At 46.6% G+C, this 143,750-nt stretch overlaps 3 protein-coding genes and 2 long non-coding RNA genes across 11 annotated transcripts; 2 read left to right on the top strand and 3 right to left on the bottom strand.

The window, feature by feature from the left end:
* Positions 1 to 2,846: 2,846 nt before the first annotated feature.
* RpS7 (ribosomal protein S7) lies at positions 2,847 to 15,802 on the bottom strand. 2 transcript variants are annotated; one of them, XM_089553150.1, is made up of 5 exons: positions 15,752 to 15,802; positions 15,277 to 15,351; positions 15,083 to 15,178; positions 11,840 to 12,166; positions 2,847 to 2,963 (listed from the first exon to the last, which is right to left on the bottom strand). In XM_089553150.1, exons 2-5 carry the CDS (start codon positions 15,349 to 15,351, stop codon positions 2,886 to 2,888), a joined length of 576 nt encoding a protein of 191 aa, XP_089409276.1. In that variant the 5' UTR covers positions 15,752 to 15,802; the 3' UTR covers positions 2,847 to 2,885. The 2 variants fall into 2 exon arrangements, with proteins under 2 accessions (XP_089409276.1, XP_089409275.1); XM_089553149.1 differs by lacking the exon at positions 15,752 to 15,802 and adding an exon at positions 15,575 to 15,750.
* Positions 15,317 to 42,157, bottom strand: LOC149336808 (XK-related protein 5-like). The gene is made up of 5 exons (XM_089553146.1): positions 41,931 to 42,157; positions 39,381 to 40,844; positions 33,575 to 33,913; positions 15,752 to 15,852; positions 15,317 to 15,351 (listed from the first exon to the last, which is right to left on the bottom strand). The coding sequence occupies exons 2-3, from the start codon at positions 40,611 to 40,613 to the stop codon at positions 33,590 to 33,592; spliced, it is 1,557 nt and encodes a 518-aa protein (XP_089409272.1). The 5' UTR covers positions 40,614 to 40,844; positions 41,931 to 42,157; the 3' UTR covers positions 15,317 to 15,351; positions 15,752 to 15,852; positions 33,575 to 33,589.
* Positions 16,855 to 26,164, top strand: LOC149336809 (uncharacterized). Its single transcript, XM_089553148.1, has 3 exons — positions 16,855 to 17,042; positions 19,194 to 19,427; positions 24,976 to 26,164. The coding sequence occupies exons 1-3, from the start codon at positions 17,001 to 17,003 to the stop codon at positions 25,633 to 25,635; spliced, it is 936 nt and encodes a 311-aa protein (XP_089409274.1). The 5' UTR covers positions 16,855 to 17,000; the 3' UTR covers positions 25,636 to 26,164.
* Positions 42,158 to 43,661: 1,504 nt separating the features above from the next.
* On the bottom strand, positions 43,662 to 44,632 carry LOC149336807 (uncharacterized). The gene is made up of 2 exons (XR_016284582.1): positions 44,414 to 44,632; positions 43,662 to 43,808 (listed from the first exon to the last, which is right to left on the bottom strand). It is a non-coding gene; the product is annotated as an uncharacterized LOC149336807 (long non-coding RNA).
* A 13,029-nt stretch (positions 44,633 to 57,661) lies between these two features.
* On the top strand, positions 57,662 to 143,001 carry LOC149336806 (uncharacterized). Of its 6 annotated transcripts, XR_016284328.1 has the most exons (6): positions 124,923 to 125,421; positions 130,027 to 130,145; positions 131,304 to 131,753; positions 131,997 to 132,347; positions 136,443 to 136,644; positions 138,192 to 139,687. It is a non-coding gene; the product is annotated as an uncharacterized LOC149336806 (long non-coding RNA). The 6 variants fall into 6 exon arrangements; XR_016284326.1 differs by lacking the exons at positions 124,923 to 125,421; positions 130,027 to 130,145 and adding exons at positions 57,662 to 57,930; positions 66,242 to 66,360 and having other exon boundaries at positions 131,646 to 132,347; XR_016284329.1 differs by lacking the exons at positions 124,923 to 125,421; positions 130,027 to 130,145; positions 131,304 to 131,753; ... (1 more) ...; positions 136,443 to 136,644; positions 138,192 to 139,687 and adding exons at positions 57,662 to 57,930; positions 66,242 to 66,360; positions 67,289 to 67,328; positions 71,197 to 71,398; positions 72,954 to 75,343.
* Positions 143,002 to 143,750: the final 749 nt, after the last annotated feature.

Genomic DNA, 143,750 nt, shown 5'->3' with positions numbered 1-143,750 from the left:
GCGAACAAACGAGATGGCGCCACCAGTGCGATCGCTGACAGAGCGGCTTAATTTCCTTCGTCGTCGCCGCAGACGATGTGAATATCCGACTTATTCTGTTCGAATCAGGTAAGTACCCCAAGCAAACGTGGTATTAAACAATTCTGCCGACCAAATGCCATTTCTGTGCGAAATTTGAGCTCGAACAATGCGCCCGTTTAGCTGAAAGAATCATTTTACGAGGCGCGTATATTTCCGCAACAGTCGAGTTCACTGTAACCCAGTGAAACTTTGGCTGTTTCGGTTTCAAAATCAGCCCAACAGTGGGTATGACGATGTTATATGGTTGAAAATACTCTACCAGTACAGAAGTTGTCTCGCCATTCTGCTTTTAATTAATTCACTTGCTCCACTTCATTGCAAGATATGTCCACAGTTCAACAGTTGTCACGATCAACCGCTTACACCGAGGCCCAGCTGCCGCAAGTGATGACCCGGTTAAAGTGACGAGAGCTGCACGTATATATCAGGTATTCTTATACAGTCACTACCGCGTAGGTGTCCTGAGGGTCGTCCGTACAGACTTTTGAACAGGCGCTGGCGACGGTACTGAGGAAAATGGCGTACCTTGGTCAACAGTGACCGAAAGGCGTTGAGCTGGGACAGTTAACCTTCCTATGTTCCTCCTGGAAAGTTTCTCCTATCCCTGAAGTGATGTACCAGCTGTACATATTAGTACTGTAAAACCAGTGATTACTTGGTATTATTTATTTATTGTAATACCCACAGCGCCACAAGTTGCATTACAGTGGGGGGAATAACACATCATGCAAACGAAAAAAAGGTAACAAACTGCTACACATACAATGCAACCACGAAAGTAGCATATCGTATTGGCGCAAGAGCAGGAGTGCCATGACGCAAAGGTATTTTTGTCTACCCAAGGTGGTTTCAGACACCCACTTTCCAAGCATTTCCTCACAGAGAAGCCGAGCAGCAGGCAGGGGCAAGCGTTGGGGCGGCACTGCGGATCGTACCCCGCATACGAGGTAGGTTAGAAGTTGAAGCCACGCGAGACAAATGACAGCTACGATGCAACGCCGCTGTAGCCCTTCGTTCACTCGCTGTCATTCAGGTTTTCTGAGGCAGGCAGGCGTAAGAGTTCGAGCTAATTATGACGCCGAAACAGCAATTATTTTTTTGTATACTTCACATCTGAACGCGTTGTGACGTCACAGCTAGCCATCGTGGGGTGCTGAATCCGAAACTATAAAATTTGAGGGGACTCGGGTTAAAGGACTATAGACACCAAATTTTTGCTTGCCTGTTTTCTTTCAAACGCCGCGCTAGACACTGACGTACACGAAGCGGCACGTGCTAAGTAATTTATAACTTAATTTCTTCTTGACGCTGTTTCGGTTTCATCAACCGAACGACGGCTGTGACGTGTAGCGGATGTTTAGTAGGGCCCACAAAAAAAACAGCATAACTGCTGATGCGTCGTTTGTTGTAATTCTTGCTATTCAAGCAGGCTAGTTTAAGAGCTGTAGTGAGTTAAAACTACGTATCAGCGTTTATATGAGTTCGTCCGTCACGTGATCTAAACATCAACGACACGTCACGGCCATCGTTCGGTAAAGTTGATATCATCATCGGTTGATGAAACCGAAGCAGCATGAAAGAAGAAATCCAATTATAAATTGCGTATCCGTTGTAGGCGACAACCACGCAGTGATCCATATATTCGAAAGTATCATCTGAAAAAAGAAAATACGCAATAAAATTTGGTGTCTATAGTCCTTTAAGTGCATGACGCGAAAGCGCAATGGGTTAATTCCCATACATGCAGGTCATTCTCTAGTTTGCATTCAATGATCCCCGAGAGTCCTCATACACCACATGTTTAAGAGATGCGCCACTGCCCTGCGACGGCAGGTGCTCCCAGCGACCAATCATTAACTGCCACGATGATCATTGTGATGACGCCACAAGGTCACGTGACCCAGATGGCCCGCCTGCTAAGCCATGCTCGCGATTATTCGCTCACTACGGAAACAGGTTTTCTGGAGAATGGGGTCTGTAAAGCTACTGCGTGAGAAAGAGATCGCCAGTGGCGGATGCATTCTATGTGTCGCCCGATAAATCGTACAGATGTGTGCCCAAAGTATTATAACACATTCATTTGTTCACCAAGCTACATTTACGCGGCAGAAAATAAGATGCACAGACTACCTAAACATCAAAAAGCGTACATAACTGGTTATCAAGAAAGGCACAGCAATTCTCTCGCCATCAGCATACTGAATCGCCCAGTGGGGGAAGGTGCAAAGGGTTAGAAGACAAAGGTGCAGACGAATTTAGATATTTATGGAATCTTTTAATATGCGGCAACATAGCACAACATGCAGCCATCTATTCTTCAGCCTTCACGGAAACTGCGCCAGGCCTATAGACAAACGTGCTGACGACTGTACCAGGGTTCCACATCTAACCACCACGCCAGGTTTTCTACATACAGCCAGCTCAGGGTAGCGCCCCATATACCCAGAGATTCAAAACACCTCTGGTCATGCAAACAGTGGGGCATGGTTTCCCGCTACTCCCAATGAAATTGCCGGCACCATTCCATCCACATTTTACAAACTACATGCAAAAACATTCACACCAAGTGCACATTCCCATGCGATAGTAATCAATTGCGCATATAGCCTTACCCCACCAAGCTCACCAATAATAACAGTGCAATTGCTGAAGCAAGATTCAAGCTCCACACAGAATGCGTGGAGCTGTTTGCCAGTGTGGTGAAGGCGAACGCAAATGTCATTTATTGACAAAATGAACACAATGCCTCAGAACCAACACAAAGCAGCTGTCGCACCCTTTTTTATTCACATGTCCTAAGCCCTTTAAAAGGGGGGCTCACGGAATTCAAATGTAACTTCCTTGCCAGTCAGCTTCTTGTACACAGCCGCGAAAGTGTCCGTCTGAAAGAGGCAAACAACAATTTTTAAGCAGGTGAAACAGATACTGAACACACGAACAACAAACTTGGACATGTGTGGCCGTCAGAAAAAAATTAGAGTGACTTGGAAAAGAATCACAGAGGTTCATTTTCCAAAGTAGTTTTTCATCACAGTGGACCACCCATGTGCTAACAGTCAGCTGCAGATTTTTATCTGACCACTTGGCACAGTGTACATAGAATACTTTGCTTCTGGGTAAAACCCAATTTTACCAGTTTCTTGCATCCTGAACATTTCAAACAATATTTGCAGTAAAAACAAACCTACTAAACCCAGCACAGTTACCAAGACCCGCAGCATTATGGGCTACAGTGGGAATTCAATACATGCTGGTCCATTATAAAACAGAACAACCCTTAAGGGGCTCTATAACGCTGCAGTATGCCTGTGATGTAAAGCACACCGCTTCGCCAATATTGTCTGGCCAGAATTTTTTAATGCGCTTTGTAGAAGCTGAGTTTTCGGTAGTCAAAATCTGAATTACATCATGTTCGCCATGAAAACGACACTGGAAAGGGCTCGCTAACTTCTGCGCATGACTGTGGGTTCTCTTGCTGCGTGTAGAGATGTATTAATTGGCTTAGGTTTTCATGACAACACAATGCAGTGATTGAGTGAGTTGACGTGCTCTCCGTGGAAGGTGTCTCGAGCCCTTTTAACTTCTGCAGTCATTTACACGCTTCTCTATGCACACTGCATTATGCATCTATGACAATACCCACTGCCTGGACAGCCCAATTAGAGCACTGCACGGGCCTGAATTTGAGGCCCGAGCCCGGCCCGGGCCCGCGACCTGAAGCCCGAGCCCGGCCCAGGCCCGCGCCCGCTAAATTATCACCCTAATGAGCCCGGCCCGGTCCGTGAATCCCGGAGTGGAGCCCAGCCCGGGCCCGGCCCGGCCCGTTTCACATTAACTGAGCAAGTAGACTGCTACTACACCGATAAGGAACTGGCCGACAAAGGTACTGAAACCGCAGTTTGGCTTAAAGAAAGTTGATTCTTTTTAACCCAGAAGGAAGTCATGAAGAGTAGTTCTCGCCAGGCCCGTCTTTTGGAGACTGATCTCGTGTATGTGGGCAAAGATAAACTCGGAAGTTCCGAGAGCCAAATAAAAAGAGCTGCATACAGGCGTATTAGTTTACTCTGCGTTCCCCCACGATTGTAATCAGTTATATTCTGCCGCCTGCAAAGTATAAATATTAAAGCTGCCTAGCAAGCAGTAGGATGACATTTTTTTTTTTACTGAACGCGATCTCACAGGTTGAGCTCATAGCCGAACTGGTCACCTTTCAGCAGAAACGAAAAGCTAAAAGGCTTGAGTATTTCATGGCACGTGCTTGAAGACCATAAGCGTCCTAAACTAATATGTTCTTCCATAATGCATTTCTAATAGTGTATAGGTATGTTTTGGGAACGCGAATGACCAATGGCCAATTAAGGCTGGTTGAATTTTACTCTTACTGCACCGCGGCATGGAAATAAGGAAATAAATAAGTCAATGAATAAAGCTTAGTTTTTTTTTTCTCAGCGTGTACTATAACTCATAGCTCATCCGTGTCGCTGCTTCAATGCCGCAGTTCTGCACTTCACTCTGCAATATTGAATGAAAAGTCGGACACCAGCCGTTTCTGTACGGACCGAAGCCTGGCTCGGGCCCGCAGCTTTAAGCCCGAGCCCGGCCCGAGCCCGTGCAGTGCACTAAGCCCAATACAGCTTTCAAAGATAAAAGAAATTAAACATGATACACAGGAATGTGCATGCACGACAAGGCCAGGTTTCGAGTCCTAGGCCACTTGAAGATGACCCAGTGCGGTGTTCAAGCACATAACTGCCAACAAGCATCACCCAGATAAGGACCCACAGATTACTGATAAGATCAATGAAGGGCACCATAATGGTGTCACTCCTGACCATCTCTCTTGTCGCAAGGCCCATGGTGAGAGTGATAAAAGGAGGCAGAATACTAACGACAATGGAACCACACTATACTCCATCTCGAAAGTTCCTTGCAGAGCTGTGGAAGGTAGACCTCCTCAGCCAATCAGGAGAGCTCATTAAACACGTTCCTCCACGGCCCAACGTTTGCTCATGGCATACAAATATGTCTAAAAAAAGCACCTAAATCAACACTGTCTTCGTACCACAAGTGCATGCACGCTTACGTATGCTAAACACAAGCATTTTTCAGTATGTTACGTCATCTGTCACATTCGTATCTTTAGTTCAGCGTATGCAAAGGGAGACACTACGATAAGCTCAACCCAGTGGTGCCAGCTCGTTGCTACAACAGGAACCAGTTTTGTCAACAAGGCAACTCTCCTCTTAGGACTAGAACCAGCAGAATTGTCACTCCAAATAAGGTGAATTTACCACTCCACAATTATGTTTTGTTCTAGGCGAGATGAGCCGAAGCGAAGGCCCACTTATGGCAGTAAGTAATGACAAATTCAGTCAGAGGCCAGGGGTCCTGTTTCAAAGGGGGCTGCCATTTTGGAAATGATGTTTGAACGCACGCAAGAGCTGTGTACGCCAAACTCAGGAAATGCCGTGTGGAACGTGAGCGTAAGGCTAGATGAGAAAGAGCGCTTTGCGCATGCGCACTCAAAAGCACAACTACGCAGCACAAAATGGAATGGGATTGAAATTGGAGCCGTGAAAAGAAACACAAACCTTACTTTGCAACTTTAGAGAGAAACTCGGAAATCCGAGAAAAAGAATGCAACAAGCTTCTTCTAGATGTGGTTTACACGTGGAAGAGAAGTACATGCCCTAAGCTGCTATCCAAAATATCTTTCCATTACTTTCACACCGGAATTGCTTACAATTCCAGGGTTCAAAAAGCACTGAAACAAACCATACTCCACATTCTCAATTTGGATCCCCGGAGCAGTGAAAGCAACTGTTCCAACGCAGCCAAAGTAGTAGTGTCTGTCGGGCTATGGCTATTCCTCCTGTGCTGGTTTTTGCTCTTGCGACAGCCAAGTCACAGCGCAACAAGACAGGATATCTGACTGACTGGGATTACTAAGCCTGGAAACTATTTTGCACCCCATGCTTCGAAATGAGCATGATACCGAGCACTGTACATGCTGCACCTCTGAACAACCCTTAAGAGGACTTTTTTGTGGGAACAATACTTCCACAGTGAAGGATGTGGAAGTGCCGTTCCATTCTTGGTTTGCAGACAAAATGGCTAAATTAGGCAAAAAACTAAATGCAATGTACTGGGCACATGATCAAAGTCTGCGTGTTGTTTCAAGAAGCCCCTTACCTACTTTCACCAGTTCTACATGTAAAAAGCTCAATATTCAAATGTAACACATCGTTTATGGTAACACCGTATTAACGCTTGTAAAGGCTACATCCCGTTTTCCGTAGGAAACATGAGAAAAAAAATAACTGCACAAGGGCCGCACCCAAACTTTCCATGACCCACGCCGGAATAACCTTAGAAATGCACACGTCATGGCCTCCGTGATCAGCTCCAGCTGCGAGCAACGGTGCACTTGATCACGGAGGCCATGCATGCGCACAGGAGCTCCCGCGAGCCGCCCACAGATAGCCTATCACGGCAAGATAAAGGAACATGCTGAACACTAGCCCTGAAGATTAGGTATGTGTTTTTTTGTGCAAAGAAAAAAAATCTCAATGATAGGTTCATTACGCGAGTAAATACGTGTTGAACGTGGTATCTGAGAAATTATTTGGCTGCTCGGCTATCAGAGCGAACCTGCGAACTGACAATTAACGACAGAAACCTCACAAAGTTGAGTCTCGCGATGGCACTAACAGAAAGGAGTGAACTTCCCCATAGAGGCCAGGCAATTTCATTGTACAGTAAAAGCTTATCAACTCGAACTCCAAGTGACCAGAGGAAAATGATTCATGTATCGAATGACTACCCACCTAAACCTGACAACAACTGGTTGGATCACGGTAAAGTCATGCGGAGAAAGACTAGACAATGATTGGCCACTTTTGAAACTAGAACGCGACAATGACTACCGTATTTTCTGGTGTATAAGACGTGGCTTTTTTCAAAAATCTTGCTGGTGCGTCCTATACAAGGGTGCGTCTTATATGCGAATTTTTCGGCTTTTTTTGTGAGTTCAGAAATTACTCAGGTTCATGTTGAAGTTTTTTTTCACAGGAAAGATATCGCTACCAATAATGCGGTTGTAACACGGCTATAATACGGGAACCACCATGAGCAACTTCTTTAGGTGAACTTTATCACGAAACGGCGGGGATGACGACTTCCGGGATCATAAACACGCGGCCATTTCGGAGGCCCCAAGCAAAAGTAATGTGAAATGCCAAAAAGATGGCGACAATCGCGCTTTTCGCCATTGTCAAGACAAGCCGGCATATTGTTTAGTCTCCCTTTGCAACTTTGTTTGCTCTATGTACGTAGTACGTGCATTGTGCCAAGAGAATGTTTCAGCTGCATTGCCTCCAGAAAGGGGCAAACTTTGTGATAGCGCATCCGAAGATGAAGACTTCGAAGGTTTTAAGTGAAAATAAAATGTTGTTATGGACATCAAGAGAGTTCTTTTGTTTTTTTTTTTTTTTGCTAAAACGTTGGCGGGTATGGCATGAGTGTCGCCTTATCGATCACTTAGCATTGCTTAAGAACTCACAGGTACGGTGCATTTCACAATGGTCACACAAGCATATTCAATTAAGCCTCACTAGCCTAACTGCGTAAATTGGGGTGCGTCTTATATGCCAACTTTTTCAATAACAGCCTGCATATATGGCAGGTGCGTCTTATACACCGGAAAATAAGGTACTTTTTACGTTCACATCAATGCTTTGTTCTGTGCCCGTTGTCATGAGCATCTAAGCAGAATCGCCCCAAAATGCTCAGGCCTCCTCAGCATCGTTCAAGGTGCAATGCAGTGGCAATGGGCACCTCAAAGCAGCTGCATTGCTAGCGACGAGGTCTCACTGCACGAACAGATTATGGCACACGACGAGCGCACAGCCGCAGACACGCACAACAGCGCTCGATTGGCTGGCGCGAAGCTGACAAAAGCGAAATAGAAGCTAAGCTGTCCAACTAGCATCCTCAGAATCAGCGCGGGAGACTCTGGAACATGCAATTCAGGTTCGAGTTGTGCTATTTTGACTATCACTTGCCATGCTAGTCGTGCCTGGACAGAGCCAAACTTTGTTTGCAGTGTGTAGTGAGGCGAGAAAAAGTGATTGATTAATTGACAGTGATGGTAGCGAATAACTGTTCAGCCGGGCTTAAGATTAGCACTCTCACAACCCACTGGTCTTTTCCCAGTTATCCTACGTTACAAGATACAGTATAATCTCGTTACTACGAACCTCACATTAACGAATTTTTCATATTTACGAACTTTTTCAAAATCCCCGCCAAAATACCTATATTTTCAATGTAAAAATATTTCACTACTACGAATTTCAAAATACCGAACATTTCAGAATAACGAGCATAATTTATTTGCCCACCTATTATAAATGCACCTCATTATTACGAACTTACCCCGGAGAAGTGAGCCGACTCCCCGAGAGGCACACGCTAACTCTGCTAATCGCCAAGGGCAGGCATCCGATACAATCCAGTCCAATCCGAAGCCGCCTCGCAACCGGAAGTTGGCTCGTCTCTCCTCCTCCGTTTTTTTTTTCTCCCACGGTGTGCCACGGCCGGTCTCGACGCGCGCGCTCTCTCGCTCTCTTAAGGAGAGAGCGCGCTCTCTCGCTCTCTCCTGCGCCCTCTCTCCTTAAGAGAGCGCGCGCGTCGAGACCGGCCGTGGGTGTGCATGTGACTAGACTACCTCCGCGCTTTTCTTTTTTTGTGTGCGGCCGCCGCGAACGCGAGGCCTAGTCGTTTCTCGCCGCTACGTGTTGACTGTGCTGACGATGAATTCTGCGGGCGCCAGCGTCAAGATGAAGCGACGGCAGTTCACGCTTAAGGAAACACATCGTTTCGGAAGCGCCTAGTGCAGCGCTGTTAAACCTTCGGCTCGGACTCCCGACAGCCATAAATGTCCGCCAGGCTGCCGAAATGGTAACTGGGGTGTGGTAGAACGTAAAGGCCTCGACCATCAACAACTGCTGGAGGAAAGCTGGCCTGGTGAAATCGCCGCTTCACACAGAAGACTGCGATGACGCTGATAGCACGGATGACGACAGCGCAAAAGAGGTGCGGACTGAAGTCACTGCGAAACTCTCTGTAGACTCTTCTGTAACTTTTGCCGACTACGCCGAGTCGGAAAATGCTGCCCCTGACTGTAGAAGACATCGTGAGCAGCGTTCGCGAGTATGGAGAGCGCGGCGAAGAAAATGAACTGGACGACGATGCCGACTCGCCGCCTGCAGACCAAGCGGCCGAACCTGTGTCTAGTGCGGAGGTTCTTGCATCCATAGGCAAACTTCGCACATTCATCGGACGTTGTAGCGATGTGCCTGATTCTGTGCTCCAAAAAGTTGACGTTGAAGAGTTCGTCCTGGGGCGCCTGTGTCGCACCCGCCAGAATCGCGGATTTCTTCAAATAAACGAGCGCTGAACCTCTCGTTTGCGTTCCTGTTTGAAAATTGCATAGCTTGTCGTGTGCCCTTCCTGAAGGTACAGTATTTTCATTGTCCAGTAATACTACTACCTTTTTTCGCGAGTCTTTCGTTATTACGATATTTCAAAATAACGAACGATTATTCGCGACCCCGCGAAGTTCGTTGTATCGAGATTTCACTGTATCACTGTTGCCCTTTGTTGGCTTCCGAGATTTTCCAGGATTGGCTTACAATCGAGGCTGCCTTAGGTTTAGGTTTATTGGATTTTAAAGGGATACTGAAGCAAAATCTGAAAATTGAACAAAAACGCTGAAAATAGATTCTTGGAATGTGATTACACCGAAACCTAGTCGTCACTGCGCATATTTTTCAGCGGATGGTTTTATTTTCGATGTTTCATGAGCGCGCGCCAAGCCCTCCCGGCCAGCGCGAGGTGAAGAGCATGACGTCATGGCACCCTCCCGCGGCGACAAATGTGGCGGCGCCCTTCGATGCATGAAACCTCGCTTCGGACTGGTTGCGTCGTTATTACTGGCTTCTTCAGCGTGTTCACTGGTCATAAATGGGCCACTGGTCTTTCGCTTCGTCTCCTGTCGCCCATATGAAAAATTACTAGTAATAAATTTGCTTTATTTTTTTATTTAGAGTGACGATTCTGGCCCCTTTAGGCAGAGAGGGGTGTCGGTTTGTTGACAACAATGCTTCCCCTCATAACCACCAGATGGCGCCACTAGTCTGCACATCGTCGCGCTTCTGTTTTAAAAGTGAGATTGTTTGAAATGACGTAAGGTCCGGAAAAAGTAGCTGCATTTAGCGGACGTAAGCGTGCATGCGGTTATGGTATGTAGACAGCATCGATTAACATTTTGACATATCTGTGTACGCCGTGAGCAGACGACAGACATGGAAAAGCCGCGAGTAGCGATGGCAATCGCGCTTCTGCGGGAACAGTGGGCGCGCGGGTGTAATGACGTCATCGCTTCCACAGGCGGCCGCCAGGTGCAACGATACGGCAATAAATCGCGGAAAAAAAGCGTGTTATCCACCTTTTTCATTAAAATGCTCGTCATATTTATCAATTATAGCAGTCGAGCTCTTGTTTAGATGCAAAAGAGCAGCTCCAAAAGTTTGGTTCACTATCCCTTTAACGTCCCGAAGAGACTCAGGCTATGAGGGATGCCGTAGTGAAGGGCTCCAGAAATTTTGACCACCTGGGAACGTTAACGTGCACTGACATCGCACAGCACACGGGCCTCTAGAATTTCGCCTCCATCAAAATTCGACCGCCGCGGCCGGGATCAAACCCGCGTCTTTCGGGCAAGCAGCCGAGCGCCGTAACCACTGAGCCACCTCGGCGGGACCAAGGCTGCCTTAGATTTGAGTAAATGCGGCAATCACCTTGAATATAAGCGGTACTCAGAATTACACACTAAAGGGAAAGAACGACGGACAACACAAGAACGACTTGGGTGCGTAAAATCCTTATAAGAAGGCTGTAGCAAGCAGTTGTAAGCTGTGCTTTGGGTATGTAATTCAGAGCAGCCTGCATATCCAAGATCAAGAAATCGTGCAGAGGGGAGGGGGGCCTCTGAAATGCCCCGTCAACTACCAGTAGTTTAAGGGGGGACACTGGTCTTGAAAAGAAAATTTTATTAATTTAGTCATAGTTATGAAATTTTCAGGGCACATGTATTTTTGTGCGCTGATCCTAGATATGTCATTTAATTTGATGTAAAACTATTCCTTGCGCACTTATGCACTTTCTATGCAAGTATTTTGTGGGGAGTTTTGAAGAAAATTTGCTGCGGGAAACTCGCTGAAATGTATGCCATTGGGTTCTCTTGACACCAAGGAATACAATAAGGGTGAAATTATCATCCTGGCTCTCATAGAACTTGAGTTATAGGGTACTGAAGCTGCCACTTCAGAAACAGGAATACACATTTTCCTTCTCATTTCTAAAGCGATAACTTCAAAACCCTATAACTTAAGTTCTATGATAGGCAGTAAGACAATTTCACCCTTATTGTATTCCTTGGTGTCAAGAGAACCCAATGGCATACATTTCAGCGAGTTTCCCGCAGCAAATTTTCTTCAAAACTCTCCGCAAAATACTAGCATAAAAAGTGCATAAGTGCACGAGGAATTGTTTTACCTGAAATTAAATGACATATTTAGAGTCAGCACACAAAAATACATACTCCCTGAAGATTTCGTAGTTGTGACTTCATTAATAAAAATGTTTCTTTCAAGACCAGTGTCCCCCCTTAAAGCAATGCCACAACGTGTCGCACCTTGTGTTCAATGTTGGTCTGCTGGCTGCGCTCAAGGTGGACCTTGATGAGGCGGCTGCCATCGAGACGCACCCGGACCCGCTTGCCGACGATCTCGGCGGGGAAGACGAGGTCCTCCAGCAGCGCATCGTGCACGGCCGTGAGAGTGCGCGAGCGTGGCCTCTTCTGACGCTGGCGCGTCTTCCGCGTCGGCTTGGGCAGGATGTTGCGCTTGGCCAGGAAGACCACGTACTGCCCACTGTACTTCTTCTCCAGCTCCCGCACCAGCCGCGCCTGGATGCGCTGGTAGGCCTTCAGCTGGGGCACAGGCACGTAGATCAAGATGGCCTGTGCGTGCGAAGAAAACGGATGAGCACGGGTAACCGTTGCGTATTAACATGCAGAAAACCAAAGTAATGTTCAACAGCCTAGCAAGGGAACAGAAGTTCGCCATTGGTAGCGAGGTGCTGGAAGTAGTAAGAGAATATGTCTACTTAAGGCACGTAGTCACCGCAGATCCGGATCATGAGAGGGAAATAACTAGAAGAATAAGAATGGGGTGGAGCACATATGGCAGGTTCTCGCAGATCATGAATGGTAGCTTACCAATATCCCTCAAGAGAAAAGTATACAACAGCTGTATCCTACCGGTACTCACCTATGGGGCAGAAACGTGGAGGCTAACAAAGAGGGTTCAGCTTAAGTTAAGGACAACGCAGCGAGCTATGGAAAGAAGAATGACAGTTGTAACATTAAGCGATTGGAAGCGGTCGGAGTGGGTGAGGGAACAAACGCGGGTTAATGACATCCTAGTTGAAATGAAGGGGAAGAAGTGGGCTTGGGCTGGGCATGTAATGCGAAGGCAAGATAACCGCTGGTCCTTAAGGGTAACGGAGTGGATTCCAAGAGAAAGCAAACGTAGCAGGGGACGGCAGAAAGTTAGGTGGTCGGATGAGATTAAGAAGTTTGTGGGGATACAGTGGCGGCAATTGACAAAGGACAGGGTTAATTGGAGAGACACGGGAGAGGCCTTTGCCCTGCAGTGGGTGTAGTCAGGCTGATGATGATGATGATGAACAGTTGCGTCCCACACAAAAGACAGCAGCAGCTTCACGGAGGTTTTCACATAGGGGTGTGCGAATATCAAATTTTTAGAATACGAATATCTGGTTCCGAATACCGAATTGAATAATAAAGGACAGACTCATTTAACCACTACAAAACATTACTTGAGCACCCAAGAACATAACAGTTCAACTATCAGTGATGAAATGAACACACAAAAAGTATCAAAGTCTCGAACATTATCCTTAGAAGAGTGGTAATATCAGAGAAGATGGCTAGTACACAGCATTAATTAAGGCTAGCTTGCCATAAGGACAAAAGCGCATTGCTGGGATGAACATAAAAGGTTGTCGTGAAAGAAAACTGGCTGCTCCACATGGTCAGGCAGTAGTCGTTCCCTTCTAGCTGAAACGACTTCTCCAGCCGCAGAAAATGCCCTCTCACTTGGCACTGAACTGGCAGGTATTGCGAGGTACTTCGTGCACAGCTCCGACTATACCAGCTTCGCAGGTATAGCCACTAAGAAGCTCACCAGCGCAGTCAGCTACGGCATGGCCTAACGTTACGCATTCCTCTGGGCGACGCCATGTTATGTCTTTGTCGATAGGACTTGCGGATGGAAATGGTTGGTTGGCTGGTTTATGGGGTTTAACGTCCCAAAGCGACTAAGGCTATGAGAGACGCCGTAGTGGAGGGCTCCGGAAATTTCGACCACCTGGGGTTCTTTAACGTGCACTGACATCGCACAGTACACGGGCCTCTAGAATTTCTCCTCCAAAGAAATACCCGCCGCCGCGGCCGGGATCAAACCCGCGTCTTTTGGGTCAGCAGCCGAGCACCATAACCACTGAGCCACCGCGGCGGCATCCGCGGACGGAAATGAACGCCAGTGCTCGTAATAGAATATTCGGCTAGATACGAATATTCACGTTGGGTCGAATATTCGCGTTGAGTTGAAAATTCGTAACAACACGAATACTTGGATCTCGAATCGAATATGAATACTAAAAATATAATATTCGAATCATATTCGAAAATTTCGAATATTTGCACACCCCTACTTTTCAAGTTCCAAAGAAACTCAGGCTATGAGAGACGCCGCAGTGAAGGGCTCCGGAAATTTTGACCACCTGAAGTTCTTTAACATGCACTGACATTGCACAGTATACGGGCCACTAGAATTTCGCCTCCATAGAAATTAGACCACCGCAGCCGGGATCGAACCCGTGTCTTTCAGGTCAACAGCCGAGCACCATAACCACTGAGCCACCACGACGGACCCCAATGGCTTTTCAAAACTTGCTAAGTAAGCTCGCATGTCTTGGTATCCCACCATTCCTGACTAACATGCATGCAAAACAGAGTCTTCAAACACACCCACACCTCAAAGATGTAAACTGTATTCATAATGGCTGGCGAAGGGTTGAGGCATGTATGGATTTAGCTGGTTCGCAAACACTAGAAGTACTTCACGGAACCCAGTTTGAGAACCCTTGTACAGGAGTTACAACAACAACTCAACTTTATGCGACTTTTTGTGCACAATGCCATGACCAATGTGGCACCGCGTCATTCATGCCAACTCTGCAACCAATAAACAGGGGAATACAGGACATTGAAAATTCACCCAGGAATGGAAGAAACTGGTGCACTGCACAAATCGAAGCATAAAGTTACATGTACAAAGTACAAGTGAATATGAAAGGGTAGACGGGAGCATGCTGTCGTCGCTGTACGTGACAACTCATGTCTCATCATTCAGTTCGCGTCGCATCTCTTAGTAAACAAAGGCTTTGCACAATACAGAGAGATACAGCTATGTCCCAGAGACAGGCAGAATTCCAAGACAATTCCAGCCAATAAGCCATGTCCTCACGTCTTACACACAAAAAGCCGTAAGAAATTTCCCCTTCCGTCAATTATAATGCAACCAACTGCCAGTATCACAGGCATAGCGCTCGACATAAGGCCCATGACAATGTCAAGTGCGTCTGCAACGCACAGCAGCCTTCAGAAAAAAATTAGAGTGCATAACGTGTTTGCGATCAGCACAGCGTCACTCGTCACGTGTTTCATCACTAGGCTGCAAAGGGCAACGACAGACGCTTGTAGCCTGCAAGACATCTGTGAGACGTCCCGGCCCTTCTGTCTCCCCCAAGCACCCCCAAAAAGGATGTTATCGGTAATTGGTATCGTCACCTTCTTGCCGTTGACTTCGACAAGCTTGGCCTCAACGATGTGGAGCTCCCGGAGCTGTGCCTTTAGATCGCTGTTCATCTCCAGCTCGAGGAGGGTCTGCAAGAGACGAGAATCGGCGACGGTCACTTAACGAACATCACACACGCATGAAGTCAGCGATCTTCAGCCGGTAGGAAAAATGAGGGGGGTGTTACCTGGGAGATGCCCGCCTCGAACGGGTCCACCTTCTCGCCCTGGGGCTTTATAATCTTCACGTTTTGCGAATACATCTGAAAACAAAGCAAGACAGATGTCGGTCAAAGAGGAATTGCCGTGATCTGCACGGCGCGAGAGATGTCAGTGTTAGCGGCCTGGAAAAACACACCCGTCGCGCCGACACCCACGCGGTAGAACCGCAGCGAAGGAATCGAGTACTTTTTTAGGACGTATTTTAACAGAAACGATAACTTTTAGCGCGCCGGCCAAGACACGGCGGTAAGCGAATGCACGCACCTTGCAAGTCAATCTGCTTTCATCAACGATAATACCGGTTGCTCCCAACCTTTATACAGCAAATATGAAAGCTGTGCTTCTCGCCTGTCTGTCACAGTGCAAATTTACCGAAGTTTTTGAGTAATCATTTTTAATATGGCAAATTAACAACGTGACAAACATGAGACGATACGATACCTTGGGCGCTTGCGCCGGAAAAGGAAGTCGCCACGCTTTAGCCTCGGCACCAGCGGCTAGCGGAAGCAGCAATCTCCACTAGGGGGCTGGAGGCTTGTGTTCTGTAGGACGAGCGATTTTCAGAAAAAAGTGAAATGTGATCCTAGGTAGCGCCACCAGTTTACTACCTTGTCGTGCTAACCGCACAGTGGCGCTAGATGACACACCGGCGCGGAAACGCTTGTGCTGCACTTACTACAGCATTATTATATGAACAAATCTATGAACAAAACCATGAACAAAACAAAACAAAAGAAGCCGAGCGTGACGACATCAAGGGGTGCGTCGGTCACGCGGCTCACATGACGTCACCGCTGCCGTAAATTTGTGGCGTCGGGAGTAAACACGCCTTGGCAAACACGCAATCGCGGGCGTTTCACGGAAACTTTCCTTTCATTGCGTTGTTGGCGTTGTGCTGCGCAGCCACTGATCTCCACAAATAAATGAGAACACGTCAATTCTGCAATATGGAAAACGCTGACTACGCATACTACAAAGGCAAAATCGAGTTAGCAGTGTAACGCAACATAACTGAGAGCAGTTTAATTTCACATTTCAATGTATTATCCCTCTACATCCACAGTTTGCTCATCGTATGCTTCATGCTTCAAAATGTGTAAGCAATTTGTCGCCACAACGGCTTGGAGTCGACAGGGCGGAGCACGAAGAACGTGGCACGAGTCATCACTTTGTGGATTTTCCGCTTGAGAAAAACAAAACTCTACGCCTGCAGTTGACATATCAGTAAAACCACAGCTCAGGTGCTATTAAAGAGGCCTACTTCCATTCCGTACGAGCAACGGGGGCCACAACAGGGAGGTTTTTCCGCGCCAGGCTGCCCGAAGCGCGCCCCCAGCAACAGCGGAGCATAGACCAAGGGCCGCTGTTTATTCCAAGGAGCCTCCCCTCCGCTCGGTCAGCCGGGGAGCACGCAGTTCAGCAGCCGCCGCGCACGTGCCCAAATACACCCCAGGCACGCCGCGATCACGTGCACGGGGAGCCCCCATTGGTCGATTCTGTCGAGCCCTCGGCCTCCCATTGGCCGAGCCAAGGCGCGGCCCCCCAAGCTCGACCTTAGAAAAGGGCTTCTCAACGCGCCGGCCGCTTTTTCTCTCTGCGATACCCCCTGCGTGCAAGATCGTTCTCCAACGTTGTGCGTGGCCGAGAGAACATTTTTCGTACTCTTGTGCGACCGGGCAAGACGCTTTCCATGACACGTTTCGTGCAAACGCCTCCACCGCACGAAGACTCTGTAAGTACAGACTGCAACCCACGGCGACTGCCGGCCGTCCGTCATTTTTTGGGCGCTGTTATCTGTCCTGCGCACACCCGAACTTGTGCTATTCCTTCGGTGGCCTAAAAACTTTGCGGGCGGGGGACTTTTTCTTTCTGGAAACGCGAAGTAGCGCGCGCGCTGACTGGTGCAAATAAAAAGCCGCCCCCGTACGGTGGGCGCCAATCTCGTACAACACTGGCTCTCGGCGTGTCTTCCATCCCCTGGCGTTTATCCGTTTTTTGTCCCGTGTCCGTTTTGTCCCCAGTCTATTCGGACCGGCACAAAGGTAAGAGAAAAGGGGCCACGGCGCCGAGCATCACCGCAGTCAGCCACCGACCGAGCCAGTCAGCTGATGATCAGACTCTCCCGGAAATGCCACTGCAGGAACCACTTCCGCGTTGCACTAGAGAACTCGATGGTGTGCGCACGTATATTTTGTTGCCCAGTGTGTGCTTTGATCACTGTTTGCCTCGTTGGGGCCCGCCGGAGTAATCTGGCGGGCCGAGAACGCCCTATCCGGGGCCGTTCTAATGATAAGAGCTGGCGCTCTGGTTGTCTTTGCTTTCCAGCGAGAGGAGCCGCCATGATGCGATGGAGCAGACGACGTGCCATGAGATAGCGGCTGCAATGTGCCCTCGAAAAAGATAACGGTTGGACTGGGCGTAGATAAAGAAGCGCGAATAATGGCCCGAGACACAATTTGAGCGGTGCTTAAGGCCGCCTATGGGAGCGCGTATGCACCATCGAAGTGTTGTTTATGTTACAGCGAATATTTTCTTTAAGTGTGGGATCAAAGTTCTTGTTTCGATACGAGTGTTTGGTTCGAGATTGGTAACTCTGTATTTTGGTGTATTAATTGGGAGGATTAATATGACACTTTCAGCCCCGGAAGTTGTAGTAATGTTGCCACTAAGGACGAAAGTTGCGTTATCAAATGTTTACTTTCGAAGTGCGTAATACTTATTTGCCACCTAAGCTGTAGAGTAATTCTCATTAGCGTGAAGTTTTCTTCCAGTGGAGACTTATCCCACGAAAGGTTTAACATATCTCAAGGAAGAGAAAAACGTGTATTACTGCTAACCATTTGAAAAACACTTTGCAGATTTTTGAAATGGTGTGTAAGAGTAAAAAATTGGCTGTAAAAATTATAAACTAATGCAATATTAGTGTACAGGACGTGTGCTGATTGGTGAACTCACAAACTTGGCTTTGCATAGCTTTAAACTTGTGAGGGCGGTACCGTTAAAAAAAAAAAAAAAAGCTTGCAACACCGTGCACAAGGTTGTAGACATGTTTTGAATGCAAAAGCATGCACGGTATACCAACACCTGTTTGCTTCGGTAACAATAGAAGCTATTCAATCAAACAGCTTTGCATTGTGTCCTTCATTGTGGTATTTACAGCTTTTGTGATATGGAGCGTTTTATTCAAACACTGCATCATGAAATGCTGCACAGAGCTCTCAACTGGCCTTTTTAGTGTGCAACTCTTCTTTTGGCTCTTTGAAAAATAAACATTTCTTCTCAAACACTTACTTGCAAGCACCAGAGAACTGTGGTGTGAAAATATTCCGATGAATGTGACACTTTCGCAATGTTTCATAGTGACTTGCTCCTTGGTGAAATGCGCTTGTTCAGAACATGACTTGTGGGCACAAGGCTTCTCTTATTTAGATAAGAAGACTGCCAACGATGCATATAACGTTGCATTTTTTGGTTTGCAGCTGTTGTTGCTTGGCTTATTTCTTTGCCATAGCTATAACGCTGGTGGAAGTGATCCACTAAGACAAGGCTTCCTGCAATGGTGACATTCAGATGACAATGCTTCTCTGAAAAGCCACACGGCTTGCGTTGTTTTTGTGGCAGCCGTCCCTTTCTGTTCCTGTCTTATCACATCCTCAGATAAAGCACAAGTGACCCTGAGCCACAGTTCCCATGGTTGTAAACTTTGAAGTACAAGGCTGCGTCAGCGACGTCTTTGTTCTGGCAGCAATGGGTGGGCATTAAAGATGAATGCGGCCTGACCGAGAGGGTGGGGTGTCCTATTCTGGATTGTGTGTGTGTGTGTGTCGCGCTTTCCAGGTACAACATGGTGCTCAGACAGTGAGCGACCATGGGTGTCTTTCAGATGGACAGCACAAGCGGCAGCAGCAGCGGCGGCCACGTCGTACACCTGGCTCGCGCCGACTATTTCGCAGTGGAAACACTGCTCTCCATGAGCGGCCGTAGCAAGGAGGCTTCTGGGATGCCTCCTCCACCAACTAGTGACCTCACGCCACCAAACTCAGAAGACGAGCAAGAAGACCCCACACCTGTTCAACGCCAGCTACAACCCATGCCTGGCTCGTCGGAGCTGGCCAGGGTACGCCACAACCACCTCCTCACCCTCTTCCCCATGAAGCTCTCCACTCGGCTGCTGCAGCACGACGCACAGCAGCGGTGGTGTCGTGTAGAAAGGCACTCATCCATCTCTCACATCTGCCCTAGTAATATGCCTCACCAGTTCCGTGCATCACTATAGAAGGTGCAATCTCGCGGTAAACATGGGGGTGGTTGGTCAAATGTTTAGGGGAATCCCCCAAGGTGGAGTAGATTTGTAATAAGAGAGTAATGACTCGTTGCCATCCACCCAAGCGCAGCCATATGGCTACAAAGGAAAGATATACAGCTTTCTCAGAAACTTCGTAGTTAAAAGAAAAATTCATCCTGGTCAGAGATTCGAACCCGGCACCACCGCTTCACCGGAGCAGTCTCTCTACTGGTAGAGCGACTGCTCCGGTGAAGCGGTGGTCCCAAGTTCGAACCTCGGTCCAGGACAAATTTTCCTTTTAACTACAAAGTTTCTGAGAAAGCTGTATAGCTTTCCTTTGTAGCCGTATGGCTGCGCTCGGGTGGATGGCAATGAGTAATTACTCCCTTATTATGGGGGTGGTTGGTTCATAGTAGTTGTTTAGTATTGTAAAAGTATGGAAGGAGTTTAAAGAATTTTCCTCGCTCCACCGGCAATGGTAATGGAGTATAATACACGGAAGTATACTGAGATCATTTATACTAAAAGAATTGCTAGCAACTCGATGACTTAGGTGTAAAAATGCTGCTGGAAATTGGACATCGCACACGATGCTTCGCAACAGCTTTTGCAGGTTTCGGAAGTCTGCTAATGCGGATAAGCTTTGTAGTCCCAATCTGGCCTTCAGTGATCTGCCAAAAAGGTTCCTCACTGCTGAAGCCACAGGAGTTTCCTTCCTGGTATTAAAAAGGCTGTGATGAGAGCCTTTGGCACTGCTTAAAAAATAAGTGGAAGTTTGACATTCTAAATCTTGTGTACAATTTTGAACGTTAACACTATGGTAGCCTGATAGCCTTCAATGTTCGGGTTATAACATACTCTTAATTTGCAGCTCTGTTTTGTGCAAGTAGTTCTCGAGTCTTGCAGAGTTCGGAACTGGTGAGACAGCACTGCATGCAAGGCTGCTCAGCATAAATTTACATCATTATCTTGGCCAACCAGCTGATAGGAAGTTGATGACACTGATAGTTAACTTGAATCGGACCCTTTTTTTCCATGTGATGAAATGCTGGTCAGTGACATACAAGACATGGGCCTTAGTACGGTGCCCTTTGGCTAGTTGGCGCATAATTAGTAAAAGGGATGGGGTGACTGTAAATAGCACAGGGGTAGAATGTAGGTAGGACAAAAGCTGGCCACTGAGTAAGAGTTCGTACCGTTGCACATGCATGGAAAATTGCCAAGGTTGCAGCTGCATTTCTGAGATAGGTAGAATGCTGTCACAATCATGAGGTCACGTTCAAACGATAGACGCCCTGTCATGATAAGCGAAAAGCGTTTACATGTACCGTAAGGCTTGACATATCCATGAGGCATCCACGATTCATAACAATGGAGATTTGTACAAGCGTCAAACTGAGTACCCTTCTCACTAAGGAAGTTCAGGGTCTAGGCATAATGCCTGCTGCAAAAAAAAAAAAAGATGGAAGTAGTGCGGTCTATTTAGAGAGCGGATCCAAGTTGATGTTTTGACAGCGGTTGGCAAGAAATGATATGGGCAGGTCATCTAATGTACTGAACTGATATGTCTTAGTGTGGCGGAGAGGCTTCAAACAGAAGGAGATTGCTGCTGAGGGTGCAACAGTTTGTGTGATGAGTCGAAGGCATATGCTGGGAAAATGTGGCTGCATTTGGCGCAAAATAGCTGCAGGTCTTTGGGAGAGGCCTCCGTAGTGCAGTTAACTAAGGTCACTTGATTATACCGATTCAGAACTCAATAACAAATGGTTGATAGTTGACTTATCTTGCACTGTATCTGTAGTCAGTAAAAACTCGAATGCAGCGAGGAATGCCGTCCAGTTCTGGCTCTGCAGAACAGGCTAGGCATGAAACGGACAGGGGCCTTTGTCCTTATCTGTAACGACCTCATATAGTCTTTTCAACTTCTCTCCTTAACCCTTCCACACCCTTAACCCGAACAACCCACTCTTCACAGCATGGGGGCAAAAGGCCCTACTTCCCTTTCTTCCCTAGTCTCTGCCTCATGAAAATCTGTGGGCGCTATTGGCTGGAGGGCATTCGCCGTTGCAATCTTGAGTTTTAACTGGCTATAGTCCCTGTGCTGTTTTCCATCATTCTTTAGGACAAGATCAAGAGGGTTTCAAAACAACCTCATCACTTGGAATATGTACACTACTAACAACCAACTGAAGGCTTTATTATGAGTGATGGAATAACTGAGGAATCTTGAGAAAAAAACTCTATAAAAAGATAGATTGTTGATGGAACGATGAGTGGTTAAAAATTAAGAAGTGAAAATGAAGACTGACAAGTACAAGATTAAGCAAAAGAATGAAGACGAGCTCATATGCAAAACCCTATAAATTTGTGATCGGCAAGAAAGGTGCCTACCGTTTTAGCACGCCCTTTATTACTGTGGAAGCAAGAGGCTGTTTATCTTGAAAGCTGGCAACACCTGTTATCACATTAGGTTTAATTTTTTTTTAAGAGAGTATCCACCAATCCATCATTTGTCTTTCGAGGTGCCTTACTCATTGCATCACTTATAACGAAATCTCCGGGCTGGCAGCAGTCATTCTGTGCCTGCATTAGATTTATCGCACTTATATTCCAACATGGCCGCCTCCATGCTCTAACGACCTCTGTGTCACATCTTGATGGACCAATTATCGCACCCCTAATAATTAGTATAGGGGGCAGTTTACAGCAGCATTGCCGACTAGAGCACTGCTCAGTACAGTCCGTTTTGCACATCCTTTCCCCGTTAGACCCAAGAACACAGGCGTCTGAAAGTGAACTGGTATGGATCAGTAGGACACAGTTCTACATGCCTGACAAAAACAACAAAAAAACATAGCTTGCAGCCTTTCAAATTTCCAATCTTCATTGTGCTTAATGCAGGAGGTATCTGTGCACACTTATCGCACAGCTGGCTGTTGCAGAGGCACCATCTGTCAGCAGTAACAGCTGTAGCAAAAAACAGTTTGAATGTAAATGAAGGACAGTGAACTCTGGTAAAGCGTAGTAAAGGCTTTTCAGGTTTGGAAAGCACATGGGGAACAACTGCTATGAGGAGAGAACCTGTGTGCATGGGGCATTAATATTGCAGCAATTTTACGTGGTCATTTTAATCCTTAGGCTACATTACTGTATGGGGTTCAGTGTCTTGCAGCAACTCTATGCGAGTAAGATGAAAAGCGAGTGAAAAAGTTGCAGTAAGAGGAAAACTCGGCTTTATGAGAGTTTCCACGGTCAGATTGCAGGCCTTCTAGTGCAGTGCGATACAGTCGGATGTCGTTATAGCGAACAGGTAAAAATCTACAGTTCAATATAGCCGAATCTAAAATGTCTAAAACGCACGCTAGAGCAGCGCAGGTCAGTAAAGGGACGGCAGCTCAGGCGATCCTTACTAAAGAAACGGTGGAGACGTCTCCCGATATTTCAACGCAGTTTTCAAAAGCGCACGGCGACCCGGAAGCCGCAAAAAGAAAAAAAAAAAGTCCGCGTTAAGCTGGCTTCCCCGCATTACAGCCGTGTCGCGTGGAGAATGGTACGTCAGAGCGAAAGCTGCAAGCCTACAACCGTCCACGCCGCTGATTCCGGGGCGTTGTCGACGGGTACGAGAGGCCTAGAGGCGTGTACGCGTGTCGACCGCAGGGCTGCCAACCCTCCACGCCGCTGTGTCTGACGTGGCGCTGCTGCAGATAGAGATAGCGATAAAAGCGCGAACGCTTGCCGCATCACCACCAGGCACACGTGTAGTGCGGCGAAGCCTGACGCCTGCCATCCGAGCGGGCACCGTTTGGCGCGGGGTTGTCTAATCAATTTCATGGCCGACCACGTTCGATATATACGCAGTCTCGCTCGCATATTGTTTTTTTTTTTTAAATAAGCGACGGCGCGGGAGGAACAACGGGGTTCCGAAGAATAAGCCTGAATTAGAAATTGCATGTGTTCATTTAGGAAGAGTTCAATACAGCCAATAATAATAGCGTTCGTTATATCGAGGTACGAGTGCATTAAAATTATAATTCAACAACATGTTGCACTACACTGGTCGCCACAAGGCTTGGACTGCTAGCTGTACCAACAGCAGAGTGCAACGTGGAGTTAATGGAGCCATTTGGATCTTATCACATGGAACATATCTTACCGTTCATTGGATGTAGAAAACAAGGCATGATTTTTGGGAAGCTGGAGAAAGCTATAAGGTTAAAGGTTATGCACAAGGCTTCAGAACATATGTGCAGTGGGCTCATTTCATGGCTTGCTGGGCTTTAGCAAAGGGTGTCAAACGTAACAGTGACAGCACTTAAGAGGAGAAAGAATGCAGGAGGTTGGCTTCAGGTGGGCACAAATGCAAGACCTGCATTTGCAATGAGGCAAAGGTATCAGGAAATGAGATTTGCTAGAGAAGTTCGGCATCTAACAGAGGTGAGGGCTGAAAGCAAATTTTATGGTCGGAGGGTATCCAGGATTGGTGGTTCAGCTGTCTGGTATGAAGGTAAAGATCTGTAAAGGTTTCCAGTAATGGGAATTGGTTACAACAGTAGCTACAAAGAACGAAAACTGGGTAACATTTCAGTGTGAAAGAATTGAGGTATGTTCAGTGAGCCAACCCAAGGGCTACATTGTAATGTAAGCACTTGCGAGAGGCATTTTGGGAAATGTGCCTTTACGAATCCAGATTGGTTCAGCATAACTGTTGGCACAAGACACGAATTCGGTGGGCGTGGACGTTGCTTCATTTGCGTCCTGTCCCCACAGATATGTGAATGAGCATGCCAGCTAGCTCGGCATCAATCTCTGTTACTGTGCCTTAAAGGGTCAGCATTGGCTCTCTTGCCAAATTAAACAGAAATGTGGACGTAAATTTAAATGACAGTTGCTGCAAGTTCACAGGAACACTCATCGACTTTCGTTTACAGTGGACACTTTCGGCCCCTGAAAGTAGTTTGTATGCGTATCTACAAGATAGGCTACACTGATGGTCCAGATCAAAAGCGTACAGAGCTGCAAGATAGCGCGAGTTTATTCTGTTTTCCCAAGCTGATGAAACTTGCCCAGTAAGTGGTATAAGTACTGCATGGAAAACGCATATGGACACATAGGTGCCTGCCGGTATGCAAAAAACAAACTGCCGGTTATCAGCAGTAGAGTTCCATCAGAGCATGTTGCCCGGCTATTGGTGAACCAAGAAATGTGCACGGACCATAAGGAACTGGCATTTCGTTTTACTGCTAAAGGGGTCCCAATTTTGTCACGTGGTCTGTGTTTTCTGTTGTCCATCCTGATTGCACATCCGCTGATTGCGACACAAAGACGGTCACCCCCACAACACGAGTTGAAAGAGTTCCTTTTTCTTTTGTTTTGCCAACAGCTCCTTCTGTCGGACAGCCCAGTCAACTCGTCAACAACCAGCCATCGAACCTGCACTCCTGTCTCGGTGATTGTCCGCGCCCCACCCAGAGCCAGCCCGCCGCCGCCTCCTCCGCAGCAACTCGTCGTGCCTCAGGCCACCGTCGTTCGCCCAGAGCCCGCAAGGCCCGTGGTCGCCATCGCCCCCAAGCCGCCCACGGCTCTGCTGCCTGTGATGCACGCCACTGCCGACGAGACTGCGCTCGTGCAGACCGCGCTGCTGCCTGTCGGTGCCGTGCAGCTTCTCGTGGCCAGGCCCGTCCAGGCGGCGCTGCTCGTGAACGCCGCGCCAGCACCTATCATACCTGAGGAGCGCAGGCGCTCGTACGTGTGCAGCTACGCCGGCTGCGGCAAGACGTACTTCAAGAGTTCGCACCTCAAGGCGCACGTGCGTACGCACACGGGCGAACGGCCGTTCGGCTGCCAGTGGGCGGGCTGCGGCCGCCGCTTCTCGCGCTCCGACGAACTGTCGCGGCACCGGCGCACACACACGGGCGAGAAGCGCTTCTGCTGCCAGCTGTGCAACCGCCGCTTCATGCGCAGCGACCACCTAGCCAAGCACGTCAAGCGGCACGGCAGCAGCCGTCGGGTGGCGCTGTGGCCGCCGGCTAGCTCGGTGTGAGGTGGCGACACCTAGATGTGCTTTCCCATTCCCGCTTGCGCGGGACCACCCGTCACAGACTGCGCTGGTTCGTGACAGAACTTGAAGACTTGAGTGTGTGATGCACTTCCCCCCCAAGCTCGTGAAGAGTTTGAGGCACACGTGCTGCTCGCAGCGCCAATGAAGGCGACTGCGCGCGAGAGTACCGGAACCTGAGACAGTCTCTTTTCCGGCTCGAAGACCCCCGAGTTCAGAACACCCACTGTGCCAAAACAGCCTGCGATGACTGCATGCATGCGCACATATGGAAAAAAAACCCCGCAATGCTGGCGAGGTGCAGGCGGGAAAAGGTGGAGACGCATACTTTCCTGCCTCGAGCCAAGAAAAACAGGCTTTGAATGCTAACACGCTTCTGCTGTTCGAGGCCCAGGTGGCTGAGGCAGCACTGTTCATTGTGTATATACATGTACAAAGGCCTTTTTTTTTTTTGCAACAGATATTTATGAATAAATGCCAAAGGGTGCAGGTCCCCCTTTGTGTTCCATTGCAAGCACAACACTCTTTCTTCAAGGCTCGAAAAGGGTAAGCTGCACTGCAGCAAAGAATAATAGAAAGCAGTCACTGTAAGTTGACTGACTGATCGGTTATGAGCATTCGTCGATAAAGGCAACTGAAGCCCAGTTTGTACGTGAAACCAGGGGTGACAAACGCAAATGCTTTGAACGATAAACTAACAGAGTGAGCATTGTATGAGGTGCCAAACAACAGCCCATACATATGTCTCTACAAGATATGAAAATATAAGTAACTTTGCCCTCAACAGCCGTTTCTGTAGCAAAACAATTTATGCTGCACCTCTTGACGGGACAAGGGGCTCCCGTTTTTTTTTTTTCAATGCCAGCTGCAGAAGCTTGCGAGCATTTAGATAGTCTTTGTTGTGCCACAAGATGAACAGCAGTTGACTACGGTGTAATACTTTGCAGGAACAGAAAAAGAAGCCACAAGGTTCTTCACAGAAAATAAATAGCAATAAAAATGGAGGCAATGCATGGAAAGGTCACCACATTAAAAAAGAAAACAGACCAAACACAGTAAATACAGCAAAGAAATGCACTACACTGCACAGGAACTCTTGGTATGTAACACTAGTGCAAGTAGCACACGTTGCCTCTACCACTGCTTGAAAAGGCACTTCTGTAGAACTGCGTGAGAGAGCTTGTTCTGGAGATAACTTTCACATGCAGCTTGTCAAAATTTCTCACTTGATAGTATGACAACATGAGCTGAAAAATGATCACTGCTGCATGGTCAGTGCTTGCTTATGTGCACTTACGGTACAACCTATGTGTATTACGATTTCTTTTAATAATTTCGTTCAGCCCCTTGCACTTTGCCCTAATAATGGGAACGCTGGTCATCAATTAAGTGAGGATAATGTACTAAATATGCATACTGCTGCTTCATGGATGGCCGAGGTGACGTCATGGAAACCACGCTGACATTTCCTGCTTCTTAGAACACGCAAACTTGTGCTGTACAGTAAAAGCTCATTAATTTAAACTTCAAGGGACCGGAAGAACGTTTCAATTATCGAGTGATCCCGAAAACTGTCAAGAACTGCTTGCATCATGGTAAATTTCTTTGGTTAAAGACTAAGAAATGGTTGCCCGACTTTTAGATGAGGACAGCGTGGCAGTACTCAGTTTTAAAGTTTTCATCAATACATACTTCACTGCGTGCATACTGTTGGAAGCATCGAAGCAGAACTGCTTTAAAATCATAAGGGCCTCCCGCATTGTTCACGATGCGATGAGGTAGAGCTCCACCGCTATCGCGTCACACCCATTGTAAGCGACGCCACCTGGCGGAGCTTGGCTGAAACGGTTGCTAGGCAACAGCTGTTCAAGGCCATTCGTGCCTACCGGCCAGCGGTTACGCGGCAAGGTGAAAACCTGCCGTAGTGTTGCTAATGCAACAAAAAAAGGGAGGTGGCAAGAAAACACCAGCGATAAACAGTGAGCGTCCGAAGCATGCTGAAATTTGGCTGGCTATCCGCCTTTTTCACAAGGCCGCTCTACCCATGCGCGCCTCTTCTCCTGCAGCTCCAATGTTTGAAATCGAAACTGCCTGCTCCTACTGCGCATGCGCAGTTCATGTTAGCAACATGCGCATGTGACAGGTGGCGGCAGCTGTCAAGCATACACACACTTGCCACTTTGCAGGCGCAGCGGCTCCTCATGGAACCAGATCGCACCTACGTCTCTCATGTGCGTTTGTTTTCAATCAGTAGCAGACTAATTTTCGCGACCCCCAGAGGGCGCCACTTGTGAAAAAGGCGAATTGCTGGCTGGCTGAGCAACCTTTGCTGCGGGGCTGGCGTGAAGCTCTCAAAGGCGAAACCGAAACTAAGCGGTCGGATTCTTCTCAGAGATGGGGCTGTCCATTTGCCGTCATGCCTGCAGCCGCGCGCATGTTAGAGGTGCGTGAGCGATTCCGCAGCATGGTACTGAGGTATTGAGTGGGGCTCTTTCAGTGACCTCTTGCTGCTCCGGTTATACCTAGACGCACTCCTTTCACGAGCCCATATGAATTAACTGGTGTGATACCCGTAGCGTCCGTATTAGCGGGCGTTCGACGCCATAGACTTAAGGCACATGCACACTGGCGAGTCGCAGATGTCGTGCAAGCGATTTCGGTTGATTAGGCATGGTTCCAGAGCACTAGGAAAGTGGGGAGAGAACGTAACGAATCGGCTTAAACCTGTCGAGCGACCTCCGTGATTCGCCACAGTGAATCTGCCCTTACATGGGCGTTGACCAGGACCGAGCTGGCAGTTCGAAATTATCTGGATTTCCGAACTGCAACTATACTCCATCTCATAAGTTCCTTGCAGCACTATGGAAGGTACAGACCTTCTCCGCAAATCAGTAGAGCGCCTTACATGTGTTCCTCCACACCTCGTCGTCTGCGTGTCGTCTACTTGAGGCGTACACAGATACGGTCAGAAAAGAATATAAATCGACGCTGCCTATGTATCATAAGCCTATGCACCCTAACGTACGCTAAACACAATAATTTTGCGGGATGTTACGCCATTTGCCACATCCTTACTTTTAAATCAGCATACGAAAACGAAGCGCAACGATGAGCTCAGTCTAGTGGCGCCATCTGGTTGTTAGAACTGGAACCATTTCTGCCAACAAACCAAGGCTCTTTTTAGGACTAGAAGCGGCTGAATCGTCACTTTAAACAAAAAATAAAGCAAATTGATTGCTCACATCTTTTATCATAGATGAGACGAAGTGAAAGCTCAGTGCCCCATTTATGGACAGTGAATGTAGAAAGCAGCAGTAACAATGGCCTATTCAGTTCGAGGCAAGATGTCCTGCTTCGAAAAGCGCCACCATTTTCGAAACAATCTTTTAAAGCGCACAAGTGGCGCGCACACTAAACACTACAAATAGTGTATGTAACGCAAAAGTACGTTAAAGATCAATATGAAATAGTGTTTGAAGCATTGGCACTTTAAAGCACGCTATCCCAATGACCATATGCCTATTTTATACTGGCACTACATTCTGCAACGTCACAACGTTTCCTGTGCACTCATCGCAGGTTTTGTATTTGGCACAAGGAACTACTGAGATGGAGTATAGGCAGTGCTTGCAACACTGAGGTGAAGCCAGTATAACATTTGTGAAAGGGGTCCCATATATGTATGTCTTTGCTTAGTTGGGACACCATTAAACACTATGACATAGAATGCAGAATGGAACTGCGAGCTAGATGGTGATCTACTGTCACTATCAAATAAAACAGCAAATCTAGAAGATTTCAGTTCAGGCAGCTTTAACATTGGTGCATTTGATGCAGTGAAGACAGCTGCGTAAAACTGAACGGACCCCGCCTGTATTTCCTCACCAGCAGCTAATACATCTGTGTACTGCTGTGCTGCTCTCGTTACGGTTATTCTGCCTGAATTTCATTTGACATTGACAGCACCTGCGAAACACAGAAGGATGAAACACAAAAATTACTTCAGCGTAGTACTGTCGCTTATGTGTTTTTGTTCTTCAGCACTCACGCATGATGCAGGCATTACAAAGTGCCCTGCACACTCTTAGTTTACTGTTGAGCAACTGATGCTAAATACTAGTAGAGAGGACGAACCTGCCAAAAGTACTGCAAACAGACTTGAAGCTGCAGTGAAACTTTTCTTATGCACAAATGAAAACAATCTTGCCATGATACTGTTGATAGCCAACACTATGCTGTACCTGCACTGGTCCAGGGCCATTGCCCCTTTAAAGGTGCACTGAAGAGGAATCTGAACTCGTCTTTTGCCACGGGAACTCGATCTACACGTTCCTAGCATTCTTAGAAACTGCGACTTATTGCCCGGTGTGGTCGATTTCCCTAATTAAATCGAATTAACGCCCGGCTCCTGCCTTTTTTTTTTTAAATTCTCCCTCGTACGGTGGCCGGAGTCGACCAACGCGGGGAGTGCCTTTCAGCCAGCTCCGTGGAGGCTTTGCTTTCGCTTCATTTTGTTTTTTAGGTTTCTGCGAATAAATAGTTTCATTTGCAGATAATATAACCGCAAAATAAGCCCGCAGAAATAAAAATACGCGCGAACTATTTGCTTCTACGGACTACTACGTATTGCTCCGCCGATGGCAGAGCAGCAAGCCGCCACGGGACTGGGTGAAAGGCACTCCCCGCGTTGGTCGACTCCGCCCACCGTATGGGGGAGAATTAAAAAAAAAAAAGGCGGGAGCCGGGCGTTAATTCGATTTAATTGGGGAAATCGGCCACACAGGGCAATAAATCGAAGTTTCTAAGAATGCTCGGAACATGTAGATTGAGTTCCCGCGGCAAAAAGACGAGTTCAGATTCCTCTTCAGTGCACCGTTAATGAAGTGAAACCCTGACTCTGAACATCATAGAGCACAAGAAATAAATCCACAGCACTACATATAGCACATGCCCCCATCAATGGTGTTGGATACCGGGAGACATCATATAGAGACAATTTTGTGACACTTGGGGCAACTGGTTTCTGGACCATGGGAAGAGTATGCGGGAATTCTGTACCTCAACTCTTTCCAGACCTTTCAGCTGGCAGATGTCTCCCATAGTCCAGTGTTGCACATGGAGGTGGAAAGTCTCTCAGTGAAAAGGTCTACAAGAGGGGCTAGAGTCCAAGTGGCTATACTCAGCACAGTGTGTAGCGTCTAAGTGTTGACAGCTGCATGACGGAGGTGATATCTTTGTGCGTCTGAAGTGCAAACCTGATAAACTGATAGTTCATGTGTTTGGCCAAACAGCTTGCAAGAGACTGTGCAAAAGAGATAGCTACATGAGCATTGTTCAGGCATAAGAGAGGCACGTTATCGAAGGTATGAGCATAAATGAAGTAGCCGCATTACCTTCAGTTCCTATATTTTTTTTAAATGGGTCTGCGAGGGTCTTATGTAGCTAAGGAAAATGAGAAGAATATCAGTAAAAAAGTGTGCCTTCAAAATGAGTGCAACTCGCTAGTGGCAGCAATAAAGAACATTCCTTAAAGGAACACAAAGGACAAGCAGAAGTTGGTTTGCATTGACAGAGTACCGTGTTCTAATCACAGAGAGACCACTCTCACTGAAAAAGGAGCTTATGTGGTCGAAATGAGGTTATAATGAGGTCCTTATGAGGTTCTTATGAGGTCCTTATGAGGTTATAATGAGGCCCTTATGAGGCCAGGCTGGCCTCATAAGGATGCCGATTTTTTCTAAGGATCCCAGAAGCTATGCTACACCCTGATTCACTTCAAAACAGTGGCAAGCAGTCCTTCTCGGTGTGGATGTTACAAGTTAGAATCAACTGGTGGGAAGATTTTGAAATGAAATTTCCGATAAATGCGTCTTTTACTGCCGGACAAGCATCAACGTGCCGTGAGAGCCAGAGAATCATTCTTTACAGACAATAACTGGATGGTGTTTACCTCAGTGTCCCTTTAAGTATGTGTATTTTGCCCGTCACACCAGTGCCAAACATTTCTTCCTTGCGTCATGGCCACTTATGTATATCATGGTACTAGTCTAAATCACAGAAGGCAAGCTCTCCAAGTGCCAGACTATAATGACATACACAAGGAACTGACGGGCCATTTACAATGGCCCGTCACACAACTTAATGTAGCATACACAACTCAATGTAGCAAGGTATAAAATCTATCAGGCACTTTGGCATCATCAATGAGACATGAACTAGCATCCAGTGCTCAAGTGCAGTGGAGTTGGTCCAATAAACTGTAACCACCATGATGAAGTCAGGCCAGCAGGTGTAAACAACAAAATACGAAAGTATAGAGGCAAGCTTTTGTTAATAACAAACTCCATAGTTACACGTTGGTTGGTTGGTTTTTTGGGGTTTAACGTCCCAAAGCGACTAAGGCTATGAGAGACGCCGTAGTGGAGGGCTCCGGAAATTTCGACCACCTGGGGTTCTTTAACGTGCACTGACATCGCACAGTACACGGGCCTCGAATTCCTCCTCCAAAGGAATTCAGCCGCCGCGGCCGAATTTCTTTGGAGGAGAAATTACAATTGGTATCACTTAAGCTGCCTCCAACATCTCTTGGCAAGCAGGTGGGACTTAAATCTTCCAGCCTAGAGCACGAATTTTCCTAAGGATTGCTCAGAGCAATCTGCCCATTTTCTTAGACAAAAATTTCCGGTAAAGCTTTCATTGTGCCTGTCTCTTAAGCGTTTCTGGAAAAGACAAGAAAGATGGCTCAGTGAGAGAACGCGATTCCAAAAAAGGGGGACAGAACAATTAGTCACAAGTTATCCATTATCGACACGACATTGCACGACATTAAACCTTCAAGCATACTGCTGCAATGGGCTTCTCTCTTGCGATGGGAACTACATTGGGCTTTTCCAGAGTCACATTTTAAAAGTCTTTTTGTGGCACAAGTGAGCTGATGTTCTAACATCGATCCCTCAGGGAGTCTGAAGCGCTCACCAATTGTCTGAATAAGTGGAAATGGCGCTTGTTTGCCATGAAAACCACAACCAAACGAACAGCTGTACCATCTTTGCCATCGGTATAGACAGCCTGAATCCTGCTGGATTTGCATATGCAATTTGTAGAACTAAAAGCAGGACATGCACAAAAAAAAAGCTTAAGTGTGTTACTAAACTTATTTCAATAAATATATATGGATATATATTTTTGCTCATTACCAAAAAGAAACCAAATCTTTGTTTGCTGCTTTTGAGTGCAGCTTGCCGCTAAACAACTATGGTGATGTCTAATCTGCTTCTAAGCCAAGAGCAACTCTTCCAGAAGTGGGCTGCCTGCGAGAATCTTGATCAATGCTTTAGTCCCACCTGCAGTTTTGGGGGTCATGCAGCAAGAAAAAAAGTTGCTGAATCAAGAGCACTCCAGTATCGACATGCGCCACACAACCTGAGCGCCACATCTGCTTCTGCTTCTTCAGCCAACTGGTGACTGCTTCGAGAGATTGAAGTTTGAATTTGGACCCCACTGTTAAGCCTGCATTCTATAGCTGCATACGTCATGTTCAGTGCTAAAGAAATCAAACAAAACTAAAGCTGCACTGCCAAACAGGACAGGATGGCTACGGTCAAAATGCAATAAGTAAGGTTCAGGCCAGTGTACACTCAGTTCAATACCTTCGACACGAAGCTGGTGCCTTTGTAGGCAGGCAATAACAGCATGGTTCTGCATAGGCAAGCAGATAAAGTATGCACAACTGTGGCAAGACTTTATGGCTGCCTACATAGTACTTTGACAAAACTGCCTGGCATCGAAATCCCAGCATATAGTAGTTGACAGTCTATTGAGTATTTAAAACATAAATACATGCACACAATGTCTCCACATGTGCACAGATCTCGCCAGTCAAAAGCACACGGGCAGGAGGAGAGAGTCCAACGCAGGCGCTCACCACAAGCCACACCCATCAAAGCTGAGTTTCTGGCCCGTGCGGACGTCCCAAGAACGTCCGGCAAGTGCGAAACCGGGCCGAAGCGTCCTCGTCGGCTGAGTCCACATCACCGTCACTCGAGTTGCTCTCGCGGAATGTAAACGGCCGCTGGGTCCACCGGACTTCCCGCGGCTGAGGTGGCACTCGGAGGCTGCCCACGGCTCGCTCGGGGTCCAGCCGCTGCGGGCAGAGCAGGATCTCGGGGGAACCCCCAAGCAGGGAGCGGTAGCAGAACTGCGGAGGGCTGCGTAGCCACGGTTGCTTCTTTGAGCGCGGAATGGGCTGCCGCGGTGCTGGTCCCTGCACAATAATGGACAAACGGTGACGCCAGTGTCGGTATCCGAACTAGTTGGTAAGCAATAATGTTGGCAGGCAGCACAGTGGAAGGGAACACATGGACACACAGAAGAGCCTGGAACACATCGGCACACCATTGAGCTCCTGAGTGCACGTAAAGAGTGCCTGCAATGGTGTTTGTTTGACATGACCTCTGCGCTTCGCAACAGGCCAGTCTTCAACCAAGCTGGCTAACCTCTGTTGCCTTCATTCAGTTCTTTCCCTCTCTCTCTTATTCTGGAGAAAGGTAAAGGCCATTAGTGAAAAGCCCTTGTTGTGGCAGCGTTTCTTTCAACTCATTCTTTAGAAGGGTAGGAATGTGCTCTACACACTGCACCATACTGCAGCACGGGCGTGCCGCACAAGCCTGTCCATAAAGAGGGAAGTGGGGGGGGGGGGGGGGGGGGGTAGCGATGTTTATAGTGGCGCCTCTTCAAGTCTATGGAGTAGTAGGGAGCAATAAGGGTCGTTTTCCCCCTGCCCTCATGCCAATCAAGGGACTTCCTTCCTTGCCCTCCGTCTGTGCATGCCTATGTACTGCAGCATGAGCTATCCACTTCCTGTTAAGTTCCTTTCCGCATTATTTTTTTTTGCGCTTACATTCCACTGATGATCATGCAAGCTGTGGCTGTAACAATTCGGGAATGGCAACAACGGCACTTTAGTTTTTACAGTTTGCTCAGAAAACACGAGGACAGACACAGGGAAATAACGAAGGAAGAGGCTGGAACCCTAGGAGGGCAAAGGTGTATGTATTAAAGGTGGACGGTATTACAAGAGACTACCCCAACAGCCAAGACCTGCAAAGAAGTGCTGGAATATGAATGCTGCAGGCTTGTCTGAGGGAAGGGCTGCCCACCAAATGAATATGTTAGAACGTTATCCACAAACTGAGCTTCATTCAGAGCACTTGCATTTGAGAGAGAGAGAGAGAGAGAAAAACTTTATAATGGCAAGTGTGTTTAGACCCCCCTTGGGTCCCTGGACCACCGCACGGTCCCACTCTACGTCGGAACGTTCATGTGGTGTTTGTCCATGACGTCGGCACCCCGAAGCACCGCAGCAAGCTGCGATGGCGGGTCCGGAGACGAGAGCACGACCTCCCAGTCCTCCCAACTTGAATGGCCTAAGGAACCTGGTATGTCAATTCTAGGTATTCAACATGACCATCAAAATTGTTTCAATGCACCTCAAACAAAACATCGCTGCAAAACAATGATAGTACCGTGTACTGCCCTGCTTTTGTATTACACTGATAACGTTTCTTTAGTCTGTAACATCATATAAATATCTTGGTGTTTATATCACTGCTAACCTAAGCTGGTATCTTCATATCGAGCACATAACCAACAATGCTAATCGCATGAAGGGTTACTTACGTCGCAACTTTTTCAATACTTCTTCTTCTTTGAAACTGTTACTATATACAACACTAATACACTCCAAACCGGAGTATGCAACTTCAGTCAGGGATCCCCCTTATGACAGTCAGATTACTGCTCTTGAGATAGTTGAAAATAACTCTGCGCGTTTAATCCTCACTAATTACAACCACACTGCAAGCACAACTACTAGGAAATCTAGTCTTCCTCTTCCATTGCTGTCATTTCGTTGAAAAGTGTCCCGTATTGCACTCTTTCACAAGTTGTACCATCATCCTGTACTAGGCAGTCGCCTTATCCCAAAGCCATTTTATGTGTCCCATCGTACTGACCATCCTCATAAAGTCGGTTTCGATTCTTGTAACACCAAATACTTTTCACAGTAATTCTTGCTGTGTACTTCACACCACTGGAATCACCTTCCTGTAGATATTGCGAACATCAATAACTACGAGATATTCCGCGAAGCTATGCTAGTATTGTATACTCAGGTGTTTTTTAAATTTGTCTGTCTGCTGTATTTTTCTAATCTTATTCTTGTGTTTTTGCCACTCCCCCTCTGTAATGCCTCTGGCCCTGAGGGGTACAATAAAAAAATAAATAAATTCAAGATACAATTATGGTCCGCAGACTTCAGTGTATGCTGACCGTTATAGCAAATGTCGGAGTACTCTGGGAGCCCAGTAGCTGTGAATGAGTTACCTATTACGATGCTGAAAAGAAGAGCTGCACAATTAGTGAACAGCTTGATTAGGCCTTCATTAAAATGAAACATACTTTTTCTCCAACCTACATACCACATGCTATGTGTTTATGCTTTACACCACCAAAGCAAACTTCTTCTAGACAATAGCTTGTTTGTGCTCAAATTTTTCCAGACAGCACATTCTGTGGACAGCCTAGTAGAGTAATGCACTAAGCCCCAATGCTTGAACAATATATGCAGCAGAAATGGAAAGCTACTTTCTTCAATTAGCCCTGCTGTTCCAAGAAATGAGCCTTGGTTCAGCTCGGTTTGGTTTGGTTTGGTTTATGGGGTTTAACGTCCCAAAGCGACTAAGGCTATGAGAGACGCCGTAGTGAAGGGCTCCGGAAATTTCGACCAACTGGGGCTCTTTAACGTGCACTGACATCGCACAGTACACGGGCCTCTAGAATTTCTCCTCCAAAGAAATTCTAGCCGCCGCGGCCGGGATCAAACCCGCGTCTTTCGGGTCAGCAGCCAAGCACCATAACCACTGAGCCACCGTGGCGGCCTTGGCTCAGCTCGGAATAAGTGAGAACCACCTTGTGACTTTGTCTGAAATGAGCACACAAGCAAGTTCTATCATATCTGCTTAGCTCTTATTGATTTGCTAGTCCCATCTATACCGGGCAGATGACACTCTCTTTTTCGGGATTTAAAGGTGAACTAAAGCGTTTCTGAAGAATTTTACAAAATTCGAAAAATGAAATGTGCAAAGCTTGCAGGTCAAGCCTGCAAAGTTTTTTTTTGTAGTAACTTTTAGAATGGTGACATAATCGCCGAGTAAAGCCGCAACAATGGTTACACTAACAAGCCAGAGTGGCCACGTTACATAACCTGCAGTGCTTGATGATTCACCAAAAGCTGAAGAAACAGTTACCGTATTTTCCGGTGTATAAGACGCACCCTTGTATAAGACGCACCTGCCATATATGCAGGCGGTTACTGAAAAAGTTGGCATATAAAACGCACCCGTGTATAAGACGCACCCCAATTTACCCAGTTAGGCTAGTGAGGATCAATTAAACATGCTTGCGCGACCATCGTGAAATGCACCGTACCTGTGAGTTCTTAAGCAACGCTAAGTGATCGATAAGGCGACACTCATGCCATACCCGGCCACGTTTTAGCAAAAAAAAAACGAAAGAACACTACTTATGTCCATAATAACATTTTATTTTCACTTAAAACCTTCGAAGTCTTCATCTTCGGATGCGCTATCAAAAAGTTTGCTCCTTTCTGGAGGCAATGCAGCTGAAACATTCTCTTGGCACAATGCATGTACTACGTACACAGAGCAAACAAAGTTGCAAAGGGAGACTAAAAAAAAAATGCCGGCTTGTCTTGACAATGGCGAAATGCGTGATTGTCGCCATCTTTTTGGCATTTCACATTACTTTTGCTTGGGGCCTCCGAAACGGCCGCGTGTTTATGATCCCGGAAGTCATCATCCCCACCGTTTCATGATAAAGTTCACCTAAAAAAGTTGCGCATGGCGGTTCCCGTATTATAGCCGTGTTACAACCACGTTATTGGCAGCGATATTTTTCCGGTGAAAAAAGCTTCAACATGAACCTGAGTAATTTCTGAACTCACAAAAAAAAAAGCCGAAAAATTCGCATATGAGACGCACCCTTGTATAGGACGCACCAGCAAGATTATTGAAAAAAAAGCCGCGTCTTATACACCAGAAAATACGGTACAAAAGATCGTTCTCTGCTGCTTAAAAAAAAGGACTTTGCACAGGTTGGGTTGCTTCAGATACACACGCCACGTTTAATACCCCTGTCACACGGCCAGTTTCAATGGCTATCGAGTCGAGAGCCTTCGAAATTCTCAATCACCTACGAACTCCTATGAAAGTACGGAACAGAGAATGTGAACTTTTCATGCCTATGCAAGCAGGCATAAAGGCTCAAGTTGAGCGGCACAATCTTCTGACTGATTCACACATTACAAGGCCATGTCACACTGCAAGTGAGAAACTACAAACCACAACACAAAGGCTTGCACACTAAAGTTAGAGAAATGATGGAATTAGAATACGTGTGTGCACACAGACTTCATCGGTCTGTTTTGTCGAAACTCACATTTGTTCTGCCAGCAACTGTTTCACAAAATGAAAGAAACAAAATAACAAGAGTGAACATGCTGAAAGAGATAGTGTTGCTTGCTGGGTTTCATTCTTTGCCCTTACACACATACACACAAAAGCTCTGCACAGAAGGCGATGAATCAGCCTACAACGGCAGGTCACTTACTAGTAAACCGTGTAAACTGGCTACACAAAAGCACTCATCATCATCGTCAGCCTGACTATGCCTACTGCAAAACAACGGCTTCTCCCATGTCTCTCCAATTAACCCTGTCCTTTGCCAGTTGCGGCCACCGTATCCCCGCAAACTTCTTAATCTCATCCGCCCACCTAACTTTCTGCCGCACCCTGCTACGCTTGCCTTCTCTTGGAATCTACTCCGTTACCCTTAACGACCACCGGTTATCTTGCCTTCACATTACATGCCGTGCCCAGGCCCATTTCTTCCTCTTGATCTACATAAGACATTAGAATACACGGGCCACCACATGGCATTCACCTATGGTTTGGTTTATGGAGGTTTAACGTCTTAAACCGACTCAGGCTACGAGAGACGCTGTAGTGAAGGGCTCCAGAAATTTCGACCCCCTGGGGTTCTTTAATGTGCACTGACATCACACAGTACACGGGCCTCTAGAATTTCGCCTCCATTGAAATTCGACCGCTGCGGCCGGGATTGAACCCGTGTCTTTCAGGTCAGCAGCCGAGCGCCATAACCACCGAGCCACTGTGGCGGCGATGTTCACCAGTGACTACTAAATAATTTATTTTTGAATTTCTTCTCTCATGCTGTTTTGGTTTCGGTCTCATGCACTGAACGATGGCTGTGATGCATAAGATGTGTTTAGGCCTCGTGAGGCATGAAAAAAAGCTGCAATATAACCGCTGATACATTGTTTTTTGTTATTCCACCCCCTGAAGCAGATTGGCTTAAGCGTTGTAATGAATTAAAGCTATGTTTCAGTGATTATACTGCAGTTTTTTTCATGCCTCATGTGACCTAAACACTCCTTACATGTCACAGCCATTGTTAGGTTGTGAAACCGAAGCTGAAACAGCATGAGAAGGAATGCAATTATAAATCATTTAGCAATCGTAGCAGAAAACCGCGGCCGATCCATGTACAGTAGTGCCTTATGGATCATTACAAAGAAGAAAACACAAGCAAAAGTATCGCGTCTGCAGGAACTGTGATCAGTGAATGAATACCTGTAGTGTTCCTCTTGGGGGCAGCTTTCCTTGCTTCATCTCCTCCTCGATGGCCAGGAGGTCCTGAAGCTGCTGACGCCGCTTCTCCTGGAGCTTCTGCTGGATGTCGACCGCCGGCACCACGTTGCTGCCAACCGGAGCGCGCTTCCAGAAGGGCTGCGCCGGCGGTACAAACGACGACGGCTTCTTCCGCTTCCGTTTCAAAGCCGCCGGGTTCAGCCGGCAGTTGAACACACCCGTGGGAGCCGCAGGAGCCGGTGCTCGTGGTGGTGGCACGAGCCTTCGCACGTGACACCACCGGTAGTAGAGCAGCATGAACCCCAGGCCTAGGAAGAACCCTCCCCACACCACAAACAGCACCAGGTCCTGACCCCAGTGTGGGCCTGGCTTCAGGGCAAGCCAGACGGCCGTCAGAAGACTGTTCTCCAGAAGCATGGCTGTGTAGAAGGCTGCACAACGTGCTCTGCCTGGACGACCGGGGTCAGGCCGCAGGTTGACATAACAGATCGTGTGCACATAGGCGAGTAAAGCCCAGTAAGCAAGACGACGGGCAGGTGCCTCGCCGCGGAAGAGCCGTGGGGGTGGAGACGCCAGCCAGACCAGCATGGCTAGCCAGTGCAGGAACAGCACAGCCAACACCCAACGGCCATAGAGCGAGGCGTAGAGAATCAGGGCACAGGCCCGTGCAGACACGGTCCCCAGTCTCCAGGCCAGCTGGCAAACCACACCCAACCAGGTCAGCACGAGCCGGTGGAGCTGTCGGCGACGGATGTTCTTGCTGAAGGAGGCCAGGGCCCAGCAGACGCTGAAGAGGGACAGCAGCGCCGAGACGCGGTCTAAGGGTGCGACCAAGCCTGGTGCTGGCTGTGCCCAGGCTAGATGGAGCTGCAGTAGGAGCATCGGTGCAGCTTCACCAAAGCCATGGATGAGACGCAGCAGGCACAGGTCGGCCACCTCCTGCTTGACACGGCTCAGGTGAACAGGAAGGAGTAGTTTGAAGTAGCGCCACAAGACACCTGCTTGGAAGGCATGCAGCAGCAACACGCCTCCACGGCGTGCCTTGGTCTTGGCACCGCGCTGGAGGTACCAGTACAGCGACAGGCCCTGACTGAGGAGAAGTGATCCCAGGATGCTCGTGAGGGCAACAGAGAACCAGACGAGCTGCTGGCGCACAACCAGCAGGGTGTATGCCACCATGACGTCGAAGACGATGTCGCAGAAGTAGGACGCCATGGAGATGATGTTGAACAGGACATCGCACAGTGGCAGCAGCTCCTGGCCCGAAGGCTTGTGGGAGGCTTCTTGGTCCGCTGCAGTGGGTGTGCCCTCCGCAGTGCCCTCCTGGGGCGGCTGAGGTGACGGGGGAGCCAGGGCTCCGAGAGAGGCGCCAGATCTCGGCCTGGCATGCTGATCAGCACATGACTACCTGTTGCCTGCAGTAGCTAGCATTCTGTGCGCTGAGGTCTGTGAAGACACAAGAAGAAGAACAGCGGTTGTCAGAGGTCTTGGCTAAGCACAGCCCAAGCAATACCCATAGCCCCTCCTTGAGATTAAAAATATGCCTCATGGGAAAGCATGATATGCCTGTAAGTCTTACACTAAGGCAAAAAAAAGAAAAGCATGGTGTGCAACTCGTCATGGCTACACTGTAGTCGTGTCCCGTAATAAACACACAGTTAGCTTATTGGCTCGCAGAAAGTACTGCAGTATGCGTTCAGATTGGAATGTGAGCATTTTGGCAGAGAGCTGCCAGGTCGGGAGGCATATTAGAGAGAAAAGACTGCAAATGCACGCTTTTAGTTCATCTTGCGGAAGGTCGCGACACAAGCTGCAATAGCGCGCCCCTCAGGTACTGGTCGCATAGCCCATCGGGTGACGATGATGAAGGCATGCAAGCCACGTCACGACGGGCGCCAAACAGAACTTGAGTCTGAACGCTGCCGCACCGGTTTATGTCTTCAAAACTTTTTTCTTTTAAATAAGATCATACGCTGTGGCCAAGACGAGATTTCATTGTTGCGGCAGCTTGCTGCGTATGTGCCCATTCAATGGATCCCTCAAAACGCCAAAATAACTGCCCTCGGTTTGCTTCATTTAGGAAAAGGCACTGATTCAAGTTGCAAAATTTACCTACCGCACATGCACATCGAAATGTTTTTGACGACTCTCACAGTGTTCATGCAGAGATAGAGTAGGTGCTGGTGGTAAAAACTTTATTGTATGCTGGGAGAAAAACTTCCATAATACACGACCCAGAACCGGCGCGCACACTTAACTCCCAGCTTTGAACACTTTTTGTTCCACTTTGAGAAGTACAACTGAAGCGCTACCAGGCTAAATGCGCGCAAATCGGCTATGAAAGAACACGGGCGCACGGCCCGCAGCGCTTCATGCGTGGCGCTGACGATGCCCCCACATTGTTAGGCACTTTAAACGGGGCGCATTGAGCGATTTGTTTACATTCCGATCATACTTGCCAAGCTTCCGACGTTCGTGGAAGTCCCCAGCCCCGTTTTGTGGGAGAAACGCAACTGAGGCGACACGACTCACCGCTCGTGGCTTCATGAGGACTGGGTTTAGCGTCTGAAGCTCGATATTGTCCGTAGAAAATAGATCACGAACCCTTGTCTTCAAGCATCGGCACGCCGAAGGGCACAGCAGAGAAAGCACCCACATCAAGCGCTTCTTGCCCCCTCCCCTCCGCTTCACCAAGCGGAACAGGTTGTCGGAGAGAGTACGCGAGGAGGGGTGAAAAGAGAGAAACGCCCTCACTCCCAACTCCCATGCCGGCTTTTTCTTATTTGAACGTCGAAGCCGTCAGAATAAACATGGTATAACGCGTGGACAAATAAACCTTAACCAGACGTCGAGGAATGCGTGGACGGATGATCAGAGTGTCCTCTTTGAAACATGGCTTTCACCGTTTTTTCTCGCTTCACCCGCTCCCTTGCTACCCTGCCCGACAGCAGCTTTTCGATGGAGACCAAACGAAAGGTTCCGGTGCTGTGTGATGTGAGCGCAGGGTAAAACTCCAGGCAGTCCAAATTGGTCCGAAGTCCGGAGCCCTCCAATGTCGCTTCGGGATTAAACTCCCCACATTTTTTTTACTCTGAAGATGCTCCCTAACCGCAGGAAAAAGGACTAGAGTAAAATAAAGTTTTTCCTTCCTAAACGTGGCTCACGGCTCATCATTCTAAGGAGGGCATCGCAGAGAGTCCCTCGTGAGTTTCCATGTAGTACCACTTCGTCCTTAAAGGCGACAAGTTCGGGGTTGCGCGTGCTGTGCACGTTGTGTTGTGGAACGTACAGTCAAAAGTTTGCGGGACAACGGTTCGAGAAAAAAAAAATTATTTTTGATTGGTCGGACAAGACAGGATAATGAAATTATTTAATCGCGAGAGGACATATTCGCGCTCTATTCGCACGAAAATTACCAGCTGGCTGGCTAATTACGAGGCGCCAATTTTTTATTGGTCTGAGTACCGGCTCACTCGTCACACCCAAGACGAGGCAGCCCGCGCTCGATGATGTATCGGCCGAGATGTGGATGTGAACTCGGACGTTGGAATTTGAAGACGGCCTTAATACCTGTCTTGAGATCACTCAGAATTACAGGCTTGAAAGGCGCCATCTTCCTACCCCAGCATAAAAACCTAAACGAAAAACACAACATTTTCCCTACACAATATGCTGACGAATGTCCATGGAGTCAGGGTAAACCTACACTAGAACATGTCCCATGGACCTGCCCTAAAGCAGATTTAGAGCCAAGATTAAACAACCCGAGCGTGATGCAGTGGGAGCACTTGCTGGCCAGCGAGGACGAGGAAGCACAACGATTTCTCGTACGCCGAGCCACGATGACAGCAGTCAAATGCGGCATCCTGGACCAAGGATCGTCCACGGCGCCCAGTGACCCGTGGGTCAAGAACACTTTCAATTTTATCAACAATAAAGTTTTTTCCATCCAACCTTAAAAAAAAAGCACGAGGAGACAACTCCAAACTAAAACTCTGCCTAACCCCCCTGTCCTGCCCAAGCAACCACCGATATCCTTCGGACAGCCGACAGAGGTCTGTTTCGGATGTTCTGTACGTCCGCTGAACATCCGCAAACAGCCGGTAGACGTCCGTCGGCCGTCCGAAAGGTGGCCAAAGGTATACGATTCGCCCGAAGACGGACGTCCAGTTGAGTACGTCCATTGGCGGATCTTTCTCGAATATTCGCATATATGGTGCATGCGTGCTTTATTCACTCCGCCCGATGCAATAAAACCAAAAACAATTTGATGCATAGCACGCATATTTTATTGTGGTTGATGATACATCAGCAGAGCAATGGGTTATATTCGGAAAATTTCTTAAATGTGACTCTTCAAATGTGGCAAGCTTGGGACACACATCCGTAATCTTCCCACCCACAGGATTTCTGAAATAAAAAAGAACGCGGCAAACATCAGTCATGTGAAACAAATGGCACAATGCAGCAGCCCAAGTTACATTGGAACCAATAGAAGTGCTGCACGTATAACAGACAATGCACTTTAACAAACACCTCAATAAGTATAAGGCAATAACAGCTCTCACTTTTCCACACCACATTTGACAATGTATCTGCTCTTTATTTATTCTCATGGGCCTTAGGGCACTAACCTGCGCAGCAGTGTACGCGACTGCGCACAGAAAGCCGCAATGCTTCCGTTGCGAACCACTGCGAACTACACGTGCTTCCTATGGTCTGCCTTGCGCGCGTTGTCACTCTTTATACAGGCACAGTGAAACTAGCGATGCCTTAAAAATTAACAAGATGCGATAATACTCCGTCCCACAACTTTGAAGAGGAGTGGGAATTAGCCGCGCGAGTTGAGGGCTCCCGCAGCTGTGTGATGTAGGCTCCCGAAAGTGTGAGAACAGCACACACTTGTGGAAGCCATCTCCTCGCGCTTACTGCTCCCACTGTCCTGTGAACGAATGTTATATGAGCATGCTGCATTGTCCTAGAAGCAAGTTCCAAGAAGTGTACTGGATACATACCTTTGTAGGCAATCACACGTGCACTAAGCCTTCTTTAAACCAAGGTCGACGCAGTACGGGATTCCGGTGTTCCAGAAGACCTTCAGGCGCTCCTCGTATCTTTCGAATTGCTTAAGTTACATACTACTTTCGTCCACAGACCGAACAAAGCCACACATTATAATAACAGAGCTATAAAGCTCTGCGCGACAACACTACGCGACAAATAAACAGCGCTACGGAGCCGTACTGATGGATTGGATTGGACTGACCGCGAACTGACATCTATGATGATGGTGATAGCAGAATGCACGGGATTTTGATTCTTACGAATGGTTTCAATGGCAAGTTTAGCTGTCTCACAACTCCACTAATTTGGAGAAGTTTTACAAATATAAAACTAGTCATTTAGTTCTTGCAAAATTCTGCTACACCTCCTTCTCCTCTTAGATAAATTTAGCTCGTTGGCGGCTCTTGCACTGCAGGTAGGAGGGGAATCGCACCAATTTACAAACATCTTCGCGTCAAACTCTCCAACTGATGCAAATAAAACAGTACGAAAGACGCGAATTTTCTGTGAAATAAAAAACGTCCATACTCATGGCCTGGGAAAATACTCGGCCTTATATCCTTCGGACGTACACCTCGTCTCTCATGCGAATATACAAAAGTGGACACTGTCCGTACGTCCGGCGGATGTACGAATACGGATATCCGAAATCGGATTGTGTTCGTGCGTCCGATGGACGTCCGATCTCGGCAAAGGACGTTCGGATCTAGCTCGTACGTCCGACGGATATCTGTGGTTGCTTGGGTGAGTACCCGGATAGATTTTAACCGGAGTGCAGCAAATGCGGCGGCAAAGCCACCGTAGACCGCACCTTCTGAGACTGTCCGACAGACCACCAATATAGCAATATTGCAAGATTGCAATTGGGGATATTACAATATTTGGGATATTGCAACACGGCGATATATTGCATTATATAGCTTCAGTGGCTCGCTCATCCGAGCCCGTGGGAAACCTTAATTTTCTGCTCAGCTCCGACCTGAAAACCCAAGTACAGGTCGCGACAGGAGCAAAAGAGGTCGCCGCCTGTCTCCTCTGACGACCACCTTGCAAGATCATCTAACCCACCTGTAACTTGAGGCGGTAATAAAAGTTTTCCAATCCAATCCGCGAATCTGCATCTCGTAAACTTTTGTCCATGACTGCACTTCCGGTCCAGGTACAAGATATTAGGGCCATTTCTTTAACCTACACCAGCTACACCAGTGTAGCAAACGTCCAATACCTCCAATGAAGCTTTGCTACACTGGTGTAGCTGGTGTAGGTTAAAGAAATGACCCTATTGATGCCTCAAACATAGAGTTTCTTACTATTACCTAGAGGGAAGGCTGGCGGCGCTGCACTTCAGCCACCATGGACGCTCAAAGCATCATGGGGCGATGAGCTACTTGTTGCGGAACAGTCGTAGTTTTTCGTGAACACGGAGTGGTACTACTAAGATGTTTCATTCCGAAAACGCTGTTCGTGTGTGCGCAGACGACTTTCGCGCGAACGCAGTGTTCAAAACCCATTGTAGTGAAAACATGACGACACACGACGCCAATAAAAGGTTTCACTTTTCTGAAATGCCATTAAAAACCTCTTATAGTGTTTAAGCAACAACATTTTTTTTGAAAACATATTTTCTTATTTTCTGAAAACATATTAGTTTTTATAGTGTTCTTTACTTGGCCAATAGGAGAGCGAGGCGTCTCTTATTTTGGGCAAACTTTGCACTTAAATGCTTTTCTGCTCGTTTGTTACAATCATTAGACCAGATATTGAATGTTAGGACGTTTGTAGCTATCAAACAGCTTTATTTTTCTATTATTTTTTGGCCAAAAGTTGCAGTTCCGCAACAAGTAGCTCACCGCCCCATGATGCTTTGAGCGCCCATGGTGGCTGAAGTGGTCTCGAGCGGTCGCCATGCAAACTCCCATAGACGGGCTGCCAGCTTTCCCTCTAGGTAATAGTAAGAAACTCTATGGCCTCAAATCATGTCCACACTTTTTTGATGGCCATTCCAGACCTGATTTAGAGCTCGCAGGAATTCGTTGCACGCAGAGGTGAAGACGCATGGCAGAACCTTGCTGACCATGTGGACGGTCATAACTTCGTGTAGCCCGGCGTGGAGTACTATAGCGCCTCTTGACTGTGCTTCACCATTGCATGGGCGCTGCAGTACAGCTCGGCGAAGCACATGACTCGTGACGTCCTCCTGGATGCTCTGGACGGCTCTCAGCAAGGGCTGACAGATGTCCTCGGCGCTGATCTCGTTGCTGTTCCCGCTCGTAATGCCTATAGCTAGCGCCGTCCGACAGTTTTTTAGTTCCCTCACTGTGAAGCAGCTGTGTGAGCGACTGACTACTTTCATTACGCAGTTCAGGTTCGCTGAATGATATGCATAAACATATCAGTGTAGCGCTTCTGCCTAAATTAAACTGATGAAAACTGGCGTTGAAGCGCTGAGCAAACAAACAACGAAGCAATCACGTGTGCAAAATTCGACGCCAGCGTTCAAACCATTTGTTTTCTGTAAAAGTAAGGCGCTTTTCCTATTTTTTTTTAGCCACGTCTTGCAGTTGCCCGCAGCTCCTCCTATTGACAAAGAAATTCCCAGGGTCTGCGTCTTTATGGGCCTGGGTCTCTTTTTGGCATTTCAATAGGAACAATGCTGAAGTTAATGCAGCTGTCTGCAAAAAACGAAAACAGAGGATAACGATGCTCCGTACCAGATATTTGCCCCATGTTTGAGCCTTGTACAGCGGCCCACAGACTTAACACGAATGACGGAACGCGTGGCCTGGAACTCTAGGCCTGGACCCCTGGACTTCCGCCAGAGCGAGTCATTGGTGCGAGATAATGCTCTCGGTATGTTTACGGTGGCTGACGATAGCTGGTGCGCTGCTCGCTTTGCCTGCTTTTCCGCTTGTGCTTGCATGATCGCCGCGTGGACAGCGCGCTCGTCAGGGGGCGTTTTGCTGCTCGCCGATTCGGCCTCCCCGGTCCCGGCAATGTTCTTTGCAGTTTTCTTATCGCGGTAACCAGGAATTGCGCACTGAGCTACCGCGGTTCGCACCAGCTATCGACAGCCACCGTAAACATTCCGAGAGCATTATCTCGCACCCGATGAATATCGCTTCATGGCGCTGACGGCAGTCCAGGCCACGCTTTCCGTCATTCGTGTTAAGCCTGCGGGCGGCTGTACATTTCATACGTGTATACGGTTACAGTAGTGTGACATGAAGTGAGGTTGCTGATAACCTAGCAAAGACGTCCCTCAGCGGCCCTGTGCTACCTGTCATCCCGCCTACAGCATATAACAACAGCTAGGTTCCGGAGACAGATTGCGGGAGCACTCGAGAAACCTGGGCAGCATTATCGGCCCAGGCGCCCTTGCAGATCACTGCAAAATTTGCGATCCGTGCAAAAAAAAAAAAAAACCACGTCTGGATAAACACGTTTGCTAGCCACGCGTTCTGACAGAATCAGCAGAGAGATAATTGAGGCTTTTCTTATACAAAAATGGGTCTCTTTCAACATCTTCTGAATATAAGCATCTGAGATAATCCTGGAGCAGGAAATTTTGTCGAACATGACAGACTGAAGTCTCCTTGACGAGGCCGCGTTACCGAATCCCGCCTCTAAATTTCTACCCGCAGAGGTCTGGTTTGGCGCTTTCACCCGTCTCGCCATTTTAGTGGGAACCCGAATCGAGGAGTCCTTGCATTAACGTGGCCTTAGGTTCAGCAGACCGCCCTTGTAATCATTTGGCGTCACTGTATTTGGGTACACAGCCAGAGGTCTGTTTGTTACACCGTTCAAAATTGCTTACTCGAATTTGATCCACTGCCTTGCTAAATTTTATAATTTCACCTTTTAGTGCGATAGCATTATGCCTGCTGTAACGCCAACACCCTGTCGATTTCAGAGGCAAAATTATTTGATTGGTCTACGGGTCACGTGCCCTTGTGACGTCGTCACAGTCTGCCCTGATGGGCCACCCTGACTGGCCGAGATGTGTTACGTGGCCTTGTGATGCCATAACATCCTGCCCAGCGGGTTGTGAGCTACTTAGCTACTAGATAGCAACCTATAGATAGAGAATCGAAATCAGAAAAAAATTGTGGTATATGTAAACGGCACCGTTACAGCATAGCGGATACCTGCTACTGCAGCTAGCAGTCAGAATATGGCGCTGTAGCAGAAATGCGTTGAAAATAAAAAGAACAAGACGATAAGCATGCGTAAGATTCTTATCTTGAACATCAGATTGCAGGAGCACTCGAGAAACCTGGGCAGCATTATCGGCCCAGGCGCCCTTGCAGATCACTGCAAGGTTTGCGATCCTTGCAAAAAAAGAAAACCACGTAACCACGTCTGGATAAACACGTTTGCTAGCCACGCGTTCTGACAGAATCAGCAAAGAGATAATTGAGGCTTTCCTTATAGCTAACTGCAGCGAAGGTTGCGTCAGCACGCCTTCAATGCTGCTATCGACCAGGGAGATGGCTTTTCTTCGAAGACAGCTCATGCCGTTTACTAAGACAGGAATCTTACGCATGCTCCTTTTTCCTTTATATGCCTTATTTTGCATATTAAAATTCAGTTCATATTTTCGCTTCGTCCAGTCCTGTCTCGTCTTGTTCTTTTTAAACTCAGCGCATTGCTCCTAGAGATCTAAAAATGATACACCAACTGGCCCCACTTGTCGCATTGTTAGAATATGGCGGTTGATAGACCGACAATTGCAAAGAAGCTGATGCAAATATAGACAGAAGTTGCAACATAAGCTGGAACATGTGAAATTAATGCTATGGCATTCAGCTTTTACGGCGACTTAAGCGTCCCCATGGTTATTTTGTCTTATTAAGCATGAAATGCTTTTAGCTCCCGTTGTCGGCAGTGTGGTGACGTCACGCCGAGACCGAGAGCCAACATCCGGGCACTGAATTCCACTCATCCGGGCACTGAAAGGAGAGCATCCGGGCACCGTACGAGATTTAACGAGACTTCCGCGCCATCCCCAAGGATGGCGCTACGGTCCCACACTCACGCATGTAAAAGACCAGCAGCTGGGCCTTCAGCTCATGAAGATTCCCCCTTTGGCAGGCAGATGAATACACGCTCGCGGAGTATGCATTGCTCTATTCAGCAGATACATTCTTGTCAGGCCTGCGTCTCGTCGTGTCCGCGTACGCTTCTGCACCGTCCTGCATTTCAATGCCGCCACCGTCACAGCTGCTTAAGCCGAGCAATGGAGCCTGATGAAAGGAGAGGTAGGAAGCGTCTTGCGGAAAGCGATCGCTTTGCGAGTGATACGCCACAACAGAAGACTGTTCGCCCCTGCCGACAACGCCATGATTATGCGGCCGCTCCCGAAAGCGACAAGGCCGCCACGGTTCGCGGCTGCCTACCTAAGCCCGCTCTATTGCAGGCGATCGCTTGGACGCAACAAGAAGAATGTGGTGTGGTGCGTTGAACACTAGACCCATTTCAAGATTTTGACTAGTACCATCTACAACCAATATGTGTTATGCCCGTAAGCATTTAATGCTTACTCTACTCTCGGTTACGGGAGAGGCAGAGATTTTTTTTTCAGTGGGCGAGCACTAAGACCTCCAATCTCCGATGTCGCTGATGTTTTGTCTGTCCTAAGGCTCTCTCTGTGACCTTGAGGTTGCTCGGGAAGAGCAACCTGGTTCCCACAGGTTCCACAGGTGGCAGCACCTGCCATTTCAGGGCAGTGGCGCATCGCTTAACCGCTGCACCGCTGCGTCAGGAGGGGTATATGAGGACTCCCAGGGGATCTATGAATGTAAAGTAGAGAACGACCCATTCCGCATATAGGGGCATTAACCCAATACCGCTGTCGCGTCCATTAAGACGGAGCTTTAGGCAGATTTCGCCGACATTCGTCTGAAGGCTGCTTGACTTTGAAAACCGAGCTTCGAACCGAAACTGAAGGGAAAACTGAAGTACTAGTTCACCTAATTCGCCTTGGACCTAACCACGGTAAATCTTCACCATTTTTGCAGTACATGCCCTCCACGAGTTAGAACTCTCCGAGGTTGGTCTTTTTTGTTTTTACCACGTAAATCTACAGCTGAAACGCTCTCTATGCCTCCAGATTTCTGACCGATCCATCAATAAAATTGATTATGGCAGTGACATCCAGGATCCAAAATCAGGGACGAAAATTAAGGGGACACTTCAGCGTTTGGCAGCGTTTGTATTTCGCCTCCGTGGAAATAACCTCTGACCTTGGGCGTGAGATAAGCAGCCGAGCGATCAAGCCAGTGAGGTCCCCGCGGCGCCTGAGGGGTAAGCGAGATGACGAAAACATTCCTTACTGAAGCATTGTAAAACCTAAAGTTAATCACGTGGCCAACACTCTTCTTCGTCGTCTGATCACCTGGATGAACGTTACCAAATACACCAGTACCTAAGCCAGGAGCCCATCCTTGGTACAGCGGATTTCTAACATTTGAAATTCCCATGGAACATATACGTTCGTGCGCATCAAGGCAATGTGAGGTTTCCATGACGCTGTTGCGCTGCAGGATTCCTTGCCTTAATCTATATGTATGCCATTCTGGGTTCACGCCGTCGAATCTATGTGCGTCATGCGGGGACGTTGAAACGATAGATCATTTCATCCTCTACTGCCGGCGGTTTGCACGGCAGAGATTTTCAGTTTTTGAAAAATCCTCTCGCTCAATTAGGGCTGCCGTTTACTCTTCCCGTCCTCCTCTCTCCTTCGGTGCAACCGTCAAAGGGCATGCCCTTAAGCAGGTGCGTCAGCTTCTTCGCAAGTATATTATTGAAACCGGGACATTTCTGCGTTAACTTCTTGATGCCTTTAATTTTCTCTCAAAATTACTTTATTTATGATTATTACTTTAAAATTTAGTTATTTACCCCAAACAGCTTTGTTTCCTCGGTATTTTCATTCCGATTTCCTCAAGATCTCTCAAAATTCGTGATTTTTTTTCTCACAGATTCCCCTATTTATAGTTAAGAGCCGCTTGAGATAAACCTGGATGAGTTTTTTCCTGTTTGGATTGCACCAAACCCTGGCCAATCCCCCTCTGTGGGTATGTGCCATCTTTTTTGAGGCAACAACAACAACAACACAACTCAAACACAATGAAGTGAGTGCAAAGCTTCAACCAAGCGCACTGTCTCGTTCCCAAGGCAATTCGATACATTTAGCATAGCACAGCCTTTGCACTAGTTTCCACCTTGTGGCATGTCTGTTGCGTTTGTGAAAGCGATGGCGGAAAATTTGCAGTGGTCGAGGGACCTGACTGTCATCCCGGGCGGATTTTCTGAACGGCTTTTGGACTCATATTGTCCGGCCGCACCTCTCAGCGAAGCTACAAGCCGGTATTACTGCGATCCGTCGACAGGCGGAAAATTTGCAGTGATCGGGGGACCCGACTATCATCTCGTGCGGATTTTCGGAAAGGCTTTTGGACTCCTATTGTCCGACCGCACCTCTCAGCGAAGCTACATGCCGGTATTACTGCGATCCGTCGACAGTGAGCGTTGCCGTGTCACCCTGCAGGTCGCATCTGCTGTCGATAAAGGAGGGCTAACAACACCTAGACCGGACTCGACTACGAGCAGGCGCACTGCAGGGCGAAATGCGTGTGGATCCGGATACGGGCGCTCGATCAGCAGTGCCGGTGCGCTAGCCGTCGGTGCGAAATCAGTCGCGTTGTAGCTGTTCACCATCTAGGCCTAGCGACGACTAGGGCAGTCGGGGACCAGTGCGCAGTTCGTAGCCCGGCGTTGCCGCAGGCGGTGTCGTTGCCGAAAGCTCCACTCTAGCACAGGCATGCTGTCGTTGCTAGAATCTAGCAAGCATCCTTTCTGGTAGCATGGCTGTTTTGTATTTTCTTGTGCGAACGTGAAGTAAGCCGAGCCTGCCGGCCGGCCAGCCTGGATCCCGTCTGCCGGCGTCATAAAAACGAGCTAATGAGTGTTCTCGACGTAAATAATAAACCCTGGGGTAGGGAAATGAGAAAATATATCATTTTTCTGGGTCATCGGTCAATACCGAGTTGCTGGTAAAAGTGACAACAGTGGTACGAGCGAATTTGTTGCGATAACCGCCTCGCAGCTGCCGCTGGCCCGACGCTGGGGTCCGGCTCGACTGGCGCCCGCCAGCTCCGCTGCTGAAGGCGTCGTATAAATTGACCATACTATTATTTTATTGTGAGATGATGCTGTTGACAGCAAAGCGGAGTGAAGAATAGGCCTTCAATCATAGCGCAGGCGACTTCCGAAGCGCCGGCCCCTGCCGCTTCGATAGCGACGACCACGGCAGACAGGCAGCCGCAGAGCTCGTCGCCCGGAGCGCCCGCGAGCGGTGCCGTTGCCGAAAGCTCGCAACATAAGCAGGCATGCTTTGTCGCCGCTCGAGTATAGCTGGCAGTCTTTCTGACCGAACGAAAACACGCAGCTGCTGCTGCTGCATTCCGCCTATGTTGCCATCGTTTGCTGCATGTTCGCAACGAAGAGAACGACGGCGCTCCTCGCATCGTCGTGCTCTTTTTCACGCCCACGGAACTCTCTATGAATGGACGTGGATGCTTGAAAATCCAAAACAAGCGCGTTTGAGCTACGTTTTGATTTTGTGACGCGCCGAAACAGTCGCCAGCATCGGAATGCATGTCCTCGAGTGCGCCGAGGGTGGCACCTTTATTTTTGTGCTCACTATACAGCGGAGCGGCTACACGGTAGAAGGAACTTTTCGCTGCTCTTTCAATACTTATATCACTTATTTTAATGTGAAAACGAACAGGTCACGGACGAGAAGAAAGAAGCATGCAGTTACTCCATGCGCTCCGTGCTCTGGAAACACAGCTTGTTTCCGTGCCCGTCTCTTCGCCGCGCTGGCTGCAGAAAGGCACAGAGCAGCATGCCGGCATCGCGACTATAGCTTGGAGCAGAGAGCCAATGTCAAGGAACATGGCTAGGACACAGAAACAAGAAAATTGCGCTTGTTGTGGCTTCGCCGGGCGCCGTACTTTTCAATCTGGCCCGAGCGCATACCGGCAGGCGTATGCCCAAGTAATGGCGGCGGCACCGCGGTTTGCGCACCACACACCAGATGGCGCTGAATTTTCTAAAGGGTCTATTATCCGGCGCTGGTCAGCAGCAGCGGAGCTGGTCACGAGAGTCTCCCTGCACAGTAAAAAAATTTGCACCCTTAAAGGTGTAGCGCTCATGGCTGCACCCTTTCCACACCATCATTTTTTCTTATTTATTTTTGGAAAAGGGTGCGCTGAGCACGTTAGCACCTTTAATGCACCCATGGACCCTTAAAAGCTGCACGGGTGCAAGGGTGTTGTAGACCCTTCGGGTGCAAGAGTGCGTAAGTGTGTAGGGTATTCTGACTTGTCGAACAACATTCCAGTAGTTCAATCAAGCGTCCTTTTAAAATGATGCGAGCTATTCGAGTTTTCCATTAAAAGACAGCTGCAACCTTGATGCGAGCAGCTATGACTGGAGTCTGTGTCCCCAGAATGTGATAATTGACTGAATTATTCTAGCTGAAGTGCTAAGCGTCACTGACTCCAAATAGGGGGTCGCTGAAATGGCACATATAAACTTGGAGAGAGAGAGAGAGAAAACTTTATGTACAAAGGAATTCGGGGCACGCCCCAGGGTCCCCGCACGACCCCACTGCACTCAAGTGTTTATGTTCCTGAGGTCCATAACACTGGCAGCACGGCCGGTGGCGATGGTCTGCACGGCCGGGTCCTCCGAGTGCAGCAGGGTCTCCCAGTCCTCCCAGGTCTTGAGGTTCTCTAGGTCCCGCGGGGGAGGGTCCGCCGGGCAGAGGGAAAGGATGTGGAGGGAAGAGGCGAAGGGTTCTGGGCATAGGGCGCAAGCAGGAGTGGGGAAGGAGGGATGATAGTGGGTTAGGGTAAGCGGCGAGGGGAGAGTATGTGTTTGTAATCTGCGCCAGAGTGTTGCGTGTCTGTTATCTAGGGAGGGGTGGGGCGGGGGGTAGAGCTGGCGAGAGGCTCTGTATGCCTGGATCAGCTCACTGAATGAGTGCATGCGATCCTTCGTGAATCCCCGATCCGAGGCCACCTGAGCCCGGTTTAATGAACCTCGGGCTAAAAGGTTGGCGGCCTCGTTTCCGGGATTCCCGGAGTGCGCGGGCACCCATATCAGCTCCACTTGGCGCGGCGGGGGTGCATCGGGCGAGTCCAGTATGCCAAAAGCAGGGGCATGGACTCGGCCTCGAGCAAAATTTAGAATCGCAGTTTTAGAGTCAGTTAAAATATACCGGGCTTCCGTGCGGGTTATAGCAAGTGCAATGGCGGCTTCCTCTGCAGAGTTGTTGCTGCGACGCGCGGAGTGTATCTGTTCTCGCTTCGGCGAGCGCGGCTTCGGCCGCTTATCTGTTTTTTGAGCAGCGTCCGCTCCAGCGGACGCAGTTGTTGCTGCGACGCGCGTCTTTCCTTTCCTCTCTGTACTTCCTCTGATCTTTTAACTCTCCTCTATCTGCACGTGGCAGCGGTGGTGGCTTGGCTCGAGCCAGTAGCAGGCCCGTGCAATTTCCTTTTCATCCTTCTCTCAGTCACAACAACAACAAAGTTTGAGCGGAAGGGTATCTGTTGTTTCAGCCGGCGTCTTCGCTTCGTCGGACGCGGTTGTTGCCACGCGCGTCATTGCACAACAAGGAGGTTGAGAAACACCTTGACACACATCTGTGAAATTGTAATTATAGTTGGAGATGCCGTAACGTAATTGGAAAGTTAGATAGGTCGTCAAGTGTGCACCCCAAAAAAGAAGTTGATCAGCGCCTTTTAAAGCAAACCTATGAAACTTTAAACCAGTCGGAAAAAGAGTACGACAAACATACATTGCACCCTTTTACATAGCCAAAAAAATAAGGATGCAACTGAAACAATCCCACCCTTGCTATGGGTGCGACAAGCATACTTTTGCACCCTTTTGGGAGGGTGCAAGGGTGTGAGTTATAGACACGGAAATGCACCCTTAAGGGTGCAAATTTTTTTACAGTGTAGGACACAAAACGCAGAAGAGAACGCAGCGTAGCACACCGTACAGCTTGTATTATTTACTCCCCAAGATGCGGCCGCATGACGAGAAATAAAAAAAACCATCGGATAGTTTAACGCGGCAGCGTTAAAGGCCCCGTTCTCCATAGAATCCGGTGCCGTTATTATAGGCGTCAGCGTTATGAGCAATAAATCAAGGGCATTGCTCTGGCAGGTGCTCCCCAGAGAGCAACCTAGGAGGCAGATGGGCCACCTAGGTCACGTGACCTTGTGGCGTCATCACAACCTTCCCACCGGATAGTGAGCAAACTGCCCACCATGGCAAGTGCCTGTTAAATTGATGTTTGGTCACTCGGGAAGAGCAACCTGGGCAGCACAATTCCCACCACTGCGAGAACTTGTCATAGCAGGGCATTGGCGCATCGCTTTACCGCTGCACCACGGCGTCAGGAGCGTCAGGACGGGAATGAGGACTTCCAGGGATCTATGAATGTGAAGTAGAGAATGGCCTCCTGCATATACGGGAATTAGCCCATTACGCAACGTCATACCCTTAAAGGGACAGTGAGGAGAGCTCTATTAATATTTTTTTTTACAGCAAAATCAGATAGTTCGGCATTTCATGGCTTTGTTACCACTTGGCCGGCAGCGAAAGATGCATTTATTTCTAAGAAATTTGGATTCGAAGTTGAAAAAGTTTTTCCCGCCGCTCTGATTCAAACTTGGGATTCTCTTATGACGACACAGGACTAAGTGACGTGAAACATAACGTGTACATGATGTAACGCAGACTCCGTGATTTCTGACGACCAGCAGTGCGGCCTAGCAGCAGCCGAAAAGAAAGCTACCGCCGGCCGCACGTTGAAGGCATCTATCGGCTATCGGCTATTGCGGCCGTCGCTACCGTCGATTCGTTTACGTTTGCACCGGCGCTTTTCCAGCGTTACGATGGATCCCGCTCTGGAAGTCGTCAACGAAGTTCTCGCGAATGGACACCTTTAGCATACCGTGTACCTTGTTACCGTTAACGGAACACCGGGAGGCCGCCTACCGCCGATAAGCAGGCGCTGATTGGTCCCGATGCTGCAGGCGCGCGCATAGCTGCCGGGTACGTGGCGCCATCTGGCGACGTCAAGGAGATTTGCACATGCATTGGCTGCGCCTCAGTGATTCATGGCATCTCGTCTCCTAGTGTTGCTAGAACCATTGGTTCTAGCAACACTGTTTTGTCCTATGACGTCATCACGCTTGTACTTGCGAGTTTGGCCTGTGGCGGCGATACCTGTATTTTGATTCTTGCTCTTTTCTATGTTACAAGAGCTTTGTTGTCAGAATGAGTGGCGTTTTTGTAATCAGGAGCTGGTATATTCTGTCGATACAAGCCAACTTCAATTTCTCCTCAGTGTCCCTTTAAGGCGGAACTTAAGTATCCCCTCCAAGTTTTGCTCACCCTCAGCACGTAGTGACAATGCAGCTAAATCAAATTCCACACCCTCCCAGGGGTGCAGATGTTCCCAGGCACAGCACCACTTTGTTGCCATGGGTGGCACATTGTCCACAATGGTTGCTCTACAGACGCAGAGCCTCTGACGGCTTCCACGTGTGTACTTGTTCCGAAGTCTAGCTGCGCCTCATTGCATCAGATGACACAGCATCCAAATGGGCCGCTGTTATCACTATGTCCCTGATGACTCAGGCTGCTCTGGACAAAGTTGTCCTTGGGCACGCGCAGAATGTTGAAATTTTTTTCATGTACTCCGATTGCAATGTCAGTCACAACGCAGGTTCCTTAATTCATCTACAGCAAGTGCAATGTTGATTTAATCAGTGACTCGCATGTAATGGCGCCCATTTCGGAATACAAAGGAATAAATTATGACAAGACGTGGAGGGTGTGCACTGAGATGCACCTGGGCAATGAGGCTTGAGAGAGGTACACTGTTCGTAGGAACACGTTTCTTAGCCGACTTTGGAGCACGCTTTCTGACTTTATCGTTGGTCTCTCGTCGACGCCTGCTGGGAGATAACCACCTCCATTGTTCGCATTCATATTGTGCCATTGTTGGCGATCGAGTACGTTTCCTCTTTGTCTAATCGAGAGTGAAATAACTCACAGATACGCTTTTCTTTTGCGCGAAAGTGGAGAGCATGGGGGCGTACATTGAGGCGTCTGCTATCTGGAGTGCGATGATTAAGCTACTGGGACAAGAAACTCGAGGTAGCGATGTGCAGTATCGCCGAATGTCTTGTACTGCGAGGATTGAGTTCATGCTCTACGCAGGCAAGTTTTGACTCCAGGAAAATAGCATGCCAGTGTATGCATGTGGTTTTAAAGGTGGATTCCGTGGGAGCGATTTCTCGCCGGGATGGGTGAAGAGGCAATCTGAGAACCCGGATACTCTTGACATTCATCGTTCGCTACCCAACCAACCGAGAACGCGGTGAGTTGCAGTTTAACTAAACCTGTTCGCAGGCTCATTCTTAATGCTCTTTGGTGTTTGAAATAAAAAGAGCACAATTTTATGCTTCTGCTTTTGTCTCGAAGGGTAATGGGAGAGAGTAGGTATACCGTTACTTGTAAGATTTCAGCTACCGACTAACGGGCACTATTGCCGCACCACTGCGGTTCGGAGCTAGTGTGGCGCTCGGATACACTCTCCTACCTATACTGTTACCGCATCGGGAACCGACTGCGCAAGCGTAGCAGCGGTATGCTAAAACGTTCCTTTGGAGGAAGTAAGTGCCTGTGACGAAGCAATGATGTGAAGTGTAAATGAACTTGAGAGAATATTTGTGTGCTCCTTATAACGCGGAATTTGTTTAGGACATGCTATTTCTGCCTGTGTGAACTTGTTCTCGGGGATTGCCTCTTTCTTATGAAGCTACAATGACCCGTTTTGTCTTTGATTCAGTTTGGTTTAGTTTATGGGTTTTAACGTCCCAAAGTGACTCAGGGTATGAGAGACGCCGTAGTGAAGGGCTCCGGAAATTTAGACCATCTGGGGCTCTTTACGCTCACTGGCATCGCACAGTACGCGGGACTCTAGAATTTTGCCCTCATAGAAATTCCATCGCCGCGGCCGGGATCGAACCCGCGTCTTCTTTCGGGTCAGCAGCCGAGCACCTTAACCACTGAGACACCGCGGCGGCTTGGTTTTATCTTTGTTACCCACGCTTTCTTGAACAGCAATCGTAATTCGTACTTTCTTCTATTATAACCGCAAGGTATGAGCATGGTAGTAAAGGGTAATAAGCCTCTACTTTTTTCGGAGACATTAATATTATCCCGATGGCCAGAAAAAGGGGAGATATCACAGAGCAGCGCGCCAGGTTGCGGCGGAAAACAGATGGAGATGATAGCTCCTGATATGGACAAGCTGTAGTTAAGCGGGTTGCAGGCGACAGCTGCCGGACATTTTTTGAATGAGTGCTTACTAAGAGACGCTTTAAGCTGAGGCTAGTGCCGCCATCTGCTGTAGCCGCGGGAGCTTGCACCGAGAGAGCAAATTCTCCCTCCGCACGGAGACCAAAGAGGCGACAAGAAGCTTTGCGTTCGAGAATATTCAAAGAAATGTTATGCGCTAAAAAGGTACTAAGACACTGATGTAAGAATAATTTTTGCCAACACGTGAGCACCTTTTAAAGCCTTGTGCAATCTGACGCAATGTTCCCATGACAACCAGACTAAGGTGCATCCGTTAGTCTTTGTACCCAGGCAGCACAACAACATTGGCCGAACGTCGCGCAAGTGTTGGCAAAACTTGGCACGAACATCGGTCCTACACTGGCATTTGGGCCGAGCGCTACCACATCACACATTGGCCTTACTTTCATGCCAGTTTTGGGCCAACGCTCGGCCGATCAAGCGGCCAACGCAGTCCCGATGTTCGTTCTGCAGCATGGACCAGCAAAGGTCTCATACTGGCATCCAACTTTCAAACATTGGTAGCCAACTTTCAAACATTGGTAGCCTGCTTTCGAATAATGGTTTCCAGCTTTCGAATAATGGTTTCCAGCTTTCGAATAATGGTTTCCAGCTTTCGAATAATGGCATCCAGCTTTCGAACGCTGGCACATGCAATTAACCCACTCGCCAATGACCGGCACTGTGGATAGATGTACATACATAACATTCTACCTAGCAAATATTCATAAATGAGGGTGCGAAAGAATTCCAGAAAAAAGACCCGTTTATTGCTTTGAGTTACAAGAATCACGCTTCTAGCGCACACAGGATGGTTTGCGCTACCACCAGCCACCCTGGGGAGTAAAGAAAAGGGGCCCAAGAGCATGGTGGCAGAGGCTGTGGAAAACAATTTATTTTCAAGTTTGGTGAGTGCCGATCAGGTTGGACAAAGCATCTCGGCAAGCTGCTGCGGCACGGCTAAGGCATCCAAAAAGCGCTCAACGGAGCTGTCCTCCAGTGAACTGATCAGTCATATCCGAAGTAATCGTTGCACTCCACTTGCAAGGGGGCTGCTGGACTGCATTCAAACAAATTCCTCGTCCAGTTCTTGCACGATGGCCTCACGAAGTGCCAAGCCTGCAAAGAGATGCATGATGTCATGGTAAGTTCAATTATGGCCATCACAGAACAAAAACAAACATAACAAAGATAACACCGAATTTTGTGAAACACAGTAATCGTGAAGACACTAGAAACATATTTTACAGGATAATTTTTAATTTATTCTTAAGAACCAGCCCCACATTAGTTGCACAAAGTGGAATTTAATTTACTAAACTTCCCTTACACCAAATGGTTTAATTTAGTTTAATGCGTCGTGTCGCACTCCCAGTAAATATATTCAATGCGAGATAAGGAAATTAATGTGATATTGAAAACAGATTAATGTATTATTTTGTTTTAATATCATAACTTGTGTCTCTAAATTGCGAGGTAATTTTTTATTCCAGTAAATATGCACAGGTTGTAGCGTCTCTTCCACATGGACGTCAAAACAACATTTTTGATTAGTTTTATTTAATGGGGTCAAAAATGCGGCTTGCGACTTTTGACGAAATACGCTGAACGCAAGGAACTCAGGGCACCTTTGTTTTACCTTAGTTGCTTCGCATGCATGCTATAGTTGGATTCGAAACTGCAACTTGAAAACCACACAAAAATACTAGAGTAATGCCCTTTTTCATTGCGAGAGAACTTGGGCAAAAGCTTTAACCAGTAATTGCGGATTTTCTATTGAGTCTGCAAGAGTAGAAGGCAAAAAGAAACACTACAGAAGTATTACACATATCCTTACCAACTAGTCTGCAGTGGAAAATTAATTAAGCGGTTCTGATTTCTGTCGTGCATAAGCGGTAAAGGACATATTCCCGAATGAATCCTATCTCAATTCATATGAGTTCAAACCCGCTATTAGCCAAAGTAGTGAATCTTTAGTGAGTTCATCTCACCAAAGACGAAAAATTAAATTCTCACCATTCGGCCACAATTCCACTGCGCACGACGTCAAGCAAGCCATTTCGCAATGAGAGTGGGTACACAGAAGTTGTCCTCGTGCTTTTTGGCTCACTCTCTCCTCCTGCCGAAAAAATAAAGGCGCATGTAGTCAAAGCAACATTTACTACAAAAACCACTTTAACTTCCAGACGTATATCAAGACAAAAGAGTTTTAGTACTTACAAAAGATCTTGCAGGCGGTACGAACAGCGTCGGAGCTCTCCTAATATATGAGTGTGGCTTTTCGCGTGCGCAGACCATGAACGGTGCTAGCTCGAGTGTGCATGCATTTTCGTCGCGTTGGTTTGCACGTGGTTGAGCTCCGCCGTGCAGTCAAGAATGTCTTATTGTGATGAGTCGCGCGGTTCCAAGACGAGCAGTGGAGACGATGGTGTGGGGGGGGGGCGAGGGGGGGGGGGGTTGGCTGGAGGGGAGAGAGGAATTTTCTTTTACACAGGTTTTGCGGTTCCGAGAAAAGTCCTCGAGCTGAAAGGCGGAGACAGGAAGGTGGAGGAACAGCGAAGCGCGTAGCTGCGCGCGAGGGAAAACAGGTTTGAGAAAGTGACAACCAAAAAGAAAAAATAGCGCTTCGCGGGGCGGGGTGTTAGCCCGCTACCTGGAAAAGGGCACGGCCGGGAGAACAGGTGGGGAGATATTGGACTTGAAGACTTGAAAGAGAAAGGGAAAGAGGCCAAAACACGTGAAAAGGGTTTGGAATTTTTGGAGAATGAGTCACATGGCCACAGGCAGTACAGAAAGGAATATCTACAAGAGAGAAGTGGATGAGAAACACGGAAGCGTCAAAGTATTGCTACAAAGCTGCAGCAAAAGCCTGAAAATTTTGAAGTGAAAAACTTGGAGCTTCAAGATGCATTTCGCCAAAACGACTTGAGACACTCGCGTATTTTGTGGGGCCGTATGATGTGGCTTCTGTTAGTTCAAGATAGCTTAAAATGTTACCACATAATAACAAAAATATAAAGCAAAAAAAATATCCAAGCAGAATGCGCGCTCTTTCATAGTTTCATGTACCGTACATGCGCCAAACAAGCTAGGTTAACATGCGTCTAACGCCAGTTGTCAGTCCATTTATTCAGTGGTCGTCGAAGAATCCTCAAATTGTTTGTTGGTGTGGAAGTTTCGCGCAAAAAAGCAAAAACAAACAAAGGCATGTTGAATTGTGGTTCGCAACTACTTTCGACGGTTTTCATCAATAAAGGTCATGTTCGAAAGAAAAAAAAAACTTGCGAGTAAATATGCAAGGACGTGAGCAAGAGCTATATTGCCCCCAATGCAAATTACGCAACAGAAGAATAAAATGGTCAAAACAACAATTTCGAACACAACGATTTGCAGAAAAGGAAGGAAATAGCAAATCAGAAAACACGGGAAAGGCGCAATCACAGGGCACGACGTAGGGAAGCGTAGGAATCGCTTAGCACGTGTCCGCGTGCGTTTATGAAGCACCCGCCTAATATTTCACGAGCGCAACGCATAATTCAAAATTACGAGGCGACTGCTTCGTTTCTGGACGTTGCCAAAACTGAGCACAATTTCGGTTTAGCGAATGCACTTGCGCTAATCTATTACGTTTGTATCGCGATCTCCCTGAAGCAGACACCAGCTGCGCACTGCGGCAGTGAATTCCTAGAGCGAATAAAAAAAGTGATTTTTTATTCCAAAAATTTAATAAAATGAAACTTATTTGATTTTTGTTGAAGGCACCTGTTGACAATTTTTGTTGAAGGCGTCTCGGGTGTAATCAGAACGTTAATTCTGAACAACAGGACTTCGATCGCAATTCTCCTAAACGTATTATTGCTGCTCATTGCGCAACCAGAGTGCAGCTTTTCCAACGGAATCATGGTTAGCTTTGCTCACAAACTGCAAAAGTGTTCGGTTAAAATATAATAATAAATAAAACCAAATCTTTGAACTCGCATGTTTTAGCGCGTTCGAAAATTATGAACTGCCGATATGGTACCCGACAATAAAATTAATTTTGAACCCATTTTAATGGATGACACAATGTTTACCAACGTTTGCCAGTATACTTTGAACACTGGATAAGCGGTGGCAATCCTAGGCCAATATAGCCAGCTCCCGGAAATGGCATAGCCAATTCTGGCAAAGAGTGGAACAACACTGGCTAACATGGCCCATGATAGCCAGGATTCGATGATGGCACAGCCAGCAATGGCAAACAGTGGGGCAATCCTGGCTAACCTGGCCCATGATAGCCAGGATCTAATTATGGCTCAGCCAATACTGGTAAAGCGTTGGACAACCAGGGCCATTGTTGGATGTGCTAAGGAGTGGCACAACCAATATTGGATGCTCACTGGCAACTCTGGGCCTAGTTAGGGCCACGCTTTGCCAGTGGATTTCCAATATTGGCCCGCTGCCGTGTGCTACCTGGGTAAGCATTTGTAAGTCTCTGTGCAGCGCTTGCTTATACAGCATTTAACAATTCATAACGATGTTTCAGTCCAGCAACTAGGAACAAAAGTGATAACATGATGAACCATCCGTTTTTAAATGGAAGAAAATGTGCGAAGCACAACACTGATTTTTGGCGGGAAATACAGGGCGCCGCCATGTTGTTTATTTCTCGCATAGCGTGTTGGGGGACACCACACGACATTCTTGAAAGTTTCGACCGGGGAATTTCAAAATTCTTGCAGTCGTGACCAGTGAAGTAAATAGAAAAGAAGGAAATGTACATGGAGCACACAAAATAATCCCTATAGTCCGTCTAAGCTCATCGCGAGAAATGCATGAGTTCACAGTCACCGGACGAAACTTAATCGGAGATGTCCATAATATCTTCGTAGTCAGGGGGCTTGATGGAGTTGTCGTCGATTTCCATCGGCGACTCGTCTTCGACGGGGCAAGCATTTCCCGCCTGCGGGTTTGCCTGGGGGATGCCACCGCCGGCGATCGCGGGGTCTTGAACCCCGGTGCCGGCATTCAAGGGCGAGGCAATAATCATGGACTTCGCGGCGACTCCGCGCGATAGGAAAATGCACTCCTGTGCGGGAACAAGCACATAAGAAATTGGCGCCAGTATGAGCGCCGGCGTGTTCGGAGATGACTCCTCCGATGCACCGCGGAGTCCATCGGCAGCGAAATGTTGCGGTACTGATGCCATCGTTCTTCGGTGGTTTTCTGCCGCGAAGGAAGAAACAACAGCCACTGTAAGAAAACTCTTTAAAGAGCAGCGACTGTAATAAACGTTCATGGACGCTAACTTACCCAGGTCCAGAAGATCGCAAAAGCGTGCCGGACTCGCGCCGTTCTTGACTGCTGTCAGATCGTTTGCTGCACCTCGTGGTGGCGTCCTTTGGTAGGCGCCCGCCCGTTACAAAGGGAAGACTACATCATCATCATCATCATTGTGATAATCGATTAAAATAAGACCAAAAATTGTAGGATCGCACTTACTTGCTTAAGAGTGGAAATACGAAAGCCTTTCCCTGTCCACTTTTCCTTCGATCAATTTTATTATTCTTTTTTTTGCTAATTATTTATTTTCTTTTTATTTTAGTTCTTTTTATTTTTTGTTTTTGTTTATAGTATTCTTGCTTTTATTTCTATTTTAAATAACAAATTAGTGATGGTTAATCAGTTACCAGTTAATTAGTGACTAATTAGTGATTATTATTGGTGCGGGCAATTTTTGTACACGCAACCTGCGGACGCCGCTTATGAGCCAAGAAATGCATTCGCATTAAAAATCTTTGCGTCTCCGTATGCATAGCGCGAACCAAGCATAGGATGGATGGAGTGTGTTTTGTGAACGTCCTGCTAGAAAGTAGGGAGTGTACTTTTGGCGCCGAAAATTGCCAGTGTTGGCCCATGAAGTGAATTTTCTTCCGAAAGGAAACTTAACGTAAGATATTGCATGTCTCAATTTTTTGTTTCTGACAAATTATAAGTCAGGACAAAGTGCACATGAAAAGTTTTGAGAGAGATCTGGAAATGAAAAGTTTTCCAGACACTTAAACGAAAAAATGAAGCACCACCAATCTTCGTAACAGTACCGAAATCTACACTGACGACCTCAGAGACAGATCGACGACAGGCTGGAGGTTTTGCGTTTTTTTTTACGCTTGTATGAGGTGCTTCTGAGCAGTGTACTTGAGGATCATGTTTGATGTCACGTCAGTTTTGAGGTGTTCGTGTAACGGTCCTTCGGCGCGTCACGTTTTAACCAGAATTTTTACACCACATCTGGGTTTCGCCCCACATGTGTTCCCTTAATGGTTTGGAGCCGCGAACGACTAATAAACTTTGTCACTCTTCGTGGAAGTACGCTGCTCACGAAGGAGGAAAAACTGTTTGTTTTGCTTTTCGCGGCGCACATACCTTGTTTTTCAGTTCGAAAATTTAGAACATAAGTGCTACCTCAACTTCAACTTGAAATTTTCTTTCGTTCCATCTCGCCTTATTGCCATAAATGCGTTTTTGAGAAAACGGAACAAACTGCTGCCTTAATTTTGCTGAAATTTGAAACTAATGGTTGGAAAAGCCGTTATGATTTTTCACAGCCCCGCATTACAGATGCGATTGTTCACACATCCTGTGTGCCGAATTCAGTCAGTACATCTGATCAATGGCGAGTCGGTTGCGCCTGTTCTTTCGGAGACACGGACGGAAGAAGCTACTATGTCCTTCAGCAGATGTTACACCATGTGTTAACGGAAGAAAACTGGATGTCATAACGTTTCGCCTTCTGCATGAAAGCCTCACTCAACATAACATTTGATAATAAGTACGAAGAAATACTTGACGGGAGCAATGTAAGTATTCTGGTGAATATATCTTTTGCTTTGAATACATTCTATTGTGTGATCTCCACTGAAGCAGAAGCGCTGCATAGAGACTGTGGGGCTTGAATGCGCCAGGTGAAGGAGACCAGGACACCAGCTATTGGGACAGTGCCGGCCTTTTTCTACGATGTTGGATAAGCGTGCTCTCGTCGGTCTTTTCCAACACTGCTTTTTTACAATTCCACCAAAATTATCACGTCGCTGCATTACAGTGCACTGTACTTATTCTCAACACCTCGCTAATAGTCGCTATACTTGCTGCTTTACTGAAGCGTACGCGCGAGGCAAGCAACTTACCTGTTTCTTCCGTCGCGGCAAAGGGACCTTCAATGCCACGGCACCAGCAGCATTTGTAACCTCAATATCGAGTGGTTGCCTGTGTATTCCTATTTAATAATCCTCTTAATAACATAATTGGTTATTTGTCTAGTCTATATCCCTCTTGTGGTTGCTTTCCAGATGGCTTGGCGAAGACACCGAAAAAAGGACATCACTGACCTCTGATGCACATGTGCCGACGGTACTGGGCAAAAGGAGCAGTTAGAATTTCTTCATACCACAAAGAGTATTTAAAGACGGTACGTACAACCCATAAAATGAGATACGGTCGCATTTTATTGAAATTGGTACCACGTAGGTGGCAAAAAGCCATTAAATGTGTCCCGCAGATAATTTTATGGAGCAAGTTGAGCCCACTGAATGGTCTCCGATGGGAGCACGTTTACCCCTTGTTTCTTGAAGCATGTAGAAAGAAGGGTACCTCTACTGAGGAGACAGGATATTAGCCACTAAAGACTGTCAGCCTCGCCTGCTATCTTTGGTTTCAGTGCCAAAACATTAAGCACCGTGCAAATTTTGGAGGCTTAAAAAAACTGCACGTCTAATTCAGTCAGTGATGAATGTGAAGAAGCCATGCTTCTGGGAAGAATGTCCTTCTGAAAACATTTGCGTTGATGTCTACTGGACAGGCAGCAGCTCAGCACAGCTGCGCGGATGGAGCCGATTTGTTATGGCCATCATTGCAGGTCGTATCAAGATTTACAGAATGCCAGCACATTCTGTTTGGGTGCACAGTGATGGTCACGTCTTGCTCTGAATTAAAAACTGAGGAGAAAAAGTAGCAAAGCATTATTTATTATGCAGGGGGATTGATCTTGGCAAATATAGCTATCCGCGTCCAGGTATTGCTCCCAAAGTTATAAAAAGCCTTCATTAACTTAACACTAGAAAATGGAGGAAGGCGACGAGGCATTTTTCTGAAGAGGAACGTTAAAAGGGTTGGATGGTATGCAAGTATGTTTTTTGTGTTGAGTTCTTGTCAACACATGCAGGCTTTTGGAAGGTGCAGAGATTCAGCTCTATCTTATCATTTAAGCTTGAGGTCGTCCTAAATTTCGCACATTTACTGCCTCTAGTCGATCAATTTGGCTCGCGCCTTCCTTCAGTGGGCTCGGCAGCGCGCGCGCGGTGGCACGCGATCATTCCCATCCTCTGCTCCTTCTGCAGGCTATCATGCTGATGTTTGCTCCGGAAAGCCATCCTGCAGGTAAATAACCAACTTTCCTTATTTGCCCCGTGTACGCGCTATCGTGGTTTATTCGCGTTGCCGAGCCCACATTACTGTCTTACTGTTGCTTACGACTGTGCTCACATTCTTTGTAGTCTTCTTACCATATCCGGCGATATCGAAGTTAACCCCGGACCCAGCACCCGCTCCACGTCTACGTCTTCTGAAGTGCTAAACGCCTTGGACGAGATTAGATCTGGGCAGAATACGCTCCTCAATGAAGTAAAAACTATTCACAGCAAGCTGGTGCAAACCTACAAAGCTATCGAAGAGATAAGCAAAAGGCTCACTAAAATTGAAGAAGATTGCTCCTCTTTAGTCGATTTAAAGGATGAGGTGGCATGCACGAGGACGCTTGCTGAAGACAACGCTAAACAAATCGCTATCATGACGGCCAGGATGGATGATGCTGAGGACAGGGCCCGTCGCTCTAATCTTCTGTTCTTCAACCTGAAAGATGCAGCACAGGAAACATGGGACGAGTCTGAAAAACACGTAATTAAGCTCTGCGAAGAAAAACTTGATATCACCATCCAAACTACCGACATCAAACGCGCACACAGGCTTAGACGCTACCAAAGTAACCAAAATCGACCCATAATTGTTGCGTTTGCTCATTTAAAAACTAAGGAATCTGTCATGTCACGCGCCAAGAACCTTAAAGGCACTTCATATGCAATATTCGAAGATTACTCATCTAGAACCCGGCTAGTCCGCGAACGTCTCCTTGAATTCGCCAAATCTGAAAAGAAAACTTGCAAATTAAGATATAACAAACTCATTGCAGATAACACCACATACGTTTTTGACCACTCTTCCCAGACTGTCGTCCCCTGTCAGACTGTTGCTCCACATCAGCCATAGCTAAAGACCGCCTCGCGCTCCAAATCCCATGCTAAGTATATACCTTTCATTTACACAAACATCAGAAGCATTTTATCAAAATCTGATTCTTTGCGCAGCCTTATTGACACCACCGAAAGTAAAATAGTGGTACTAACAGAAACTTGGCTGTATCCTTCCGTTTCTAACTCTGAATTGTCTTCCATTTTCCCTAATTATGATATCTTCCGCCACTATCGCGAGAACAGGCGTGGCGGTAGCGTCTTAATTGCCACCCATCAAAGCTTACTCTGCTACCGCATAAACGTCTCCTCGTGTTTGCAAATCGCATTCGTTGGCTCCAAAGCATTTAACCCGCCCGTTATCATCGGCTCCTGCTACAGGCTTCCTGACGCTGATGCCTCTTTTGTCATGCACTTTAACTATGCGCTCCAGTCCATAACCACCTCATATCCGCGCACACCTTTGCTTATATTTGGTGACTTTAATTTCCCTCTCATAGCGTGGAATAACCTTGCAACAACATTAAACAAGCATACTATCGAGAGCGATTTTTTGAAATCGTGCCTCACAATTGATCTGTCTCAGCTCGTCACCAACCCGACTAGGCAGGATAACCATTCTTGTAGCATTCTTGATCTCGTGCTCGCTACGCATCCTGAGAGCATTTCACCGCTTACTCACCTAGTAGGCTTGAGTGATCACACGGTAATCTACGGCACCTATCACAGTCCTTTATTACGCCCTGAAAAATTAACAAAAACATAGACGGTCTACGACAAAGGTGACTATGATGCCATAAATAACGACCTCACGGAATTCTGTAGCTCTCTCCTCTCAAACTTTTCAAATCGCTCGGTCGAAACTAACTGGTCTCTGTTCACTGATAAAATGCGCGAGCTCATCCGCACCTACATCCCTACTAAAACAGTCACCACACGGTCATCATCGCCATGGTTCAACGGAAAGTTAAAAAGGCTACTTAACAAAAAGAAAAAGCTCTTTCATTCTGCAAAGCATTCCAATGACGCCCGCGCATGGGAAAAGTATCATGCTGCCGAAAAGAACTTTCTTTCTCACGCATCACAAGCCAAAAAAGCCTTCTTCTCATCCACATTACCTGATATGCTTCACAAGAACCCCAGGCAATTTTGGAAGGCTATAAACCCAAAAGCAACCCCGCCAATATCGCTTTGCGACGAACATGGTTCACCTATTCCACACACTGACACGGCTGAAGCATTAAATTATACCTTTTCATCTAATTTTACCCCCGATTCTGTAGGCGACATACCAAACTATCCTTATTATGATTACCCTCCTATGCCGGACATACGTTTCGACCCTAACGGAATAATCGCGTTGATCGATTCCATGAAACTAACCTCATCTGCTGGTATAGATGAAATTAACACAAAAGTTCTCAAGAATACTAAAAACATTGTAGCTGTTCTTCTTTGTCGTATCTTCCAGCAATCACTCGAGTTCGGTATTGTACCCCACGACTGGAAAGTGGGGAAAACATCCCAGTGCACAAAAAAGGCCCCCCGTCGTCTAGTAAGAACTACCGTCCCATCTCCCTCATTAGCGTTCCCTCTAAATTAATGCAGCACGTAATTTACTCACACATCATGACCTTCTTGCAGTCTGTCAACTTATTTGACCCTTCACAACACGGATTCCTGAAAAACCTATCCTGCTCTACCCAACTGGCCCTCTTTACTCATGACATCAGTTCTAGTATGAACACCAACACACCCGTGGAAGCCCTTTTCTTAGACTTTGACAAAGCTTTTGACAAAGTTTCCCGTCAACGCCTCTAATTTAAACTTTCGCGCCTAAACCTCCACCCACTAGTATATGATTGGCTCCGGAATTTTTTGACTAACCGCCAACAGTTTGTATGGGCTAATATTCATGCATCTTCCATCTCCCCTGTTACCTCCGGCGTACCTCAAGGCACGGTTCTAGGACCTTTACTATTTTTAATTTACAACAACGACCTCCCAAGTAATCTATCTTCCACCGTTCGTTTGTTCGCCGACGACTGCGTCATCTACCGGAGCATCACTTGTAACAGAGACACTTACCATCTGCAGTGCGACATAAAACTTGAGGAAGAGTGGTGCGCAAACTGGCTAATGTCTTTAAACGTTAATATAACAACGCTAGTATCATTTCATCGTCGTCAATCGTATCCTACTCCCAATTACACCCTTCGCGGTTTCATGATATCACACGCATCTTCATATAAATATCTAGGTATTAGCGTAACACAGGATTTTTCTTAGACCACCCAGATAACGAACATAACCAACGAAGCTAACTGTGTTCTTGGTTATCTAAAGCGTAACTTGCGTCTGGCACCTGCTTCTATAAAACTGTCCGCCTGTTTAACTCTTGTCCGTCCTAAACTTGAATATTCACGCTCAATCTGGGACCCCCAACAAATTAACCTAGCCAAAACCCCTTGAGTACGTCCAGAGCCGCGCGATAAGATTCGTATATCCTGATTACTCATATCATACGAGCGTAACAGCATTGAAAACAAAAGCTAACCTCCGCAGCCTTTAATCCCGTCGAAAAATAGCCGGACTCTGCCTTTTCGACAGGTTTTATCATTCGCATTTCAGTCAATCCGTTATCACCCCTGCATACCGCCTTTCACTTTGCATCAGTCATCCGAAAGCTGTTCATGCACCTCGAGCATCTACTTCTGCGCACCTAAAATCATTCTTCGCCTAGACCGCAAGAGACTGGAACGACCTACCCGCTGAAGCTTTCATCCATCGTGGCCTGAAATACTTCAAATCATTCATCACTGATTTTTTTCAATGATATGTATGCCCACCCCTCATGTAATGCACCTGGTGGGCCTTTGAGGTACTAATAAATAAAAAAAAATGTTGGAGCAAAAAATATTGAAGGTTTTCCTCTTCTATATCGTTCTTTTCTAAGCTTCATATTCTCGAGGAGGTGTCATTTCTGCGTTCTCTCGTTCCAGGAACTCGGTCGAAGAAATAAGATACTGGGCTTTTACAAGAATGATTGAATACGGCGCTATTACTGGGTTCATGACATCTGAATTTTCTTCACTGCTTGCCATGACTGCAAGCTCCTGCGTTCACTTTTTGGTCAGTCGGGACGCCACCTACGTGACCTCAAGGAAAGAAGCTCGCGAAAGAAAGAATACCTGAGGGGTTGGTGTAAGTTTGCCATTCATTCTTATATTGAATCATGAGCACTCTTGTTCATCTATTTATTCGTTCAGTTTGTCAACATAAATGATCCATAAGAGGACAGCACACAAGAGAGGATGGGAGAGAGAGAGAAGCATGTGTACAGAATAGAAGAGTACAAACATGATTCCAAAGTATCAGTTTCACAGCAGTTCAGTGTACGTCATATACATTGCATGAATCGAAAGTACAAAATTGACAGCCCTGTTCTGCACGTCATGTAAACTGAAAGAGCCAGATTAATCGAAAATGTCAGTCATTAATATTACTCGTTATTTGACAACATAGGGAGGCGAGGTCACAAGAAAGGAAAAAAAAACCACAGAAACACACAAATAACCTACGTAGGGCACAGTAACCGAAGCTCCGCTACCAGCAGCGATCCAGAGGCTGGTTAACTTATGTTTTTCTGTTTCTTTTTACTTTTTTAATGAGCCTCTGGCATTTCTTACATCAAGTCATCTTTGCGTGATGATTTTGCAACACCTCTGGGAAATTGCTTTTCTCATCCACATCCAAAGCCACGCACAGTCGAATGTAAGAAGCTTGCTATGTTTCGATGAGTTTTCGCGCTGATTTGAACGACAATTAAGACAGCTGCATTTCAGCCCACCGTGAAAGATAATGCACAAAAAGATTATCTGATTAAGTGCACGGCATGAGCAGGCATTTGCACGGCATGAGCAGGGATTGGCACTTCGCCCCATATCCTTTCAGAAAGACGATGGGGCGGAGTAGGCTGGCAGCTCTCGGGAATGCTCCCGATAAGTTCACATGTTCTACGTGGTCCCTGCACATGTGGGCCTCAGACTGGACTCTAGTTTCTTGTGGAACAGCGCAACGGCACAAGGCCAGAGGACAAGAAAGGACGATACACAGCGCTGACTAACAACAGAATGTTTATTCAGTAAGCCATGCTTATAAAGGTGCCAGCGACATTGAAAAACAGAAAAATACAAATAACCGTAACAGATATCTATCCCTCCGACCAGGCACGTTTTGATAACACAAGGCTAACACGTGTGCAACAATTCATGTTCTTTCTACAAGATAGCGACAGAAGGGGTGCTTACACACCTCTGACCCAGCTTCAAGATCTCGGACGCTTCGATAACTTCTCTAGTCAGCTGATCTTTGTGTCTGTCAACAATCCTGTCTTTGTCATACAGAGGCTGGCACGAACAATCACGACAGTGAACACCGATGTGGCGGGCAGCATTCTCGACATCATTTTTGTGCTCCCTCAGCCTATCGTTCAAACAAGGACCAGTTTGTCCAACATAGGAACCACCACAACTCAAAGGGATCGGATAAACCAGATTCTCTATGCACTTACCCACATGCTTTTTTGTGCAGACGGGTTCACCTTCATTTGACTTTTTGGGGCCATTGGGGACTCTAGTATATAGGCAAGAGTCGCCCAAGTGCTGCGCAATGTGCGCGCACGTTAAAGATACCCAGATGGTCGACTATATCCTGAAGCCTTCCACTACTGCACATCTTTCTCTCTTTCCTCTTTCAGTCCCTCCTTGTCTAGCTATGGCTGCTCGCTATGACCCGAAAGTGAATCCTTTGAGCCCACCCTGTGACGAGCTCTGTACTCTGTTCCACATGGTGTGGGCCTGTCAACACAGTCCCCAATCCTCCACCCCACCTCCACTAAAGAGGCTTGGGAGACCTTCCTCCTCGTGTTCTCGAGTGCGACGGCGCAAGCTGCCCTCGCTCGCCGGGCTCCCAAGGCGGCGGGATCTTGAGGGATCCCGGACTAGGGACGCGGACCAAGATTATGCCGGCATTCACCATCTGTGCCGGTTCAACCTCTATATCTGTATATTAAAGGTTTGTTCTCTCTCTCTCCTCCGAGGCCAGATGAGTAAGAATATGACAGCAAACGGTCATATTGTTACTCATCTGGAACCTCTTCTTTCTTTCTTTCTTTCTTTCTTTCTTTCTTTCTTTCTTTCTTTCTTTCTTTCTTTCTTTCTTTCTTTCTTTCTTTCTTTCTTTCTTTCTTTCTTTCTTTCTTTCTTTCTTTCTTTCTTTCTTTCTTTCTTTCTTTCTTTCGTTCTTTCTTTCTTTCTTTCGTTCTTTCTTTCCTTCTTCCTTTCTTTCTTTCTTTCTTTCTTTCCTTCTTTCTTTCTTTCTTTCTTTCGTTCTTTCGTTCTTTCTTTCTTTCGTTCTTTCGTTCTCTCTTTCTTTCTTTCTTTCTTTCTTTCTTTCTTTCTTTCTTTCTTTCTTTCTTTCTTTCTTTCTTTCCTTCTTTCCTTCTTTGTTCCTTTCTTTCCTTCTTCCTTTCCTTCTTTCTTTCTTTCTTTCTTCCTTTCTATCCTTCTTTCTTTCTTTCTTTCTTTCTTTCTTTCTTTCTTTCTTTCCTTCCTTCCTTCCTTCCTTCCTTCCTTCCTTCCTTCCTTCCTTCTTTCTCTCTTTCTTTCTTCCTTTCCTTCTTTCTCTCTCTCTCTTCCTTTCTTTCTTTAATTCTTTCTCTCTCTCTCTCTCTTTCTTTCTTTCTTTCTTTCTTTCTTTCTTTCTTTCTTTCTCCGCCTGTGTTTTATATCTGCATTTATTCAATGCCCATTGTTATCTGATGTTTTTTTGTGTTCTTTCTATTGCTCTTATGTTTTGCTATTTTATGCCTTTTTTGTTAAATTAATCCCGCTAACTATTGTACAACTTATTCATTGCCGCATATTACACTAATAGGCTTTAACTTGATTATATACTTTTATTCGAGCTCATCTGCCAAACTTATGCACTTTCCTTATGTATTCCTGATGGGAGGTCTCCCAGACAGTTTTCACTTTGGGACCTCCTACTGTACTAACTTTTTTTATGAAACTTACAACTCATTTGTATTTCGTTTTAATAAACCTTCAATCCTTCAAACCAAGAGTTGTGGAGCAGTCTATGCGCGTTCTTCTAAGGTTCACAAGATCGCCGTCATAGAGGAAGAGAAAGCATTTATTAGAACACTGCATTGAATTGGGAAAGGGAGGTGCGGATGGTCGTTGCGCTGGGTGGCAGTCCCTATTCCGGGACGCCATTGGCCGCCGCCGCCGCTGCCAGTGCAGTCAGGACCAGGGCCCGCTGGGCTTTCACGTCCGAGCTGTATAGGGCCGCCTCCCACTCCTCCCTAGTTGGCTAACTTATAACGGCTATACGTATGTTGTACTGGCAGGCCCACACCATGTGCGAATTATTCGGGAGCCTTTTAGGCAGTAGCAGCTGCAGTTCCCTTTGTATGACAGCGCAAAGGCTCGCCCCACAAAGCATGGATATTATAAGAAAACAAAGAACTAGCTACCTATGGGGGATGTCTTTGAGCAAAAGAGGCGATTAATACCACATGGTGCCAAATTATCACCTTCACTTCTCTACAACACAAGAAGGGTGCAACCCGAGTGTTTTTGTTCATAGAGACGAATGTGGCCCCAGCTTCATGAAGGTTTCAAAATTCAACAATAGTATCCGTATCTATGATATGTATGTCAAAAGTTTCGATGTGGGAAATTTTTGGAACACATCTGAGACCTTGAAACGGCTTTTTTCAGGTGAGCATGATTACAAGGCCATTCAGCCTGCAACACTTTCAGTCAATGCGCCATCTCCTCCCCCCACCTACAAGGGGCTAGAAGCGCAAAAGGATAGGGGCTGAAGCTAACTACTTACCAACACCTTCCCTAATCTGCATAAATACAGCATAATATTCCCTGATCAGTGCAAGAATATGCCCGTGGTGCGACGAGAGAACCAAAGCATAACACGACAGGTGGGGCTGCAGGGGCAGAAAACCAGACAACCTACAAACACACGACACGAAGGAACAGTGGGAGGCTGCTCTGTCCAGCTCTGGCCTGACGATCCACCACAACTTGGTGCTCCGGTAAGAGAAACAGCCGTAACCATTGGTTTGGTTTGGTTAATTGGGGTTTAATGTCCTAAAGCGACTCAGGCTATGAGGGACGCCGTAGTGAAGGGCTCCGGAAATTCCGACCACCTGGGGTTCTTTAACGTGCACTGAAATCGCACAGTACACGGGCCTCAAGAACTTCGCCTTCATTGAAATTCAGCCGCCGTGGCCGGGATCGAACCCGCGCCTTTCGGGCCAGCAGCCGAGCGCCGTATCCACTGAGCCACCGCGGCGGGGTCATGACCATTGGTGCCCTGAAATAAGGACACCAGCCGCAGCATTATTTTTAGTTATCAATAAATGTTTCTACTACTACTTCAGCCCATAGTTTGTCATACCACACTTGATGGCAATACAAGAGGAATAATGCTTTTCCACCTTAAGTTTGGTGCAGGTCACAATGAGACGAATCAACGTTGTCGCAGGCCAGACAGGCGATGCCTCACGACAGACCGGTTACCTGGGGCATACACAAGTTCCATCGGCCATCGGGAAAACGACTTCACATCGGAGATGAAATTCCATTTGTGACACAAACTTGTGACCAAAGACAGTGCTGCTGAGCTCGGTCGAAAAACTAGGAGTCATCTCAGGGGCCCCTTCAGTGGGCATGGTGGCACAGCAGAAGGCAGTGTGCCTACCTGACTCTTCTATTTCGCCAGGTGAGCGAGGAGAGTTTGATATCTTGCATTCGCAACAACGCGATTGCCTGGAGAGTGCGCCCCAGTTAGCGATTTATGCTCCAGACATTCTGTGAGTGCCTGCATTCGTTAGACGGTTAAGAGTTACACTTACTGAAGTTAAAATAAGCTCACTGAATCCAGGTCTGATAGCAGCTCACAGAGCCGACTACTAAAGGAAACACTGAAGGAACAAACTAAGGCAAACAGAGGTCAGAAGACTTGGACTAACTTTCAAGCACGTAGAGCTACACCGCAGGCAGCAATGAAAAGATAGCAGAATCAATTGAGGGAGGAATAGGCTAGGTACAGAAAAGTGAGATGGAGTGGGCTAGATATGAATAAGAACGTCGGAGCGCAAGCAAGCTATAGAAAAGACGAGGAGAGTGACACCTGATGATGTTGAATTGAGCCCGATACGAGTTACTGAAACCGAATTGGATAGCAGCTCACGGAGTCGAATACTAAAGGGAGCACTGGAGGAACAAACTAAGGCAAACATAAGCTCAGAAGGCTTGGACTGACTTTCAAGCAGGTGGAGCTTACCGCCGGCAGTGATGAAAAGATAGCAGGAACAACTGAGGGAGGAATAGGCTCAGTACGAAAAAAAATGAGGTGGAGAGGGCTATATATGACTAAGAATGTCGGAGCGCAAGCAAGCTATCGAAGAGAAGAGGAGAGTGAAACCTGATGATGTTGAAATGAGCCCGATACGAGTTACTGAAACCGAATTTGATAGCAGCTCACGGAGTCGAATACTAAAGGGAACACTGAAGGAACAAACTAAGGCAAACATAAGCTCAGAAGGCTTGGACTGACTTTCAAGCAGGTGGAGCTTAACGCCGGCAGTGATGAAAAGATAGCAGGAACAACTGAGGGAGGAATAGGCTCAGTACGAAAAAAAATGAGGTGGAGAGGGCTATATATGACTAAGATTGTTCGAGCGCAAGCAAGCTATCGAAGAGAAGAGGAGAGTGAAACCTGATGATGTTGAAATGAGTCCGATACGAGTTACTGAAACCGAATTGGATAGCAGCTCACGGAGTCGAATACTAAAGGAAACACTGAAGGAACAAACTGAGGCAAACATAAGCTCAGAAGGCTTGGACTGACTTTCAAGCAGGTGGAGCTTACCGCCGGCAGAGATGAAAAGATAGCAGGAACAACTGAGGGAGGAATAGGCTGAGTACGAAAAAAAATGAGGTGGAGAGGGCTATATATGACTAAGAATGTCGGAGCGCAAGCAAGCTATCGAAGAGAAGAGGAGAGTGAAACCTGATGATGTTGAAATGAGCCCGATACGAGTTACTGAAACCGAATTGGATAGCAGCTCACGGAGTCGAATACTAAAGGAAACACTGAAAGAACAAACTGAGGCAAACATAAGCTCAGAAGGCTTGGACTGACTTTCAAGCACGTGGAGCTTACCGCCGGCAGTGATGATAAGATAGCAGGAACAACTGAGGGAGGAATAGGCTGAGTACGAAAAAAAATGAGGTGGAGAGGGCTATATATGACTAAGAATGTCGGAGCGCAAGCAAGCTATCGAAGAGAAGAGGAGAGTGAAACCTGATGATGTTGAAATGAGCCCGATACGAGTTACTGAAACCGAATTGGATAGCAGCTCACGGAGTCGAATACTAAAGGAAACACTGAAGGAACAAACTGAGGCAAACATAAGCTCAGAAGGCTTGGACTGACTTTCAAGCAGGTGGAGCTTACCGCCGGCAGTGATGAAAAGATAGCAGGAACAACTGAGGGAGGAATAGGCTGAGTACGAAAAAAAATGAGGTGGAGAGGGCTATATATGACTAAGAATGTCGGAGCGCAAGCAAGCTATCGAAGAGAAGAGGAGAGTGAAACCTGATGATGTTGCAATGAGCCCGATACGAGTTACTGAAACCGAATTGGATAGCAGCTCACGGAGTCGAATACTAAAGGAAACACTGAAGGAACAAACTAAGGCAAACAAAAGCTCAGAAGGCTTGGACTGACTTTCAAGCAGGTGGAGCTTACCGCCGGCAGTGATGAAAAGATAGCAGGAACAACTGAGGGAGGAATAGGCTCAGTACGAAAAAAATGAGGTGGAGAGGGCTATATATGACTAAGAATCTCGGAGCGCAAGCAAGCTATCGAAGAGAAGATGAGAGTGAAACCTGATGATGTTGAAATGAGCCCGATACGAGTTACTGAAACCGAATTGGATAGCAGCTCACAGAGTCGAATACTAAAGGAAACACTGAAGGAACAAACTGAGGCAAACATAAGCTCGGAAGGCTTGGACTGACTTTCAAGCAGGTGGAGCTTACCGCCGGCAGTGATGAAAACATAGCAGGAACAACTGAGGGAGGAATAGGCTGAGTACGAAAAAAATGAGGTGGAGAGGGCTATATATGACTAAGAATCTCGGAGCGCAAGCAAGCTATCGAAGAGAAGAGGAGAGTGAAACCTGATGATGTTGAAATGAGCCTGATACGAGTTACTGAAACCGAATTGGATAGCAGCTCACGGAGTCGAATACTAAAGGAAACACTGAAGGAACATACTGAGGCAAACATAAGCTCAGAAGGCTTGGACCGACTTTCAAGCAGGTGGAGCTTACCGCCGGCAGTGATGAAAAGATAGCAGGAACAACTGAGGGAGGAATAGGCTCAGTACGAAAAGAAATGAGGTGGAGTGGGCTTTATATGACTAAGAATGTCGGAGCGTAAGCAAGCTATCGAAGAGAAGAGGAGAGTGAAACCTGATGATGTTTGAAATGAGCCTGATACGAGTTACTGAAACCGAATTGGATAGGAGCTCACGGAGTCGAATACTAAAGGAAACACTGAAGGAACAAACTGAGGCAAACATAAGCTCAGAAGGCTTGGACTGACTTTCAAGCAGGTGGAGCTTACCGCCGGCAGTGATGAAAAAATAGCAGGAACAACCGAGGGAGGAATAGGCTGAGTACGAAAAAAAAATGAGGTGGAGAGGGCTATATATGATTAAGAATGTCGGAGCGCAAGCAAGCTATCGAAGAGAAGAGGAGAGTGAAACCTGATGATGTTGAAATGAGCCCGATACGAGTTACTGAAACCGAATTGGATAGCAGCTCACGGAGTCGAATACTAAAGGAAACACTGAAGGAACAAACTAAGGCAAACAGAGGTCAGAAGACTTGGACTAACGTTCAAGCAGGTAGAGCTGACCGCAGGCATAATGAAAAGATAGCAGAAACAACTGAGGGAGGAATAGGCTAGGTACAAAAAAGTGAGATGGAGTGGGCTAGATGTGAATAAGAACGTCGGAGCGCAAGCAAGCTAGAGAAAAGACGAGGAGAGTGGCACCTGATGTTGAAATGAGCCCGATACGCGTTACTGAATCCGAATTGGATGGCAGCTCACAGAGTCGACTACTAAAGGAAACACTGAAGGAACAAACTGAGGCAAACATAAGCTCAGAAGGCTTGGACTGACTTTCAAGCAGGTGGAGCTTACCGCCGGCAGTGATGAAAAGATAGCAGGAACAACCGAGGGAGGAATAGGCTGAGTACGAAAAAAAAATGAGGTGGAGAGGGCTATATATGACTAAGAATGTCGGAGCGCAAGCAAGCTATCGAAGAGAAGAGGAGAGTGAAACCTGATGATGTTGAAATGAGCCCGATACGAGTTACTGAAACCGAATTGGATAGCAGCTCACGGAGTCGAATACTAAAGGAAACACTGAAGGAACAAACTAAGGCAAACAGAGGTCAGAAGACTTGGACTAATGTTCAAGCAGGTAGAGCTGACCGCAGGCATAATGAAAAGATAGCAGAAACAACTGAGGGAGGAATAGGCTAGGTACAGAAAAGTGAGATGGAGTGGGCTAGATTTGAATAAGAACGTCGGAGCGCAAGCAAGCTATAGAAAAGACGAGGAGAGTGACACCTGATGATGTTGAAATGAGCCCGATACGAGTTACTGAATCCGAATTGGATGGCAGCTCAAAGAGTCGACTACTAAAGGAAACACTGAAGGGACAAACTAAGGCAAACAGAGGTCCGAAGACTTGGACTAACGTTCAAGCAGGTAGAGCTGACCGCAGGCAGTAATGAAAAGATAGCAGAAATAACTGAGGGAGGAATAGGCTAGGTACAGAAAAGTGAGATGGAGTGGGCTAGATGTGAATAAGAACGTCGGAGCGCAAGCAAGCTATAGAAAAGACGAGGAGAGTGGCACCTGATGATTTTGAAATGAGCCCGATACGAGTTACTGAATCCGAATTGGATGGCAGCTCACAGAGTCGAATACTAAAGGAAAAACTGAAGGAACAAACTAAGGCAAACAGAGGTCAGAAGACTTGGACTAACGTTCAAGCAGGTAGAGCTGACCGCAGGCATAATGAAAAGATAGCAGAAACAACTGAGGGAGGAATAGGCTAGGTACAGAAAAGTGAGATGGAGTGGGCTAGATATGAATAAGAACGTCGGAGCGCAAGCAAGCTATAGAAAAGACGAGGAGAGTGACACCTGATGATGTTGAAATGAGCCCGATACGAGTTACTGAATCCGAATTGGATGGCAGCTCACAGAGTCGACTACTAAAGGAAACACTGAAGGGACAAACTAAGGCAAACAGAGGTCCGAAGAATTGGACTAACGTTCAAGCAGGTAGAGCTGACCGCAGGCAGTAATGAAAAGATAGCAGAAACAACTGAGGGAGGAATAGGCTAGGTACAGAAAAGTGAGATGGAGTGGGCTAGATGTGAATAAGAACGTCGGAGCGCAAGCAAGCTATAGAAAAGACGAGGAGAGTGGCACCTGATGATTTTGAAATGAGCCCGATACGAGTTACTGAATCCGAATTGGATGGCAGCTCACAGAGTCGACTACTAAAGGAAACACTGAAGGAACAAACTAAGGCAAACAGAGGTCAGAAGACTTGGACTAACGTTCAAGCAGGTAGAGCTGACCGCAGGCAGTAATGAAAAGAAAGCAGAAACAACTGAGGGAGGAATAGGCTAGGTACAGAAAAGTGAGATGTAGTGGGCTAGATATGAATAAGAAGGTCGGAGAGCAAGCAAGCTAAAGAAAAGACGAGGAGAGTGGCACCTGATGATGTTGAAATGAGCCCGTTACGAGTTACTGAAACCGAATTGGATAGCAGCTCACAGAGTCCAGTACTAAAGGAAACACTGAAGGAACAAACTAAGGCAAACAGAGGTCAGAAGGCTTGGACTAACTTTCAAAGCAGGTAGAGCTGACCGCAGGCAGTAATGAAAAGAAAGCAGAAACAACTGAGGGAGGAATAGGCTAGGTACAGAAAAGTGAGATGGAGTGGGCTAGATATGAATAAGAAGGTCGGAGAGCAAGCAAGCTATAGAAAAGACGAGGAGAGTGGCACCTGATGATGTTGAAATGAGCCCGTTACGAGTTACTGAAACCGAATTGGATAGCAGCTCACAGAGTCGACTACTAAAGGAAACACTGAAGGAACAAACTAAGGCAAACAGAGGTCAGAAGGCTTGGACTAACTTTCAAAGCAGGTAGAGATGACCGCAGGCAGTAATGAAAAGAAAGCGGAAACAACTGAGGGAGGAATAGGCTAGGTACAGAAAAAGGAGATGGAGTGGGCTAGATATGAATAAGAAGGTCGGAGAGCAAGCAAGCTATAGAAAAGACGAGGAGAGTGGCACCTGATGATGCTGAAATGAGCCCGTTACGAGTTACTGAAACCGAATTGGATAGCAGCTCACAGAGTCCAGTACTAAAGGAAACACTGAAGGAACAAACTAAGGCAAACAGAGGTCAGAAGGCTTGGACTAACTTTCAAAGCAGGCAGAGCTGACCGCAGGCAGTAATGAAAAGAAAGCAGAAACAACTGAGGGAGGAATAGGCTAGGTACAGAAAAGTGAGATGGAGTGGGCTAGATATGAATAAGAAGGTCGGAGAGCAAGCAAGCTATAGAAAAGACGAGGAGAGTGGCACCTGATGATGTTGAAATGAGCCCGTTACGAGTTGCTGAAACCGAATTGGATAGCAGCTCACAGAGTCCAGTACTAAAGGAAACACTGAAGGAACAAACTAGGGCAAACAGAGGTCAGAAGGCTTGGACTAACTTTCAAAGCAGGTAGAGCTGACCGCAGGCAGTAATGAAAAGAAAGCAGAAACAACTGAGGGAGGAATAGGCTAGGTACAGAAAAGTGAGATGGAGTGGGCTAGATATGAATAAGAAGGTCGGAGAGCAAGCAAGCTATAGAAAAGACGAGGAGGGTGGCACCTGATGATGTTGAAATGAGCCCGTTACTAGTTACTGAAACCGAATTGGATAGCAGCTCACAGAGTCCAGTACTAAAGGAAACACTGAAGGAACAAACTACGGCAAACAGAGGTCAGAAGGCTTGGACTAACTTTCAAAGCAGGTAGAGCTGACCGCAGGCAGTGATGAAAAGATAGCGGAAACAACTGAGGGAGGAATAGGCTAGGTACAGAAAAGTGAGATGGAGTGGGCTAGATATGAATAAGAAGGTCGGAAAGCAAGCAAGCTATAGAAAAGACGAGGAGAGTGGCACCTGATGATGTTGAAATGAGCCCGTTACGAGTTACTGAAACCGAATTGGATAGCAGCTCACAGAGTCCAGTACTAAAGGAAACACTGAAGGAACAAACTAAGGCAAACAGAGGTCAGAAGGCTTGGACTAACTTTCAAAGCAGGTAGAGCTTACCGCAGGCAGTAATGAAAAGATAGCAGAAACAACTGAGGGAGGAATAGGCTAGGTACAGAAAAGTGAGATGGAGTGGGCTAGATATGAATAAGAAGGTCGGAGAGCAAGCAAGCTATAGAAAAGACGAGGAGAGTGGCACCTGATGATGTTGAAATTAGCCCGTTACGAGTTACTGAAACCGAATTGGATAGCAGCTCACAGAGTCCAGTACTAAAGGAAACACTGAAGGAACAAACTAAGGCAAACAGAGGTCAGAAGGCTTGGACTAACTTTCAAAGCAGGTAGAGCTTACCGCAGGCAGTAATGAAAAGATAGCAGAAACAACTGAGGGAGGAATAGGCTAGGTACAGAAAAGTGAGATGGAGTGGGCTAGATATGAATAAGAAGGTCGGAAAGCAAGCAAGCTATAGAAAAGACGAGGAGAGTGGCACCTGATGATGTTGAAATTAGCCCGTTACGAGTTACTGAAACCGAATTGGATAGCAGCTCACAGAGTCCAGTACTAAAGGAAACACTGAAGGAACAAACTAAGGCAAACAGAGGTCAGAAGGCTTGGACTAACTTTCAAAGCAGGTAGAGCTGACCGCAGGCAGTAATGAAAAGATAGCAGAAACAACTGAGGGAGGAATAGGCTAGGTACAGAAAAGTGAGATGGAGTGGGCTAGATATGAATAAGAAGGTCGGAAAGCAAGCAAGCTATAGAAAAGACGAGGAGAGTGGCACCTGATGATGTTGAAATGAGCCCGTTACGAGTTACTGAAACCGAATTGGATAGCAGCTCACAGAGTCCAGTACTAAAGGAAACACTGAAGGAACAAACTAAGGCAAACAGAGGTCAGAAGGCTTGGACTAACTTTCAAAGCAGGTAGAGCTGACCGCAGGCAGTAATGAAAAGATAGCAGAAACAACTGAGGGAGGAATAGGCTAGGTACAGAAAAGTGAGATGGAGTGGGCTAGATATGAATAAGAAGGTCGGAAAGCAAGCAAGCTATAGAAAAGACGAGGAGAGTGGCACCTGGTGATGTTGAAATGAGCCCGTTACGAGTTACTGAAACCGAATTGGATAGCAGCTCACAGAGTCCAGTACTAAAGGAAACACTGAAGGAACAAACTAAGGCAAACAGAGGTCAGAAGGCTTGGACTAACTTTCAAAGCAGGTAGAGCTGACCGCAGGCAGTAATGAAAAGATAGCAGAAACAACTGAGGGAGGAATAGGCTAGGTGCAGAAAAGTGAGATGGAGTGGGCTAGATATGAATAAGAAGGTCGGAGAGCAAGCAAGCTATAGAAAAGACGAGGAGGGTGGCACCTGATGATGTTGAAATGAGCCCGTTACGAGTTACTGAAACCGAATTGGATAGCAGCTCACAGAGTCCAGTACTAAAGGAAACACTGAAGGAACAAACTAAGGCAAACAGAGGTCAGAAGGCTTGGACTAACTTTCAAAGCAGGTAGAGCTGACCGCAGGCAGTAATGAAAAGAAAGCAGAAACAACTGAGGGAGGAATAGGCTAGGTACAGAAAAGTGAGATGGAGTGGGCTAGATATGAATAAGAAGGTCGGAGAGCAAGCAAGCTATAGAAAAGACGAGGAGAGTGGCACCTGATGATGTTGAAATGAGCCCGACACGAGTTACTGAAACCGAATTGGATAGCAGCTCACAGAGTCCAGTACTAAAGGAAACACTGAAGGAACAAACTAAGGCAAACAGAGGTCTGAAGACTTGGACTAACTTTCAAAGCAGGTAGAGCTGACCGCAGACAGTAATGAAAAGATAGCAGAAACAACTAAGGGAGGAATAGGCTAGGTACAGAAAAGTGAGATGGAGTGGGCTAGATATGAATAAGAAGGTCGGAGAGCAAGCAAGCTATAGAAAAGACGAGGAGAGTGGCACCTGATGATGTTGAAATGAGCCCGACACGAGTTACTGAAACCGAATTGGATAGCAGCTCACAGAGTCGACTACTTAAGGAAACACTGAAGGAACAAACTAGGGCAAACAGAGGTCAGAAGGCTTGGACTAACTTTCAAAGCAGGTAGAGCTGACCGCAGGCAGTAATGAAAAGATAGCAGAAACAACTGAGGGAGGAATAGGCTAGGTACAGAAAAGTGAGATGGAGTGGGCAAGATATGAATAAGAAGGTCGGAAAGCAAGCAAGCTATAGAAAAGACGAGGAGGGTGGCACCTGATGATGTTGAAATGAGCCCGTTACGAGTTACTGAAACCGAATTGGATAGCAGCTCACAGAGTCCAGTACTAAAGGAAACACTGAAGGAACAAACTAAGGCAAACAGAGGTCAGAAGGCTTGGACTAACTTTCAAAGCAGGTAGAGCTGACCGCAGGCAGTAATGAAAAGAAAGCAGAAACAACTGAGGGAGGAATAGGCTAGGTACAGAAAAGTGAGATGGAGTGGGCTAGATATGAATAAGAAGGTCGGAGAGCAAGCAAGCTATAGAAAAGACGAGGAGAGTGGCACCTGATGATGTTGAAATGAGCCCGACACGAGTTACTGAAACCGAATTGGATAGCAGCTCACAGAGTCGACTACTTAAGGAAACACTGAAGGAACAAACTAAGGCAAACAGAGGTCTGAAGACTTGGACTAACTTTCAAAGCAGGTAGAGCTGACCGCAGACAGTAATGAAAAGATAGCAGAAACAACTAAGGGAGGAATAGGCTAGGTACAGAAAAGTGAGATGGAGTGGGCTAGATATGAATAAGAAGGTCGGTGCGCAAGGAAGCTATAGAGAAGACGAGGAGAGTGGCACCTGATGTTGAAATGAGCCCGATACGAGTTACTGAAACCGAATTGGATAGCAGCTCACGGAGTCGACTACTAAAGGAAACACTGAAGGAACAAACTAAGGCAAAGAGAGGTCAGAAGACTTGCACTAACTTTCAAGCAGGTAGAGCTGACCGCAGGCAGTAATGAAAAGGTAGCAGAAACAACTGAGGGAGGAATAGGCTAGGTACAGAAAAGTGAGATGGAGTGGGCTAGATATGAATAAGAAGGTCGGAGAGCAAGCAAGCTATAGAAAAGACGAGGAGAGTGGCACCTGATGATGTTGAAATGAGCCCGATACGAGTTGCTGAAACCGAATTGGATAGCAGCTCACGGAGTCGAATACTAAAGGAAACACTGAAGGAACAAACTAAGGCAAAGAGAGGTCAGAAGACTTGCACTAACTTTCAAAGCAGGTAGAGCTGACCGCAGGCAGTAATGAAAAGGTAGCAGAAACAACTGAGGGAGGAATAGGCTAGGTACAGAAAAGTGAGATGGAGTGGGCTAGATATGAATAAGAAGGTCGGAGAGCAAGCAAGCTATAGAAAAGACGAGGAGAGTGGCACCTGATGATGTTGAAATGAGCCCGATACGAGTTGCTGAAACCGAATTGGATAGCAGCTCACGGAGTCGAATACTAAAGGAAACACTGAAGGAACAAACTAAGGCAAAGAGAGGTCAGAAGACTTGCACTAACTTTCAAAGCAGGTAGAGCTGACCGCAGGCAGTAATGAAAAGGTAGCAGAAACAACTGAGGGAGGAATAGGCTAGGTACAGAAAAGTGAGATGGAGTGGGCTAGATATGAACAAGAAGGTCGGAGAGCAAGCAAGCTATAGAAAAGACGAGGAGAGTGGCACCTGATGATGTTGAAATGAGCCCGATACGAGTTGCTGAAACCGAATTGGATAGCAGCTCACGGAGTCGAATACTAAAGGAAACACTGAAGGAACAAACTAAGGCAAAGAGAGGTCAGAAGACTTGCACTAACTTTCAAAGCAGGTAGAGCTGACCGCAGGCAGTAATGAAAAGGTAGCAGAAACAACTGAGGGAGGAATAGGCTAGGTACAGAAAAGTGAGATGGAGTGGGCTAGATATGAACAAGAAGGTCGGAGAGCAAGCAAGCTATAGAAAAGACGAGGAGAGTGGCACCTGATGATGTTGAAATGAGCCCGATACGAGTTGCTGAAACCGAATTGGATAGCAGCTCACGGAGTCGAATACTAAAGGAAACACTGAAGGAACAAACTAAGGCAAAGAGAGGTCAGAAGACTTGCACTAACTTTCAAAGCAGGTAGAGCTGACCGCAGGCAGTAATGAAAAGATAGCAGAAACAACTAAGGGAGGAATAGGCTAGGTACAGAAAAGTGAGATGGAGTGGGCTAGATATGAATAAGAAGGTCGGAGAGCAAGCAAGCTATAGAAAAGACGAGGAGAGTGGCACCTGATGATGTTGAAATGAGCCCGATACGAGTTGCTGAAACCGAATTGGATAGCAGCTCACGGAGTCGAATACTAAAGGAAACACTGAAGGAACAAACTAAGGCAAAGAGAGGTCAGAAGACTTGCACTAACTTTCAAAGCAGGTAGAGCTGACCGCAGGCAGTAATGAAAAGATAGCAGAAACAACTGAGGGAGGAATAGGCTAGGTACAGAAAAGTGAGATGGAGTGGGCTAGATATGAACAAGAAGGTCGGAGCGCAAGCAAGCTATAGAAAATACGAGGAGAGTGGCACCTGATGTTGAAATGAGCCCGATACGAGTTACTGAAACCGAATTGGATAGCAGCTCACGGAGTCGAATACTAAAGGAAACACTGAAGGAACAAACTAAGGCAAAGAGAGGTCAGAAGACTTGCACTAACTTTCAAGCAGGTAGAGCTGACCGCAGGCAGTAATGAAAAGGTAGCAGAAACAATGTAGGGAGGAATAGGCTAGGTACAGGAAAGACAGATGGAGTGGGCTAGATATGAATAAGAACGTCGGAGCGCAAGCAAGCTATAGAAAAGACGAGGAGAGTGAAACCTGATGATGTTGAAATGAGCCTGATACGAGTTACTGAAACCGAATTGGATAGCAGCTCACGGAGTCGAATACTAAAGGAAACACTGAAGGAACATACTGAGGCAAACATAAGCTCAGAAGGCTTGGACCGACTTTCAAGCAGGTGGAGCTTACCGCCGGCAGTGATGAAAAGATAGCAGGAACAACTGAGGGAGGAATAGGCTCAGTACGAAAAGAAATGAGGTGGAGTGGGCTTTATATGACTAAGAATGTCGGAGCGTAAGCAAGCTATCGAAGAGAAGAGGAGAGTGAAACCTGATGATGTTTGAAATGAGCCTGATACGAGTTACTGAAACCGAATTGGATAGGAGCTCACGGAGTCGAATACTAAAGGAAACACTGAAGGAACAAACTGAGGCAAACATAAGCTCAGAAGGCTTGGACTGACTTTCAAGCAGGTGGAGCTTACCGCCGGCAGTGATGAAAAAATAGCAGGAACAACCGAGGGAGGAATAGGCTGAGTACGAAAAAAAAATGAGGTGGAGAGGGCTATATATGATTAAGAATGTCGGAGCGCAAGCAAGCTATCGAAGAGAAGAGGAGAGTGAAACCTGATGATGTTGAAATGAGCCCGATACGAGTTACTGAAACCGAATTGGATAGCAGCTCACGGAGTCGAATACTAAAGGAAACACTGAAGGAACAAACTAAGGCAAACAGAGGTCAGAAGACTTGGACTAACGTTCAAGCAGGTAGAGCTGACCGCAGGCATAATGAAAAGATAGCAGAAACAACTGAGGGAGGAATAGGCTAGGTACAAAAAAGTGAGATGGAGTGGGCTAGATGTGAATAAGAACGTCGGAGCGCAAGCAAGCTAGAGAAAAGACGAGGAGAGTGGCACCTGATGTTGAAATGAGCCCGATACGCGGTACTGAATCCGAATTGGATGGCAGCTCACAGAGTCGACTACTAAAGGAAACACTGAAGGAACAAACTGAGGCAAACATAAGCTCAGAAGGCTTGGACTGACTTTCAAGCAGGTGGAGCTTACCGCCGGCAGTGATGAAAAGATAGCAGGAACAACCGAGGGAGGAATAGGCTGAGTACGAAAAAAAAAATGAGGTGGAGAGGGCTATATATGACTAAGAATGTCGGAGCGCAAGCAAGCTATCGAAGAGAAGAGGAGAGTGAAACCTGATGATGTTGAAATGAGCCCGATACGAGTTACTGAAACCGAATTGGATAGCAGCTCACGGAGTCGAATACTAAAGGAAACACTGAAGGAACAAACTAAGGCAAACAGAGGTCAGAAGACTTGGACTAATGTTCAAGCAGGTAGAGCTGACCGCAGGCATAATGAAAAGATAGCAGAAACAACTGAGGGAGGAATAGGCTAGGTACAGAAAAGTGAGATGGAGTGGGCTAGATTTGAATAAGAACGTCGGAGCGCAAGCAAGCTATAGAAAAGACGAGGAGAGTGACACCTGATGATGTTGAAATGAGCCCGATACGAGTTACTGAATCCGAATTGGATGGCAGCTCACAGAGTCGACTACTAAAGGAAACACTGAAGGAACAAACTAAGGCAAACAGAGGTCAGAAGACTTGGACTAACGTTCAAGCAGGTAGAGCTGACCGCAGGCAGTAATGAAAAGAAAGCAGAAACAACTGAGGGAGGAATAGGCTAGGTACAGAAAAGTGAGATGTAGTGGGCTAGATATGAATAAGAAGGTCGGAGAGCAAGCAAGCTAAAGAAAAGACGAGGAGAGTGGCACCTGATGATGTTGAAATGAGCCCGTTACGAGTTACTGAAACCGAATTGGATAGCAGCTCAGAGTCCAGTACTAAAGGAAACACTGAAGGAACAAACTAAGGCAAACAGAGGTCAGAAGGCTTGGACTAACTTTCAAAGCAGGTAGAGCTGACCGCAGGCAGTAATGAAAAGAAAGCAGAAACAACTGAGGGAGGAATAGGCTAGGTACAGAAAAGTGAGATGGAGTGGGCTAGATATGAATAAGAAGGTCGGAGAGCAAGCAAGCTATAGAAAAGACGAGGAGAGTGGCACCTGATGATGTTGAAATGAGCCCGTTACGAGTTACTGAAACCGAATTGGATAGCAGCTCACAGAGTCGACTACTAAAGGAAACACTGAAGGAACAAACTAAGGCAAACAGAGGTCAGAAGGCTTGGACTAACTTTCAAAGCAGGTAGAGATGACCGCAGGCAGTAATGAAAAGAAAGCGGAAACAACTGAGGGAGGAATAGGCTAGGTACAGAAAAAGGAGATGGAGTGGGCTAGATATGAATAAGAAGGTCGGAGAGCAAGCAAGCTATAGAAAAGACGAGGAGAGTGGCACCTGATGATGTTGAAATGAGCCCGTTACGAGTTACTGAAACCGAATTGGATAGCAGCTCACAGAGTCGACTACTAAAGGAAACACTGAAGGAACAAACTAAGGCAAACAGAGGTCAGAAGGCTTGGACTAACGTTCAAGCAGGTAGAGATGACCGCAGGCAGTAATGAAAAGAAAGCGGAAACAACTGAGGGAGGAATAGGCTAGGTACAGAAAAGTGAGATGGAGTGGGCTAGATATGAATAAGAAGGTCGGAGAGCAAGCAAGCTATAGAAAAGACGAGGAGAGTGGCACCTGATGATGTTGAAATGAGCCCGTTACGAGTTACTGAAACCGAATTGGATAGCAGCTCACAGAGTCGACTACTAAAGGAAACACTGAAGGAACAAACTAAGGCAAACAGAGGTCAGAAGGCTTGGACTAACGTTCAAGCAGGTAGAGATGACCGCAGGCAGTAATGAAAAGAAAGCGGAAACAACTGAGGGAGGAATAGGCTAGGTACAGAAAAAGGAGATGGAGTGGGCTAGATATGAATAAGAAGGTCGGAGAGCAAGCAAGCTATAGAAAAGACGAGGAGAGTGGCACCTGATGATGTTGAAATGAGCCCGTTACGAGTTACTGAAACCGAATTGGATGGCAGCTCACAGAGTCGACTACTAAAGGAAACACTGAAGGAACAAACTAAGGCAAACAGAGGTCAGAAGGCTTGGACTAACTTTCAAAGCAGGTAGAGATGACCGCAGGCAGTAATGAAAAGAAAGCGGAAACAACTGAGGGAGGAATAGGCTAGGTACAGAAAAAGGAGATGGAGTGGGCTAGATATGAATAAGAAGGTCGGAGAGCAAGCAAGCTATAGAAAAGACGAGGAGAGTGACACCTGATGATGTTGAAATGAGCCCGATACGAGTTACTGAATCCGAATTGGATGGCAGCTCACAGAGTCGACTACTAAAGGAAACACTGAAGGAACAAACTAAGGCAAACAGAGGTCAGAAGGCTTGGACTAACGTTCAAGCAGGTAGAGCTGACCGCAGGCAGTAATGAAAAGAAAGCAGAAACAACTGAGGGAGGAATAGGCTAGGTACAGAAAAGTGAGATGTAGTGGGCTAGATATGAATAAGAAGGTCGGAGAGCAAGCAAGCTAAAGAAAAGACGAGGAGAGTGGCACCTGATGATGTTGAAATGAGCCCGTTACGAGTTACTGAAACCGAATTGGATAGCAGCTCAGAGTCCAGTACTAAAGGAAACTCTGAAGGAACAAACTAAGGCAAACAGAGGTCAGAAGGCTTGGACTAACTTTCAAAGCAGGTAGAGCTGACCGCAGGCAGTAATGAAAAGAAAGCAGAAACAACTGAGGGAGGAATAGGCTAGGTACAGAAAAGTGAGATGGAGTGGGCTAGATATGAATAAGAAGGTCGGAGAGCAAGCAAGCTATAGAAAAGACGAGGAGAGTGGCACCTGATGATGTTGAAATGAGCCCGTTACGAGTTACTGAAACCGAATTGGATAGCAGCTCACAGAGTCGACTACTAAAGGAAACACTGAAGGAACAAACTAAGGCAAACAGAGGTCAGAAGGCTTGGACTAACTTTCAAAGCAGGTAGAGATGACCGCAGGCAGTAATGAAAAGAAAGCGGAAACAACTGAGGGAGGAATAGGCTAGGTACAGAAAAAGGAGATGGAGTGGGCTAGATATGAATAAGAAGGTCGGAGAGCAAGCAAGCTATAGAAAAGACGAGGAGAGTGGCACCTGATGATGTTGAAATGAGCCCGTTACGAGTTACTGAAACCGAATTGGATAGCAGCTCACAGAGTCCAGTACTAAAGGAAACACTGAAGGAACAAACTAAGGCAAACAGAGGTCAGAAGGCTTGGACTAACTTTCAAAGCAGGTAGAGCTGACCGCAGGCAGTAATGAAAAGAAAGCAGAAACAACTGAGGGAGGAATAGGCTAGGTACAGAAAAGTGAGATGGAGTGGGCTAGATATGAATAAGAAGGTCGGAGAGCAAGCAAGCTATAGAAAAGACGAGGAGAGTGGCACCTGATGATGTTGAAATGAGCCCGTTACGAGTTACTGAAACCGAATTGGATAGCAGCTCACAGAGTCGACTACTAAAGGAAACACTGAAGGAACAAACTAAGGCAAACAGAGGTCAGAAGGCTTGGACTAACTTTCAAAGCAGGTAGAGATGACCGCAGGCAGTAATGAAAAGAAAGCGGAAACAACTGAGGGAGGAATAGGCTAGGTACAGAAAAAGGAGATGGAGTGGGCTAGATATGAATAAGAAGGTCGGAGAGCAAGCAAGCTATAGAAAAGACGAGGAGAGTGGCACCTGATGATGTTGAAATGAGCCCGTTACGAGTTACTGAAACCGAATTGGATAGCAGCTCACAGAGTCGACTACTAAAGGAAACACTGAAGGAACAAACTAAGGCAAACAGAGGTCAGAAGGCTTGGACTAACTTTCAAAGCAGGTAGAGATGACCGCAGGCAGTAATGAAAAGAAAGCGGAAACAACTGAGGGAGGAATAGGCTAGGTACAGAAAAAGGAGATGGAGTGGGCTAGATATGAATAAGAAGGTCGGAGAGCAAGCAAGCTATAGAAAAGACGAGGAGAGTGGCACCTGATGATGTTGAAATGAGCCCGTTACGAGTTACTGAAACCGAATTGGATAGCAGCTCACAGAGTCCAGTACTAAAGGAAACACTGAAGGAACAAACTAAGGCAAACAGAGGTCAGAAGGCTTGGACTAACTTTCAAAGCAGGTAGAGCTGACCGCAGGCAGTAATGAAAAGAAAGCAGAAACAACTGAGGGAGGAATAGGCTAGGTACAGAAAAGTGAGATGGAGTGGGCTAGATATGAATAAGAAGGTCGGAGAGCAAGCAAGCTATAGAAAAGACGAGGAGGGTGGCACCTGATGATGTTGAAATGAGCCCGTTACTAGTTACTGAAACCGAATTGGATAGCAGCTCACAGAGTCCAGTACTAAAGGAAACACTGAAGGAACAAACTACGGCAAACAGAGGTCAGAAGGCTTGGACTAACTTTCAAAGCAGGTAGAGCTGACCGCAGGCAGTGATGAAAAGATAGCGGAAACAACTGAGGGAGGAATAGGCTAGGTACAGAAAAGTGAGATGGAGTGGGCTAGATATGAATAAGAAGGTCGGAAAGCAAGCAAGCTATAGAAAAGACGAGGAGAGTGGCACCTGATGATGTTGAAATGAGCCCGTTACGAGTTACTGAAACCGAATTGGATAGCAGCTCACAGAGTCCAGTACTAAAGGAAACACTGAAGGAACAAACTAAGGCAAACAGAGGTCAGAAGGCTTGGACTAACTTTCAAAGCAGGTAGAGCTGACCGCAGGCAGTAATGAAAAGATAGCAGAAACAACTGAGGGAGGAATAGGCTAGGTACAGAAAAGTGAGATGGAGTGGGCTAGATATGAATAAGAAGGTCGGAAAGCAAGCAAGCTATAGAAAAGACGAGGAGAGTGGCACCTGATGATGTTGAAATTAGCCCGTTACGAGTTACTGAAACCGAATTGGATAGCAGCTCACAGAGTCCAGTACTAAAGGAAACACTGAAGGAACAAACTAAGGCAAACAGAGGTCAGAAGGCTTGGACTAACTTTCAAAGCAGGTAGAGCTGACCGCAGGCAGTAATGAAAAGATAGCAGAAACAACTGAGGGAGGAATAGGCTAGGTACAGAAAAGTGAGATGGAGTGGGCTAGATATGAATAAGAAGGTCGGAAAGCAAGCAAGCTATAGAAAAGACGAGGAGAGTGGCACCTGATGATGTTGAAATTAGCCCGTTACGAGTTACTGAAACCGAATTGGATAGCAGCTCACAGAGTCCAGTACTAAAGGAAACACTGAAGGAACAAACTAAGGCAAACAGAGGTCAGAAGGCTTGGACTAACTTTCAAAGCAGGTAGAGCTGACCGCAGGCAGTAATGAAAAGATAGCAGAAACAACTGAGGGAGGAATAGGCTAGGTACAGAAAAGTGAGATGGAGTGGGCTAGATATGAATAAGAAGGTCGGAAAGCAAGCAAGCTATAGAAAAGACGAGGAGAGTGGCACCTGATGATGTTGAAATTAGCCCGTTACGAGTTACTGAAACCGAATTGGATAGCAGCTCACAGAGTCCAGTACTAAAGGAAACACTGAAGGAACAAACTAAGGCAAACAGAGGTCAGAAGGCTTGGACTAACTTTCAAAGCAGGTAGAGCTGACCGCAGGCAGTAATGAAAAGAAAGCAGAAACAACTGAGGGAGGAATAGGCTAGGTACAGAAAAGTGAGATGGAGTGGGCTAGATATGAATAAGAAGGTCGGAAAGCAAGCAAGCTATAGAAAAGACGAGGAGAGTGGCACCTGATGATGTTGAAATTAGCCCGTTACGAGTTACTGAAACCGAATTGGATAGCAGCTCACAGAGTCCAGTACTAAAGGAAACACTGAAGGAACAAACTAAGGCAAACAGAGGTCAGAAGGCTTGGACTAACTTTCAAAGCAGGTAGAGCTGACCGCAGGCAGTAATGAAAAGATAGCAGAAACAACTGAGGGAGGAATAGGCTAGGTACAGAAAAGTGAGATGGAGTGGGCTAGATATGAATAAGAAGGTCGGAAAGCAAGCAAGCTATAGAAAAGACGAGGAGAGTGGCACCTGATGATGTTGAAATGAGCCCGTTACGAGTTACTGAAACCGAATTGGATAGCAGCTCACAGAGTCCAGTACTAAAGGAAACACTGAAGGAACAAACTAAGGCAAACAGAGGTCAGAAGGCTTGGACTAACTTTCAAAGCAGGTAGAGCTGACCGCAGGCAGTAATGAAAAGATAGCAGAAACAACTGAGGGAGGAATAGGCTAGGTGCAGAAAAGTGAGATGGAGTGGGCTAGATATGAATAAGAAGGTCGGAGAGCAAGCAAGCTATAGAAAAGACGAGGAGAGTGGCACCTGATGATGTTGAAATGAGCCCGAAACGAGTTACTGAAATCGAATTGGATAGCAGCTCACAGAGTCCAGTACTAAAGGAAACACTGAAGGAACAAACTAGGGCAAACAGAGGTCAGAAGGCTTGGACTAACTTTCAAAGCAGGTAGAGCTGACCGCAGGCAGTAATGAAAAGAAAGCAGAAACAACTGAGGGAGGAATAGGCTAGGTACAGAAAAGTGAGATGGAGTGGGCTAGATATGAATAAGAAGGTCGGAAAGCAAGCAAGCTATAGAAAAGACGAGGAGGGTGGCACCTGATGATGTTGAAATGAGCCCGAAACGAGTTACTGAAATCGAATTGGATAGCAGCTCACAGAGTCCAGTACTAAAGGAAACACTGAAGGAACAAACTAGGGCAAACAGAGGTCAGAAGGCTTGGACTAACTTTCAAAGCAGGTAGAGCTGACCGCAGGCAGTAATGAAAAGAAAGCAGAAACAACTGAGGGAGGAATAGGCTAGGTACAGAAAAGTGAGATGGAGTGGGCTAGATATGAATAAGAAGGTCGGAAAGCAAGCAAGCTATAGAAAAGACGAGGAGAGTGGCACCTGATGATGTTGAAATGAGCCCGAAACGAGTTACTGAAATCGAATTGGATAGCAGCTCACAGAGTCCAGTACTAAAGGAAACACTGAAGGAACAAACTAGGGCAAACAGAGGTCAGAAGGCTTGGACTAACTTTCAAAGCAGGTAGAGCTGACCGCAGGCAGTAATGAAAAGAAAGCAGAAACAACTGAGGGAGGAATAGGCTAGGTACAGAAAAGTGAGATGGAGTGGGCTAGATATGAATAAGAAGGTCGGAAAGCAAGCAAGCTATAGAAAAGACGAGGAGGGTGGCACCTGATGATGTTGAAATTAGCCCGTTACGAGTTACTGAAACCGAATTGGATAGCAGCTCACAGAGTCCAGTACTAAAGGAAACACTGAAGGAACAAACTAGGGCAAACAGAGGTCAGAAGGCTTGGACTAACTTTCAAAGCAGGTAGAGCTGACCGCAGGCAGTAATGAAAAGATAGCAGAAACAACTGAGGGAGGAATAGGCTAGGTACAGAAAAGTGAGATGGAGTGGGCTAGATATGAATAAGAAGGTCGGAAAGCAAGCAAGCTATAGAAAAGACGAGGAGAGTGGCACCTGATGATGTTGAAATTAGCCCGTTACGAGTTACTGAAACCGAATTGGATAGCAGCTCACAGAGTCCAGTACTAAAGGAAACACTGAAGGAACAAACTAAGGCAAACAGAGGTCAGAAGGCTTGGACTAACTTTCAAAGCAGGTAGAGCTGACCGCAGGCAGTAATGAAAAGAAAGCAGAAACAACTGAGGGAGGAATAGGCTAGGTGCAGAAAAGTGAGATGGAGTGGGCTAGATATGAATAAGAAGGTCGGAGAGCAAGCAAGCTATAGAAAAGACGAGGAGAGTGGCACCTGATGATGTTGAAATGAGCCCGACACGAGTTACTGAAACCGAATTGGATAGCAGCTCACAGAGTCCAGTACTAAAGGAAACACTGAAGGAACAAACTAAGGCAAACAGAGGTCAGAAGGCTTGGACTAACTTTCAAAGCAGGTAGAGCTGACCGCAGGCAGTAATGAAAAGAAAGCAGAAACAACTGAGGGAGGAATAGGCTAGGTACAGAAAAGTGAGATGGAGTGGGCTAGATATGAATAAGAAGGTCGGAGAGCAAGCAAGCTATAGAAAAGACGAGGAGAGTGGCACCTGATGATGTTGAAATGAGCCCGACACGAGTTACTGAAACCGAATTGGATAGCAGCTCACAGAGTCCAGTACTAAAGGAAACACTGAAGGAACAAACTAAGGCAAACAGAGGTCAGAAGGCTTGGACTAACTTTCAAAGCAGGTAGAGCTGACCGCAGGCAGTAATGAAAAGAAAGCAGAAACAACTGAGGGAGGAATAGGCTAGGTACAGAAAAGTGAGATGGAGTGGGCTAGATATGAATAAGAAGGTCGGAGAGCAAGCAAGCTATAGAAAAGACGAGGGGAGTGGCACCTGATGATGTTGAAATGAGCCCGACACGAGTTACTGAAACCGAATTGGATAGCAGCTCACAGAGTCGACTACTTAAGGAAACACTGAAGGAACAAACTAAGGCAAACAGAGGTCTGAAGACTTGGACTAACTTTCAAAGCAGGTAGAGCTGACCGCAGACAGTAATGAAAAGATAGCAGAAACAACTAAGGGAGGAATAGGCTAGGTACAGAAAAGTGAGATGGAGTGGGCTAGATATGAATAAGAAGGTCGGAGAGCAAGCAAGCTATAGAAAAGACGAGGAGAGTGGCACCTGATGATGTTGAAATGAGCCCGACACGAGTTACTGAAACCGAATTGGATAGCAGCTCACAGAGTCGACTACTTAAGGAAACACTGAAGGAACAAACTAGGGCAAACAGAGGTCAGAAGGCTTGGACTAACTTTCAAAGCAGGTAGAGCTGACCGCAGGCAGTAATGAAAAGATAGCAGAAACAACTGAGGGAGGAATAGGCTAGGTACAGAAAAGTGAGATGGAGTGGGCTAGATATGAATAAGAAGGTCGGAAAGTAAGCAAGCTATAGAAAAGACGAGGAGGCTGGCACCTGATGATGTTGAAATGAGCCCGTTACGAGTTACTGAAACCGAATTGGATAGCAGCTCACAGAGTCCAGTACTAAAGGAAACACTGAAGGAACAAACTAAGGCAAACAGAGGTCAGAAGGCTTGGACTAACTTTCAAAGCAGGTAGAGCTGACCGCAGGCAGTAATGAAAAGAAAGCAGAAACAACTGAGGGAGGAATAGGCTAGGTACAGAAAAGTGAGATGGAGTGGGCTAGATATGAATAAGAAGGTCGGAAAGCAAGCAAGCTATAGAAAAGACGAGGAGAGTGGCACCTGATGATGTTGAAATGAGCCCGATACGAGTTACTGAAACCGAATTGGATAGCAGCTCACAGAGTCGACTACTTAAGGAAACACTGAAGGAACAAACTAAGGCAAACAGAGGTCTGAAGACTTGGACTAACTTTCAAAGCAGGTAGAGCTGACCGCAGGCAGTAATGAAAAGAAAGCAGAAACAACTGAGGGAGGAATAGGCTAGGTACAGAAAAGTGAGATGGAGTGGGCTAGATATGAATAAGAAGGTCGGAAAGCAAGCAAGCTATAGAAAAGACGAGGAGAGTGGCACCTGATGATGTTGAAATGAGCCCGTTACGAGTTACTGAAACCGAATTGGATAGCAGCTCACAGAGTCGACTACTTAAGGAAACACTGAAGGAACAAACTAAGGCAAACAGAGGTCTGAAGACTTGGACTAACTTTCAAAGCAGGTAGAGCTGACCGCAGACAGTAATGAAAAGATAGCAGAAACAACTAAGGGAGGAATAGGCTAGGTACAGAAAAGTGAGATGGAGTGGGCTAGATATGAATAAGAAGGTCGGAGAGCAAGCAATCTAAAGAAAAGACGAGGAGAGTGGCACCTGATGATGTTGAAATGAGCCCGTTACGAGTTGCTGAAACCGAATTGGATAGCAGCTCACGGAGTCGAATACTAAAGGAAACACTGAAGGAACAAACTAAGGCAAAGAGAGGTCAGAAGACTTGCACTAACTTTCAAAGCAGGTAGAGCTGACCGCAGGCAGTAATGAAAAGATAGCAGAAACAACTGAGGGAGGAATAGGCTAGGTACAGAAAAGTGAGATGGAGTGGGCTAGATATGAACAAGAAGGTCGGAGCGCAAGCAAGCTATAGAAAATACGAGGAGAGTGGCACCTGATGTTGAAATGAGCCCGTTACGAGTTACTGAAACCGAATTGGATAGCAGCTCACAGAGTCGACTACTAAAGGAAACACTGAAGGAACAAACTAAGGCAAACAGAGGTCAGAAGGCTTGGACTAACTTTCAAAGCAGGTAGAGATGACCGCAGGCAGTAATGAAAAGAAAGCGCAAACAACTGAGGGAGGAATAGGCTAGGTACAGAAAAGTGAGATGTAGTGGGCTAGATATGAATAAGAAGGTCGGAGAGCAAGCAATCTAAAGAAAAGACGAGGAGAGTGGCACCTGATGATGTTGAAATGAGCCCGTTACGAGTTACTGAAACCGAATTGGATAGCAGCTCACAGAGTCGACTACTAAAGGAAACACTGAAGGAACAAACTAAGGCAAACAGAGGTCAGAAGGCTTGGACTAACTTTCAAAGCAGGTAGAGCTGACCGCAGGCAGTAATGAAAAGAAAGCAGAAACAACTGAGGGAGGAATAGGCTAGGTACAGAAAAGTGAGATGGAGTGGGCTAGATATGAATAAGAAGGTCGGAGAGCAAGCAAGCTATAGAAAAGACGAGGAGAGTGGCACCTGATGATGTTGAAATGAGCCCGTTACGAGTTACTGAAACCGAATTGGATAGCAGCTCACAGAGTCGACTACTAAAGGAAACACTGAAGGAACAAACTAAGGCAAACAGAGGTCAGAAGGCTTGGACTAACTTTCAAAGCAGGTAGAGATGACCGCAGGCAGTAATGAAAAGAAAGCGCAAACAACTGAGGGAGGAATAGGCTAGGTACAGAAAAGTGAGATGGAGTGGGCTAGATATGAATAAGAAGGTCGGAGAGCAAGCAAGCTATAGAAAAGACGAGGAGAGTGGCACCTGATGATGTTGAAATGAGCCCGATACGAGTTACTGAAACCGAATTGGATAGCAGCTCACAGAGTCGACTACTAAAGGAAACACTGAAGGAACAAACTAAGGCAAACAGAGGTCAGAAGGCTTGGACTAACTTTCAAAGCAGGTAGAGATGACCGCAGGCAGTAATGAAAAGAAAGCGCAAACAACTGAGGGAGGAATAGGCTAGGTACAGAAAAGTGAGATGGAGTGGGCTAGATATGAATAAGAAGGTCGGAGAGCAAGCAAGCTATAGAAAAGACGAGGAGAGTGGCACCTGATGATGTTGAAATGAGCCCGATACGAGTTACTGAAACCGAATTGGATAGCAGCTCACAGAGTCGACTACTAAAGGAAACACTGAAGGAACAAACTAAGGCAAACAGAGGTCAGAAGGCTTGGACTAACTTTCAAAGCAGGTAGAGATGACCGCAGGCAGTAATGAAAAGAAAGCGCAAACAACTGAGGGAGGAATAGGCTAGGTACAGAAAAGTGAGATGGAGTGGGCTAGATATGAATAAGAAGGTCGGAGAGCAAGCAAGCTATAGAAAAGACGAGGAGAGTGGCACCTGATGATGTTGAAATGAGCCCGATACGAGTTACTGAAACCGAATTGGATAGCAGCTCACAGAGTCGACTACTAAAGGAAACACTGAAGGAACAAACTAAGGCAAACAGAGGTCAGAAGGCTTGGACTAACTTTCAAAGCAGGTAGAGATGACCGCAGGCAGTAATGAAAAGAAAGCGCAAACAACTGAGGGAGGAATAGGCTAGGTACAGAAAAGTGAGATGGAGTGGGCTAGATATGAATAAGAAGGTCGGAGAGCAAGCAAGCTATAGAAAAGACGAGGAGAGTGGCACCTGATGATGTTGAAATGAGCCCGTTACGAGTTACTGAAACCGAATTGGATAGCAGCTCACAGAGTCCAGTACTAAAGGAAACACTGAAGGAACAAACTAAGGCAAACAGAGGTCAGAAGGCTTGGACTAACTTTCAAAGCAGGTAGAGCTGACCGCAGGCAGTAATGAAAAGAAAGCAGAAACAACTGAGGGAGGAATAGGCTAGGTACAGAAAAGTGAGATGGAGTGGGCTAGATATGAATAAGAAGGTCGGAGAGCAAGCAATCTAAAGAAAAGACGAGGAGAGTGGCACCTGATGATGTTGAAATGAGCCCGTTACGAGTTACTGAAACCGAATTGGATAGCAGCTCACAGAGTCCAGTACTAAAGGAAACACTGAAGGAACAAACTAAGGCAAACAGAGGTCAGAAGGCTTGGACTAACTTTCAAAGCAGGTAGAGCTGACCGCAGGCAGTAATGAAAAGAAAGCAGAAACAACTGAGGGAGGAATAGGCTAGGTACAGAAAAGTGAGATGGAGTGGGCTAGATATGAATAAGAAGGTCGGAGAGCAAGCAATCTAAAGAAAAGACGAGGAGAGTGGCACCTGATGATGTTGAAATGAGCCCGTTACGAGTTACTGAAACCGAATTGGATAGCAGCTCACAGAGTCGACTACTAAAGGAAACACTGAAGGAACAAACTAAGGCAAACAGAGGTCAGAAGGCTTGGACTAACTTTCAAAGCAGGTATAGATGACCGCAGGCAGTAATGAAAAGAAAGCAGAAACAACTGAGGGAGGAATAGGCTAGGTACAGAAAAGTGAGATGGAGTGGGCTAGATATGAATAAGAAGGTCGGAGAGCAAGCAATCTAAAGAAAAGACGAGGAGAGTGGCACCTGATGATGTTGAAATGAGCCCGTTACGAGTTACTGAAACCGAATTGGATAGCAGCTCACAGAGTCCAGTACTAAAGGAAACACTGAAGGAACAAACTAAGGCAAACAGAGGTCAGAAGGCTTGGACTAACGTTCAAAGCAGGTAGAGCTGACCGCAGGCAGTAATGAAAAGAAAGCAGAAACAACTGAGGGAGGAATAGGCTAGGTACAGAAAAGTGAGATGGAGTGGGCTAGATATGAATAAGAAGGTCGGAGAGCAAGCAAGCTATAGAAAAGACGAGGAGAGTGGCACCTGATGATGTTGAAATGAGCCCGTTACGAGTTACTGAAACCGAATTGGATAGCAGCTCACAGAGTCCAGTACTAAAGGAAACACTGAAGGAACAAACTAAGGCAAACAGAGGTCAGAAGGCTTGGACTAACTTTCAAAGCAGGTAGAGCTGACCGCAGGCAGTAATGAAAAGAAAGCAGAAACAACTGAGGGAGGAATAGGCTAGGTACAGAAAAGTGAGATGGAGAGGGCTAGATATGAATAAGAAGGTCGGAGAGCAAGCAATCTAAAGAAAAGACGAGGAGAGTGGCACCTGATGATGTTGAAATGAGCCCGTTACGAGTTACTGAAACCGAATTGGATAGCAGCTCACAGAGTCGACTACTAAAGGAAACACTGAAGGAACAAACTAAGGCAAACAGAGGTCAGAAGGCTTGGACTAACTTTCAAAGCAGGTAGAGCTGACCGCAGGCAGTAATGAAAAGAAAGCAGAAACAACTGAGGGAGGAATAGGCTAGGTACAGAAAAGTGAGATGGAGTGGGCTAGATATGAATAAGAAGGTCGGAGAGCAAGCAATCTAAAGAAAAGACGAGGAGAGTGGCACCTGATGATGTTGAAATGAGCCCGTTACGAGTTACTGAAACCGAATTGGATAGCAGCTCACAGAGTCCAGTACTAAAGGAAACACTGAAGGAACAAACTAAGGCAAACAGAGGTCAGAAGGCTTGGACTAACTTTCAAAGCAGGTAGAGCTGACCGCAGGCAGTAATGAAAAGAAAGCAGAAACAACTGAGGGAGGAATAGGCTAGGTACAGAAAAGTGAGATGGAGTGGGCTAGATATGAATAAGAAGGTCGGAGAGCAAGCAAGCTATAGAAAAGACGAGGAGAGTGGCACCTGATGATGTTGAAATGAGCCCGTTACGAGTTACTGAAACCGAATTGGATAGCAGCTCACAGAGTCCAGTACTAAAGGAAACACTGAAGGAACAAACTAAGGCAAACAGAGGTCAGAAGGCTTGGACTAACTTTCAAAGCAGGTAGAGCTGACCGCAGGCAGTAATGAAAAGAAAGCAGAAACAACTGAGGGAGGAATAGGCTAGGTACAGAAAAGTGAGATGGAGTGGGCTAGATATGAATAAGAAGGTCGGAGAGCAAGCAAGCTATAGAAAAGACGAGGAGAGTGGCACCTGATGATGTTGAAATGAGCCCGTTACGAGTTACTGAAACCGAATTGGATAGCAGCTCACAGAGTCCAGTACTAAAGGAAACACTGAAGGAACAAACTAAGGCAAACAGAGGTCAGAAGGCTTGGACTAACTTTCAAAGCAGGTAGAGCTGACCGCAGGCAGTAATGAAAAGAAAGCAGAAACAACTGAGGGAGGAATAGGCTAGGTACAGAAAAGTGAGATGGAGTGGGCTAGATATGAATAAGAAGGTCGGAGAGCAAGCAAGCTATAGAAAAGACGAGGAGAGTGGCACCTGATGATGTTGAAATGAGCCCGTTACGAGTTACTGAAACCGAATTGGATAGCAGCTCACAGAGTCCAGTACTAAAGGAAACACTGAAGGAACAAACTAAGGCAAACAGAGGTCAGAAGGCTTGGACTAACTTTCAAAGCAGGTAGAGCTGACCGCAGGCAGTAATGAAAAGAAAGCAGAAACAACTGAGGGAGGAATAGGCTAGGTACAGAAAAGTGAGATGGAGTGGGCTAGATATGAATAAGAAGGTCGGAGAGCAAGCAAGCTATAGAAAAGACGAGGAGAGTGGCACCTGATGATGTTGAAATGAGCCCGTTACGAGTTACTGAAACCGAATTGGATAGCAGCTCACAGAGTCGACTACTAAAGGAAACACTGAAGGAACAAACTAAGGCAAACAGAGGTCAGAAGGCTTGGACTAACTTTCAAAGCAGGTAGAGCTGACCGCAGGCAGTAATGAAAAGAAAGCAGAAACAACTGAGGGAGGAATAGGCTAGGTACAGAAAAAGGAGATGGAGTGGGCTAGATATGAATAAGAAGGTCGGAGAGCAAGCAAGCTATAGAAAAGACGAGGAGAGTGGCACCTGATGATGTTGAAATGAGCCCGTTACGAGTTACTGAAACCGAATTGGATAGCAGCTCACAGAGTCGACTACTAAAGGAAACACTGAAGGAACAAACTAAGGCAAACAGAGGTCAGAAGGCTTGGACTAACTTTCAAAGCAGGTAGAGCTGACCGCAGGCAGTAATGAAAAGAAAGCAGAAACAACTGAGGGAGGAATAGGCTAGGTACAGAAAAGTGAGATGGAGTGGGCTAGATATGAATAAGAAGGTCGGAGAGCAAGCAAGCTATAGAAAAGACGAGGAGAGTGGCACCTGATGATGTTGAAATGAGCCCGTTACGAGTTACTGAAACCGAATTGGATAGCAGCTCACAGAGTCCAGTACTAAAGGAAACACTGAAGGAACAAACTAAGGCAAACAGAGGTCAGAAGGCTTGGACTAACTTTCAAAGCAGGTAGAGCTGACCGCAGGCAGTAATGAAAAGAAAGCAGAAACAACTGAGGGAGGAATAGGCTAGGTACAGAAAAGTGAGATGGAGTGGGCTAGATATGAATAAGAAGGTCGGAGAGCAAGCAAGCTATAGAAAAGACGAGGAGAGTGGCACCTGATGATGTTGAAATGAGCCCGTTACGAGTTACTGAAACCGAATTGGATAGCAGCTCACAGAGTCCAGTACTAAAGGAAACACTGAAGGAACAAACTAAGGCAAACAGAGGTCAGAAGGCTTGGACTAACTTTCAAAGCAGGTAGAGCTGACCGCAGGCAGTAATGAAAAGAAAGCAGAAACAACTGAGGGAGGAATAGGCTAGGTACAGAAAAGTGAGATGGAGTGGGCTAGATATGAATAAGAAGGTCGGAGAGCAAGCAAGCTATAGAAAAGACGAGGAGAGTGGCACCTGATGATGTTGAAATGAGCCCGTTACGAGTTACTGAAACCGAATTGGATAGCAGCTCACAGAGTCCAGTACTAAAGGAAACACTGAAGGAACAAACTAAGGCAAACAGAGGTCAGAAGGCTTGGACTAACTTTCAAAGCAGGTAGAGCTGACCGCAGGCAGTAATGAAAAGAAAGCAGAAACAACTGAGGGAGGAATAGGCTAGGTACAGAAAAGTGAGATGGAGTGGGCTAGATATGAATAAGAAGGTCGGAGAGCAAGCAAGCTATAGAAAAGACGAGGAGAGTGGCACCTGATGATGTTGAAATGAGCCCGTTACGAGTTACTGAAACCGAATTGGATAGCAGCTCACAGAGTCCAGTACTAAAGGAAACACTGAAGGAACAAACTAAGGCAAACAGAGGTCAGAAGGCTTGGACTAACTTTCAAAGCAGGTAGAGCTGACCGCAGGCAGTAATGAAAAGAAAGCAGAAACAACTGAGGGAGGAATAGGCTAGGTACAGAAAAGTGAGATGGAGTGGGCTAGATATGAATAAGAAGGTCGGAGAGCAAGCAAGCTATAGAAAAGACGAGGAGAGTGGCACCTGATGATGTTGAAATGAGCCCGTTACGAGTTACTGAAACCGAATTGGATAGCAGCTCACAGAGTCGACTACTAAAGGAAACACTGAATGAACAAACTAAGGCAAACAGAGGTCAGAAGGCTTGGACTAACTTTCAAAGCAGGTAGAGATGACCGCAGGCAGTAATGAAAAGAAAGCAGAAACAACTGAGGGAGGAATAGGCTAGGTACAGAAAAAGGAGATGGAGTGGGCTAGATATGAATAAGAAGGTCGGAGAGCAAGGAAGCTATAGAAAAGACGAGGAGGGTGGCACCTGATGATGTTGAAATGAGCCCGTTACGAGTTACTGAAACCGAATTGGATAGCAGCTCACAGAGTCCAGTACTAAAGGAAACACTGAAGGAACAAACTAAGGCAAACAGAGGTCAGAAGGCTTGGACTAACTTTCAAAGCAGGTAGAGCTGACCGCAGGCAGTAATGAAAAGATAGCAGAAACAACTGAGGGAGGAATAGGCTAGGTACAGAAAAAGGAGATGGAGTGGGCTAGATATGAATAAGAAGGTCGGAGAGCAAGGAAGCTATAGAAAAGACGAGGAGAGTGGCACCTGATGATGTTGAAATGAGCCCGTTACGAGTTACTGAAACCGAATTGGATAGCAGCTCACAGAGTCGACTACTAAAGGAAACACTGAAGGAACAAACTAAGGCAAACAGAGGTCAGAAGGCTTGGACTAACTTTCAAAGCAGGTAGAGATGACCGCAGGCAGTAATGAAAAGAAAGCAGAAACAACTGAGGGAGGAATAGGCTAGGTACAGAAAAAGGAGATGGAGTGGGCTAGATATGAATAAGAAGGTCGGAGTGCAAGGAAGCTATAGAAAAGACGAGGAGAGTGGCACCTGATGATGTTGAAATGAGCCCGTTACGAGTTACTGAAACCGAATTGGATAGCAGCTCACAGAGTCCAGTACTAAAGGAAACACTGAAGGAACAAACTAGGGCAAACAGAGGTCAGAAGGCTTGGACTAACTTTCAAAGCAGGTAGAGCTGACCGCAGGCAGTAATGAAAAGATAGCAGAAACAACTAAGGGAGGAATAGGCTAGGTACAGAAAAGTGAGATGGAGTGGGCTAGATATGAATAAGAAGGTCGGAGAGCAAGCAAGCTATAGAAAAGACGAGGAGGGTGGCACCTGATGATGTTGAAATGAGCCCGTTACGAGTTACTGAAACCGAATTGGATAGCAGCTCACAGAGTCCAGTACTAAAGGAAACACTGAAGGATCAAACTAAGGCAAACAGAGGTCAGAAGGCTTGGACTAACTTTCAAAGCAGGTAGAGCTGACCGCAGGCAGTAATGAAAAGATAGCAGAAACAACTGAGGGAGGAATAGGCTAGGTACAGAAAAGTGAGATGGAGTGGGCTAGATATGAATAAGAAGGTCGGAAAGCAAGCAAGCTATAGAAAAGACGAGGAGAGTGGCACCTGATGATGTTGAAATGAGCCCGTTACGAGTTACTGAAACCGAATTGGATAGCAGCTCACAGAGTCCAGTACTAAAGGAAACACTGAAGGAACAAACTAAGGCAAACAGAGGTCAGAAGGCTTGGACTAACTTTCAAAGCAGGTAGAGCTGACCGCAGGCAGTAATGAAAAGAAAGCAGAAACAACTGAGGGAGGAATAGGCTAGGTACAGAAAAGTGAGATGGAGTGGGCTAGATATGAATAAGAAGGTCGGAGAGCAAGCAAGCTATAGAAAAGACGAGGAGGGTGGCACCTGATGATGTTGAAATGAGCCCGACACGAGTTACTGAAACCGAATTGGATAGCAGCTCACAGAGTCGACTACTTAAGGAAACACTGAAGGAACAAACTAAGGCAAACAGAGGTCTGAAGACTTGGACTAACTTTCAAAGCAGGTAGAGCTGACCGCAGACAGTAATGAAAAGATAGCAGAAACAATTAAGGGAGGAATAGGCTAGGTACAGAAAAGTGAGATGGAGTGGGCTAGATATGAATAAGAAGGTCGGAGAGCAAGCAAGCTATAGAGAAGACGAGGAGAGTGGCACCTGATGATGTTGAAATGAGCCCGATACGAGTTGCTGAAACCGAATTGGATAGCAGCTCACGGAGTCGAATACTAAAGGAAACACTGAAGGAACAAACTAAGGCAAAGAAAGGTCAGAAGACTTGCACTAACTTTCAAAGCAGGTAGAGCTGACCGCAGGCAGTAATGAAAAGATAGCAGAAACAACTGAGGGAGGAATAGGCTAGGTACAGAAAAGTGAGATGGAGTGGGCTAGATATGAACAAGAAGGTCGGAGCGCAAGCAAGCTATAGAAAATACGAGGAGAGTGGCACCTGATGTTGAAATGAGCCCGATACGAGTTATTGAAACCGAATTGGATAGCAGCTCAGGGAGTCGACTACTAAAGGAAACACTGAAGGAACAAACTAAGGCAAACAGAGGTCAGAAGGCTTGGACTAACTTTCAAAGCAGGTAGAGATGACCGCAGGCAGTAATGAAAAGAAAGCGCAAACAACTGAGGGAGGAATAGGCTAGGTACAGAAAAGTGAGATGTAGTGGGCTAGATATGAATAAGAACGTCGGAGAGCAAGCAAGCTATAGAAAAGACGAGGAGAGTGGCACCTGATGATGTTGAAATGAGCCCGATACGAGTTGCTGAAACCGAATTGGATAGCAGCTCACGGAGTCGACTACTAAAGGTAACACTGAAGGAACAAACTAAGGCAAACAGAGGTCGGAAGACTTGGACTAACTTTCAAAGCAGGTAGAGATGACCGCAGGCAGTAATGAAAAGAAAGCGCAAACAACTGAGGGAGGAATAGGCTAGGTACAGAAAAGTGAGATGTAGTGGGCTAGATATGAATAAGAACGTCGGAGAGCAAGCAAGCTATAGAAAAGACGAGGAGAGTGGCACCTGATGATGTTGAAATGAGCCCGATACGAGTTATTGAAACCGAATTGGATAGCAGCTCAGGGAGTCGACTACTAAAGGAAACACTGAAGGAACAAACTAAGGCAAACAGAGGTCAGAAGGCTTGGACTAACTTTCAAAGCAGGTAGAGATGACCGCAGGCAGTAATGAAAAGAAAGCGCAAACAACTGAGGGAGGAATAGGCTAGGTACAGAAAAGTGAGATGTAGTGGGCTAGATATGAATAAGAACGTCGGAGAGCAAGCAAGCTATAGAAAAGACGAGGAGAGTGGCACCTGATGATGTTGAAATGAGCCCGATACGAGTTGCTGAAACCGAATTGGATAGCAGCTCACAGAGTCGACTACTAAAGGAAACACTGAAGGAACAAACTAAGGCAAACAGAGGTCAGAAGGCTTGGACTAACTTTCAAAGCAGGTAGAGATGACCGCAGGCAGTAATGAAAAGAAAGCGCAAACAACTGAGGGAGGAATAGGCTAGGTACAGAAAAGTGAGATGTAGTGGGCTAGATATGAATAAGAAGGTCGGAGAGCAAGCAATCTAAAGAAAAGACGAGGAGAGTGGCACCTGATGATGTTGAAATGAGCCCGATACGAGTTGCTGAAACCGAATTGGATAGCAGCTCACAGAGTCGACTACTAAAGGAAACACTGAAGGAACAAACTAAGGCAAACAGAGGTCAGAAGGCTTGGACTAACTTTCAAAGCAGGTAGAGCTGACCGCAGGCAGTAATGAAAAGAAAGCAGAAACAACTGAGGGAGGAATAGGCTAGGTACAGAAAAGTGAGATGGAGTGGGCTAGATATGAATAAGAAGGTCGGAGAGCAAGCAAGCTATAGAAAAGACGAGGAGAGTGGCACCTGATGATGTTGAAATGAGCCCGTTACGAGTTACTGAAACCGAATTGGATAGCAGCTCACAGAGTCGACTACTAAAGGAAACACTGAAGGAACAAACTAAGGCAAACAGAGGTCAGAAGGCTTGGACTAACTTTCAAAGCAGGTAGAGATGACCGCAGGCAGTAATGAAAAGAAAGCGCAAACAACTGAGGGAGGAATAGGCTAGGTACAGAAAAGTGAGATGGAGTGGGCTAGATATGAATAAGAAGGTCGGAGAGCAAGCAAGCTATAGAAAAGACGAGGAGAGTGGCACCTGATGATGTTGAAATGAGCCCGATACGAGTTACTGAAACCGAATTGGATAGCAGCTCACAGAGTCGACTACTAAAGGAAACACTGAAGGAACAAACTAAGGCAAACAGAGGTCAGAAGGCTTGGACTAACTTTCAAAGCAGGTAGAGATGACCGCAGGCAGTAATGAAAAGAAAGCGCAAACAACTGAGGGAGGAATAGGCTAGGTACAGAAAAGTGAGATGGAGTGGGCTAGATATGAATAAGAAGGTCGGAGAGCAAGCAAGCTATAGAAAAGACGAGGAGAGTGGCACCTGATGATGTTGAAATGAGCCCGTTACGAGTTACTGAAACCGAATTGGATAGCAGCTCACAGAGTCCAGTACTAAAGGAAACACTGAAGGAACAAACTAAGGCAAACAGAGGTCAGAAGGCTTGGACTAACTTTCAAAGCAGGTAGAGCTGACCGCAGGCAGTAATGAAAAGAAAGCAGAAACAACTGAGGGAGGAATAGGCTAGGTACAGAAAAGTGAGATGGAGTGGGCTAGATATGAATAAGAAGGTCGGAGAGCAAGCAATCTAAAGAAAAGACGAGGAGAGTGGCACCTGATGATGTTGAAATGAGCCCGTTACGAGTTACTGAAACCGAATTGGATAGCAGCTCACAGAGTCGACTACTAAAGGAAACACTGAAGGAACAAACTAAGGCAAACAGAGGTCAGAAGGCTTGGACTAACTTTCAAAGCAGGTATAGATGACCGCAGGCAGTAATGAAAAGAAAGCAGAAACAACTGAGGGAGGAATAGGCTAGGTACAGAAAAGTGAGATGGAGTGGGCTAGATATGAATAAGAAGGTCGGAGAGCAAGCAATCTAAAGAAAAGACGAGGAGAGTGGCACCTGATGATGTTGAAATGAGCCCGTTACGAGTTACTGAAACCGAATTGGATAGCAGCTCACAGAGTCGACTACTAAAGGAAACACTGAAGGAACAAACTAAGGCAAACAGAGGTCAGAAGGCTTGGACTAACTTTCAAAGCAGGTATAGATGACCGCAGGCAGTAATGAAAAGAAAGCAGAAACAACTGAGGGAGGAATAGGCTAGGTACAGAAAAGTGAGATGGAGTGGGCTAGATATGAATAAGAAGGTCGGAGAGCAAGCAATCTAAAGAAAAGACGAGGAGAGTGGCACCTGATGATGTTGAAATGAGCCCGTTACGAGTTACTGAAACCGAATTGGATAGCAGCTCACAGAGTCGACTACTAAAGGAAACACTGAAGGAACAAACTAAGGCAAACAGAGGTCAGAAGGCTTGGACTAACTTTCAAAGCAGGTATAGATGACCGCAGGCAGTAATGAAAAGAAAGCAGAAACAACTGAGGGAGGAATAGGCTAGGTACAGAAAAGTGAGATGGAGTGGGCTAGATATGAATAAGAAGGTCGGAGAGCAAGCAATCTAAAGAAAAGACGAGGAGAGTGGCACCTGATGATGTTGAAATGAGCCCGTTACGAGTTACTGAAACCGAATTGGATAGCAGCTCACAGAGTCGACTACTAAAGGAAACACTGAAGGAACAAACTAAGGCAAACAGAGGTCAGAAGGCTTGGACTAACTTTCAAAGCAGGTATAGATGACCGCAGGCAGTAATGAAAAGAAAGCAGAAACAACTGAGGGAGGAATAGGCTAGGTACAGAAAAGTGAGATGGAGTGGGCTAGATATGAATAAGAAGGTCGGAGAGCAAGCAATCTAAAGAAAAGACGAGGAGAGTGGCACCTGATGATGTTGAAATGAGCCCGTTACGAGTTACTGAAACCGAATTGGATAGCAGCTCACAGAGTCGACTACTAAAGGAAACACTGAAGGAACAAACTAAGGCAAACAGAGGTCAGAAGGCTTGGACTAACTTTCAAAGCAGGTATAGATGACCGCAGGCAGTAATGAAAAGAAAGCAGAAACAACTGAGGGAGGAATAGGCTAGGTACAGAAAAGTGAGATGGAGTGGGCTAGATATGAATAAGAAGGTCGGAGAGCAAGCAATCTAAAGAAAAGACGAGGAGAGTGGCACCTGATGATGTTGAAATGAGCCCGTTACGAGTTACTGAAACCGAATTGGATAGCAGCTCACAGAGTCGACTACTAAAGGAAACACTGAAGGAACAAACTAAGGCAAACAGAGGTCAGAAGGCTTGGACTAACTTTCAAAGCAGGTATAGATGACCGCAGGCAGTAATGAAAAGAAAGCAGAAACAACTGAGGGAGGAATAGGCTAGGTACAGAAAAGTGAGATGGAGTGGGCTAGATATGAATAAGAAGGTCGGAGAGCAAGCAAGCTATAGAAAAGACGAGGAGAGTGGCACCTGATGATGTTGAAATGAGCCCGTTACGAGTTACTGAAACCGAATTGGATAGCAGCTCACAGAGTCCAGTACTAAAGGAAACACTGAAGGAACAAACTAAGGCAAACAGAGGTCAGAAGGCTTGGACTAACTTTCAAAGCAGGTAGAGCTGACCGCAGGCAGTAATGAAAAGAAAGCAGAAACAACTGAGGGAGGAATAGGCTAGGTACAGAAAAGTGAGATGGAGTGGGCTAGATATGAATAAGAAGGTCGGAGAGCAAGCAATCTAAAGAAAAGACGAGGAGAGTGGCACCTGATGATGTTGAAATGAGCCCGTTACGAGTTACTGAAACCGAATTGGATAGCAGCTCACAGAGTCGACTGCTAAAGGAAACACTGAAGGAACAAACTAAGGCAAACAGAGGTCAGAAGGCTTGGACTAACTTTCAAAGCAGGTAGAGATGACCGCAGGCAGTAATGAAAAGAAAGCGCAAACAACTGAGGGAGGAATAGGCTAGGTACAGAAAAGTGAGATGGAGTGGGCTAGATATGAATAAGAAGGTCGGAGAGCAAGCAAGCTATAGAAAAGACGAGGAGAGTGGCACCTGATGATGTTGAAATGAGCCCGTTACGAGTTACTGAAACCGAATTGGATAGCAGCTCACAGAGTCCAGTACTAAAGGAAACACTGAAGGAACAAACTAAGGCAAACAGAGGTCAGAAGGCTTGGACTAACTTTCAAAGCAGGTAGAGCTGACCGCAGGCAGTAATGAAAAGAAAGCAGAAACAACTGAGGGAGGAATAGGCTAGGTACAGAAAAGTGAGATGGAGTGGGCTAGATATGAATAAGAAGGTCGGAGAGCAAGCAATCTAAAGAAAAGACGAGGAGAGTGGCACCTGATGATGTTGAAATGAGCCCGTTACGAGTTACTGAAACCGAATTGGATAGCAGCTCACAGAGTCGACTACTAAAGGAAACACTGAAGGAACAAACTAAGGCAAACAGAGGTCAGAAGGCTTGGACTAACTTTCAAAGCAGGTATAGATGACCGCAGGCAGTAATGAAAAGAAAGCAGAAACAACTGAGGGAGGAATAGGCTAGGTACAGAAAAGTGAGATGGAGTGGGCTAGATATGAATAAGAAGGTCGGAGAGCAAGCAATCTAAAGAAAAGACGAGGAGAGTGGCACCTGATGATGTTGAAATGAGCCCGTTACGAGTTACTGAAACCGAATTGGATAGCAGCTCACAGAGTCCAGTACTAAAGGAAACACTGAAGGAACAAACTAAGGCAAACAGAGGTCAGAAGGCTTGGACTAACTTTCAAAGCAGGTAGAGCTGACCGCAGGCAGTAATGAAAAGAAAGCAGAAACAACTGAGGGAGGAATAGGCTAGGTACAGAAAAGTGAGATGGAGAGGGCTAGATATGAATAAGAAGGTCGGAGAGCAAGCAATCTAAAGAAAAGACGAGGAGAGTGGCACCTGATGATGTTGAAATGAGCCCGTTACGAGTTACTGAAACCGAATTGGATAGCAGCTCACAGAGTCGACTACTAAAGGAAACACTGAAGGAACAAACTAAGGCAAACAGAGGTCAGAAGGCTTGGACTAACTTTCAAAGCAGGTAGAGCTGACCGCAGGCAGTAATGAAAAGAAAGCAGAAACAACTGAGGGAGGAATAGGCTAGGTACAGAAAAGTGAGATGGAGTGGGCTAGATATGAATAAGAAGGTCGGAGAGCAAGCAATCTAAAGAAAAGACGAGGAGAGTGGCACCTGATGATGTTGAAATGAGCCCGTTACGAGTTACTGAAACCGAATTGGATAGCAGCTCACAGAGTCCAGTACTAAAGGAAACACTGAAGGAACAAACTAAGGCAAACAGAGGTCAGAAGGCTTGGACTAACTTTCAAAGCAGGTAGAGCTGACCGCAGGCAGTAATGAAAAGAAAGCAGAAACAACTGAGGGAGGAATAGGCTAGGTACAGAAAAGTGAGATGGAGTGGGCTAGATATGAATAAGAAGGTCGGAGAGCAAGCAAGCTATAGAAAAGACGAGGAGAGTGGCACCTGATGATGTTGAAATGAGCCCGTTACGAGTTACTGAAACCGAATTGGATAGCAGCTCACAGAGTCCAGTACTAAAGGAAACACTGAAGGAACAAACTAAGGCAAACAGAGGTCAGAAGGCTTGGACTAACTTTCAAAGCAGGTAGAGCTGACCGCAGGCAGTAATGAAAAGAAAGCAGAAACAACTGAGGGAGGAATAGGCTAGGTACAGAAAAGTGAGATGGAGTGGGCTAGATATGAATAAGAAGGTCGGAGAGCAAGCAAGCTATAGAAAAGACGAGGAGAGTGGCACCTGATGATGTTGAAATGAGCCCGTTACGAGTTACTGAAACCGAATTGGATAGCAGCTCACAGAGTCCAGTACTAAAGGAAACACTGAAGGAACAAACTAAGGCAAACAGAGGTCAGAAGGCTTGGACTAACTTTCAAAGCAGGTAGAGCTGACCGCAGGCAGTAATGAAAAGAAAGCAGAAACAACTGAGGGAGGAATAGGCTAGGTACAGAAAAGTGAGATGGAGTGGGCTAGATATGAATAAGAAGGTCGGAGAGCAAGCAAGCTATAGAAAAGACGAGGAGAGTGGCACCTGATGATGTTGAAATGAGCCCGTTACGAGTTACTGAAACCGAATTGGATAGCAGCTCACAGAGTCGACTACTAAAGGAAACACTGAAGGAACAAACTAAGGCAAACAGAGGTCAGAAGGCTTGGACTAACTTTCAAAGCAGGTAGAGATGACCGCAGGCAGTAATGAAAAGAAAGCAGAAACAACTGAGGGAGGAATAGGCTAGGTACAGAAAAAGGAGATGGAGTGGGCTAGATATGAATAAGAAGGTCGGAGAGCAAGGAAGCTATAGAAAAGACGAGGAGAGTGGCACCTGATGATGTTGAAATGAGCCCGTTACGAGTTACTGAAACCGAATTGGATAGCAGCTCACAGAGTCCAGTACTAAAGGAAACACTGAAGGAACAAACTAAGGCAAACAGAGGTCAGAAGGCTTGGACTAACTTTCAAAGCAGGTAGAGCTGACCGCAGGCAGTAATGAAAAGATAGCAGAAACAACTGAGGGAGGAATAGGCTAGGTACAGAAAAAGGAGATGGAGTGGGCTAGATATGAATAAGAAGGTCGGAGAGCAAGCAAGCTATAGAAAAGACGAGGAGGGTGGCACCTGATGATGTTGAAATGAGCCCGTTACGAGTTACTGAAACCGAATTGGATAGCAGCTCACAGAGTCCAGTACTAAAGGAAACACTGAAGGATCAAACTAAGGCAAACAGAGGTCAGAAGGCTTGGACTAACTTTCAAAGCAGGTAGAGCTGACCGCAGGCAGTAATGAAAAGATAGCAGAAACAACTGAGGGAGGAATAGGCTAGGTACAGAAAAAGGAGATGGAGTGGGCTAGATATGAATAAGAAGGTCGGAGAGCAAGGAAGCTATAGAAAAGACGAGGAGAGTGGCACCTGATGATGTTGAAATGAGCCCGTTACGAGTTACTGAAACCGAATTGGATAGCAGCTCACAGAGTCGACTACTAAAGGAAACACTGAAGGAACAAACTAAGGCAAACAGAGGTCAGAAGGCTTGGACTAACTTTCAAAGCAGGTAGAGATGACCGCAGGCAGTAATGAAAAGAAAGCAGAAACAACTGAGGGAGGAATAGGCTAGGTACAGAAAAAGGAGATGGAGTGGGCTAGATATGAATAAGAAGGTCGGAGAGCAAGGAAGCTATAGAAAAGACGAGGAGAGTGGCACCTGATGATGTTGAAATGAGCCCGTTACGAGTTACTGAAACCGAATTGGATAGCAGCTCACAGAGTCCAGTACTAAAGGAAACACTGAAGGAACAAACTAGGGCAAACAGAGGTCAGAAGGCTTGGACTAACTTTCAAAGCAGGTAGAGCTGACCGCAGGCAGTAATGAAAAGATAGCAGAAACAACTAAGGGAGGAATAGGCTAGGTACAGAAAAGTGAGATGGAGTGGGCTAGATATGAATAAGAAGGTCGGAGAGCAAGCAAGCTATAGAAAAGACGAGGAGGGTGGCACCTGATGATGTTGAAATGAGCCCGTTACGAGTTACTGAAACCGAATTGGATAGCAGCTCACAGAGTCCAGTACTAAAGGAAACACTGAAGGATCAAACTAAGGCAAACAGAGGTCAGAAGGCTTGGACTAACTTTCAAAGCAGGTAGAGCTGACCGCAGGCAGTAATGAAAAGATAGCAGAAACAACTGAGGGAGGAATAGGCTAGGTACAGAAAAGTGAGATGGAGTGGGCTAGATATGAATAAGAAGGTCGGAAAGCAAGCAAGCTATAGAAAAGACGAGGAGAGTGGCACCTGATGATGTTGAAATGAGCCCGTTACGAGTTACTGAAACCGAATTGGATAGCAGCTCACAGAGTCCAGTACTAAAGGAAACACTGAAGGAACAAACTAAGGCAAACAGAGGTCAGAAGGCTTGGACTAACTTTCAAAGCAGGTAGAGCTGACCGCAGGCAGTAATGAAAAGAAAGCAGAAACAACTGAGGGAGGAATAGGCTAGGTACAGAAAAGTGAGATGGAGTGGGCTAGATATGAATAAGAAGGTCGGAGAGCAAGCAAGCTATAGAAAAGACGAGGAGGGTGGCACCTGATGATGTTGAAATGAGCCCGACACGAGTTACTGAAACCGAATTGGATAGCAGCTCACAGAGTCGACTACTTAAGGAAACACTGAAGGAACAAACTAAGGCAAACAGAGGTCTGAAGACTTGGACTAACTTTCAAAGCAGGTAGAGCTGACCGCAGACAGTAATGAAAAGATAGCAGAAACAACTAAGGGAGGAATAGGCTAGGTACAGAAAAGTGAGATGGAGTGGGCTAGATATGAATAAGAAGGTCGGAGAGCAAGCAAGCTATAGAGAAGACGAGGAGAGTGGCACCTGATGATGTTGAAATGAGCCCGATACGAGTTGCTGAAACCGAATTGGATAGCAGCTCACGGAGTCGAATACTAAAGGAAACACTGAAGGAACAAACTAAGGCAAAGAAAGGTCAGAAGACTTGCACTAACTTTCAAAGCAGGTAGAGCTGACCGCAGGCAGTAATGAAAAGATAGCAGAAACAACTGAGGGAGGAATAGGCTAGGTACAGAAAAGTGAGATGGAGTGGGCTAGATATGAACAAGAAGGTCGGAGCGCAAGCAAGCTATAGAAAATACGAGGAGAGTGGCACCTGATGATGTTGAAATGAGCCCGTTACGAGTTACTGAAACCGAATTGGATAGCAGCTCACAGAGTCGACTACTTAAGGAAACACTGAAGGAACAAACTAAGGCAAACAGAGGTCTGAAGACTTGGACTAACTTTCAAAGCAGGTAGAGCTGACCGCAGACAGTAATGAAAAGATAGCAGAAACAACTAAGGGAGGAATAGGCTAGGTACAGAAAAGTGAGATGGAGTGGGCTAGATATGAACAAGAAGGTCGGAGCGCAAGCAAGCTATAGAAAAGACGAGGAGAGTGGCACCTGATGATGTTGAAATGAGCCCGTTACGAGTTACTGAAACCGAATTGGATAGCAGCTCACAGAGTCGACTACTAAAGGAAACACTGAAGGAAGAAACTAAGGCAAACAGAGGTCAGAAGGCTTGGACTAACTTTCAAAGCAGGTAGAGCTGACCGCAGGCAGTAATGAAAAGAAAGCAGAAACAACTGAGGGAGGAATAGGCTAGGTACAGAAAAGTGAGATGGAGTGGGCTAGATATGAATAAGAAGGTCGGAGAGCAAGCAAGCTATAGAAAAGACGAGGAGAGTGGCACCTGATGATGTTGAAATGAGCCCGTTACGAGTTACTGAAACCGAATTGGATAGCAGCTCACAGAGTCCAGTACTAAAGGAAACACTGAAGGAACAAACTAAGGCAAACAGAGGTCAGAAGGCTTGGACTAACTTTCAAAGCAGGTAGAGCTGACCGCAGGCAGTAATGAAAAGAAAGCAGAAACAACTGAGGGAGGAATAGGCTAGGTACAGAAAAGTGAGATGGAGTGGGCTAGATATGAATAAGAAGGTCGGAGAGCAAGCAAGCTATAGAAAAGACGAGGAGAGTGGCACCTGATGATGTTGAAATGAGCCCGTTACGAGTTACTGAAACCGAATTGGATAGCAGCTCACAGAGTCGACTACTAAAGGTAACACTGAAGGAACAAACTAGGGCAAACAGAGGTCAGAAGGCTTGGACTAACTTTCAAAGCAGGTAGAGACCGACAATTGCAAAGAAACTGATGCAAATATAGACAGAAGTTGCAACATAAGCTGGAACATGTGAAATTAATGCTATGGCATTCAGATTTTACGGCGACTTAAGCGTCCCCATGGTTCTTTTGTCTTATTAAGCATGAAATGCTTTTAGCTCCCGTTGTCGGCAGTGTGGTGACGTCACGCCGAGACCGAGAGCCAACATCCGGGCACTGAATTCCACTCATCCGGGCACTGAAAGGAGAGCATCCGGGCACCGTACGAGATTTAACGAGACTCTCTAAGACAGAGGTCCGCGCTTCCGCGCCATCCCCAAGGATGGCGCTACGGTCCCACACTCACGCATGTAAAATACCAACCGCTGGGCCTTCAGCTCATGAAGATTCCCCCTTTGGCAGGCAGATGAATACACGCTCGCGGAGTATGCATTGCTCTATTCAGCAGATACATTCTTGTCAGGCCTGCGTCTCGTCGTGTCCGCGTACGCTTCTGCACCGTCCTGCATTTCAATGCCGCCACCGTCACAGCTGATTAAGCCGAGCAATGGAGCCTGATGAAAGGAGGAGGAATAACCGCAAACTTGACAGGACTGAAGATCGAGAAGACCTCTTCTCGATCTTTAGTCCTGTCAAGTTTGCGGTTATTCCTCCTCCCCAACATGTCTGACCAACTGGCCCAAAGCTTCCCCTTGTTGAACCTGATGAAAGGAGATGTAGGAAGCGTCTTGCGGAAAGCGATCGCTTTGCGAGTGATACGCCACAACAGAAGACTGCTCGTTCCTGCCGATAACGCCATGATTATGCGGCCGCTCCCGAAAGCGACAACGCCGTCACGGTTCGCGGCTGCCTACCTAAGCCCGCACTATTGCAGGCGATCGCTTCGACGCAACAAGAAGAGTGCGGTGTGGTGTGTTGAACACTAGACTCATTTCAAGATTTTGACTAGTACCATCTACAACCAATGTGTTATGCCCGTAAACATTTAATGCTTACTCTACTCTCGGTTACGGGAGAGGCAGATATTTTTTTTTCAGTGGGCGAGCACTAAGACCCCCAATCTCCGATGTCGCTGATGTTATGTCTGTCCTAAGGCTCTCTCCTTGATCTTGAGGTTGCTCGGGAAGAGCAACCTGGTTCTCACAGGTTCCACCGGTGGCAGCACCTGCTATCGCAGGGCAGTGGCGCATCGCTTAACCGCTGCACCACTGCGCCAGGAGGGGTATATGAGGACTCCCAGGGGATCTATGAATGTAAAGTAGGGAACGACCCATTCCGCATATAGGGGCATTAACCCAATACCGCTGTCGCGTCCATTAAGACAGAGCTTTAGGCAGATTTCGCCGGTATTCGTCTGAAGTCTGCTTGACTTTGAAAACCGAGCCTCGAACCGAAACTGAAAGGAAAACTGAAGTACTAGTTCACCTGATTCGCATCTCGCCTAACCACTGTAAATCTCCGCCATTTTTGCAGTACATGCCCTCCACGACCCAGGTAGCACCGAAACATTGCGATAATGTTACATTTTTGTTACACTCAAATGTTATTTCATTGTACTTAATGTCCTTTTTTTTCTAACGTTTTTGTAATGTTACATATAAATGTTCGAATAACTTTCCCCAAACATTCATGAAACATGTAAACAACATAAATGGAACTTTCTCGAAAATGGTGAAGCAGCCCCGCACAAGCATGCAGGCCTGCCAATGGTGACGGCACACAACTTACAGCACTTTACAAGAACCAACAACAAGAGCGACACCTTCTCCACTACACTACAGCACAGCAACTCGTATTCACTCACTTCCAAACGGATATGTTGGTGTGACTGAGAGAAGGATGAAAAGGAAATTGCACGCGACTGCCTACTGGCTCGAGCCAAGCCACCACCGCTGCCACGTGCAGATAGAGGAGAGTTAAAAGATCAGAGGAAGGAGAGAGAGGAAAGAAAAGACGCGCGTCGCAGCAACAACTGCGTCCGCCGGAGCGGACGCTGCTCAAAAAACAGATAAGCGGCCGAAGCCTGTTTAAGAGAATTTATTGTTTACCAAAAGATCTACAATTCAACAGACATGTTCAACAAGTTCACAATGTGGACTGCATTCAAAATCACATCACAAGTGGTCGATTTTTACAGTTCAAGATAAGAAGAGCTGGTTTCGCGCTCGCCGAAGCGAGGACAGACACTCGTTCCAAACGGATATCATGCCGCCGAGCTTATGTACTCACTACTGCGGAATGCCCAATGAGTGACAGTGGGGAATGGGTAATAACTAAAGTTTTGTGACAAAATAATGGGGCTCTTCATGTAATACATGGCGAGTACTATCTAAGAGATGTGGTTACAAGGTACTGTTAGTTGAAAAACATCTTTACTCTAAGAACAGTGAGAAAATGTCTGGAAATCCGTGCTCGAAATATATTTGCAATGTTGTTTTATGGTTGCGACTCTAACATTATAATAAAATTTAGAAGATTATATTAAAACAACGTTTGTTTAGAATGTGAAAGTAACGTTTCCTATATAACTTATACCTTATAACGATATATGTTAATTTTTAATATTAATGTAAAGTTACTCTGTAACATGTAACATCACTCCAACGTACATAACATTTTTATAACACTATTCTATTGTTCGGTGCTACATGGGGAGTTAGAACCCTCCGAGGTTGCTCTTTTTTGTTTTTACCGCATAAATCTACAGCTGGAACGCTCTCTATGCTTCCAGATTTCTGGCCGATCCATCAATAAAATTGATTATGACAGTGACATCCAGGCTTCAAAATCAGGGACGAAAATTAAGGGGACACTTCAGCGTTTTGCAGCGTTTGTATTTCGCCTCCGTGGAAGTAAGGCCCGCCGTGGCCGCGATCGCACCTCCGACCTTGGGCGTGAGATCAGCAGCCGAGCGCCCAAGCCAATGAGGTCACCGCGGCGCCTGAGGGGTAAGCGAGATGACGAAAACATTCCTTACTGAAGCATTGTAAAACCTAAAGTTAATCACGTGACCAAAACTCTTTTCTTCGTCGTCTGATCACCTGGATGAACGTTACCAAATACACCAGTAACTAAGCCAGGAGCCCATCCTTGGTACAGCGGATTTCTAAATTTGAAATTCCCATGGAACATATACGTTCTTGCGCATTAAGTCAATGTGAGGTTTCCATGACACTGTTGCGCTGCAGGATTCCTCGCCTTAATCTATATCTATGCCATTCTGGGTTCACGCCGTCGAATCTATGTGCGTCATGCGGGGACGTTGAAACGATAGATCATTTCATCCTCTACTGGCGGTGGTTTGCACGGCAGAGAATTCAGTTTTTGCAAATTCCCCTCGCTCAATTAGGGCTGCCGTTTACTCTTCCCGTCCTCCTCTCTCCTTCGGTGCAACCGTCAAAGGGCATGCCCTTAGGCAGGTGCGTCAGCTTCTTCGCGAGTATATTACTGAAACCGGGACATTTCTGCGTTAACTTCTTGATGCCTTTAATTTTCTCTCAAAATTACTTTATTTCTGATTATTACTTTAAAATTTAGTTATTTACCCCAAACAGCTTTGTTTCCTCGGTATTTTCATTCCGATTTCCTCAAGATCTCTCAAAATTCGTGATTTTTTTCTCACAGATTGCTCTATTTATAGTTAAGAGCCGCTTGAGATAAACCTGGATGAGTTTTTTCCTGTTTGGATCTGCACCAAAGCCTGGCCAATCCCCCTCTGTGGGTATGTGCCATCGTTTTTGAGGCAACAACAACACAACCCAAACACAATGAAGTGAGTGGAAAGCTTCAACCAAGCGCACTGTCTCGTTCCCAAGGCAATTCGATACATTTAGCATAGCGCGTACCATTACCGCTAGCGCTCACCGCTACCGCTAGCGCTTACCGCGTACCGTTCTCCGCCACTGGGCACGCGCTGATTGGTCCCGACGTGACAGGCGGGTGATGGTGGAAACATTTATTGCCAAGAAATGCAGACGGTGCAAACCCTGCCCTCCTTCCCCCTTTTTACGCGGCAGGAGGCAACCATTAGGGGGCTGCCCTTAAAGGGCAAAGAACAGCCCTTGGAGGGCCATGCGCTTCAAGGCATCGACAATTATCCGGCGCTGGTCAGCAGCAGCGGAGCTGGCCACGAGAGTCTCCCTGCACAGTAAAAAAATTTGCACCCTTAAAGGTGTAGCGCTCATGGCTGCACCGTTTCCACACCATCATTTTTTCTTATTTTTTTTTGGAAAAGGGTGCGCTGAGCACGTTAGCACCTTTAATGCACCCATGGACCCTTCAAAGCTGCACGGGTGCAAGGGTGTTGTAGCCCCTTCGGATGCAAGAGTGCGTAAGTGTGTACGGTATTCTGACTTGTCGAACAACATTCCAGCAGTTCAATCAAGCGTGTTTTTAAAATGATGCGAGCTATTCGAGTTTTCCATTAAAAGACAGCTGCAACCTTGATGCGACCAGCTATGACTGCAGTCTGTGTCCTCAGAATGTGATAATTGACTGAATTATTTTAGCTGAAGTGCTAAGCGTCACTGACTCCAAATAGGGGTCGCTGAAATGGCACATATAAACTTGGAGAAAGTTTGAGTGGAAGGGTATCTAGCTGTTGTTTCAGCCGGCGTCTTCGCTTCGGCGGACGCGGTTGTTGCCACGCGCGTTCTTGCACAACAAGGAGGTTGAGAAACACACATCTGTGTATTGTAATTATAGTTTGAATCTAGCTGTTGTTTCAGCCGGCGTCTTCGCTTCGGCGGACGCGGTTGTTGCCACGCGCGTTCTTGCACAACAAGGAGGTTGAGAAACACACATCTGTGTATTGTAATTATAGTTTGAGATGCCGTAATTTAAGCGCAAAGTTAAATAGGTCGTCGGCAGCTTTTCGTACGGAATGTTTAGCTTCTATTCAAGTGTGCACCCCAAAAAAGAAATTGATCAGCGCCTTTTAAAGCAATAAAAAACTATGAAACTTTAAAACCAGTCGGAAAAAGAGTGCGACAAACATACATGTCAGTGCACGTTAAAGAACCCCAGATGATCGAAATTTCCGGAGCCCTTCACTACGGCGTCTCTTATAGCCTTAGTCGCTTTGGGACGTTAAACCCCACAAAACCAAAACCAACCAACCCTTTTACATAGCCAAAAAAATAAGGGTGCAACTGTAACAATCCCACCCTTGCTATGGGTGCGACAAGCATACTTTTGCACCCTTTTGGGAGGGTGCAAGGGTGTGAGTTATAGACACGGAAATGCACCCTTAAGGGTGCAAATTTTTTTACAGCGTAGGACACAAAACGCAGAAGAGAACGCAGCGTAGCACACCGTACAGCTTGTATTATTTACTCCCCAGGATGCGGCCGCATGACGAGAAATAAAAAACCATCGGATAGTTTAACGCGACAGCGTTGAAGGCCCCGTTCTCCATAGAATCCGGTGTCGTTATTATAGGCGTCAGCGTTATGAGCAATAAATCAAGGGCATTGCTCAGGCAGGTGCTCCCCAGAGAGCAACCAGGGAGGCAGGTGGGCCACCTAGGTCACGTGACCTTGTGGCGTCATCACAACACGCCCACCGGATAGTGAGCAAACTGCCCATCATGGCAGGTGCCTGTTAAATTAATGCTTGGTCACTCGGGAAGAGCAACCTGGGCAGCACAATTCCCACCACTGCGAGAACTTGTCATAGCAGGGCATTGGCGCATCGCTTTGCCGCTGCACCACGGCGTCAGGAGCGTCAGGACGGGAATGAGGACTTCCAGGGATCTATGAATGTGAAGTAGAGAATGGCCTCCTGCATATACGGGAATTAGCCCATTACGCAACGTCATACCCTTAAAGGGACAGTGAGGAGAGCTCTATTAATATTTTTTTTTACAGCAAAATCAGATAGTTCGGCATTTCATGGCTTTGTTACCACTTGGCCGGCAGCGAAAGATGCATTTATTTCTAAGAAATTTGGATTCGAAGTTGAAAAAGTTTTTCCCGCCGCTCTGATTCAAACTTGGGATTCTCTTATGACGACACAGGACTAAGTGACGTGAAACATGACGTGTACATGACATAACGCAGACTCCGTGATTTCTGACGACCAGCAGTGCGGCCTAGCAGCAGCCGAAAAGAAAGCTACCGCCGGCCGTACGTTGAAGGCATCTATCGGCTATCGGCTATTGCGGCCGTCGCTACCGTCGATTCGTTTACGTTTGCACCGGCGCTTTTCCAGTGTTACGATGGATCCCGCTCTGGAAGTCGTCAACGAAGTTCTCGCGAATGGACACCTTTAGCATACCGTGTACCTTGTTACCGTTAACGGAATACCGGGAGCCCGCCTACCGCCGATAAGCAGGCGCTGATTGGTCCCGATGCTGCAGGCGTGCGCATAGCTCCCGGGTACGTGGCGCCATCTGGCGACGTCAAGGAGATTTGCACATGCATTGGCTGCGCCTCAGTGATTCATGGCTTCTCGTCTCCTAGTGTTGCTAGAACCATTGGTTCTAGCAAGACTGTTTTGTCCTATGGCATCATCACGCTTGTACTTGCGAGTTTGGCCTGTGGCGGCGATACCTGTATTTTGATTCTTGCTCTTTTCTACGTTACAAGAGCTTTGTTGTCAGAATGAGTGGCGTTTTTGTAATCAGGAGCTGGTATTCTGTCGATACAAGCCAACTTCAATTTCTCCTCAGTGTCCTTTTAAGGCGGAACTTAAGTGTCCCCTCCAACTTTTGCTCACCCTCGGCACGTAGTGACAATGCAGCTAAAACAAATTCCACACCCTCCCAGGGGTGCAGATGTTCCCAGGCACAGCACCACTTTGTTGCCATGGGTGGCACATTGTCCACAGTGGTTGCTCTACAGACGCAGAGTCTCTGACGGCTTCCACGAGTGTACTTGTTCCGAAGTCTAGCTGCACCTCATTGCATCAGATGACACAGCATCCAAATTGGTCGCTGTTATCGCTATGTCCCTGATGACTCAGGCTGCTCTGGACAAAGTTGTCCTTGGGCACGCGCAGAATGTTGAAATTTTTTTCATGTACTCCGATTGCAATGTCAGTCACGACGCAGGTTCCTTAATTCATCTACCGCAAGTGCAATGTTGATTTAATCACTGACTCGCATGTAATGGCGCCCATTTCGGAATACAAAGGAATAAATTATGACAAGACGTGGAGGGTGTGCACTGAGATGCACCTGGGCAATGAGGCTTGAGAGAGGTACACTGTTCGTAGGAACACGTTTCTTGGCCGACTTTGGAGCACGCTTTCTGACCTTAGCGTTGGTCTCTCGTCGACGCCTGCTGGGAGATAACCACCTCTATTGTTCGCATTCATATTGTGCCATTGTTGGCGATCGAGTACCTTTCCTCTTTGTCTAATCGAGAGTGAAGTCACTCACAGATACGCTTCTCTTTTGCGCGATAGTGAAGAGCATGGGGGTGTACATTGAGGCGTCTGCTAGCTGGAGTGCGATGATTAAGCTACCGGGACAAGAAACTCGAGGTAGTGATGTGCAGTATCGCCGAATGTCTTGTACTGCGAGGATTGAGTTCATGCTCTACGCAGGCAAGTTTTGACTCCAGGAAAATAGCATGCCAGTGTATGCATGTGGTTTTAAAGGTGGATTCCGTGGGAGCGATTTCTCGCCGGCATGGGTGAAGAGGCAATCTGAGAACCCGGATACTCTTGACATTCGTCGTTCGCTACCCAACCAACCGAGAACGCGGTGAGTTGCAGTTTAACTAAACCTGTTCGCAGGCTCATTCTTAATGCTCTTTGGTGTTTGAAATAAAAAGAGCACAATTTTATGCTTTTGCTTTTGTCTCGAAGGGTAATGGGAGAGAGTAGGTGTACCGTTACTTGTAAGATTTCAGCTACCGACTAACAGGCACTCTTGCCGCACCACTGCGGTTCGGAGCTAGTGTGGCGCTCGCATACACTCTCCTACCTATACTGTTACCGCATTGAGAACCGACTGCGCAAACGTAGCAGCGGTATGCTAAAACGTTCCTTTGGAGGAAGTAAGTGCCTGTGCCGAAGCTATGACGTGAAGTGTAAATGAACTTGAGCGAAGATTTGTGTGCTCCTTGTAACGCGGAATTTGTTTAGGAGCTGCTATTTCTGCCTGTGTGAACTTGTTCTCGGGGATTGCCTCTTGCTTATGAAGCTACAATGACCCGTTTTGTCTTTGGTTCAGTTTGGTTTAGTTTATGGGGTTCAACGTCGCAAAGTGACTCAGGGTATGAGAGACGCCGTAGTGAAGTGCTGCGGAAATTTCGACCACCTGGGGCTCTTTAACGCGCACTGGCATCGCACAGCACACGGGCCTCTAGAATTTTGCCCTCATAGAAATTCCACCGCCGCAGCCGGGATCGAACCCGCGTCTTTCGGGTCAGCAGCCGAGCACCATAACCACTGAGACACCGCGGCGGCTTGGTTTTATCTTTGTTACCCACGCTTTCTTGAACAGCAATCGTAATTCGTACTTTCTGCTATTATAACCGCAAGGTATGAGCATGGTAGTAAAGGGTGATAAGCCTCTACTTTTTTCGGAGACATTAATATTATCCCAATGGCCAGAAAAAGGGGGAGATATCACAGTGCACCGCGCCAGGTTGCGGCGGAAAACAGATGGAGATGATAGCTCCGATATGGACAAGCTGTGGTCAAGCGGGTTGCAGGCGACAGCTGGCGGACATTTTTTGAATGAGTGCTTACTAAGAGACACTTTCAGCTGAGGCTAGTGCCGCCATCTGCTGTAGCCGCGGGAGCTTGCACCGAGAGAGCAAATTCTCCCTCCGCACTGAAACCAAAGAGGCGACAAGAAGCTTTGCATTCGAGAATATTCAAAGAAATGTTATGCGCTAAAAAGGTACTAAGACACTGATGTAAGAATAATTTTTGCCAACACATGAGCACCTTTTTAAAGCCTTGTGCAATCTGACGCAATGTTCCCACGACAACCAGACTAGAGTGCATCCGTAAACATTTGTAAACATCTTTGTAAACATTTGTAAGTCTCTGTGCAGCGCTTGCTTTTACAGCATTTAACAATTCATAGCGATGTTTCAGTCCAGCAACTAGGAACAAAAGTGATAACATGATGAACCATCCGTTTTTAAATGGAAGAAAATGTGCGAAGCACAACACTGATTTTTGGCGGGAAATACAGGGCGCCGCCCGCCATGTTGTCTATTTCTCGCATAGCGTGTTGGGGGACACCACACGACATTCTTGAAAGTTTCGACCGGGGAATTTCAAAATTCTTGCAGTCGCGACCAGTGAAATAAATAGAAAAGAAAGAAATGTACATGGAGCACACAAAATAATCCCTATAGTCCGTCTAAGCTCATCGCGAGAAATGCATGAGTTCACAGTCACCGGACGAAACTTAATCGGAGATGTCCATAATATCTTCGTAGTCAGCGGGCTCGATGGAGTTGTCGTCGATTTCCATCGGTGTCTCGTGTTCGACGGGGCAAGCATTTCCCGTTTGCGGGCTTGCCTGGCGTGTGATACCACTGCCGGCGATCGCTCCGTCTCGAACCTCAGTGCCGCCATTCAAGGGCGAGTACTGGGCAATAATCGTCGGCTTCGCGGCGACTCCGTGCGATAGGAAAACGCACTCCCGTGCGGGAACAAGCACATGAGAAATTGGCACCAGTATGAGAGCCGGCGTATTAGGAGATGGCTCGGGTGAGGCACCGCAGAGTCCGTCGGCAGCGAAATGTTGCGGTACTGATGCCATCGTTCTTCGGTGGTTTTCTGCCGCGAAAGAAGAAACAACAGCCACTGTAAGAAAACTCTTTAAAGAGCAGCGACTGTAATAAACGTTCATGGACGCTAACTTACTCAGGTCCAGAAGATCGCAAAAGCGTGCCGGACTCGCGCCGTTCTTGACTGCCGTCAGATCGTTTGCTGCACCTCGTGGTGGCGTCCTTTGGTAGGCGCCCGCCCGTTACAAAGGGAAGACTACATCATCATCATCATCATTGTGATAATCGATTAAAATAACACTAAAAATTGTAGGATCGCACTTACTTGCTTAAGAGTGGAAATGCGAAAGCCTTTCCCTGTCCACTTTTCCTTCGATCAATTTTATTATTTTTTTTTGCTAATTATTTCTTTTCTTTTTATTTTAGTTCTTTTTATTTTTTGTTTTTGTTTATAGTATTCTTGCTTTTATTTCTATTTTAAATAACGAATTAGTGATGGTTAATCAGTTTCCAGTTAATTAGTGACTAATTAGTGATTATTATTGGTGCGGGCAATTTTTGTACACGCAACCTGCGGACGCCGCTTATGAGCCAAGAAATGCATTCGCATTAAAAATCTTTGCGTCTCCGTATGCATAGCGCGAACCAAGCATAGGATGGATGGAGTGTGTTTTGTGAACGTCCTGCTAGAAAGTAGGGAGTGTACTTTTGGCGCCGAAAATTGCCAGTGTTGGCCCATGAAGTGAATTTTCTTCCGAAAGGAAACTTAACGTAAGATATTGCATGTCTCAATTTTTTGTTTCTGACAAATTATAAGTCAGGACAAAGTGCACATGAAAAGTTTTGAGAGAGATCTGGAAATGAAAAGTTTTCCAGACACTTAAACGAAAAAATGAAGCACCGCCAATCTTCGTAACAGTGCCGAAATCTACACTGACGACCTCAGAGACAGATCGACGACAGGCTGGAGGTTTTGCGTTTTTTTTTACGCTTGTATGAGGTGCTTCTGAGCAGTGTACTTGAGGATCATGTTTGATGTCACGTCAGTTTTGAGGTGTTCGTGTAACGGTCCTTCGGCGCGTCACGTTTTAACCAGAATTTTTACACCATATATGGGTTTCGCCCCACATGTGTTCCCTTAATGGTTTGGAGCCGCGAACGACTAATAAACTTTGTCACTCTTCGTGGAGGTATGCTGTTCACGAAGGAGAAAAAACTGTTTGTTTTGCTTTTCGCGGCGCACATACCTTGTTTTTCAGGTCGAAAATTTAGAACATAAGTGCTACCTCAACTTCAACTTGAAATTTTCTTTCGTTCCATCTCGCCTTATTGCCATAAATGCGTTTTTGAGAAAACGGAACAAACTGCTGCCTTAATTTTGCTGAAATTTGAAACTAATGGTTGGAAAAACCGTTATGATTTTTCACAGCACCATTACACATTACACTCGCCATTGATCAGATGTACTGACTGAATTCGGCACACATGATGTGTGAACAATCACATTACAGATGTGATTGTTCACACATCATGTGTGCCGAATTCAGTCAGTACATCTGATCAATGGCGAGTCGGTTGCGCCTGTTCTTTCGGAGACACGGACGGAAGAAACTACTATCTCCTTCAGCAGATGTTACACCATGTGTTAACGGAAGAAAACTGAATGTCATAACGTTTCGCCTTCTGCATGAAAGCCTCACTCAACATAACATTTGATAGTAAGTACGAAGAAATACTTGACGGGAGCACTGTAAGTATTCTGGTGAATAATAAGGCAGTAATTACTCATTGACATCCACCCATGCGCAGCCATACGGCTACAAAGGAAAGCTATACAGCTTTCTCAGAAACTTCGTGGTTAAAGAAAAATTCGTCCTGGTCCGGGGTTCGAACCCGGGACCACCGCTTCACCGGAGCAGTCGCTCTAGCAATTGAGCTAACCGGGACGGCAAGCTTATGGTAGGACGAGAGCGAATTGATCAATAACTCGAAGTGGGAACCACGAAGTTCCTGAGAAAGCTGTATAAATTTCCTTTGTAGCCGTATGGCTGCGCATGGGTGGATGTCAATGAGTAATTACCCCCTCGTTACAAATCTACTCCACCTTGGGGGATTCCCCTAAACATTTGACCTATTCTGGTGAATATATCTTTTGCTTTGAATGCATTCTATTGTGTGATCTCCACTGAAGCAGAAGCGCTGCATAGAGACTGTGGGGCTTGAATGCGTCAGGTGAAGGAGACCAGGACACCAGCTATTGGGACAGTGCCGGCCTTTTTCTACGATGTTGGATAAGCGTGCTCCGTCGGTCTTTTCCAACACTGCTTTTGTACAATTCCACCAAAATTATGACTTCGCTGCATTACAGTGCACTGTACTTATTCTCAACACCTCGCTAATAGTCGCTATACTTGCTGCTTTACTGAAGCGTACGCGCGAGGCAAGCAACTTACCTGTTTCTTCCGTCGCGGCAAAGAGACTTTCAATGCCACGGCACCAGCAGCATTTGTAACCTCAATATCGAGTGCTTCCCTTTGTATTCCTATTTAATAATCCTCTTTATAACATAATGTGTAATTCGTCTAGTCTATATCCCTCTTGTGGTTGGTTTCCAGATGGCTTGGCGAAGACACCGAAAAAAGGACATCACTGACCTCTGATGCACATGTGCCGACGGTACTGGGCAAAAGGAGCAGTTTGAATTTCTTCATACCACAAAGAGTATTTCAAGACGGTACGTACAACCCATAAAACGAGATACGGTCGCATTTTATTGAAACTGGTACCACGTAGGTGGCAAAAAGCCATTAAATGTGTCCCGCAGATAATTTTATGGAGCAAGTTGAGCCCAGTGAATGGGCTCCGATGGGAGCACGTTTACCCCTTGTTTCTTGAAGCATGTAGAAAGCAGGGTACCTCTACTGAGGAGACAGGATATTAGCCACTAAAGACCGTCAGCCTCGCCTGCTATCTTGGGTTTCAGTGCCAAAACATTAAGCAGCGTGGAAATTTTGGAGGCTTAAAAAACTGCACGTCTAATTCAGTCAGTGATGAATGTGAAGAAGCCATGCTTCTGTGAGGAATGTCCTTCTGAAAACATTTGCATTGATGTCTACTGGACAGGCAGCAGCTGAGCATAGCTGCGCGGATGGAGCCGATTTGTTATGGCCATCATTGCAGGTCGTATCAAGATTTACAGAATGCCAGCACATTCTGTTTGGGTGCACAGTGATGGTCACGTCTTGCTCTGAATTAAAAACTCAGGAGAAAAAGCAGGAAAGCATTATTTATTATGCAGGGGACTTGATATTGGCAAATATAGCTATCTGCGCCTTGGTATTGCTCCCAAAGTTATAAAAAGCCTTCATTAACTTAACACTAGAAAATGGAGGGAGGCGACGAGGCATTTTTCTGAAGAGGAACGTTAAAAGGGTTGGATGGTATGCAAGTATGTTTTTTCTGTTGAGTTCTTGTCAACACATGCAGGCGTTTGGAAGGTGCAGAGATTGAGCTCTATCTTATCATTTAAGCTGGAGGTCGTCCTAAATTTCGCACATTTATTGCCTCTAGTCGATCAATTTGGCTCGCGCCTTCCTTCAGTGGGCTCGGCAGCGCGCTCATTCCCATCCTCTGCTACTTCTGCCGCCGCGGTGGCTCAGTGATTATGGCGCTCGACTGCTGACCCGAAAGACGCGGGTTCGATCCCGGCCGCGGCGGTTGAATTTCTTTGGAGGAGAAATTCGAGGCCCGTGTACTGTGCGATGTCAGTGCACGGTAAAGAACACCAGGTGGTCGAAATTTCCGGAGCCCTCCACTACGACGTCTCTCATAGCCTTAGTCGCTTTGGGACGTTAAACTCCATAAACCAACCAACCATCTGCTCCTTCTGCAGGCTATCATGCTGATGTTTGGTCCGGAAAGCCATCCTCGTGCCCCTGATGCTTCTTGCCTGCTGGTACCGCTGTCAGCAGATAACTGCACTTCTACGTCTACCGACTGCCCGAGTACCGACCCAGGACCGACCACCACCCCTCAAGGCTTCTGCCCTACAGTGCCCGCAACCGAACCGCCCTACAGCTTGGCATCCTCCTTTTCGCGGCTTTCATCAGCCGAATGGGTAGCAAGATCAACACACCTCAATATAAGGACGAACTGGCTCGCGCCTTCCTTCAGTGGGCTCGGCAGCGCGCGCGCGATGGCAGGCGCTCATTTCCATCCTCTGCTCCTTCTGCAGGCTATCATGCTGATGTTTGCTGCGGAAAGCCATCCTGGTGCCCCTGATGCTTCCTGCCTGCTGATACCGCTGTCAGCAGATAACTGCACTTCTACGCCTACCGACTGCGTGAGTACCGACCCAGCACCGACCACCCGTAGACAGACCACCACCCGTCAAGGCCCTACAGTGCCCCCAACCGAACCGCCTTACAGCTTGGCATCCTCCTTTTCGCGGCATTCATCAGCCGAATGGGTAGCAAGATCAACACACCTCAATATAAGGACGAACTGGCTCGCGCCTTCCTTCAGTGGGCTCGGCAGCGCGCGCGCGATGGCAGGCGCTCATTCCCATCCTCTGCTCCTTCTGCAGGCTATCATGCTGATGTTTGCTGCGGAAAGCCATCCTGGTGCCCCTGATGCTTCCTGCCTGCTGATACCGCTGTCAGCAGATAACTGCACTTCTACGCCTACCGACTGCGTGAGTACCGACCCAGCACCGACCACCCGTAGACCGACCACCACCCCTCAAGGCCCTACAGTGCCCCTAACCGAACCGCCCTACAGCTGGGCATCCTCCTTTTCGCGGCTTTCATCAGCCGAATGGGCAGCAAGATCAACACACCTCAATATAAGGACGAACTGGCTCGCGCCTTCCTTCAGTGGGCTCGGCAGCGCGCGCGCGATGGCACGCGCTCATTCCCATCCTCTGCTCCTTCTGCAGGTAAATAACCAACTTTCCTTATTTGCCCCGTGTACGCGCTATCGTGGTTTATTCGCGTTGCCGAGCCCACATTACTGTCTTACTGTTGCTTACGACTGTGCTCACATTCTTTGTAGTCTTCTTACCATATCCGGCGATATCGAAGTTAACCCCGGACCCAGCACCCGCTCCACGTCTACGCAAGCGTTTTCTGAAGATTAGATCTGGGCAGAATACGCTCCTCAATGAAGTAAAAACTATTCACAGGAAGCTGGTGCAAACAGATAAAGCTATCGAAGAGATAAGCAAAAGGCTCACTAAAATTGAAGAAGATTGCTCCTCTTTAGTCGATTTAAAGGCTGAAGTGGCATGGACGAGGACGCTTGCTGAAGAGAACGCTAAACAAATCACTATCATGACGGCCAGGATGGATGATGCTGAGGACAGGGCCCGTCGCTCTAATCTTCTGTTCTTCAACCTGAAAGATGCAGCACAGGAAACATGGGACGAGTCTGAAAAATACGTAATTAAGCTCTGCGAAGAAAAACTTGATATCACCATCCAAACTACCGACATCGAACGCGCACACAGGCTTGGACGCTACCAAAGTAACAAAAATCGACCCATAATTGTAGCGTTTGCTCATTTAAAAACTAAGGAATCTGTCATGTCACGCGCCAAGAACCTTAAAGGCTCTTCATATGCAATATCCGAAGATTACTCATCTATAACCCGGCTAGTCCGCGAACGTCTCCTTGAATTCGCCAAATCCGAAAAGAAAATTTACAAATTAAGATATAACAAACTCATTGCAGATAACACCACATACGTTTTTAACCACTCTTCCCAGACTGTCGTCCCCTGTCAGACTGTTGCTCCACATCAGCCACAGCTAAAAACCGCCTCGCGCTCCAAATCCCATGCTAAGTATATACCTTTCATTTACACAAACATCAGAAGCATTTTATCAAAATCCGATTCTTTGCGCAGCCTTATTGACACCACCGAAAGTAAAATAGTGGTACTAACGGAAACTTGGCTGTATCCTTCCGTTTCTAACTCTGAATTGACTTGCATTTTCCCTAATTATGATATCTTCCGCCACGATCGCGAGAACAGGCGTGGCGGTAGCGTCTTAATTGCCACCCATCAAAGCTTACTCTGCTGCCGCACAAACGTCTCCTCGTGTTTGCAAATCGCATTCGTTGGCTCCAAAGCATTTAACCCGCCCGTTATGATCGGCTCCTGCTACAGGCTCCCTGACGCTGATGCCTCTTTTGTCATGCACCTTAACGATGCGCTCCAGTCCATAACCACCTGATATCCGCACACACCTTTGCTTATATTTGGCGACTTTAATTTCCCTCTCATAGCGTGGAATGACCTTGCAACAACATTAAACAAGCATACTATCAAGAGCGATTTTTTGAACTCGTGCCTCACAATTGATCTGTCTCAGCTCGTCACGAACCCGACTTGGCAGGATAACCATTCTGCTAGCATTCTTGATCTCGTGCTCGCTACTCATCCTGAGAGCATTTCACCGCTTACTCACCTAGCAGGCTTGAGTGATCACACGATAATCTACGGCACCTATCACGGTCCTTTATTACGCCCTGAAAAATTAACAAAAACATTGACGCTCTACGACAAAGGTGACTATGATGCCATGAATAACGACCTCACGGAATTCTGTAGCTCACTCCTCTCAAACTTTTCAAATCGCTGTGTCGAAACTAACTAGTCTCTGTTCACTGATAAAATGCGCGAGCTCATCCGCACCTACATCCCTACTAAAACAGTCACCACACAGTCATCATCGCCATTGTTCAACGGAAAGTTAAAAAGGCTACTTAACAAAAAGAAAAGGCTCTTTCGTTCTGCAAAGCATTCCAATGACGCCCGCGCATGGGAAAGTATCAAGTTGCCGAAAAGAACTTTCTTTCTCACGCAGCACAAGCCAACAAAACCTTCTTCTCATCCACATTACCTAATATGCTTCACAACAACCCCTGGCAATTTTGGAAGGCTATAAACCCAAAAGCAACCCCGCCAATATCGCTTTGCGATGAACATGGTTCACCTATTCCACACACTGACACGGCTGAAGCATTAATTTATACGTTTTCATCTAATTTTACCCCCCATTCTGTAGGAGACATACCGGACTATCGTTATTTTGATTACCCTCCTATGCCGGACATACGTTTCGACCCTAACGGAATAATCGCGTTGATCGATTCCATGAAACTAACCTCATCTGCTGGTATAGATGAAATTAACACAACAGTTCTCAAAAATACTAACAACGTTGTAGCTGTTCTTCTTTGTCGTATCTTCCAGCAATCACTCGAGTTCGGTATTGTACCCCACGACTGGAAAGGGGGAAATCATCCCAGTGCACAAAAAAGGCCCCCATCGTCTAGTAAGAACTACCGTCCCATCTCCCTCATTAGCGTTCCCTCTAAATTAATGGAGAACGTAATTTACTCACACATCATGAACTTCTTGCAGTCTGTCAACTTCTTTGACCCTTTTCAACACGGATTCCTGAAAAACCTATCCTGCTCTACCCAACTGGCCCTCATTACTCATAACATCAGTTCTAGTATGGACACGAACACACCCATGCACGCTCTTTTCTTAGACTTTGAAAAAGCTTTTGACAAAGTTTCCCATCAACGCCTCTTATTTAAACTTTCGCGCCTAAACCTCCACCCTCTAGTATATGATTGGCTGCGGAATTTTTTGACTAACCGCCAACAGTTTGTATGCGCTAATAATCATGGATCTTCCATCTCCCCTGTTACCTCCGGCGTACCTCAAGGCACGGTTTTAGGACCTCTACTATTTTTAATTTACAACAATGACCTCATAAGTAATCTATCTTCCACCGTTCGTTTGTTCGCCGGCGACTGCGTCATCTACCAGAGCATCACTTGTAACAGAGACACTTACCATCTGCAGTGCGACATAAAACTTGTGGAAGAGTGGTGCGCAAACTGGCTAATGTCTTTAAACGTTAATATAACAACGCTAGTATGCTTTCATCGTCGTCAATTGTATCCTACTCCCAATTACACCCTTCGCGGTTCCATGGTATCACACGCATCTTCATATAAATATTTAGGAATTAGCCTAACACAGGATTTCTCTTGGACCAACCACATAATGAACATAACCAACGCAGCTAACCGTGTTCTTGGTTATCTAAAGCGTAACTTGCGTCTGGCACCTGCTTCCGTAAAACTGTCCGCCTATTTAACTCTTGTCCGTCCTAAACTTGAATATTCACGCTCAATCTGGGACCCCCAACAAATTAACCTAGCCAGAACCCTTGACTACGTTCAGAGCCGCGCGATAAGATTCGTATATTCTGATTACTCATATCATACGAGCGTAACAGCATTGAAAACAAAAGCTAACTTCCCCAGCCTTGAATCGCGTCGAAAAATAGCCAGACTCTGCCTTTTCGACAGGTTTTATCAATCGCATTTGAGTCAATCCGTTATCACTCCTGCATACCGCCTTTCACTTCGCATCAGTCATCCGAAAGCTGTTCATACACCTCGAGCATCTACTTCTGTGCATCTAAAATCATTCTTCGCCCAGACCGCAAGAGATTGGAACGACCTACCCGCTGAAGCTTTCATCCATCCGGGCCTGGAATACTTCAAATCATTCATCACTGATTTTTTTCAATGATATGTATGCCAACGCCTCATGTTGATTGGTATGGGGTTTAACGTCCCAAAGCGACTAAGGCTATGAGAGACGCCGCAGTGGAGGGCTCCGGAAATTTCGACCACCTGGGGTTCTTTAACGTGCACTGACATCGCACCGTACACGGGTCTCTAGAATTTCTCCTCCAAAGAAATTTAGCCGCCGCGGCCGGGATCGAACCCGCGTCTTTCGGGTCAGCAGCCGAGCACAATAACCACTGAGCCACCGCGGCGGCGCCCACCCCTCATGTAATGCACCTGGTGGGCCTTTGAGGTACTAATAAATAAAAAACATTTTGGAGCAAAAGATATTGAAGGTATTGCTCTTCTATATCGTTCTTTTCTAAGCTTCATATTCTCGAGGAGGTCTCATTTCTGCGTTCTCTCGTTCCAGGAACTCGGTCGAAGAAATAAGATACTGGGCCTTTACAAGAATGATTGAATACGGCTCTATTACTGGGTTCATGACATCTGAATTTTCTTCACTGCTTGCCATGACTGCAAGCTCCTGCGTTCACTTTTTGGTCAGTCGGGACGCCACCTACGTGACCTCAAGGAAAGAAGCTCGCGAAAGAAAGAATACCTGAGGGATTGGTGTAAGTTTGTCATTCATTCTTATATTCAACCATGAGCACTCTTGTTCATCTATTTATTCGTTCAGTTTGTCAACCCAAATGATCCGTAAGAGGACAGCACACAAGAGAGGATGGGAGAGAGAGAGAAGCATGTGTACAGAATAGAAGAGTACAAACATGATTCCAAAGTATCAGTTTCACAGCATTTCAGTGTACGTCATATACATTGCATGAATCGAAAGTACAAAATTGACAGTCCTGTTCTGCACGTCATGTAAACTGAAAGAGCCAGATTAATCGAAAATGTCAGTCATTAATATTACTCGTTGTTTGACAACATAGGGAGGCGAGGTCGCAAGAAAGAAAAAAATACACACAGAAACTCACAAATAACCTACGTTGGGCACAGTAACCGAAGCTCCGCTACCAGCAGCGATCCAGAAGCTGGTTAATTCATGTTTTCTGTTTTTTTTTACTTTTTAATGAGCCTCTGGTATTTCACACATCAAGTCATCTTTGCGTGATGATTTTGCAACACCTCTGGGAAATTGCTTTTCTCATCCACATCCAAAGCCACGCACAGTCGAATGTAAGAAGCTTGCTATGTTTCGATGAGTTTTCGCGCTCATTTGAACGACACTTAAGACAGCTGCATGTCAGACCACCGTGAAAGATAATGCACGAAAAGATTATCTGATTAAGTGGAGAAACTTTGCACCGCATGAGCAGGGATTGGCACTTCGCCCCACATCCTTGCAGAAAGACGATGGGGCGGAGTAGGCTGGCAGCTCTCGGGGATGCTCCCAATAACTTCACATGCTCTACGTGGTCCTTGCACATGTGCGCCTCAGTCTGGACTCTAGTTTCTTGTGAAACAGCGCAAGGGCACAAGGCCAGAGGACAAGAAAGGACGATACACAGCGCTGACTAACAACAGAATGTTTATTCAGTAAGCCATGCTTATAAAGGCGCCAGCGACACTGAAAAACAGAAAAATACAAAGAATCGTGGCAGATATCTATCCCTCTGACCAGGCACGTATTTGATAACACAAGGCTAACACGTGTGCAAAAACTCATGTTCTTTCTGCAAGATAGCGACAGAAGGGGTGCTTACACACCTCTGACCCAGCTTCAAGATCTCGGACGCTTCGATAACTTCTCTAGTCAGCTGATCTTTGTGTCTATCAACAATCCTGTTTTTGTCATACAGACGCTGGCACGAACAATCACGACAGTGAACACCGATGTGGCGGGCAGCATTCTTGACATCATTTTTGTGCTCCGTCAGCCTATCCTTCAAACAACGACCAGTTTGTCCAACATAGGAACCACTACAACTCAAAGGGATCGGATAAACCAGATTCTCTACGCACTTCACAAATTTAACCTCATGCTTTTTTGTGCAGACGAGTTCACCTTCATTTGACTTTTTGGGGCCATTGGGGACTCTAGTATATAGGCAAGAGTCGCCCAAGTGCTGCGCAATGTGCGCGCACGTTAAAGATACCCAGTATGGTCGACTTTATCCTGAAGCCTTCCACTACTGCACATCTTTCTCTCTTTCAGTCCCTCCTTGTCCAGCTATGGCTGCTCGCTATGACTAGAAAGTGAATGCTTTCTGCCCGCACTGTGACGAGCTCTGTACTCTGTTCCACACGGTGTGGGCCTGTCAACACAGTCCCCACTCCTCCACCCCACCTCCACTAAAGAGGCTTGGGAGACCTTCCTCCTCGTGTTCTCGAGTGCGACGGCGCAAGCTGCCCTCGCTCGCCGGGCTCCCAAGGCGGCGGGATCTTGAGGGATCCCGGACTAGGGACGCGGACCAAGATTATGCCGGCATTCACTATCTGCGCCGGTTCATCCTCTCTATCTGTATATTAAAGGTTTGCTCTCTCTCTCTCCTCCGAGGGCAACCAAGAGTTGTGGAGCTGTCTATGCGCGTTCTTCTAAGGTTCACAAGATCGCCGTCTTAGAGGAAGAGAAAACATTTATTAGAATACTGTATTGAATTGGGAAAGGGAGGTGCGGATGGTCGTTGCGCTGGGTGGCAGTCCCTGTTCCGGGACGCCATTGGCCGCCGCCGCGGCCAATGCAGTTAGGACCAGGGCCCGCTCGGCTTCACGTCCGAGCTGTATAGGGCCGCCTCCCACTCCTCCCTAGTTGGCTAACTTATAACGGCTATATAGCAAACAAGAGAGGGGGGATGAGGGGCTAGTTATAAATATGAGAGAAGCCAACAGCCACAGAAACCAAGGGACACGAGGGATTTTTAATTAGTTTATTTATTTTGCGCTGTTGTTCGATTAAGAATATTACTTACTTTGTTATCGCTTAAAGCTAATTGATTAGAAAAGCAGAAGAAAAACAGCCACATGCCGCCGGTGGGATCCGAACCCACGACCTCCGAATTACGCCTCCGGTGCTCTACCGCTGAGCTACGGCGACGGCTGTCAGTTATATATGTATGTTGTACTGGCAGGCCCACACCATATGCGAATTATTCGGGAGCCTTTTAGGCAGTAACAGCTGCAGTTCCTTTTGTATGACAGCGCAAAGGCTCGCCCCACAAAGCATGGATATTATAAGAAAACAAAGAACTAGCTACCTGTGATCGATGTCTTTGAGTAAAAGGGGCGATTAATACCACACGGTGCCAAATTATCACCTTCACTTCTCTACAACACAAGAAGGGTGCAACCCGAGTGTTTTTGTTCATAGAGGCGAATGTGGCCCGAACTTCATGAAGGTTTCAAAATTCAACAAGTGTATCAGTATCTATGATATGTATGTCAAAAGTTTCGATGTGGGAAATTTTTGGAACACATCTGAGACCTTGAAATGGCTTTTTTCAGGTGAGCATGATTACAGGGCCATTCAGCCTGCAACACTATCAGTCAATGCGCCATCTCCTCCCCGCACCTACAAGGGGCTAGAAGCGCAAAAGGATAGGGGCTGAAGGCAACTACTTACCAACACCTTCCCTAATCTGCATAAATACAGCATAATATTCCCTGATCAGTGCAAGAATATGCCCGTGGTGCGACGAGGGAACCAGAGCATAACACGACAGGTGGGGCTGCAGGGGCAGAAAACCAGACAACCTACAAACACACGACACGAAGGAACAGTGGGAGGCTGCTCTGTCCAGCTCTGGCCTGACGATCCACCACGACTTGGTGCCCCGGTAAGAGAAACAGCCGTAACCATTGGTTTGGTTTGGTTTATTGGGGTTTAACGTCCCAAAGCGACTCAGGCTATGAGGGACGCCGTAGTGAAGGGCTCCGGAAATTTCGACCACCTGGAGTTCCTTAACGTGCACTGAAATCGCACAGTACACGGGCCTCAAGAACTTCGCCTTCATTGAAATTCAGCCGCCGTGGCCGGGATCGAACCCACGCCTTTCGGGCCAGCAGGCGAGCGCCGTATCCACTGAGCCACCGCGGCGGGGTCATGACCATTGGTGCCCTGAAATAAGGACACCAGCCGCAGCATTATTTTTAGTTATCAATAAATGTTTCTTCTACTACTTCAGCACATAGTTTGCCATACCACACTTGATGGCAAAACAAGAGTAATAATGCTTCTCCACCTTAATTTTGGTGCAGGTTCCAATGAGACGAATCAACGTTGTCGCAGGCTAGACAGGCGATGTCTCACGACAGACCGGTTACCTGGGGCATACACAAGTTCCATCGGCCATGAAGAAAACGACTTCACATCGGAGATGAAATTCCATTTGTGACCCCAAACTTGTGACCAAAGACAGTGCTGCTGAGCTCTGTCGAAAAACTAGGAGTCATCTCAGGGGCCCCTTCAGTGGGCATGGTGGTACAGTAGAAGGCAGTATGCCTACCTGACTCTTCTATTTTGCCAGGTGAGCGAGGAGAGTTTGAGATCTTTGATTCGCAACAACGAGATTACCTGGAGAGTGCGCCCCAGTAAGCGATTTATGCTCCAGACATTTTGTGAGCGCCTGCATTCGTTAGACGGTTATGAGTTACACTTACTGATGTTAAAATAAGCCCCATAGCACTCACTGAATCCAGGTCTGATAGCAGCTCACAGAGTCGACTACTAAAGGAAACACTGAAGGAACAAACTAAGGCAAACAGAGGTCAGAAGACTTGGACAAACTTTCAAGCAGGTGGAGCTGACCGCAGGCAGTAATGAAAGGATAGCAGAAACAACCGAGGGAGGAATAGGCTAGGTACAGAAAAGTGAGGTGGAGTGGGCTAGATATGAATAAGAACGTCGGAGCGCAAGCAAGCTATAGAAAAGACGAGGAGAGTGGCACCTGATGTTGAAATGAGCCCGATACGAGTTACTGAAACCGAATTGGATAGCAGCTCACGGAGTCGAATACTAAAGGAAACACTGAAGGAACAAACTAAGGCAAACGGAGGTCAGAAGACTTGGACTAACTTTCAAGCAGGTAGAGCTGACCGCCGGCAGTAATGAAAAGATAGCAGGAACAACTGAGGGAGGAATAGGCTAGGCACAGAAAAATGAGGTGGAGTGGGCTAGATATGAATAAGAACGTCGGAGCGCAAGCAAGCTATAGAAAAGACGAGGAGAGTGGCACCTGATGATGTTGAAATGAGCCCGATACGAGTTACTGAAACCGAATTGGATAGCAGCTCACGGAGTCGAATACTAAAGGAAACACTGAAGGAACAAACTAAGGCAAACAGAGGTCAGAAGACTTGGACTAACTTTCAAGCAGGTAGAGCTGACCGCCGGCAGTAATGAAAAGATAGCAGGAACAACTGAGGGAGGAATAGGCTAGGTACAGAAAAATGAGGTGGAGTGGGCTAGATATGAATAAGAACGTCGGAGCGCAAGCAAGCTATAGAAAAGACGAGGAGAGTGGCACCTGATGATGTTGAAATGAGTCCGATACGAGTTACTGAAACCGAATTGGATAGCAGCTCACGGAGTCGAATACTAAAGGAAACACTGAAGGAACAAACTAAGGCAAACAGAGGTCAGAAGACTTGGACTAACTTTCAAGCAGGTAGAGCTGACCGCCGGCAGTAATGAAAAGATAGCAGGAACAACTGAGGGAGGAATAGGCTAGGTACAGAAAAATGAGGTGGAGTGGGCTAGATATGAATAAGAACGTCGGAGCGCAAGCAAGCTATAGAAAAGACGAGGAGAGTGGCACCTGATGATGTTGAAATGAGCCCGATACGAGTTACTGAAACCGAATTGGATAGCACCTCACGGAGTCGAATACTAAAGGAAACACTGAAGGAACAAAGTGAGGCAAAGAGAAGCTCAGAAGGCTTGGACTGACTTTCAAGCAGGTGGAGCTTACCGCCGGCAGTAATGAAAAGATAGCAGAAACAACTGAGGGAGGAATAGGCTAGGTACAGACAAGTGAGGTGGAGTGGGCTAGATATGAATAAGAACATCGGAGCGCAAGCAAGCTATAGAAAAGACGAGGAGAGTGGCACTTGATGTTGAAATGAGCCCGATACGAGTTACTGAAACCGAATTGGATAGCAGCTCACGGAGTCGAATACTAAAGGAAACACTAAAGGAACAAACTAAGGCAAACAGAGGTAAGAGGACTTGGACTAACTTTCAAGCAGGTAGAGCTGACCGCAGGTAGTAATGAAAAGATAGCAGAAACAACTGAGGGAGGAATAGGCTAGGTACAGAAAAGTGAGATGGAGTGGGCTAGATATGAATAAGAACGCAAGCAAGCTATCGAAGAGAAGAGGAGAGTGACACCTGATGATGTTGAAATGAGCCCGATACAAGTTACTGAATCCGAATTGGATAGCAGCTCACGGAGGTAAGGTTAACGGGGCACTCAATATTGAGGTTACTGAGGGCCCTTCTCTCTGTCTGTGGGGTTGCCAGGCGGATGACTTGAACACTGAAGTGTGTCTGGATGAGTTCTTCGGCAATTTGTGGACCTATAAGAGGAGCAGGCGCTCTGATGATGTTGATAGCGGTAGTCCCATAACTCTTTTATACGCCATTCAAACTGTCGCGTCGAGATACTCTATATCAGGTTTCTTTAGGCGAAGGTATGGTGCCACATACACGATACGGCTGTTAACGATTGCCCGTAAAAGGCGAAGGGTGCCAGTTTCCTTCATACCTATTTTCTTTGTGATTCGGGCAAGCATTCGGGCAACTTGTGCACCCAGGTCACGGAGCTTTTGTGGTCCGAGGGAATTATTGCGCTGTTGTGTAAGCCCGAAAATTTTGAGTGTTTTCAGTGCTATGAAAGAACCCTAAGCGGAACAATGAGATATTTTGCTGGCCAAAGGATGCTGGGAAGACTACTGAGGTGTGGTACAGCGCGCTCTATTGGCAGTGGAAGCAAGCGGTAAGATGAATATTTTCTTAGAGCAATAAAGTTGTTCATTCATTCGCTGTCACTTCAGCGCCGTCCTTTTCTGCTTGTGTACTGTCGATCGTGCGGATCTATGCCATCTCAAATATTTTTCTGACGAATTGGCGATCAAACACACCTTGCTCTTTGTGTGATGAAGGCCTCATTCAAAGGAGTGGTGTTTGGGTTGTGTCAACACGTGAGAACTATATTAAGAGTTCAATTTAGGGAAAAGTGCCTTACTTGGTGAAGTGGTTTAAGGGATTCGCAAATGATCTGAAACCAGTTCTAAGAAACGGAGAAATGTCCTTTAACCACTTCCAAGAATGAAATGTCGCACTTCGGTCACAGTTATTGCACACCATATAATTCAGTAATGTGTGCCAACTACTCATGCCATGTATCTCATTTTCTTACGCATTTCCCTTTACGTGATGCTAAAAAGAAGAGGGTAAGCGGAGGGTGACGCTTCGCAAAGTGAGCAACTCCTCTGTTGCGCATGAAATTACGGTTAATTGTAATTCTGATGATGTGACAAGCAACTAGCTGACTACATGGCAGAAGAAGTAAATCTGTCTCTGCGAACTATTCAATCTGATTGGAATAAGGAAATAATTACCGATTGCATCCATGCGAGCTCCTACATAAAGCTACAAAGGAAAGCTACAAAAAGCTTTCTCAGAAGCTTCGCAGTTTAAGGAAGGAAAATGCATCCTTACCTAGAGATCGATGACAAAGGACGACTGCATATCCAGGGCAGGCATTGGTTTGCCTTA

The sequence above is a fragment of the Amblyomma mixtum genome, chromosome 7, assembly GCF_055824585.1.
Source record: "Amblyomma mixtum isolate Tamu chromosome 7, ASM5582458v1, whole genome shotgun sequence".
Taxonomy (NCBI): domain Eukaryota; kingdom Metazoa; phylum Arthropoda; class Arachnida; order Ixodida; family Ixodidae; genus Amblyomma; species Amblyomma mixtum.
Note: the sequence above shows the minus strand (reverse complement) of the source record. Positions and strands in the feature narration are given on the sequence as shown.

What these genes read in the sequence shown, in the direction of transcription:
- LOC149336808 (XM_089553146.1), bottom strand. Translation starts at nt 40,613, where the DNA reads ATGGCGTCCTACTTCTGCGACATCGTCTTCGACGTCATGGTGGCATAC. An exon ending in CCCCAAGAGGAACACTACAG is followed by an intron (nt 33,914 to 39,380) that starts GTATTCATTCAC and finishes ATTATTGTGCAG; the next exon opens with GGACCAGCACCGCGGCAGCC.
- RpS7 (XM_089553150.1), bottom strand. Translation starts at nt 15,351, where the DNA reads ATGTATTCGCAAAACGTGAAGATTATAAAGCCCCAGGGCGAGAAGGTG. An exon ending in TCGAGGCGGGCATCTCCCAG is followed by an intron (nt 15,179 to 15,276) that starts GTAACACCCCCC and finishes CGTCTCTTGCAG; the next exon opens with ACCCTCCTCGAGCTGGAGAT. An exon ending in TCGAAGTCAACGGCAAGAAG is followed by an intron (nt 12,167 to 15,082) that starts GTGACGATACCA and finishes TCGCACGCACAG; the next exon opens with GCCATCTTGATCTACGTGCC.
- LOC149336809 (XM_089553148.1), top strand. Translation starts at nt 17,001, where the DNA reads ATGACACGTTTCGTGCAAACGCCTCCACCGCACGAAGACTCT. An exon ending in CTCCACCGCACGAAGACTCT is followed by an intron (nt 17,043 to 19,193) that starts GTAAGTACAGAC and finishes GGTGTCTTTCAG; the next exon opens with ATGGACAGCACAAGCGGCAG. An exon ending in GCTCGTCGGAGCTGGCCAGG is followed by an intron (nt 19,428 to 24,975) that starts GTACGCCACAAC and finishes TTTTGCCAACAG; the next exon opens with CTCCTTCTGTCGGACAGCCC.